Source organism: Pleurodeles waltl, chromosome 3_2 (assembly GCF_031143425.1).
Source record: "Pleurodeles waltl isolate 20211129_DDA chromosome 3_2, aPleWal1.hap1.20221129, whole genome shotgun sequence".
NCBI classification, from domain to species: Eukaryota; Metazoa; Chordata; class Amphibia; order Caudata; family Salamandridae; genus Pleurodeles; species Pleurodeles waltl.
In genome coordinates, this window is record NC_090441.1 from 181,516,927 (window position 1) to 181,661,105 (window position 144,179).

Sequence of the window (144,179 nt, forward strand, 5' to 3'; positions counted from 1 at the left end):
AAAAGCAGCAACCTTCCCATTCAAATTAAAATTGTTATTTTTTTATATTTGTTTGTGATTTAAATACAGTATTTCATCATTTGTGTATTTGTTTGGTGAATGCTTATATTAATATTTTTATGTACTGTTTTCAGTTCAAATCATCGGAATGTCAGTCCAGGTCCCCGGGTTCAAATGATGACTCAAAGGGGGGCCCAGGAGTCTAATAATGATGCACTGGTGGTCCCCAGAGTCCAGTTATGATTATGCGGGGTTCCACAGCAGTCAAAAGGTTAAGAATCATTGTTATAGGGAAAATGGGATTAAAAAACCTATTATAATATTTTTACTTTATTATATGAAATATTTTTCAAATTTCAATTAGGAAAACAATGTGCAACAAGTTTACTTTTAACTTTTTAATCAATATTAAACATTTGCTTGATATAATGTATATCTAAAATAATGTTTAAGGAAATAGAGAGACACACAAAATAAAACAAAAATATTTCAAAATGCTTGAAAAGCAATAATTTCAAGAAGGACTTAGAATGTGAATTAAACAAAAATATATATATTAAAAATAATAAATAATTATTAAAAAATAACATTTTCAAAAGCTCCTTTGTTCCTTCACAAAGGGTATATAAGCATATTAGTTTTTAAAAATTAGACAAAAATATCTACTACAAAATGAAAATTATTTGTCACACTATGAACCTAATCAAGGATAGCAATTAACATATCAATATGTAATTATATATGTAAAACGTAACTCTTAGTAATGACGCTTAAGGTGCACTTTTTGCAGGAGTAATATTTTGTATGCTTGCCATACAGGCAGACCTTCCTCAAGGCCTGATGGGGTACACCTGCTCTGAAGCTGTTGAATACGTGGATGATGGGGGTGAATGGCTATTTGAGTTTCTGGTGGGAATTGTCTCAGTGCCCTCTTCTGAAGGACACAAGTATGTGCATTTAATGAACATAGCATACCTGTCCTTCTGCCACCATGCTTGTGAACTGTACTTTTTACTACTTGCATGCCTTTTATATATATGTCAAATAGGTGTTATTCACAAATAGAGTAGTGTGTTACAACGCGTTACGGCATCATTGTGACTTTGTGCTGTTCAACGACAGTCGTAATTCAGAGTGACTTACTTAATTTTTGAAGTTTAAGTGTTAATGAAGAATGATGAAAACAGTCCTCAAAGTACATTCAACATAAATAAATGTCCGGAGACGAGATGCCTGCAACAGGTGCTTCGTGGGCCGGCGCTGTTTAATGGGACCTCTAGGTCTATGTTGTATCTTCCTACTTACTCGTATAAGATAATGGGTTGGATGCCACTCTTGGTCTCTCTGCACCTACAGCCTGTGCTCCTCTTTCAATCTCCTCTTGCAATGTATAATATTCTGCACACCTTTTCCTCCCAGGGTGCAGTGGTGGCTGCCACTCAATGAGGGTGGCGGGGAGGGACAGGGGTGGGGGTGGATATAAAAAAATGTTTTAAACAACCTTACTTTCAAGGGAGACGCGTTCATCTTCCCTCCATCCCCATCCTCTTGCTGACTGCATACAGGCTCCCAGTCAGTCACAACGCTACTGTCACAGGCATGACAGCAGTGTCGTGATTGGTCTGAGTGGCCTGCTCCGCGGCTCAGACTGGGAGTAGGAGCCTGGGCATGTTCTCCCCTCTGCTGTGCCGGGTAGAGGACATACAAAGTGCGCATGTCTGTTTGGTCGGCCCAACACGGCCAGCCAAACAGACATGCACAGTTTGTGCAGCAAAAGCCCTCCTCCGACCCCTCCCTCCAGCCTAGTCCCACCCCTCACCCCTAGGAAAAATAAAATGATAATAACATCACATTATTATCATTTTATTTTTCCTTTCCCCACAATCCAGTGGGGTGATGCTCCTCCACCTTAGCGGAGGAGCCGCCCCTGCTAGGGAGTTAGCTTTAGTTCAAGAGTAGGTCCACCACCACTGGCCAGACCCTGCACTCTGTGATTGGACAGCAGGTCCTGGACTTGAGGCCTGAGGGCTTGAAACCGTGTTTTTGCACTGATCCACATTCTGGGGGTGTGCAGACATCTGTGATTTTTTGCCACAACTTTGCTTAGGTTTTGGCACTTGTCTTTGACACATACAGTCTCCTTTCCCACATCCTACACAAACACTCGTAGTTCTGACTCACTGAATTTGTACTTTATGATTCTTTCAAGAATCCTGCTGAATAATGGAATCAGAAAAACAGATGGATAGCTTTATTTTGACTTGCTGATTAGAACGGATTAAAAATTAGGGAGTTGGAAAATTCGGTAATTTGCTTTCACACAACAAAGGGAAAGTACACCAAAATTACAAGAAATTTTGCATGATTTCGTGAAATAGGTATCCGTCATTTTGCACTGTGCTTTAGCCTGAAATCCATATTCACGACAATTTTTGGCTTGAGGATACATTTAATAAAAAGCACCATGAACAACGGCCATTCTTTTGTTCCTGCCCATGCGTATTAAATTGTTTATCGCAAATGGCGCATAATTACGAATGTGGCATAATGGTGTGATTTAGAGAATTTTGCACAACAATCATAATACAAAATGTCTGAAATGATGTGAATTACGCCAGCATAATTTAAATTTCAAGCAGGCCTCTTCAAAATCTTCAAAATGCCTACCAGATATCTAAATGTTCTAAGATGGCCACCAGGGACATAGAGATGTTAGTAATTGTCACACAAACACCTTCCTCTTTACTGAGATGGGAAGCAGAAAATGGCACACTTCCTGTTTTTATATGTCATTTCCTGCTGACTTGGTGTTTCCGTGGCATGTGTAGTTTTCATGTGATTTTCCTGCCCAAAAGACAGTAAGTATTAAAATTTCAACCAGTAAAATCTGGTGCAGTCAAACGGCACATGGTAAAATCGTTTTGACATGATCCTGGAAAACACTCAGATCCGAGTGTTTTGTTTCTGCCCACCCCCCAGATAATTTTATTGGCCAGTAACGGTAAAATCGGGTGTGATCTGACTGCACCCAGTTTTACAGGCCACCTCGTAATTAGGAGCTTAGGGCCATATGTACGAAAGTTTTTTCCCATAGACACAGAATGGGTAAAATCATTTGGTACATCTGGCTCTTAGGGTGTTATGGCAGTGATGCTGTTGAATGCAACAGGCCACCTCAAGAGAATACCCGTTAGCCCGCAGAGCTACTCTTTCATTACCCAGACCCCCAGTTGGAATCAGATGAAAGTCGATACTGAGAAATTTGGGACCCTCAAATGAGAGGGCGTTACTGGGAGGTTCCATCAGAGGAAGGTCGAGATCCTGGAGGAGCTGTGAATACCACAGCTATGATGGCCAACATGGGCCTACTGGGAGTACTGCTTCCTCTAACTGAATCTTTAGGACCCCTGGGATTTACTCCGAAAGGAAGGAAGGCATCTACTCCCCAGGGTCTGGAGCTCAAAGAAAGAGAACAGGACTGAGGAAGAACATTCTCCTCCGAGGTAAACAGGTTCGATCAAGGATGACCAAAGAGCCTCCTCTCTGCTGAAAAAGATCCATATTCAGGCACCCCATTGATTAGGTGAAAATCTAATTCAAATGACCCACACGCGTGCACTCCATTCCCAGTAAATAAATACCTCTCAAATTAAAAGATACTTTTTCTCTGCCAAAAAACAGATGTTCCAGCCAACTTCATAAAGGCAGGTCTACTCTGTTGTCTGTCAGAACACAAGCCCACCTGCCCCTTATTTACTAACAGAAATGAAGAAGAGCCTGTAAAATTGCAGATAGCTTCCTCAAGTTGGAGAAATTCTTTGATTCCCAAGGGTTCCATATTCCCTAAACAGTCATAATGTCCAAGGTTGACCATGAACCTACCTTATTAACATCCATTGAAACGACCTTGGTGATGGAGGAGAAAAATGAACCTCATTCCTCGGGTTCACTGGATTCGGCCACCAGCAGAGAAAAGCGGTATCTCATGCGCTCATACTCCTGTGAGCCTGAGAACCAAAGACACAGGAACTGATCACTTTCTGGTACAAATGAAGACAACACCAAGAGCCACTGCTAAGCACACCACCAACATACCTGGGGCTCCGAGGGGTTCTCTGGTTGCCAATGACTGTCCCATCAGAATTTGCACTTGGTACCAGTGACCTGAAGACTGTGGGATGGTGTCAGATTTCATGTCTTGCTGTTGATAAGAATTTGTGCTCCTGGACCATTGCAGAGCTGATGACAGGCTGAAAGGCAGCGCTCTGATAGTGCCGACCCAGAAAGCACAAGCGAAGAAACCTCTGTGAGCCTTTGTGAATTTGGAACATGCAGGTAAGCATCTTGAGGATCTAAGGATGCTAAAGAAATCCCTGGAAATGGACACAGAACTATTGATTGAAGAGTGACCCTCTTGGAAGTCACCTTTTGGAAAAAAAGGGTTTTCTTTTTTGGGTTCAACTCTGAATGAAATTCTCCAGGATTTTTTGGTGCAAGAAAATTATTGAATAACAGCTGTTTCCATTCTTCTCTTGGTACTGAGAAAATGGCAGTTCTTTCAACACGTCCTGAACACCTTTCATCGTTGCTTCTAGTCCCAGCAGACATAGTGGAAAACAATCGAATTGAAAAACATCTTAAGGTTTGACCACAAAATGAATCTTGCAATCCTAGCCTATGGCCTCCAGTACCCAAGTATTTGAAACTGTGAGGTGAGAAGCCTCTGAAAAATTCCTCAGCCGGCCACATAGAGCAAAGCTTGATTGATACAGATAGTCATGAGTTAGGCCCAATTGGGACTGATGCAGGAGGCTGCAACCTGGATTTGTCATTTCAAAGGTTCCCCCGGCCAAGACCCCTGCCACGAAAGGGATGACCAGAACTCCTCGTGGGCCAAAACTGATCTTCCACTGACTTCTTTACAAGCCCCTCAAGCTGAACTCAAATAATATTTTACTGTAAAAGGACTTGTGGCATCCGCCTTCCCCAATCTCATCCAGACATTTCTTCTTGCTGCAGTAGCAACCCCCATCACCAACTACAGATTCACACAGGATGTTAAACAAAATGTCAGATAAAAATACGACTTCCTGGTCCATTAGGGATAAAACAGATGTCATATCTGCACATTGTTGCTTTGCTCATCAAATGTCTGAACGTCTTTTACCAAAGATTGTACCATGTAGTTTGCATAGGCACTTCCCAGTGCTGTCAAATAAGCCACCAAATTGTTAATTTTAATAGATGCATCTGTTTTATTATATGTTGTAGTGGATCTTAACCTGTGGTCCGGGACACCTCTGGGTCCACGAACCCTACTCGTAAGGGGGACTGCTTAGAAAATGTAATTTTAGTAACAGATTAATAAAGGTTATACAAATAAAGACACAAAAAGTCAAATTAATTTTTGAAATTGGAGGCCAAAAAATTAAATTAGCATCCTCAGATTGAGTTGTGGGAGCAGTACAAGTGTACAGATCTGACAGCATATAGTGTGGATGACAGGTGGCCTCAGTTGAATTTAGAAAAGCTCCAACCTTTCCAATAAATTAGATATTGATTTTGTTATGTTTCTTGTGAACTAAATAAACATTTTATTCATTTGTGTGGATTTTTTTCGATGAAAGCTTGTTTCTGTATTTTGTGTGTGTTGTTTTGCAGTTCAAATAATTGAAAATGCTTAGGCCGGGGTCCCCGGCTTTCAGTAATGAGTCAGCGGGGATCCCCGGATGGATTCCAGTAATGATTAAGTGGGGTCTCCAGATGTCAAAACGTTAAGAGCCACTCATCTACTGGATCAGCTGGAGAGACTTTCTCAGAAGTAATTGTCCCTGGTGATGGCAGTCCAGCCATCAAAGAGTCCGCTTTAACCCTAGATGGAAAGTCATACTTAAATTCTGGGGAAGAATGGATGGCTTACCTATTGCCGGTCTTTAGTCAAATAGACAGAGCCTTTCTCGCTGCACCAAGAGGCAGAGATCCTGCTTCGGACCTTTGATAATGGGTAAAACAATTCATCTTCCTCCTCCTGAACAGGCTCATGGAATGACAAATTCTTGCTAATATGCTGAAGGACCTCATAAAGATCAGTTCTCTGCAAAAAGTGACCTTTAATTTCTTCTTTCTCGGGTTCATCAATGCTTTCTGTATCCTTTATTGGTATTTTAGGTGGAGCATACAATGTAAGCAAAACAGCATTAACAGCCTGCTGGATAACGTCTTGAATTGCTTCCCATGAGGGAGGAGTGTCCCGAGACACTGCTCAAGAGTTTCTGTGTTTCCGGGACGGATGACAGGAAGTACTTGGAAAATGGTGAATTTGTGGTACAGAATTTGTGAATGTAACTAGGATGATATTGTATTGTATTATTGCGAGGGAACTGGAAGGTAGTGGAGGTGTGAATGGGATGTTTCCTGAATTGGTTGTATTGATATAACAATAAACAGGGACGGACTGGGATCAGAATTAGTCAAGGGCACCGCAAAAAAGTGGCCCACGTTCCCTGATTGCCCCTTTCATGCATCACCATCTGGTTAGTCGCATTGGAATCCGGATGGTGTTTTTTTGCTATTTGTTTTGTACCTTTATATAGCGTGAACTTGGTCCAAAGGCTCTGGATCATTTTATATGAGCACCAATTACATTACACAATATCAAATTAATTTATATTTCAGATATGAGGATTAAGTGATCTGTGTAGAATCACAGGATGTAGTGCTGACGCTGGTACTCAAACTTAGGCCCTGATTTATACTTTTTTGCATCGCATTAGCGTCATTTTTTGACGCAACAGCGGCACAAACTTAAAAAATTCAATTATATTTTGTATGTTTGTGCTGCATTTGCGTAAAAAAAATTACGCAAATGCGGCGTTAAAAAAGTATAAATTTGGGCCTTAGTTTCAACGTCTGCAGCTCTGAACACAGAGCTACATCCAAATTCATGCAACCCTCTCCTTGCCCCCAATGAGGCCTAAAAGACACTTGGGCTGAGGTGACAACACTTGGCCTCTAGCATGATCACTTCTCCTACTCACACCCTCCCCAGTCCACTAATGTCTCAGGGCAATGACCTGGCAAGGGAGGGGTCAAAAAAAGCACACTGCTGCTGCCCCAAGGGGGTTTAGGTGAGAATGGCCCAAGGGCACAAAATCACCTACCCCCCTCATCCCATCCCCCCCACTCCAGCGAGGCTCCTGCATACATCCACCCTTCCCACACCACGGCTTAAATGTGATGGTCCAGCGGGGGATGGCACTGCCTCTGGCATGGCCATCCATGTGAGGCAGGGAGCCTGAGGTGAGAATGCCCCAAAGGCTAAAGCAATGCCTGGCCCCATCCTCAATTTACAGCATAGCAGGGGAGTGACCATGATAATGGCGACACATTAAAATGGTCTGGCAGGGACTGGGGAAGAAAGTTAGGCCCAGATTTAAGAAGGCCTAGCGCCTCCTTGCCCCACATCAGCATCATTTTTTTTAATGCTAATGTGGCCCAACAAGGCCAAAATCACCGCGCCAGATTTACAGAGTGGTGCAACGCTTGCATTGTGCCAATTTGTAACCCCTTGTATCACATTATGCCTGCGCCAGGTATAATGTATGCAATGGGGGCGTTCCCCCGTTAGTCGAAAAAATGGCACAAAGAAATCTGAAAGATTTGTTTGTGCAATTTGTTTGGCATTTTAACGCCTGCACAGAGCAGGCATTATAAGGAGGCACACCATTATTTATAATGGGCCTCAATGTGCTTTGCAGGATTAGCGCCAACATTTTTGACACTAATCCTGCAAAGCGCCAAACTAGCATCACAAATGTTGCTGCTTGTTCCCTAAATACCACCATGGCACATTGTGTGTTTAATATGGCGCACACATGGTGGCGTTAGGGGGGCGCTAAGGGGAGCAAGAATATGGTGCAGCATTACATGCAGCTCCACTATTCCTAAATCTGCCCCTTAGTTTCCTGGGCCAGTGTTTGTAGGCCCTAAAAAGCGACCCTGAGGCACCGGCCCATCGCCCAATGCACGAATGGTCGCCTTCCCAATCCGACCTTGACAATAAAAATACAAAATAAAACAGAGCGTCTGTGTTTCCGTGATCCAGTTTCATCCTCAGCCTGACTTGTTTCTTGGAACATGTCCTATGTTCCGTCATGGCAGGTAGAGAAAGAAGCTTCCAAACCACAATGTAGCGCTGAAAAGAAACAAGAGCTAAACAGGAATTTCCTGTTTGAAAAGGTTCACAGGTAACACAATTTGCTTATCCCGCTCCCTGGGGAAGCAGTGGTTTTGTGCATACATTGAATAGTAGAAGCAATATGGTAGATGTTTGAGGAACTCCTGTTTTTGTGCAGTAAGGATATGATGAGAGAGGGGTGTATGAATCCTGTCTGCCAGTCTGAGAATAGTTTGTTTACTACTACAAATTCTGAGGCTTGGAGAAATGCTGCTCTCTCCGTGAGCTTACCAAGGAATGATCCAGTGGATGATGGTCTGGAGCTGATAGGGTCTCTCTTGAATTATTGATAATATGTCTGACTGGGATAGCTCCAGATACTGATAGAAAAATCTTTTTTGAAAGTTTGTGAAGGCCTAGAGTAATGGGGAGCCAGCTGGGATGCTGGCTTTCTCCAGGTTTTCAAATTCTGAGTTTGTAATTTATTGGAAGGATGATATAGATGGAGATTAATTTTCTGATGCGTTTGTTTTTGGTTATATTTGAGGGGAACAGCTTCTTTTCCTGAATACTAGATAAGAATCTAGTGTTTGCTTTGGTTAAATAATGTGTCACTTGTCTATTGCAGAAGTTTTGTGAACATAGAGTAGAAAATTAACAACTTTCTGGATTGGAAATTTTTGATAGAATTTGATGGAGTTCCTTGGATGAGTATTTGTAATTGTTTATCTCCTTGAAAAGTAGATATGTTCACCTTCTTTAGGTATGATTTTATTATGTCTGAGTAGACACATTTTGTCTTCAGGGCTCTTGAATTTGAATCATCCTGGTTGAAGTTTTACAATGTGTCCTTTATCTTTTTCAACTCTTCATTCATTCAAGCTTCTTCATTTTACCTTATATTGAATTTTTTTTTGGATTAGTATGTCAAAGGCTGCAATTATCACATCATAGAGTTTTTCTACTACGTTTATTGTCTCAACTTGATTATTTGTGGTTAGAGGAGATTCCACCTCTGGCATGTTTAATTTGTCCCACAGTGTGTAAGTTGTCACAGTGAGATGGGATTTCGTTGATGTTTTATTTGGGATCTTGGTTCAGAAGGTGAAGATGTAATGAGTGGCCCATATGACAGGTGAATTCTGTTAAACAGAGATTGTTTGCAGGTTGGAGAAGATGACTTTGTATGATCTGCTATGTGGGTGAGCCCAGAGATCATCTATTGTAAGTTGGTTTTGTTTAGCGCTGATCTGAATGCTTTTGGTTCAGATGTATTTGGTTTATCGAACCAGATATTTAGGGCTAGAACGTATACATACACTGGACAGCTTTACCGAGAGAGATGATCCTGTGTTTTAATACATCTCTAAAGGCTCCCTGTTTGGGTGGGGGTCTGCAGAGCAAACAGAAGATGCAGTCTTGGTAGAGAAGCCCATGTAGACGTGTAGCCAGCGCAGGCTTGGCAGCAGGGAGTAGCAGATAGATGTCAAATGACCCGTTGTCATGAGTGCGACTTTCTGCCACTATTAGTTCTTGTGATCACACCACTGAGCATGATGGGATTTGTAGTTTCTCTATTCATATTACTTGAAAGGTCTTAAAAATCCCAGCATGCTTAGTTCTGTTAGCTTAAGGATCAGGTCTAGAGTCACCACCCTTACCAGAAGCCCATGAAGCACCACCCCTGCTTACTTTTAGGGTTCAAAAGCCGACAATTGCTCTCTGGTAGCAACGTAAGGTCCTCAGAGCTCAGCTGGTTGGTGCATTTAACTGCAGATATGCACCATTTAGCGCAGCTGCTCAACCCGAATGAACTGGGACACAGAAGGATAAAGTAACGCACATTATAATGCGATTTTGTTTCACAGGAAAACCAGGCGTAGATCAGGTCACTTCCGGTTACTTAACCAGCAACTCTGCTGCCATGGTGACAGTGCACCCCCAGTTTAAAGGCAAATACGACTCCGGCCCCAGGATAGCAGGCAGATATGAGGGGTGAAGGGCATTCCGACATGTCCTCTGCAATTCATGTCCGAGAAGATGGCTGTCTGTGAACTCAGCGTCACCCCACAGCTGGTGAGCTGGCTATTACTCACGTCTGCAGTTTATACAACCGCCATATCACGTACACGCTTCAAAATAGGTTAGAATACGTTGGAATTGCGTTGTCTGAATATATTCTTGTCCGCTGCGGGCAGGCCGCACTGTGCTCGTTTGAAGGGATCACCTCTCCGCTTTGTATACGTGAGAAGGCGTCGGGGGCTCGTACAGGAAGCTGAATAGTCAAATGTATGCGTCACTTTACATATTTAAGAGGAAACTTCTTCCAGGTGCCTTTATGCGTCACCATCAGTGTATTTGCAGGTAATTGGGCTTCCTATATGTAATATTCATCTGCAGAGCACCCTGTGGCCACGTCATTAACCCTTTACGAGCAAAGAAGAGGTCTTTCAACTTATTCAGAATAAATGACTTTTTATGCCTCTAGCCCTCCCGGGCCTACAGTGGATCCGCCTCGTGGGTAGTTTTCCACGGTGTTTGGTTTCATAAGATTAATTACAACATGGTTTGTTGTGATTCGGTGGTTTTCTAAGATATATGGTTTACCACATCATAAATACCGTAGGTTGCGGTGCACACCCTGGTAACACGTAGGTTTACCATGGGCAGTGGTTTGATATGAAACACAGTTTACCACAATGTATTGTTTATTAAGGTGCATAATTTATTTGCAAATATATGTATTTTAAAATGTTTCTGTTTTATTTATTGCACCTTTTTATCCACTGCAGAGCACAATTCCTACAATAATATATACTAAATGAAGATATATGTTTCTGTTATAAAACAAAGATGTACATAAGAAGGGGTAAGTTTATTGCTTACCCTAAATCAGTAATTAGACCATGGCATTGAATCCATGTTTTAAATGGAGTATTTTTATTAGTGGACGATTGGAGGGATGGGGGATTTAGGGAGTGGGGCTGGTTAGAGCAGGGGTTTAAGTTAAAAGGTGGATATAGTTATATCTGATGTAACTAGCAGGCCACAACTTCAGATCCCAGCAGGGCTAACTCCATCATCCATCAAGGGTGTGGCCAGAAAATTAAAATAGCCCCCATTTTGAACTAAAGCGCTGATTTCTCCTAGCAAGCAAAGCAAGTGAGTCTAGCACTTCCTGAAACAGCTTTGTTGTCTCTTCCATCCATGCATCTATCCATTCATTCATCCTTCCACGCACCTACTAATATCCACTATTTCACCTTTACATTCTGTCATCCATTCATTCTTTTATCCATCAATCAATATTTTCCAATTCCATCCATTCATTCATCCATTCACCAAATTTGCCATCCATCCACCCATCTATACACTCGGCCATCTACCACTCTGCTACCCATCCATCCACTATACCATCATCCATTCTGCCACCCATCGATCCATCCACTCTGCCATCCATCTATTTTACCATCCATCTATCTACTCTGCCTTCAATCCATCCATCCAATCTGTTATCCACCCATCCACTCTGTGATCCATCCATCTAGACACTCTGCCATCCATCAATTCCCATTGTCTGCCATCCATCAATTCATCCACTCTGCCATCTATCCATCATGCATCCATCTATCCAATCTGCCATCCATTCATACACCCACCCACTCTGCCATTCATCCATCCATCCACTCATCCATTTATTCATCCATTATCCATCTACTCTGATATCCACCCATTCATTAATTATTCTCCCCACCCATCCTTTCTGTCATCCATCCACTGTTATTTAACCATTAATCCATCCACTTTGCTATTGAACCATCCATACATCCATTTTGCTATGCATCAACACACTCTGGCATCCAGTCATCCATCCTTTCACTCTGACATCCATCCATTCTGTCATCCACTTGTCCATCCATCCACTCTGCCATCCCTCCATCAACTCTTCCATCAACCCATCCACTCTGCCATTCAATCATCAATCCATCCACTCTCCAATCATCCATTCATTCACTTTGCTATCCATCCATTCAATCTCCCATCCATCCATTCATTTACTTTGCCATCCATTCATTAACTCTGCCATCTATCAATCCGTTCATCCATCAACTCAATCCACTCTGTCATTAATCCATCCACTCTGTTATCCAGTCATTCATTCCTCAACTCTGCCATCCATCCATCCATCATCCATCCACTCTGCCATTCATTCACTCATCGTTTTACCCACTCATCCATCCATCCCTTTGTTCTGCCATCCTTTCACATGTCCCGCCACCTACCCAACCATTCTCTTACTTTGCCACCCCATCCATTCACTCACTCACTCATCCATTCATCTCTTTGCTCTGCCATCCTTTCACGTGCCCATCCACCTATCCAGTCACTCACTTATCCAATCACCCAAGCCTTTACTTTGCCATCATTTCTTTTGTCCCACCCACCCATCATTTACTTATCTTTTCACTCAGTCATTCAACCACATATTCATTCATCAATACTTATTTCTTTTCACCCTTCCTTCCAATAGTCCTTCTTTCTTTCTCTGTACTATTTACCGAGCTGTGGTTTTTCCTTGCTCCTACTTGCGCTTCTATTAATTCTGAAATCCAGCATTAATGATGAGTTGAGTTGCAGACAGTAGATGCCCATATAGAACCCCACCCCACTGTAGCTGCTAAAGAAGGGGGTTCGCGAAGCTTCTGTCATCTATCATTCTGAAGTCATTATGTGGTACAATTAAAATGGTCAGTATAAACTCCTGTACGTTACAGCATCTAGAAATGGCAGGTGTGTAGTACGGAGCACTATCAATCAATCAATCATTCAGGATTTGTAGAGCGCACTTATCACCCGTGAGGGAATCCAGGCACTGGGATCTGTTGCATGGTCCTGGAATGGAAGAGCCAGGTCTTGATTGACCCCCTGAATTCCAGGAGGGAGGGGGAAGTCCTGAGGTGGATGGGGAGGCTGTTCCAGGATTTTGTGGCGCGGTAGGTGAAGGGACGGCCTCCACTGTTGCTATGGCAGATGCAGGAGTTGTGCACGAGAGAGAGGCAGAGCGCAGGTATCTGGCGGGACGGTGGATGCTCAGGTGGTGGTTGAGGTATGCTGGTCCTTGGTTGTGCAGGACTTTATAGACGTGCGTCAGCAGCTTGAATTGGCATTGTTTGCGTATGGGAAAACAATAGAGTTTCCTCAGGTGAGGGGTGATGTGGGTCTGTCTTGGGAGGTTCAGGGTGAGTCTGGCTACTGAGTTCTGAATGATCTGGTCTTTGCATGAGGTGTGCTGTGAGTCCAACGTACAGAGTGTTACCGTAGTCCAGGCAGCTGGGGATAGGGATCTACATGACAGATCGTCTGGTGGAGATTGGGATTAAATCTAACAAAAACAGCTCACATGGTGCTGCTTATTGGTAGACACTTTGCAGGAGCTACTTGGTCACGTTTGAGCTGGTGTTGGCTGCATTAGGTATTAAACAGCTACTAAAGATGTGAAGATGTTGGCAGATACCATGAACAGCACCCATTTCTGGGCCGGTGAAGGCCTTGTCTACATTGACAAAATCCCTATGTATGGAGATGTCATTCAAACGCAGAGTAAAAAGATGCCTTCTTAGACAACAAAATGCTTGGATTCATCTTTCGTGAAAATCCATTCTACACTCTGGACATTGTCCTGAAAGGACTCAGGGAAGCAATTATTTCAAAAGGGTGCTCAGCATGAAGAAATATTCCCGAACATTTAACCTCTCATGTTAAAGTTTGTTACAATGCCCCCTAGTGATATGTTTATAGAATGCATACATAGTATACCATATTGTTCTACATTGGGGTTTTTTAACAGAAAAGGGCACAAGCACCTTCTTATAGTGTACGGTTGCTAAGATGTAGTTTGCCATGGTGCATGGGTTGGTAAGATCATGGTTGCCTGTGAAGTGCAGTTTGCTAAGATGTTTTCATTTGCCAGCAGATACAGCTTATGGCCATGGTGTAAAATGTGTGGATTGCCATGATTTGCACTTTGCTAAATTGCACTATTTGCCATGATGTACAGTACGGTAAGGTCATAGTTTTCCATGGTGTGCACTCTAGGAAAATGCACAGTTTGCTCAGATGCATTATTTGCCATCGGGTGCGGCTCGTAAAGGTCACTGTTTGCCATAGAGCAGTGGTTCCCAACCTGTGGCCAGGGACCCCTTGGGGTCTGCCAACGCTCCTCAGGGGGTCTGTGACTGATTAGAAAAATTAAAAATATTAACAGATTAGTTCCCTAGCTTTCAGTAATGACTCATTGGGGCAGGAGGGTCCCCGGATTCCAATATTGATTCAAATAGGGGTCCCCGTGTTCCAGTACAGATAAAGTGGGGGTCCACAGAAGTCAAAATGTTGAGAACCACTGCCATAAAGAACAGTTTGCTTAGATGCATTATTTGCCATGGGGTACGGCTCATAAAGGTCTTGGTTTGCCACAGGGCACAGTTTGCTCAGATGCATTATGTGCCATCAGGTATGGCTTGTTAAGGACACGGTTTGTCATAGAGCACAGTTTGCTCAGATGCATTATGTGCCATCAGGTACAGCTAGCAAAGGTCACGGTTTGTCATAGAGCACAGTTTGCTCAGATGCATTATGTGCTATCAGGTACAGCTAGCAAAGGTCACGGTTTGCCACAGGGCACAGTTTGCTCAGATGCATTATGTGCCATCAGGTATGGCTTGTTAAGGACACGGTTTGCCATAGGGCACAGTTTGCTCAGATGCATTATGTGCTATCAGGTACAGCTAGCAAAGGTCACGGTTTGTCATAGAGCACAGTTTGCTCAGATGCATTATGTGCCATCAGGTATGGCTTGTTAAGGACACGGTTTGTCATAGAGCACAGTTTGCTAAGATGCATTTTTTGCCATCAGGTACGGCTTGTTAAGATCGCAGTGTGCCATAGGGCACAGTTTGCTCAGATGCATATTTTGCCAGAGGTAGGCCTTGCTAAGATCACAGTTTGCCATGGGCCACAGTTTGCTCAGATGCAGACGACTCGTTAAGATCACGGTTTGCAATATGGCACAGTTTTCTCAGATGCATTTTTTGCCCATCAGGTATGGTGCAGGAAAGCACCTTTTTTGGCAAGGTTAGTCCCAACTTTTTGCCTGGTATTGGATGTAATTTTGACTGAAGGTGCACTGGTACCTGCCAACTAGGTCCCTAGTGCCAGATCTTGCTCCCTAAAACTACACAGGCATTTCCCCAATTGGCAAAACCTTTAGCACCCTCTATAAGTCCCTAGTAAATGGTACCCCTTGTACCTAGGGCCTGGGGCACAAAAGAGGTTCTATAAGGGCTGCAGTATGAATTGTGCCACCCTAAGGGAACACTCACTAAGCACAGGACAGGTTGCCATTGCAGGCTGCGTGTCTTGGTGCAGACCAAAGTGAAAACACAACATGGCACACAGCCTGTGTACCATGTCCCCTAACACTGCATGTCATATGTGTAAGTCAACCCTCTAGCAGGCCTTACAGCTCTAAGGCAGGGTGCATTATATTACATGTGAGGGCATATCTGCACAAGAAGATATGCCTCTGCTATCTCTTTTAAGATTCTCAGACATAGTATGCGACCAGGGAAGCCATTTTAAACACATGTGCTGGACATAGGTCACTAGGAGTCCCCCAGCTACATTTTAGCTTCACGTTTCTGACCCCCGAAGAGTCCAGAGACAAAAGCCTGCACTGAGCAGGGGAGTTGACACCTCCTCCAGGCAGGATGGACATTCCAGGGCAGGAAGCTTGAAAGGCCTAGTCGCCTTTGTAAAGTGACCCAGGTCTCTCCAAATGGCAGAGATGACCAACCCCCTCCTGTCTTCACCCCTCTTTTGGAGGCAAGACATGTGGGAAAATTATTCAGATTAGGAGGTGTGCTCACTTCATGCCAGACCCACCCCTAAGGTGGACGAGATGAAATGGACACCACTTTTTAAATTCCTCCATCTAGATTTGGAAGAAATTAGGCCACTAGTGTCAGATGTATGCCCACTTCTCAAGGGAAGTTCTCATGGAAAGGGTGTAGTCCCCCTTCAAGGTGGGCAACTCATTGACTGCCACATGGCACTCCCTGTAATGCCCCTGAACAGAATTTTTAGGTGGCACCCCTGAACCCCCGAACCCAGATCCCTGCTAACCTAAAGAAGAAGGACATTCTAGAGACGCAAAAGACAAAAATGGAAAATCCATGACGGATTCCTTGCCATCCCTGCCAGCCTGCCTGTGGACTTCAACAATTGTGATTAAGACACCTCGTCCTCCAGCTTTTGAAACTTCCAAAAGCCCGGGAAGACTGCCAACCTTCACCGCAGAACAAGGAACTTCCATGGAGCAGTGGAGCTGCTCCCCTGCATCTTTGCAGGCACTGAAGAATCACTGAAGAGGGCTCTGGACTGCTCCGGCCCACCAAAGCCACAGCGGACAGCACCACTGCACTCAAGCCTGCCAACCTAGTCCCCAGCCTCTCTAGCAGGTGGGTTTCCCAACTGTGACCTTCACACCAATGCCTACAGCCTCTGTGCTGCGCCCCCTCAACCACGACCACCTCCAGTGACAATAATTAACACCAATGGTCCACTGTACCTCTGCACCCAGATGCCCTGGACCGAGAAGAAGTGGGACACTGCTGTCACCGCATTACCCAGGCTCGTGAGACTTGAGCCCACTTGTTGGTACAGCCGGACTGGTTCCGGTCACCACTGGTGATGGACACCCGATGGACCAAGAACCCTCTCCACCCGGATGACCCAGACCAAGGAGAGGAGGGCCACTGGTGTCCATACATCCTGAGCATCGCAAGACCTGAACCCACTCAGTGGCTCGCCCAAACAGAACGCCCAGCACTAGCCTGCAGCCTCTTTTCATAGTGACCAATCTCCATAGAAATGCATTGGGCAGCCAATGCTGTTTCATCCCCTGTACCCAGCCGCCCCAGTGCTGCTGAGGAGGTACTGTGGTTGCTGCCTTGGACCTTGCTCACTATTCACCTTAAACCCAGGAGACTGGTCCAGTAAGGCGCTGTACTCAACTCGTTTGCTGACTATGTTTTCCTCCCATAGGTTAACATTGAAGAGCTCAAAAAGTATCCATTTTGGGAAGTGAAAAGTATTTATGTTTAAAAGCATGCTTACCTTGTAGCAAAGTTCTTGGTTTCAAAATATTTATGAAAATAAGTAAAAAATTTCTAACTTGGTCTTGGATTTATTCTTTGAGTTTGTGTCTCGTTTATTGCCTCTGTGAGTAAACAAATGCTTAGCACTAACCCCCAATAAGCCTAACTGCTTGCCCACACTACCACAAACAGAGCATTAGTCCTATCTACTTTTGCCTCTGCAAACCAATTGGGGATCCACTGAACTCTATGCCCGGTCTACTTCTTTTTAGTGCACCGTATAGAGAGCCAGCTTGTTAAGATCACTGTTTGTTATGTTGTACAATTTGCTAAGAAGCATTGATAGTCATGGTGTGAATGTTGTTAAGATCATAGTTTGCCTTGGTGCTCAGTCTAAGAACATGATGAGTTCCAGGCTGTCTATGCACCCCTGTCTGCGCTCATGCGTGTCTGCTCTGTGTGTGCGTACATTCATTATCTTGCCACCCCCCTGTGTCGGTGAACGTATAATCTTTCTGTCTGATCTGTGTCTTGCTGTCAGATGATGCTCTGGAACAGTACACAATGAATCTAGGGCTGTGCATTTAATTATCTTCCTGTGCCCTTTGTCATCCACTGCTCTGGCTCTTCTCATCCCTCGCAGTCACCGCGAGTCTTGCGATGGTGAGCTGCACAAGGACGGTGTAGGAGGCTGGCCTGGCTTATAGTGGGTACCAAGGGTACTTACACTCTGTGCCAGGTCCAGTTATCCCTTATTAGTGTAGAAGAGGTGTTTCTAGCAGCTTAGGCTGATAGAAGGTAGCTATGGCAAAGCAGCTTAGGCTGAACTAGGAGACATGCAAAGCTCCTACTATACCACTTGTATCATATGCACAATATCATAAGAAAACACAATATACAGAGTTACTAAAATTAAAGGTACTTTATGTTTATGACAATATGCCACAAGTATCTCAGTGAGTACCCTCAGTAAGAAGGTAAGTACTATACACAAGATATAAATACACAAACCAGAATTAGGTAAGTAATAGCAAGAAAAGTAATGCAAACAGTGTAGAATTACAATAGGTTTCAATAGGAACACATTGGTATAGGGGCAACACAAACCATATACTCCAAAAGTTGAATGCAAACCACGAATGGACCCCAGACCTATGTGAGCTTGTAGAGGGTTGCTGGGACTGTAAGAAAACAGTGAGGGTTAGAAGAATACCCCACCCCAAGACCCTGAAAAGTAGGAGTAAAGTGCACCTACTACCCCCAGAGAGCACAGAAGTCGTGATAGGGGGATTCTGCAGGAAAAACAAAGACAAGCAATGCAACAACAGTGGATTTCCGGACCTGAGTACCTGTAAGACAAGGGGACCAAGTCCAATAGTCGCGACAGTGTCGAGAGTGGGCAGGAGCCCAGGAAATGCCAGCTGAAGATGCAAGGAAGCTGCCACTGGTTGGAAGAAGCTTGGAGTTCTGCCAGAAAGAAGAGGACTAGGGACTTTTCCTTTGGAAAACTGATGTCCCACGTAGTGATGAAGCTTGCAGAGGTGTTTCTGTGCAGAATGACCACCAAAAAGCCTTGCTAGCTGCAAGAGTCATGTTAGAGGTTTTTGGGTGCTGCAGGGGCCCAGGAGGGACCAGGATGTCGCCACTTGAAGGAGGAGACAGGGGGGGGAGGCGCTCAGCAACTCGGAGAGCCCTCACAGAAGCAGGCAGCACCTGCAGAAGTACCCCAACAGGCACTTAGAAGAAGAGTGAACCGGAGTCCATGCGAAGTTACAAAAGGGAGTCCCACGACGTCTGATGCCAACTCAGCGAGCTGGGCACTGCAGGACGGAGTGCTGGGGACCCAGGCTAGGCTGTGCACGAAGGAAATCCTGGAAGAGTGTACAGGAGCCGGAGCAGCTGCAAATCACAGGGAAAACAGTTTTGCAGTCTAGCGTGGGGAGGCAAGGACTTACCTCCACCAAACTTGGACTGAAGAGTCACTGGACTGTGGGAGTCACTTGGACAGAGTTGCTGTGTGCCAGGGATCACGCTCGTCAGGATGAGAGGGGACCCAGAGGACCAGTGATGCAGTCTTTTGGTGCCTGCGTTAGCAGGGGGAAGATTCCGTCGACCCACAGGAGATTTCTTCAGAGCTTCTGGTGCAGGGTGAAGGCAGGCTACCACCAGAGTATGCACCACCTGGAAACAGTCGAGAAAGCCGGCAGGATGAGGCACTACAATGTTGCTGGTAGTCGTCTTGCTACTTTGTTGCGGTTTTGCAGGCGTCCTGGAGCAGTCAGCGGTCGATCCCTTAGTAGAAGGTGAAGAGGGAGATGCAGAGGAACTCTGATGAGCTCTTGCGTTAGTTATCTGAAGAATTCCCCAAAGCAGAGACCCTAAATAGCCAGAAAAGGAGGTTTGGCTACCAGGTTAGGAGGATTGGCTACCAAGAGAGGTAAGAGCCTATCAGAAGGAGCCTCTGACGTCACCTGCTGGCACTGGACACTCAGAGCAGTCCAGTGTGCCAGCAACACCTCTGACTCCAAGATGGCAGAGGTCTGGGGCACACTGGAGGAGCTCTGGGCACCTCCCCTGGGAGGTGCAGGTCAGGGGAGTGGTCACTCCCCTTTCCCTTGTCCAGTTTCGCGCCAGAGCAGGGCTGGGGGATCCCTGAACCGGTGTAGACTGGCTTATGCAGAGATGGGCAGCATCTGTGCACATCAAAGCATTTCCAGAGGCTGGGGGAGGCTACTCCTCCCCAGCCTTTCTCACCTTTTCCAAAGGGAGAGGGTGTAACACCCTCTCTCTGAGGAAGTCCTTTGTTCTGCCTTCCTGGGCCAGGGCTGCCTGGACCCCAGGGGGTCAGAAACCTGCCTGAGGGGTTGGCAGCAGCTGCAGTGAAAACCCCGGAAAGGCAGTTTGGCAGTACCCGGGTTCTGTGCTTGAGACCCGGGGGATCATGGAATTGTCTCCCCAATACCAGAATGGTATTGGGGTGACAATTCCATGATCTTAGACATGTTACATGGCCATGTTCGGAGTTACCATTGTGACGCTACACATAGGTAGTGCCCTATGTGTAGGGCACGCGTGTAATGGTGTCCCTGCACTCACAAAGTCTGGGTAATTTGCCCTGAACAATGTGGGGGCACCTTGGCTAGTGCCAGGGTGCCCACACACTAAGTAACTTTGCACCCAACCTTCACCAGGTGAAGGTTAGACATATAGGTGACTTATAAGTTACTTATGTGCAGTGGTAAATGGCTGTGAAATAACGTGGATGTTATTTCACTCAGACTGCAGTGGCAGGCCTGTGTAAGAATTGTCAGAGCTCCCTATGGGTGGCACAAGAAATGCTGCAGCCCATAGGGATCTCCTGGAACCCCATTACCCTGGGTACCTCAGTACCATATACAAGGGAATTATATGGGTGTACCAGTATGTAAATATGAATTGGTAAATTTAGTCACTAGCCTGTTAGTGACAAATTTGGAAAGCAGAGAGAGCATAACCACTGAGGTTCTGGTTAGCAGAGCCTCAGTGAGACAGTTAGGCATCACACAGGGAACACATACAGGGCACATACGTATGAGCACTGGGGCCCTGCCTGGCAGGGTCCCAGTGATACATGGACTAAAACAACATACATACAGTGAAATATGGGGGTAACATGCCAGGCAAGATGGTACTTTCCTACAGACAGGTCCTGTGTTTCAGAGATCCCCTGGGGCCTAGAAGGAGACCGACTCCCCCACAAGTGCCACATGAGCTCCAAAGCTGGGCAGGGGGCTAGCGCTGGTTTCAGTGGAAAGGAGTGTCTTCGGCATGGAGATGACCAAGAAATGCACTGTGGCAAACAGTGCACTTTAGCAAACTATACACAAAGGCAAACGGTCATCTTCACCAACACTTTCTGATACCTGATGCAAACTATGCATCTTAGCAGACCATAAAAACAGGAAATCGTCATCTTAGCAACCTGTGCACACGGGCAAACAGTGATCTTCGCAAACACTGCCTAATGCCTCACCTAATGTAAACAGTGCATCTTATCAAACCATGAACCACAGCAAATCATGATCTTACCAACCTTTACACAATCCAAAGAGTGGTCTTCACAAACACTACCTGATGTACCACCTTATCGCAAACCTTACAACACAGCAAATCATAATCTTAGCAAACCGTGCACAATCCCAAACATTGATCTTCACAAACACTATCTGATGCACCACCTTAACGCAAACCATACACCACAAGAAATCATCATCTTAGCAACCTGTGCACATTAGCAAGTAGCACATTTCTCTAGAATTACCTGATGTGTCACCTGATAGATAACACTGCTTCTTTGCAAACTGTGGACCGTGGTAAACAGTGATCTTATAAAACACTCCCTGCTGGCAAATATTGGTCCCAAGTAAAGTCTACACCACAGAAGGAGATATATATGGTACAATCACACCACGCACAGAGGATGACGTGCTCACAGATGTGCACATGCACACACAGACGTTACAGATTCCAACTCTCACCTAGTGCGGCAATTACTTTTTTAGATTTTTAGATTTATATATATATATATATATGTAACACCTAGAGCCACCTTAGTAAATTTAGAATGCTATGGCTCAATCTAAACATACATCTTCAGGTGGTCGTCTGCTTTATAAATATTTTTTTAAATTATATAAAATACATATGTAGCAAACAGTTGCTGTATTTCACGAAATATTGACAATCATGTCAAGGGACACCCCAACTTAATAAGCATAGGCCACAGAGAAATCATAGTTCAGTTATAATGCCCCAAATTCAATCTTCAAGTAAGTAAGTCATAACTTATCCCATGCCACACTCAGACTGAAGCAGCAGATGTGTCATGGTGAGAAAGAGCTGGTGCTTGTTCCTCATTCTGTCAACAAGGCCTATTTCTTTCAGATGACAGAGACCTCCCCCAAGTCCTCTGGTAAATATGTAGGATCTGACACATTTTCGCATCACATGAAGCGCCCACCTAAATCAGCCAGGAGATCCAGCCTTCATCTAATAAATTCAGCAAGACGACAACGCGTTTCGCTCATATATCATGAGCTTCAACAGGGCTGTAAATAATAAACATGAGAATCTTTTTACTTGCTTCTTAATTAAAACCACTTAAAAGCATAACACTTTATACAAAACAATTATGATGAAAATGTAACAGTTAATTATGATACATATAATGAACCATCCACATCAATACAGATGACAGAAAAAGACCATACGGAATCTGAACAAAACGAAGCACCTCTGTTATTCGGGCCAAGAATTCATAATGCATTTTTATTCCAATACACCCCTGTATTTTTTCCTAGAGATATATAAACAAAAACTCTCAATTTAGCATAAATTATTTCTAACGCAATATCCCACACATAAGTAGAGGTAACTGCAGCATTGTGTTTCATTGTTATGCATTAAAAAGAGGGGTCCAAATAGGACATATGTATCATACAACTAAGTAGGATGGATCAAAAAGAATTATAAATGACAATACATTGCATTTTTTTATATAAAGTTCAAACTGGCATGCACTGCTATAAAAGTACCTTCAACATGTCCTCCCACTCCGTCAATGACCTCCCCGAGAACGTCATCACATTTCACATTCTAACACAGCCTATGACATGAATGTATTGCGTATACCTTAATTCATGTCAATGAAATCCAAAAGGTGCACATTCTTTTTGAGGTTTCAAGCAATTCATTGATGTTGACACAGTCAGGGTCAATTGTGAACTGCATATCTTAGTACATCTTTTCACTAGGAGTATGAAAGCAGACATTTGGAAAGAGTGCATACATAATACAACCCCCCATCAGCCCAGGACAATGACCTGCAAATCTTCTCCCCATATAGTCAAAAACAGTCAGAAACTAAGATGTCTGGGGTCGCCCAGTTATCTTTTCTGAAAATTACCCTTCTACATGTAATCAAATTTATAACAGACAGGCATGGGTGAGTGTTTTAGGGGAACCTTAGCCAATGTATTAAAGATATGTAGAAAAAGTTATGGAGAACAAAGAGGTTGGCTCACTGGCGGCCCCGGAATTTAAACACCCCGGGACTCTGGGCCCCCAAGAGTGAGATCACTTCTGGTCCTGTAAGAGCCATGTTGCAGAAATACTGCAGATGACATCCCCAAAGAAAGAGGTAGGCTAGCATCAGTGGGGTCCTGCCTGTTGAGTGACTAAAGGTGTCCCTCTGCGGTCTGCAGGGGGTTCTCGATCATAGTTACAACAGTGCTCTCAACAAACCCTTCGGTGCACAGGCCCTGAAGTGTTCAACTTCCAATAACTGAAGGGCAAATCAATGGCCTGCTGTCATCCCGGCCACCAGTGATCGGTTGCTTATTGTACATACCTAAAACTCTACAAAGCTAGAAGCATCCAACTCGTAGAGTACTGCTTGGTACCCAAACAAGGAGGCTGCAGCCTATGTGACCGCCCTCTCAGTAGCCACACACCAGCATCAAGACAGTGAATCTCACAAATCTACTGAGTTGTTGTACCTTCCCCATCACTGTTCTCTCAGGGGAAAAAATGTCATTGATCCTTTTACACCCGCCTACTGTAGACCTGTCCACCACCCTGCCCGCCACAAGCCACTCCTCTCGTCCTCACCTTGCATCTCCATTCTTCACCACCATCTCTTTCAAATGACTCTCCTCAGTCTTCTGCCTCCTGAACCCCATCACCCACTTGGAAGGCAAAACATATGGAGGCCTCGTACACCTCTAACTAGCACATCATCAACATCACACCCTTCGAACCATACTTCACAGCATCCACTCACATGACTATTGTCCAAACCAGAAGCATGCTTCAGTAATGGTCAGAACAATGACATCACCCTGCTTGGCTCCATCATGGGTGTCCATCCTCCCATAGTGACCGTGCCCAACAAAGTGCCTCGTCATCACCACATGGTCACCGCAAGAACATATAAAGCATATAAAAACGCTTGTGGACACATTGAAAATCGTAAATGTAGCGTGTAGACCACTCCAATCACTGAACACACAGGAAACACAATTTTAAAGAAAGTGATTTACAAATTTAAGGTACTATTTTTTTTAAACTGCTGCGCTTTCATGTTTACTTCATATTGTATGGTAAATAAAGTCCTATTCTTTGTCAGGAACTGTCAATGGTGCTGGCTAGACTGGTGGCAAGGAAGTCAAAGGAAACAGAATACTGGTACAGCACTGCCCAAGATCACACAGAGAGTCTGATGAGAGAGGGGATCCAAAGGGGAAGCTCTATTCAAGAGAATAAGAGAGATAAGTCTCAGAAAGAACAGGCATTCAAAAGGCATTATGGCATCCAGACTAGCTAACACCCACAGCATAAACAATAAAGGGAATATAGGTAAAGCACTTGGGAGCTCCACACAGTAAGACGGAAGCGTCATAAGTTCCTCACCCACAACTGCTATTACAGATTCTGACTGTTAATATCAATATATTGGATAGACATGCAAAGGCAGGGTTTGTCGAGCTGACCCGTTTAGTGATGTTAAAAAAGTAACTGAAAGACAATACTCACAGTGGTCAGATGAGCCCATGGATCCTGGCGATCAAACAGGAACACACGACGATGACAGCAAAAGTGTAGAAGTAAGTACAACCAGGATAGACAAGGAGCTAGCAAGGAGGAGTGCTGAACAGAAAAGAAGGGAAAACAAAGAGTGAACTTGGCAGAAAGCAAGTACCAAACATACAGGGAAACTATAAGCAAGACAGTAAGAAAACAACCAACTATGAACTGGAACAAAGACATGGAAAGAAAGGCAAGGACAGGGAAAAGGAAAATACAGAAGGAGAGTCTTCAGGGGAGCACAAGAAGTGCGGGTGCAGGAATCAAGGAAACAAGGAAACAAGGAAACACAGCAGGTAGAAATAGTTCAAGGAACAAGGAATAGCTGAGGCTCAGGAGTCAAGTAGCACTGCAGAGAGTGCTAGCTTAGGAGTAAGGATTTGCTACAGCTCAAGAATAGGAACAAGGATAGCTACAGCTCAGGAAAAAGGAATAACTACAGCTCAGGAGCAAGAAATAACTGCAGTTCAAGAACAAGAAATAACGACAGCTTAGGAACAAGGAATAACTATGGTTCATAAACTTCAGGAAACAAGGATTTGTCTCACCGGAATACAGCTACCATGACCAACACTGGGCTGAAGGGAGCTGAGGCTTAAAAGTGCTCACAGTGATAACATGCATCAGGTGTGAGCAGGCTAGCAGCAGCCAGCCACACTGGGGTGCTGAGTTCCTCCACCCATCGCTGGCCTGCAGGGGTGGAGACGAAGCAGTGAGCAAGTGATCCTAGCTTATGGGGTTCCCAGCATGAGCAGACTGGCTTCACAAAACCCAGCATGGATTGGGAATGGATAGTAATTTGCAAAAAGCATCTAAGTGGCTGGAAGCCAGGATATGCATGCACGAGAAAGTCTGGAAGTGTATTAGAGCACTGGAAAGTCCCACAATTAGGCAACTTGGTGATGGGCAAAAAAGCGCAGGGTGCGATTCATGACATTCTTTTAAGAACGTGACAACTAGACAGACATCCAGCTGTTGATTCATCCTCTGTGACTGGCTTTATTCCATTGCCTCTAAATCTGAAGCTTTGTCTTGGACACTTTTCTCTTATTCCACCAGGAGCCATCTTCTAAACAAACAGAACCTTTGGTCACTCTGATAATACAGGCTGATGGGAAAAAATTGGATTATATCTTCCCTACCATCAAATGCTTATGAACTTTCACTCCCTGTCCTAGACAGATGTTCGGCTTCTGAATGTAATTCACATGATCATAACTTTTGGTGCTACATGCCTACACATCTGTCTCTCTCTTCCTCATAGCCTATGTATCCAAGTTTGGGCTGGCCCATAGGGCAATCAGACAGTGCCCAATGGACTGGTCTGACAGGGCAGTGTGTACATCGTTTTTGTGATTTTATGGTCTGTTTTTTTTCTGTTGATTTCCCTCATTTCACCCCAAATATTGATGGCATCAAACAGAAATGCATGCAGTCTCTCATACCCTGTAAAAAACACACACAGAGGGCCTCATTACGAGTCTGGCGGTCACTAGACTGCCAGACTCGCGAATGGCGTTCAGACCGCCACATCACAACTCGGGCGGTCAGGCCACCAAGAAACCACCAGCTTCACCAAGATCAGAGATCCCGGCGGTCTGGAAGTAGGTGACAGTCCTAATATACCAGGTCAGCGCTGCAAGCAGCGCTGCCCTAGGGATTATGACCTCATTCTCCACCAACCTTTTCATGGCAGTAGCACTGCCATGAAAAGGCTGGCAGAGAACGGGTGCAGGGGGCCTTAGGGGGGCTCCTGCACTGCCCATGCATTTGGCACAGGGGTCCCTCTGGAAAGCATTCTCGTAATGATCACTGTCTGCTTTGCAGAAAGTGAACATTGCAAGGGTGCAGGTGCACCCTGCAGGCTACAGCATTGCAGCCGGCTCGATTATGAGCCAGAGACAGTGTTGTAGCCTGTTTCCCGCTATGCCGCAGGATGGAAACTCAGGTTTCCGCTCGCTGACATAGTGGGAAACTCTCAATGACATTGTTGGGGAGGTCGCTGCGTAGGTGGTGGCCACCCTATCGGGAGTTTGGCAGACGGGCTTTCCCATCCGCCAAACTCAAAACAGGGCCCAGAGTGTCTTTACATGCTTAAAACTACCGTGAATTTGCAAACACCGGCCACATTTTTAGCTATCTGATTGACTAATGAGGGCCACTTTTACTTTGGTGCCCAGGCATATTTTTTTGTCCCAGTCCATCCTTATATCTATTCAATGTATATCAATGGGAATCCACCTGCAAATATATACAGGCACATGCTTATACACTGGTTTCTTTAGTCATTACAGTTACAAAGAGCCTCATTCCTGTGGTTGAATGGGGAACCACCAGATAATTTCACATCCTATCATGCAACGCAACCTCAGTATCTAATATGGAGTTCTCAACTAACTGCAATGTCTAATACTTCTATTGACTCTTTCAACCAACCCATTTCTCTGGGGATAATACAAAACCAATGTCAAATGTTTGATCCTGGTCTTCCCTAGATAGTATTTAATGGTGTGTGACACAAATTGAACATCATTATTGTGAGAAAGTAGCCTCTTTCTAGCCTTGTTACCCCCACTTTTGGCCTGTTTGTGAGTGTATGTCAGGGTGTTTTCACTGTCTCACTGGTATCCTGCTAGCCAGGGCCCAGTGCTCATAGTGAAAACCCTATGTTTTCAGTATGTTTGTTATGTGTCACTGGGACCCTGCTAGTCAGGACCCCAGTGCTCATACGTTTGTGACCTATAGGGATGTGTTCCCTGTGTGATGCCTAACTGTCTCACTGAGGCTCTGCTAACCAGAACCTCAGTGGTTATGCTCTCTCTTTACAAATTGTCACTAACAGGCTAGTGACCAATTTTACCAATTTACATTGGCATACTGGAACACCCTTATAATTCCCTAGTATATGATACTGAGGTACCCAGGGTATTGGGGTTCCAGGAGATCCCTATGGGCTGCAGCATTTCTTTTGCCACCCATAGGGAGCTCTGACAATTCTTACACAGGCCTGCCACTGCAGCCTGAGTGAAATAACGTCCACGTTATTTCACAGCCATTTTACACTGCACTTAAGTAACTTATAAGTCACCTATATGTCTAACCTTTACCTGGTAAAGGTTGGGTGCTAAGTTACTTAGTGTGTGGGCACCCTGGCACTAGCCAAGGTGCCCCCACATTGTTCAGGGCCAATTCCCCGGACTTTGTGAGTGAGGGGACACCATTACACGCGTGCACTACATATAGGTCACTACCTATGTGTAGCTTCACAATGGTAACTCCGAATATGCCCATGTAACATGTCTAAGATCATGGATTTGCCCCCTCTATGCCATCCTGGCATTGTTGGTACAATCCCATGATCCCACGGGTCTGTAGCACAGACCCGGGTACTGCCAAACTGCCTTTTCAGGGGTTTCACTGCAGCTGCTGCTGCTGCCAACCCCTCAGACAGGTTTCTGCCCTCCTGGGGCCCAGCCAGGCTTGGCCCAGGAAGGCAGAACAAAGGACTTCCTCAGAGAGAGGGTGTTATACCCTTTCCCTTTGGAAAAGGTGAGAAAGGCTGGGGAGGAGTAGCCTCCCCCAGCCTCTGGAAATGCTTTGATGTGCACAGATGCTGCCCATCTCTGCATAAGCCAGTCTACACCGGTTCAGGGATCCCCCAGCCCTGCTCTGGCACGAAACTGGGCAAAGGAAAGGGGAGTGACCACTCCCCTGACCTGCACCTCCCAGGGGAGGTGCCCAGAGCTCCTCCAGTGTGCCCCAGACCTCTGCCATCTTGGATTCAGAGGTGTTGCTGGCACACTGGACTGCTCTGAGTGTCCATTGCCAGCAGGTGACGTCAGAGGCTCCTTCTGATAGGCTCTTACCTCTCTTGGTAGCCAATCCTCCTAACCTGGTAGCCAAAACTCCTTTTCTGGCTATTTAGGGTCTCTGCTTTGGGGAATTCTTCAGATAACTAACGCAAGAGCTCATCAGAGTTCCTCTGCATCTCCCTCTTCACCTTCTACTAAGGGATCAACCGCTGACTGCTCCAGGACGCCTGCAAAACCGCAACAAAGTAGCAAGACGACTACCAGCAACATTGTAGTGCCTCATCCTGCCGGCTTTCTCGACTGTTTCCAGGTGGTGCATACTCTGGTGGTAGCCTGCCTTCACCCGTGGGTCGACGGAATCTTCCCCCTGCTAACGCAGGCACCAAAAGACTGCATCACTGATCCTCTGGGTCCCCTCTCATCCTGACGAGCGTGATCCCTGGCACACAGAAACTCTGTCCAAGTGACTCCCACAGTCCAGTGACTCTTCAGTCCAAGTTTGGTGGAGGTAAGTCCATGCCTTCCCACGCCAGAATGCATTTCTGGGAACCGCGTCTTTTGCAGCTACTCCGGCCTCTGTGCACTTCCGGTGGAAATCCTTTGTGCACAGCCAAGCCTGGGACAACGGCACTCTAACCTGCATTGCACGACCTCCTGAGTTGTCCTCCGGCGGTGTGGGACTCCTTTGTGCAACTTCGGGTGAGCACCATTTCACTCCTCTTCATAGTGCCTGTTCTGGCACTTCTGCAGGTGCTGCCTGCTTCTGAGAGGGCTCCTCGTCCTGCAGGGCGCCCCCTCTGTCCCCTGACGCAATCGGCAACATCCTGGTCCCTCCTGGGCCACAGCAGCATCCAAAAACCCTAACCGCAAGACTTGCACCTAGCAAGGCTTGTTTGCGGTCTTTCTTCAGGAAAACACTTCTGCACGACTCTCCACGGCGTGGGGCATCCATCCTCTAAAGGGGAAGTTTCTAGCCCTTGTCGTTCCTGCAGAATCCTCAGCTTCTACTGCCTAGTAGCAGCTTCTTTGCACCCACAGCTGGCATTTCCTGGGCATCTGCCCATCTCCGACTTGCTTGTGACTTTTGGACTTGGTCCCCTTGTTCCACAGGTACCCTCGTTTGGAAATCCATCGTTGTTGCATTGCTGGTTTGTGTCTTTCCTGCAGAATTCCCCTATCACAACTTCTGTGCTCTTTGGGGAACTTTAGTGCACTTTGCACTCACTTTTCAGGGTCTTGGGGTGGGCTATTTTTCTAACCCTCACTGTTTTCTTTCAGTCCCAGCGACCCTCTACAAGGTCACATAGGTTTGGGGTCCATTCGTGGTTCGCATTCCACTTTTGGAGTATATGGTTTGTGTTGCCCCTATCCCTATGTGTCCCCATTGCATCCTATTGTAACTATACATTGTTTGCACTGTTTTCTAATACTATACTGCATATTTTTGGTATTGTGTACATATATCTTGTGTATATTTGCTATCCTCATACTGAGGGTACTCACTGAGATACTTTTGGCATATTGTCATAAAAATAAAGTACCTTTATTTTTAGTATATCTGTGTATTGTGTTTTCTTATGATATTGTGCATATGCCACTAGTTGTACTGTAGGAGCTTCACTCGTCTCCTAGTTCAGCCTAAGCTGCTCTGCTAAGCTACCATTATCTATCAGCCTAAGCTGCTAGACACCCTATACACTAATAAGGGATACCTGGGCCTGGTGCAAGGTGTAAGTACCCCTTGGTACTCACTACAAGCCAGTCCAGCCTCCTACATTGGTTGTGCAGCGGTGGGATAAGTACTTGTAACTACTTACCACTTTTGTCATTGTACTTTTCATAAGAGAAAAATATACAAAACAAGTTCAGTGTATGTACACCTAAACAAAAAGTTTTGCATTTCTTTTCTCACTTCTTTTCTAAAGTGCTGAAAAGTACCTCTAAACATTCTAAAAAGTTCTTAAAAAGTTTAAAAAGTTTTTTTCTGTCTTTCCAAAAGTTCTGAAAAACTTTTTCTCACTTTTTCTATCACTTAAACACTTTCTAAAATGTCTGGCACAGGCCAAACTGTTGATCTGTCCAAACTTGCTTATGATCACCTTAGCTGGAAAGGAGCAAGGAGTCTCTGCATAGAAAGAGGTTTAAGTGTAGGGAAGAATCCCCCTAGAGAACTGTTGGTGAATATGCTTGTTGAACAGGATAAGGCCAGAGGTGGCACTTCTGTTGAAAAGTTAGCTGATGGTTCCCAATCTGATCCTGGGGCACCCCTAGCAAAAGATTTAGAAGGGAAACTTCCTAGCCTGCCCATTAGCAGACAACCTAGCATAGTTGGTACTGATGTAGAGTCACATCATACAGATAATGTGGTCTCTCATCACAGTAAGAGTATTCCTTCTCATCATAGTAGAAGTGCTGTTTCTATTAGCCAAGCTGTTAGGGTGCCATCTGTTAGGGACAGGTCTCCTTCTGTTCATTCTCACCATACTTCTGTTTCAAGGAATGTCCCACCCACCCACCCTGATGACAGAGTGTTAGAAAGGGAGCTCAATAGATTGAGAGTGGAACAAACCAGGCTGAAGCTCAAGAAGCAACAGCTGGATTTGGATAGACAGTCCTTAGAAATGGAAAGAGAAAGACAGAAATTGGGTTTAGAAACCCATGGTGGCAGCAGCAGTATTCCCCATAGTCATCCTGCAAAAGAGCATGATTCTAGGAATCTGCACAAGATAGTTCCCCCTTATAAGGAGGGGGATGACATTAACAAGTGGTTTGCTGCACTTGAGAGGGCCTGTGTTGTACAGGATGTCCCTCAAAGGCAGTGGGCTGCTATCCTATGGCTATCATTTAGTGGAAAGGGTAGGGATAGGCTCCTTACTGTGAAAGAAAGTGATGCCAATAACTTTGCAGTTCTTAAGAATGCACTCCTAGATGGTTATGGCTTAACCACTGAACAGTACAGGATGAAGTTCAGAGAAACCAAAAAGGAGTCTTCACAAGACTGGGTAGACTTTGTTGACCATTCAGTGAAGGCCTTGGAGGGGTGGTTACAGGGCAGTAAAGTGACTGACTATGAAAGCCTATATAACATAATCCTGAGAGAGCATATACTTAATAATTGTGTGTCTGATTTGTTGCACCAGTATCTAGTGGACTCAGATCTGACCTCTCCCCAAGAATTGGGAAAGAAGGGAGACAAATGGGTCAGAACAAGAGTGAACAGAAAGGTTCATACAGGTGGTGACAAGGATGGCAAGAAGAAAGATGGTGAAAAATCTCAAGATAAGCATGGGGATAAGGGTAAAACCAAAGATCCCACTTCAAATCTTAAAAACTCTTCAGAGGGTGGGAATAAAACAAATTCTTCCTCTTCTTCTCAACCTGCACACATTAATAAGCCTTGGTGCTTTGTGTGTAAAAACAGAGGCCATAGGCCAGGGGATAAGTCCTGTCCAGGTAAACCCCCTGAACCTACCACCACTAATACATCAAGCTCTAGTGCCCCTAGCAGTAGTGGTACTAGTGGTGGGACTGCTGGCAACAGTCAAGCAAAGGGTGTAGTTGGGTTCACTTATGGGTCCATCATAGAAAATGGGGTAGTCAGTCCCAAGACAGTTTCTGTCACACCTAGTGGCATTGGCCTTGCCACACTGGCTGCTTGTCCCCTTACAATGGATAAGTACAGGCAGACAGTTTCAATAAATGGTGTTGAGGCCTTGGCCTACAGGGACACAGGTGCCAGTATCACTTTGGTGACTGAAAACCTAGTGGCTCCTGAACAACACATCATTGGACAACAGTATACAATTATTGATGTCCATAACTCCACTAAGTTTCTTCCCTTAGCTATAATTCAGTTTAGTTGGGGTGGAGTTACTGGCCCTAAGCAGGTGGTGGTATCACCTAGCTTACCTGTAGACTGTCTCTTAGGTAATGACCTAGAGGCCTCAGGTTGGGCTGATGTAGAGTTTTATGCCCATGCAGCCATGCTGGGCATCCCAGAGGAATTGTTCCCTCTCATTTCTACTGAAATGAAAAAGCAAAGGAGAGAAGGCCTGAAAACTCAGGATCCCTCTCCATCAACAGGTAAAAAGGGTATCACAGTATCCCCTAACCACCCTGCCATTCAGGATACCATTCCTGTGGTGGGAGAAACCTCTCCTGGGGTGGCACCTGTTCCAAGGGAAGCATCAGCTGGCAAAGCTGTACTCCCTGAGGTAGAAGTACCTCTCTGTGGGATAACTAACATTGGTGAGAAAAAGAGCACCATTTTAGTTAACATGGAGCATCCCTCCAACCCTCCCAGAGAAACTTTAGTGCAGAAACTCTGCACTGCCTCACAACACTTAGGACAGCATCCCTGCCCTAGTGTGGGGCTCATAGGACAGCATCCCTGCCCTGCTCCAACCCAAGAGAAACAGCATCCCTGTTCTCTCTTCCAGCCATATGGACAAAGTTTTTGCCCAGCTATGGGTTTTCTGAGACAGCATCCCTGTCTGGCATTTCCATCACTACAAATAGGTTCAGTGGACAATTCCCACTGCTCTAAACTAAAACTTACTGATAGAAACTCTGAAAATACATCTTCACATTGTTGCTTAGCTAAAAACTTCAAACAGGGTGGTTTACATCCCCACAGGGAAGTAACCATATAGTGGATGATAAAGGGAGTAACCAGTCTATTGCAGAGCTACTCTCTACTTATCACCACTTAGACAATAAAGTCTCAACTGGCCAAGGTTAGCCTTATTGTCCTTCGTTTGGGGGGGGGGGGGGTTGTGTGAGAAAGTAGCCTCTTTCTAGCCTTGTTACCCCCACTTTTGGCCTGTTTGTGAGTGTATGTCAGGGTGTTTTCACTGTCTCACTGGTATCATGCTAGCCAGGGCCCAGTGCTCATAGTGAAAACCCTATGTTTTCAGTATGTTTGTTATGTGTCACTGGGACCCTGCTAGTCAGGACCCCAGTGCTCATACGTTTGTGACCTATAGGTATGTGTTCCCTGTGTGATGCCTAACTGTCTCACTGAGGCTCTGCTAACCAGAACCTCAGTGGTTATGCTCTCTCTTTACAAATTGTCACTAACAGGCTAGTGACCAATTTTACCAATTTACATTGGCATACTGGAACACCCTTATAATTCCCTAGTATATGGTACTGAGGTACCCAGGGTATTGGGGTTCCAGGAGATCCCTATGGGCTGCAGCATTTCTTTTGCCACCCATAGGGAGCTCTGACAATTCTTACACAGGCCTGCCACTGCAGCCTGAGTGAAATAACGTCCACGTTATTTCACAGCCATTTTACACTACACTTAAGTAACTTATAAGTCACCTATATGTCTAACCTTTACCTGGTAAAGGTTGGGTGCTAAGTTACTTAGTGTGTGGGCACCCTGGCACTAGCCAAGGTGCCCCCACATTGTTCAGGGCCAATTCCCCGTACTTTGTGAGTGCGGGGACACCATTACACGCGTGCACTACATATAGGTCACTACCTATGTGTAGCTTCACAATGGTAACTCCGAATATGGCCATGTAACATGTCTAAGATCATGGAATTGCCCCCTCTATGCCATCCTGGCATTGTTGGTACAATCCCATGATCCTACGGGTCTGTAGCACAGACCCGGGTACTGCCAAACTGCCTTTTCAGGGGTTTCACTGCAGCTGCTGCCAACCCCTCAGACAGGTTTCTGCCATCCTGGGGTCCTGCCAGGCTTGGCCCAGGAAGGCAGAACAAAGGACTTCCTCGGAGAGAGGGTGTTACACCCTCTCCCTTTGGAAAAAGGTGTTCAGGCAGGGGAGGAGTAGCCTCCCCCAGCCTCTGGAAATGCTTTCATGGGCACAGATGGTGCCCATTTCTGCATAAGCCAGTCTACACCGGTTCAGGGACCCCTCAGCCCTGCTCTGGCGCGAAACTGGACCAAGGAAAGGGGAGTGACCACTCCCCTGACCTGCACCTCCCCTGGGAGGTGCCCAGAGCTCCTCCAGTGTGCTCCAGACCTCTGCCATCTTGGAAACAGAGGTGCTGCTGGCACACTGGACTGCTCTGAGTGGCCAGTGCCAGCAGGTGACGTCAGAGACTCCTTCTGATAGGCTCCTTCAGGTGTTGCTAGCCTATCCTCTCTCCTAAGTAGCCAAACCCTCTTTTCTGGCTATTTAGGGTCTCTGCTTTGGGGAATTCCTTAGATAACGAATGCAAGAGCTCATCAGAGTTCCTCTGCATCTCTCTCTTCACCTTCTGCCAAGGAATCGACTGCTGACCGCGCTGCAAGCCTGCAAAACTGCAACAAAGTAGCGAAGACGACTACTGCAACTCTGTAACGCTGATCCTGCCGCCTTCTCGACTGTTTTCCTGATGGTGCATGCTGTGGGGGTAGTCTGCCTCCTCTCTGCACTAGAAGCTAAGAAGAAATCTCCCGTGGGTCGACGGAATCTTCCCCCTGCTACCGCAGGCACCAAAGAACTGCAGCACCGGTCCCCTGGGTCTCCTCTCAGCACGACGAGCGAGGTCCCTTGAATCCAGCAAGTCTGTCCAAGTGACTCCCACAGTCCAGTGACTCTTCAGTCCAAGTTTGGTGGAGGTAAGTCCTTGCCTCCCCACGCCAGACTGCATTGCTGGGAACCGCGTCTTTTGCAGCTACTCCGGCCTCTGTGCACTTCCGGTGGAAATCCTTTGTGCACAGCCAAGCCTGGGTCCACGGCACTCTAACCTGCATTGCACGACCTCCTGAGTTGTCCTCCGGCGGCGTGGGACTCCTTTGTGCAACTTCGGGTGAGCACCATTTCACTCCTCTTCGTAGTGCCTATTCCAGCACTTCTGCGGGTGCTGCCTGCTTCTTAAAGGGCTCCTCGTCCTACTGGGTGCCCCCTCTGTCCCCTGACGTAATTGGCGACATCCTGGTCCCTCCTGGGCCACAGCAGCATCCAAAAACCTTAACCCCACGACTTGCAGCTAGCAAGGCTTGTTTGTGGTCTTTCTTCAGGAAAACACTTCTGCTCGACTCTCCACGGCGTGGGGCATCAATCTTCTAAAGGGGAAGTTTCTAGCCCTTGTCGTTCCTGCAGAATCCTCAGCTTCTACTGCCTAGTAGCAGCTTCTTTGCACCCACAGCTGGCATTTCCTGGGCATCTGCCCATCTCCGACTTGCTTGTGACTTTTGGACTTGGTCCCCTTGTTCCACAGGTACCCTCGTTTGGAAATCCATCGTTGTTGCATTGCTGGTTTGTGTCTTTCCTGCAGAATTCCCCTATCACGACTTCTGTGCTCTTTGGGGAACTTTAGTGCATTTTGCACTCACTTTTCAGGGTCTTGGGGTGGGCTATTTTTCTAACCCTCACTGTTTTCTTACAGTCCCAGTGACCCTCTACAAGGTCACATAGGTTTGGGGTCCATTCGTGGTTCGCATTCCACTTTTGGAGTATATGGTTTGTGTTGCCCCTATCCCTATGTGTCCCCATTGCATCCTATTGTAACTATACATTGTTTACACTGTTTTCTAATACTATACTGCATATTTTTGGTATTGTGTACATATATCTTTTGTATATTTGCTATCCTCATACTGAGGGTACTCACTGAGATACTTTTGGCATATTGTCATAAAAATAAAGTACCTTTATTTTTAGTATATCTGTGTATTGTGTTTTCTTATGATATTGTGCATATGACACTAGTGGTACTGTAGGAGCTTCACTTGTCTCCTAGTTCAGCCTAAGCTGCTCTGCTAAGCTACCATTATCTATCAGCCTATGCTGCTAGACACCCTATACACTAATAAGGGATACCTGGGCCTGGTGCAAGGTGTAAGTACCCCTTAGTACTCACTACAAGCCAGTCCAGCCTCCTACAATTATCTAACATGAAACTCTTTGGATATCGCTCAGCAGTAAATACTCACTCCAAGAAATCATTCAAACAGCTGGCAGTAGGATCAGAAAATATAGCACAATAGACTCACTTTGTGTGACAGTCTACGAGAACATTCATGAACGTCTTACTATTAGGTAAATCATGAAGAAAGCATTGAAATGAATGGTTAGTGACTCCCAAGCTTCTTGTGGGAAGCCCACTGGGCACAAGGGAGAGTTGCCAGTCACCAATCTGTGTCTAAATTTTAGCAAATAGAACAAGTTCAAACATAGATTATCACAAAACAATCCATAAAGGCCACCAATACCCTCCCTATTTTTTTCTGGTAGCTGTAATATCTTGATGCCTGTCACAGGGATAATCAGTGAGTTTGGATCTCAGACTCGCTGGTGGGACAACACAACTGCCCTTTATGAAAACATTATATTTCACATTTAGATTATCTTGAATCTTTGAAAAGCTATATACCTCTCCTTGCAAATACCTTTCCTTAGTCCACTCATGAGCAATAAATCTTTCAACCACAGAGAATGCCTTATCAGCAAGCGTCTCCATTTTCCATGGATCCAAAGTTATTCCCCTCTTTGATACAACTGCCTGGACAGCAGTACACCCAGTTGCGACTCGTGGGTGGGAAAAGGGGCAGGTAGACTCTGCTCCTCCACTGCAGGCACAAGCTTCCACCCTGCCCTGTGTCCAATCCTAACGCACCTTTCATGTTGCAGGAAGCATGAAAGCAGCATTAGGATTCCACGGAGCGCCCAACCAGGTCGCTCCAAGGCAGAGTGAGAGTCTCTGCCTGCTCTCTCCCACCCGGCAATACAGTGCCGGGTTGGAGAGAGCCTAGTGTGCATATGTGTTTGGCCGGCCTGAGACGACTGGCCAAACATACATGTGCACTGGAGTGTTGTGCACTCCCCCTCTGACCCTGTCACGCCCCATGGCCCTACCCCTTTTACAGTAAAACCATAATTAACATAGTTTATTATGGTTTTACTGTAAAGTTTTTGCAGCTGCTGCTGGCAGGGGGCGACTCTCCTCCGCCATAGTGAGTACACCTTCCAGATAAATGCTTGATTTCAAAGTTTTATTCCTGCATCCATGTGAACAACAGCGACAGCCTTGGAGAGGCTTTCCCCCTACCATTCTTTCCGAGCAAATAAACCAATAGTTTGTGACCTGTACACAGAACAAATGTTTTTCCCCAGACATACATGCCTAAATGTCCAGTGGCCCATTTATAAGCCAGGGCCCCATGCTCAGTGGTATTATAGTGCATTTTGGCCCCTTTGAAATATTCCAACCCAAAGGCAAGTGTGTGTTCCTTATTGACCACAATTTGCGCTGTTAGAGCCCTTTATAGCAACCACACTAGCATTCACCGCAGTCACACGCATACATTTAGCTCCTGGTATGATCTCGGTGCTGGTACATTAATAATTAGAGGCTTAGGTTTTTCAAAAGCCTCAGAGTCACTGTCACCCCAGGTAAACTGTGCAGCCATGCGAAGAAGCCTCTTCAAGGGTTCAGTAGCCACCTTAAATCCCTCCACAAACATTCAACACTAGATGGCGGCCTAGCGACGATAATAATGTCTGCTACCTCGCCGGTAAGCTCAGATCCGTCAGAAGTTACCAGGTGACCCCAGTTCTCACCTGATTTGTACAAAATTTACAATTAGCCATAAAACAATGTGTCCCTCCCATCTTTCCATTACTGGATGGTTGATCAACTGCTCCTCCCACCAGCCCAGGTGCAAAGCCGGACTTTCTTTGATGTAATTATGCATGTAAGCACAGGTATGCACACACAAGCATCTCTGAGTTTGCAAGAGTTAGCACATTAATGCCAGGGTTATTGGCATTGCCAGTGCTTGTTTTTAGTGATGTGCTTTATGCCTGCTACAAACGGGCTGCAGGCCTGCGCGTTAGGTATGCATTCTATGTAGAGAAACAGCTCTGAAGGAAGAACACATTTGCACGGTATGAGGGCAAGGGTCACATCCGGGGCAAGACTGGCCACCATTCCACACTGGCACTTCCCCTGCGGGCTGCAGGCTGAGGGGCTGCGCACTGGGACACACCAATGCCTTCGTGGCCCCGTCCTTGTGGCAGTCTCTTGTAGGGTGGGGCTGACTTTGGTTCCGCCCAGCCCTGCTTACATCAAGGGTTGGTGGATGAGGGAGGGAGTGTACTAGTCTTTGGGTGGAAGACAGATTCCGATGAGAGGGGCCTGGAGACATTTTTTTAATGAAGGGGCCCGCGGGAAGCAAGAGCAACGCTCTAGTCTTCCCGCGGGCCGGTTCGGAGAAGGAAGTGACGGCGGGACAGGGGATTGGAAGAAAGGTAAGTGGGGGTGGGTTTAGGGGTGGGAATAAAAGGGGTTTGGGGTGGAGGGACCGGCCTCTTTCCGCGCTGACCCATCGCGCGGTTAGTTTGGCCTCCCACCCACCCGGCAATTGAAAGAGGAGTTTGAAGGACGGAAGTTAGAGGTGTAGGGCAAAAGGGGGGGAGGGTTAGTTGTCAGTTAGGGCAGGTTGCAGCAGAGAGCGAGCAGTAGATGGGGGAGGGTGGTGAGTCAGATGCGGGCTTGGCCACCCTTCCAGGGAATAAACAAGCAGGTGAAGGCTCTGAGTGGGGGTACGCATGAACCAAATGGGGCATGAAAGGAAAAGGGGAGTGCGTAGGGGAATGGAAACGAAATAAGGGTTTGAAGGGGAAGGATGAGCGAGGAGATGTTAAAGGGAGGGCGTTAATAAAGTTACGGTTTACGTTAAAAAAGTTAAGGTTATTTTGCTTATGCAACCCTGTCCTAATAAATGACCTTTTACACTAAAAATACAGCTGTCACGGAGTTATTTCCCGAGGTTTGAAGGAAGACGTGACTCAGGTGTAAGTGGAAACCGCCCCACAATCTTGATGCATAAAAGGTGTAGTCCTGTTTACACGCCATCTTTGTAGTGGTTCTACCCCAAAGCAACCAGCAGCCAACGCATTGTCCTTGGCAGCAATAGGAATGTGTTCCTGCTATTGAAACGGGGATCATTTGATCACCGTTTGTGCTTTAAACTGGACTTTTTTGTAAACCTGGCAAACTACAGAAGAAACGTGCAAAGTTGCAAATCGTTTGATTCCATGACTGTGCACAACCGTGAATAAAAGCATCCTGGAGCGAGAGGCGCAGTGTTCTCACAGAGGCATAAATGAGGCACTGAGATGGGCGTGATGCCAGGTTTGCCTGCTCTGTGCCAGACGGGGCTGGCAGAACAACACTTTCTAGGGCTGCATTTAGCTACAAGTCTAGGCCATATAGCGAGGAAACCCCGCAACCAGCGCTCAGGCCGCGCGGCGACATCTCCAAACAATGTTCGCTGCCCAAAAACAGGAGAAATCCTTGAATTTAAACAAGTTTGATCCAAAGCGACAACTTACATCCGGGATCAAGAGTTCCCGCAGTATCCAAAAAAGCACTTGGCATGAAACACAGTGTTGTGCCCGGTGCCAATCCGCGTTAATGCTGTTTGTTTCTTTCTATTAGCTGGTTCCACAAGCTTCACATTGTACATTTAGTTGTTTGAGGGGTCATATATGTATAGGATGCCATTATCATTACCCAGGAAATCTTCCCCTGAAAAAAAGGATTCCCAGACTGGGGGTTTAATGCATACTTTTAATTGTTAAAAACACCGACTGTAAATAGTGTTGTTGATACTAAAAATAGCACCGGAATAAAAAAAAACGTGTTGTTAAAAAGAAGAGAGTATCTTTGGAATAAAGACTCACAGATAGGAAATATGTTGGTACTGGAATAACTGTTTCATACAGCATGATCTACCACAGCAAACATAACAAAAAAATATAACACATAGAATAAAATTGAAACTTAACAACACCTTAAGAAAGCAACATAAGATCAAAGATATCTAAATAAAAACAATGCCACACAGAGATGTCCACCAGGAGATGATACAGTATATGTGAAGGTACAATTGAACTTTGCGAGATTCTGTTCTAAAGTTTAGCTTACGCCTTCCTCCTGCCTTCTCATTGTGCATCCGAAACATTGTACCCTTTGGGTCCCCTGACTCATGTCTGTGTGGAAGAACTTCCCTTCAGAGGTCTGCAGGAATCCCAGCATGATCTATTTGTGTGTCACAGATGGAAGGAACCCCTTGAAGAGGAGGCCTGGTCTGTGCTAGACTGCCCAGGAGATGGAGGAAGGCCTGGTCTTCAACTGGTAGAAGGTGAGAGGCAGGTGGCTGGACTATTGATGGTCACTTGACCATCAAGGCAGACAGGTGTTGAGAAGATACCCGTCTCCCTCTTGGGAAAGATGCTCTCTTTTGCTGCTTTGTTGGTTGTCTAGTGCCACTTGCTGTCTGTATGCCTCTTCAAGGCGCTTCAGCTCGGAGACACTTCCCAAAGGTTTGCTCAGGAGCCTGCTGCGGACAGCTATGGAATGTCGGGGTGTCAGTACCAAGGCTGTGTAATACTGAGTCCACCACATGCCTCTGTAATCCACCACCAGGCACTCACTGCATCTTCATCTCACTCCTTCCGGTGTTTTTGTTCGTCCCTGCTTCCTCCCTTGTGCTATTGTTATTCCGCCTTTAGCCCCCCTCCAACCCCCCCCCCCCCCCATGTAAGATTCTCTCTCTCTTGCTGTGTGTCAAACTCTTCTGGGATAAAGTAAGTCCCGGCCCCCAAGAATGAATGCCCGTGAGCTCCAACTGGAACCACCTGCTCAAATCAAGCACTGCTGGTTAGTACCAGCAAAGATCAGTGCTTAGGAAAACCAGACAATAAAAGTGAGACAAGGGTTGGGAAAGAAGCGAGCTACATCCCTAGAGTAAACACATATTCCACTATGTGTGGTGATTGGCCGCACATATCAGATTCACACATAATGCAGGGAAACCACGCGGGCAATCATGGGGTCCACTAATTACACAGCCCGAGGGTTTTAGCGTGGAAAGCACAAACATCCGCGCTATTCCCTATTATTATGAGGAATCTCAGACTTTAAGCTATTTATTGTACTTTATAATTAACGATCTGCAAGGTATCCTCGTTTATCAGATGCAGAGAGCAGCGCACAATTACCGGTCCAATCCTGTTGAGGGACGTCGGAGCGCCTCCTCCAGGCGCCTCCTGTCATTGTGATTCGAGGCATCGAATGATTCTAAAGAGGCCATTAGCCTTATTCAGAGTTTTGGAGACATGGGAAATCAGCCAAAATTGGAGGATGTCCCATGCTCCACATTAAAAGTGCATCAATGCCTCTCTGAACACCTTGGACGGGTATCTGCTATGTTTTGACACAAGTTCTAGTAAATTAAACTTTAAATAAGACCCGATATATTTTCATTAAAACGATAGACTGGGTTCCAAGTGAGGTGTGCACGCTTTTATTGCACCCTAATCCACCCAGTGGTTAGGGCCATGTTTTCCAGGGTGCTGGGTGGCAGAGGCGTGTGAAAGAAGGGCCCAACCAGTGAAAACTTTGCTGACAGTGGTGGGTGGGACTTATAACAGAGGACTGGGAGCAGCAGCCTATCAGGCTAAGCCCCACAGTTGTCCCGGGTCCCTCTCCTGGCAGAGGAAACACTCTCCAACTAACACCATTATTTCATAATTTTTTAAATTACAGAGTGCTGGCCACTATGTACCACTACTGCACACTTGAGGAGAGAGTTTTTTTTCACTACCTCATCAGAGTAAATCCACCCAAATACCTACTTTTCATTGTTATATCTGGCACAGGCTTTGCCATCCACTGGGCATCACTATCAGAGTCAGGGAACTGACACCACAAAAGGGTCGCCCCAAATAAAAGGGTTTCCTTCAAAAGGACAGAGGCCTTCACTCACTCATCTAAGTGACATCCTTCGTCATTAAGCTCCTTCTTCACAGGGTTAGCATCCAGTTATGCGCAGTGGACTCACCCAGAGCTTTTTTAGGCAATGAGATTATTTTCTTTGTTGTAAATTATGTGACGAAATGAGGACCAGTTTAAATATATATATATATATATATATTAAAAAAAACTGTGTTAGGAATTGGAGAATGCCTAAGTGAGTTTTTTTGTTCTGGTACATAGCTACAATTCTTGGTGCTGGAAGGACTGTACAATGTAGACCCCTAGACTATGTTGTCAACATGTTTCAGTCCTCTGTGTAGGCCTTCATCAGGAGAAAGAAAGTAGTCTTCTTCAACTCCTTTCCACCCCTTGTGAATCAGTCAGTTGGTTGATAGGAGTCATGTGAGAAGAAAGAAAAATATGGGTACACTTAGGCCGGTTGAGTACCCAATAAATGTCTTTTTGTCTTGGAGAAAAGTTAAATTAGGAATGGTATAGTCCATTGTCAGTTTTCTTAATCAAAAATGTCCCAGTGTGGTAAGACATTTGGATTATAGTTATCATCTGCTTTTCATGAAAACTGACTACTATCACTCACAGTCACTGCAATCAGCACACTCCACATTTGCAGCATCCTTAAACTTCTCCCTACACCTGTGGTGCATTTTGTCAATGTCATCTAATGCGCTTCACTGGTGATGTGGCCCTGCGGGCTACTTGGCTGGAACGTGGGTTTTGGCTTTTTTCAGTTCATGGAGGTAAGAAAACGTCATTAACTATTATACACCCCACACATCCATTTCATATAAGGGCTTTAGCTTTCTGCCTATCCGAATGAACAGAGCACAATGAAGCAGCTAGCAACTGCAGCGCCTTGAGACCCTCACAGGTGATTTGCCACGCTTTATAAATCCTGATTGATTGATTACTCATTCGTACTCATCCCCATGCGGTTAACCGGTCATGTCCACTGGTCACCGGTGCGGCTGGAGGGGCCAGCTGCTGAGTGTTTGTCTCTCTCGTCCACCGCACGGTCACTGGCGTCCATGTGGTACTGTCCCTCTGGGCATCAGCACATGATGTCATTACAGTTCTTTGCATGTGACGTTTACCGCCATGCCTTATGGGAACGGGTACAGTTAAATAGTCAATTGAGCTCCAAATGAAAATATTTTTTGTTTTTTAAAAGACACCTATGTCAGCCCATCCTAAACATTATTTCTACCAGTTCTCTTTGTTTCGAATCATAACCTGTGTTAATTCGCTCATTATTCGAGCGCCCTTATATTGTATTTTGCGTTTTGCCTTTAGGATGGGCGTAACCCACCCATTGATCCCCGCAGTTTTATATTGTTCACACTGGATGTGTGTGTCCTTTTTTAAATTAAAAAAGTGTGTCTGGGCTGAATGTGAGCCCATCAATTGACGGATTTGTATTGAAAACTGCAACTGCCCTGCACACTTCCTGCCAAGCCTGCCTTCCATGGGCAACCTGCTTTGCACCGGCAGGGTGTAATAGCCCTGACTGTGCACATTCTGCAATGGAACTACATATTGGGTGTGGGGCATGGGCGCAGGGCTGGCTTTGGGGCGGTGAGGCCAATGCAGCAGCACCTGGCACTGACTTTGGTGGGGGCATTGTGATTAAAAATAACTTATGGGTTTAAAAGCACTGAACTTCCCTTTGTGTCTAGCAGTTTTCAGGCAACAATAAAAATGTCAATATAATTCTGATGCTTGATGTTACTGCTGGTGAGAGATTGGAGCTTGTCTAGTGCCAGTTTTCACTAAGCATAAATTAGCGCAGAGGGATAACGTGCCTGCTGCAAAGGTCGTGTACCCTGCAGATCACAAAACTAGGTCCGAGTGAACTATGAGTAGCGTTTTAAAAAATGAAATGCGTGTCAGAGAGGAGCTATGGGGAGACAAGGGGCACCACCTGGAGACGGTTAGTGAGGGAATCCGTGTAGAAGTGGGTAATGGGGCGCCAACAAACACTGTCGTACTGGGAGCCACCACCGCTCAAGGCGGCTCTGCACGCGCGCATCCCGAGTAGGCCCGTCCATGGCACGTGACACCTTTTCTCTGCCCTATGTTGTAACTGCAAAGCCAGGATCGCCCGGATCTGTACGTGAGCCCCCTCCATCGCCCTGGATGGCACTGAATCCTGCTGTAGGTCACACCCTGCACGAGAAGCACGCCCCTGCCCTGTGCACAGCTTGTGGGGTCTGACATCACCTTGGGGACATCTGAAGCCTGGAGTTGTCCTAGTTTGTACCTGAAATCTGGGGCTGCCACGCGCGCTGCTTGTGAATCCTGACATCACGCTAATGTGTGTGCCATCGTCACACCCCCTCCCCATGGGTTGCATGGGTTGCATGTTTATGTGTAGGGGACTTTTGGAGAGCCGAACACAGTGCTTTTTTGGCGCTATGGAAACCTGCATGCAATTGTAATGAATTACTGTAAATTGAAAACAGTTGGACACAATAAGGTCGACATGCGACGCCTGACTTCATGTTAGGCATCCTGTGACCTATGCCCTCGGCCATGAAGCCTGGCACAGTCTTTACGTGCACTTGAAGCCTACCGCTGCCCTGCGCATGGAGCGCGAAGCCAGGAATTGCCCTGGGGCACATCTAAATCTGGCATCGCACACGTGGGCATCTGAAACCTTGCACCGCGCTGGTGTGTGTCTGAAGTCTGGACTCGCCCTGATGTGCATCTGGAGTCTTATCATTACAATGTTCATTGCTTGTTTAGCCTGGCATGGTCCTGGTGTGTATCTGCAGCCTGGCACCACCCTAGTGACCAATTGAGTCCTGGTTTTGCCCTCTGTACTGCTTATGGGACGTGACAGGGCCTAGTGTGCATCTGCAGCCCGGCATCGACCTGAGCACTGCCAGTCATCCCTGGCATCGCCCTGGTGCCAATATGGAGCCTGGCATCTCTCTGGTGCAGATATGAAGCCTGGCATAGCCCCGGAAACTGCCTGCAGTGCCTGGCATCGCCTCGACGTGGCCCTAGTGTGCACCTGAAGTCTGCCATGGCCCCGCGCACTGTATACTAGGCTTGGCAAGGCCTAGGCTGCAGGCCCCGGGGCAGAGTCCACGGCACCCTGGCAGATGGGCCCTCGCTTGGCTCCGCGAGGTGTTTGTTTTGCCCTGAATCGAGCGCCAGTTTGTTTGCTTCGCATTGTTCATGCAGCAGATGCACAGTCGGCCTTTGTTTCCTGCTCTCCTCACCGCTGATTAGATCTTTTACTGCTCAGAGCTCATTTTACTGGAAAATAAACCAGCCCCATCGAAAGGACCGAAGTTAGGCGAGTGATGCAAATCCTGTCTCGCCACCTGGCCAGGCCTGCTGCAGGCCACCCTGCTTTGAATGGCTGAAAGCCTCCCTCCCGGAGGAGGCAGGGCCCAGCAACCGTTGCCATGGCACCAAGAGCGAATCACGAGGCCTGTCATCACTTCCATCAGCGGAAGCAGCACCTGGCTACAGGCATATCTCACCTGTCCTCGTCACATGGAAATATCAGCAGGCACAGGCCCTGGGCATGGAAAACTCAACAGAGAAAGAGAGAGCGGGGGCAGAGGAGGCCTGGCGCCGTCAGGAAACGGTGGCGAATCAGAACGCGTGAATATGTATACATGGGATAACGTACTCCATCTGTGCGTGATGATGACATTGCTAATGCGGCTGGAGAGATTTCTGGATGTAAATCTGTGAATCGATTTATTCCGCAAATAGATGTGTTTTATGCTAATTTCTTGGTTTGGGCTCAAGAGTAATCCACTTTCCCAAAAACGGATATATGTGTGTGTAATCCATTGAGTTCTGTTTCACATCCAAGAATTGATTTGTATGTCACAAATAGATTTTTCTATTAAGAAACAATATATTTTGCTTTTACTCGGGGCGGATGTTTTTTTCTACGAAATATGCTTATTTCAAAAGTTACAGTAATGCAAATTGAGATCCCAAATCTCTTCAATTCCCCTTCCACAAACGTGATGGTTATGCTGTCCTCCTTATTAAACGAGCAGTAGGATATAATGAACTTGTAATAAGGTGGATAGGCCCTGGGTTGGGAAGATGGGATACTCAGTCAAGATTCTACTCTTTTAGAAGTTATATATAATGCACTTGTAATTAAGGCAAACAGACCTTAAGGGCCTACTTTATACTTTGTCAGATGGGTTGCTCCATCACATATGTGACAGATATCATGTCTGCATTATTACAAGTGCTTTAGAATAGCAAGTCTCCATAAGTCTCTACATTAAATGTCAAGAGAATCTGAATTTCATTAAAGACACAGAGGCTAACATTATGCATTATTCCTTTAATGCCACTCCACACAGCACCTGAAAGACCTTTAACATCATAAAGAAAACATTCTAGAACAGAACATCCATTACATATAACAAGTCCATGCATGTAACAAAATACAAAACTTGCTCCTTCATTCATGTCTGAACGAAAACAATGGACTGATGAGGAATCCGCTGGGAGCACAAAACTTCAGAAAAACAAAGTTCTTTGCAGAAAACAATCGACTCGTTATTGTCTGAAAGTAAAGGAAAAACATCAATACACCAGCTAATGACGTTTTGAAGAACAAAACAAGATAATCATCAAGCAAAAATTCAATAATATTTATAATGTTTTCTATTATTTACTTATTTAATTTTTGTGCAATATCCTAACAAAAGATGAGTCACCTTCTCAGGGACGGGAGAGGGGGATAATGTTAGCCTCCTTGTCTTTACTGAAATTCAGATTCTCTTGGCATTTCGTTTGGAGAATTGCTATTTCATTGCAAGACCGGAGGCTACCATTTTGCATATTGGTAGCCCTCTAGTACCACATCAGACATGTGGTCACGTGGCTTACAGTTATGTTTTGCAAATGTAGAAGAATTTGACCAGTCAGCGGCCCTCAGGATATCTTCCAATCTGCCACCTTGCCAGAAGGACTGACTAGAGTTCCCCTCATAGAATGAGCTTGAAGCTTTTGCAAATCAACACCAGCTAATTGCATAATACATTTCAACCATCTTGCTACAGTTGTACTGGTAACTGCTTTAAAAGGTTTCATGAAGGAAATTAGCAGTTGATCAGTACGAAACTCACTCATCAAGGATTTCGATTCCTTCCTGTAGTTCACAACACAATTTTCTGCATGATTCAAACTTCGGGTAAAATATGGTGTCAGACGTTGTTTTTGTTCTCCTACAATCATCAAAAGTTACTCCAAAGGCATCATAAACTCTGTTACTTACCTTCAAAGCCTTACCATCCAAGAATCAACAACATGAAATTAAACAAAGTAAGGAAGCTAGCTTCATAGTAAGATTTTTAAGGTCCAAATATCTATTACCAGGCCAGGAGGATTACATACTCAGAACTAAATTAACAACCCATAGGGCTTCATACCTAGGTCCTGGGGGTCTCCTCAACCTTATACTCCTAAGTACTTTACAGATCATTACATTCTTTCCCATGGTCCTGCCATGGACTAGATTGTATCCTGCAGAAATTGCAGACCTATAGCAGTTTAATGTCTAGCTAAGGCTCCTATCAAAATGTTCTACCAAAAAATTAACCACCTCAACTATGGATAAGGGATCCAAGTCCCTTTCAAAACACCAACATACCCACGTCTTCCATATTCCTTTATACCTATAGCGTGTTCCTGGAGCCCAAAACTTCTCAAGGAGTTCCTTAGGTCTTCTCAAAAGGCCTGACATCTCTTTAGATCTCCTGATATTTTCCAAGCAAGAAGGCTCAAAGTCCCTCATGGAACCATAGGTTGCTCCTCTCTTTCTTCATCTCTCTGTAGACCCTTTACGGCAGGAAGAAAAAGGGAATGTTGAAAACTAGCTCAAAAGTCATTGGAAACCACACCTGTGATACCCAAAAGGGAGTTATCAGGACAATAGGACATCCCTTTTGCCTAACCTTCTGAAGAACCCTTTGTATCATTGTGAATGGCAGGAATATGTAAGCATTGGACTCCTTCCAAGTCCGAAGCAAGGGGTTCACCGCTAGAGCACCTGGGTCTGGCATCCAACTGTAGTACCTCTTCAGTTGAAATGTGAGTCTGCTCACAAAGAGGTAAAACTCTAGTAGGCCTCAAAACTGAAACAGTTTCCTGAAATAGGCAATGCTCAATTTCCAGTTGCTGAAATCCCTTAAAAACCTTGAATTACATTCTGCAGATACATTTTCCTTTCCAGGCAAATACCCTGCCTTCAAAGTGATCTTGTGCTCCAAGCAAAACAGCCAGAGTTTCTTGGCTAAATCTGACAGGTCTAAAGATATCATCCCACCTAAGTGATTTATATATGTCCATCTTTAACAAACCTACTCTGCCTTGCAGACAATGTTTGAAACTAATAAGGGCATGGAGATTTGCAGTCAACTCCAAATAATTTATGTGATGCGACTTCTCTGTGTGTGACTACAATCCCCCAGTGTCCAGTGCACCCAAGCGTGCACCCCAACCGTGTAAACTTGCATCTAATTCCAGAATTAATTTTACAGAGCATCCAAAGATCGCTCTGCCATTTCAGGTGTTCAAATTCTACTGCCACCAGTTCAACTCCCCCTTACCTTATTGATCTAGAGATACCTTGTCTCCATACTACAATCTTGCCCGAAGGGCCCTTGCTTTTATTCTTTGCAGTGCCCAATAATGTAAAAGACCTGGAAATATAGCCTGAATGGAAGAGGAAGAAGACCCAGGAGTATGGCTAGTTCCCTCAGGGACAAAGAAACTTGTTTGAGCACATACCTTATCTGATTTTAAATTTTGTTGATCTTCCTTTCGGGCAAAAGAAGAACCAAATTTACAGTGTCTATTGTGAAGCCTACCAACTCCCTTGACCTAGATGGTGTAAGAATATACTTCTCCCTGTTCTTCTCTCTATTTACTATGAAGCTCAAACTCTCCAAAAGGGACATAATCATGTCTAAGTCCTTCAAAAACCTGTGTATGGCATTGGGACAGTGTAGGAAAATACCCACGTTTTGGCATGGTTAGCCCCAAGTTTTGCCTGCTATCAGTGTGCTTAGACTGTTTTCACTTAGATCCTGCTAAACAGGACCCCAGTGATTGTGCTCTCTCCCTCCAAATTCGGTTACCTTGGACTTTTGTGCGCTGAACAATTGGCGTACTGGTGCTCCACTTATAAGTCCCTAGTATATGGGACTTAGGTACCCAGGGCTTAGGGACACCAGGGCTCCCCATGGTCTCCAGCATGTATTATGCCACCCATAGGAGTCCATGCAAAATGAGTCTGCAGGCCTGCCTTTGCAGTCTACGTCAAAAGGTGCATGCGCCCTTTCACCACAGGTCACTACACCAGATCACTGTAAGTTACCCCTATGCTAGGCCTTCTGGCCCAGAGGGGAGGGGGCTGGTACTGTGTGTGAGGTCACCTCTGCATGAGCAGAGGGGCCCCTACAAATTCCAGCTCCATTACACTGGACTTCGTTAAGTGCGAGGAAGCCATTTTAGGCGTGTACTGGACACAGGTGTCCAACTACATAACGGTAACTCTGAACCAGGGCATGTTTGGTATCAAACATGTCAGAATCATACCCCAATACTAATGTCAGTATTAGTGGCATGATTCCATGCACTCAGTGGGCTCCTTAGAGGACCTCCTAGTATTGCTCCTACCACTCTTCGGCGGTTTTGTGGGCAGCCCATGCTGCTGCAGCCCCTCAGATAGGTTTTTGCCATCCTGCTGCTTGACCAACTCAGGAAGGGGAAGGCAGAACAAATGATTTATTGTGGGAGATGGGAGGCAGCACCCTCTCCCTTGGAAATAGGTGATGCAAGGCCTGGGAGGGATAGCCTCCCCAAGCCACTGGCTTGCTTTGAAGGGCACCTTTGGTGCCCTCCTTGCATAAACCGGTTTGCACCAGTCCAGAGACTCTCGGTCCCTGCTCTGGCATGAAACTGGACAGAGGAAAGGGGAGTGATCACTCCCCTGTCCATCACCACCCCAGGGGTGGTCCCCAGAGATCCTCCAGGTGGCCACTCAATTCTGCCATCTTAAAAATAAGATGTGCATAGACCCCCTGGGAGCATCTGAGTGGTAAGGTCAGGCAGGGGATGTCAGTGGCCCCTTCTGATAGGTGGTCACCGTGCAGAGTGACCACACCCCCTTCTAGGGCTACTTAGGGACCCCCTTGTGGGTGGATCCCCGGATTCGGTGTGCAAGACTCCACCAGCAGTTCTCCGCATCGTCTGTTTCTGCTTCTGGCCACCGGAACCACAACTGGACACTTCAGCAACTGACAAAACTGCAACTCCCAAGACAAACTCGCTTTGCAACATTGTTTCCCCGGCTTCTTCGAGTAACTCCAACATTTCCACAGCTATGCATCCTCTGGGTTTGGCAAGACTTCAGTTTCACCAACAAGCAAGAAGGAATCTCCCTTGGAGTGATGGAGTCACTCCTCTGCATCTTCAGGCACCTAAAGCAACGACGTCTGGCTTCGTGGATCTGCCCTCCTCTGGAACTGCGTGGATCCTGCAACAGAGATGGTGGTCTGGGGTGGTCCACTTTTGGAGATGGTGAGCCCTTGCCTCTCCTTGCAGGACAGTACCCCTGTGCACCGCAACTCTTGCAGGAACCAAGGCTTGTTTTCTCCTGCTCCAAGAGATCTTCAGGCTCCAAGTAGCCCCAGCCCCCAGCACTTCATTCTTGCAAAGACATTCTCTTCTCTGCAGCTCTAGCGATGTCGGACTTCTGTCCAGGTATGCTGATTGGGCCTCATTGCAACTTACTGTGCCTGGTGTCAGTGGGTTGCCTGTGAGGGTTGCAACTGCTTCTGCTGGCTCTCCCAACTGCTGAGGGTCAGCCAGAACTACCCTCCGAGGGTTGAGTCTCCTCGACCTTGCTGGTCCTCTTCAGCCTTGGAACTCTTCTTTTGCCTCTTCTTGCATTTGCCATGGCTGTTCTCCTCACCACTGACTGACTGCTGCTCCTGGCCTCCACAGCTGATCTTCATCTCTCCTCATCGACCCGTATCTTCATCCACAGAAGGGTGGGTAGTGGCTCCTGCCCCAACCGGATACTCCATCGTGAACTGGACTCTCTCCCCTTTTTTTGCAGGTCCTTTTCTTCCAGAATTTACCCTTGGTTCCTCTGGTCAGGTCCTGTTCTTGTACAATCCATTTTCTTAGTCCTCTTGTTACTACTTGGGAGGACCTGGTACTTACTTTTGCTCTCCTGGTCGCTGGGTGCCACGAAGGTACTCACCTCATGGGGTCCTGTGTTCTCCCAGCTTTCCTCTAACGACTCCACATCCTTGGGTGGGGGACTTCACTTCGCATTCCACTATTTTAGTAAATGGTTTGGCCCTCACTATGTTTCACTAATTCTTGCCAATGCTTGTTGTTTCTTGTGCCAATTCCTAGTTATTATTACTGTATATATATATATACATATGTATATATATATATATATATATATATATATATTTATATATATATATATATATATATATATATATATATATATATATATATATATATATATATATATATATATATATATATATATATATAGTGTACTTACCTCCAGTTGGGGGATAGCATATAAGTAATCTAATTCAGTGTTACTATATTATAGTTCCTTTATTTTTGCAACACTGTGTGGTTCTTTCAGGTGTGGTAAGCTACAGTGTGACGTCTGTGGTATTGCAAGTGCTTTACACTCCTCCTAGATAAGTCTTGGCTGCTCATCCACGGCACAGCTACCTCTAGAGAGCCCTGACTTCCTAGACACTGTCTTCATTCACTAATAGGGGTTGCCTGGACCTGGTATAAGGTGCCAACGCCATAGGTGTCCACCGCACACCAGGCCAGCTTCCTACAGACGGGTTTAGGATATCGTCCAAGTAGACGATTATACACGTGCCTCGCTCCCTGAGGTATTAAGCTACAACTCTCATCACCTTGGTAAAGCACCATGGTGCCAGAGAGAGGCCAAAGGGGAGTGCACAGAATTGATAAAGACAGCCCTGCTAGGTGAATTGAAGATAGCACTGACACTCCATAGGCATTGAAATGGTAAAGTAGGCATCTTTCAGGTCCAATTTTATCCCCAAAAAAGTAACATATCCCTCAAGAGATGGATCCTTCAGAACTCATAAGTTTCACAGGTCTCTACCCCTTTTCTTTCTTTTCCTTCCACCAGGAAAATATATTTATGAAACACTTGTGGACTAAGAGAACTTGTATAATAGCACACATTTGCAGCATACTTTGTACCCCTTCTTCCACCACCCTCTGCTGATCTGTGGTCAAAGCTAGTTCCTTGGGGAAGCATCTTGAGAGGGCTCCATAAGAAAATCTGGACAGACTCTAGCACCCCGGGGTCCTGCATCATAGCTTCCCAGGTGTGGGTAAAAAAATCTGAGGTGACCTCCCACTCCTCCCAGGAAAGAAGTCAGTAAAATCACTGTGCTCACCAGGGGTGACTCCTCCGCTATGGCAGAGGAGCGTTGCCCCCCTGCCAGCAGCTACAGCTGCAAAACGTTTACAGTAAAACCATAATAAACTAGTTTATTATGGTTTTACTGTAAAAGGGGCAGGGCCACAGGCGTGACAGACAGAGGGGGAGTGCACAGCTCTCCTCCTCAGTGCGCACGTATGTTTGGCCGGCCCTCTTGGGCCAGCCAAACATACATGCACACTAAGCTCTCTCCAACTGCGGTGATAGATTGGAGACAGCAGACAGAGACTCTCACTCTGCCTCGGAGTGCCCTGACTGGGCACTCTGTCCAATCCTAAAGCTGTTTTCATGCTGCCAGCGTGGACGTAGAGCAGGCTGGGAGCCTAAACATGCAGTGGAAGACCAGAGCGGATCAGAGTGGTGTGGCATGAAGAAAAAGGTAAGGAAAAAGGGTCCAAGAACACTAGGACTGAAAACCCTGCACATGCTGGATTGGGCTTTATTGAGGGCAGTAAAAGTAGCCACGTGGTTACCCGGGGTCTTACTGATATCCTCTATAAAGAGGAAGCCTTTGGGATTCTCTGAAGGTTCTCTCTCAGCCAGGTCTCCGAGTTTGGGATTAATTTTCATGAGAACCACTTTATGCCTCTCGGCATTGAGTCCAGCATTGTCATTTTCAAAAAAGGACCAAAGCCCTTTGGCTCCAACCTCTGAGAAGGTTTATATCTAGTGGCAGCTTGTTAACATGTGCCTTCTCTGTCATGTCGATGATCCTTGCTAGGGGTCCCAAAACATCAAGGAGCTGGTCCTGACAAGCCTAAAGGGCTAAAGCGATCTCTCAAGCCCCTTTCTTGTGTCCCTTCCAAGCTTAAACAGGATAGTGAGGAGCTCTAGGTCTAGGTAAGGGGTCAGGCACACTTTCTCATGAATTACAGGCCTTGAACATTCGGCCATCATGACATTATAGCCCTCATTACAACATTGGTGGTAAATGCCGCCTACCGCCGTGCTGACGGCCGCCAACATACAGTGACCACGGCAGTATACAGCTACGGTATTATGACCCACACAGAGAAATCTGCCACTATGGAGACACCCACACAAGTCAGCCAGACCAAAGGTCAGTGATAAACTGGCAGTACTAAAACCCGCACCGTTACGCCAACAGAAATACGCCCTCAGTATCAGGATCCACGAATCACTGCGGCGGTCTTATAACCGCGGGAAACCATTGGCGGTACACACCGCTGCGCTCAAAATACACACACACATAGAAAACTACACCACATTGAACAATTCAAAATACACACACCTGACAAACATACACACACCACACCCACACACTCAGACCAATATAAAACACACACCCACATTACCCACAACCCTTCCGAAGAAAAAATAAGATTGCTAACTGACAAAGAGACAAGCCAGGTGCACCCTTTCTATCTGAGCCACAGAACACCATCACCCATACACCATCCACGCACCTCACAGCACACACCCCAAAACATCACCCCACACACCCTCACACATACCACTCACACCACATCCATGGCACCCCAAAGACACCCGAGGTTTTCAGAGGAGGAGCTAAGGGTCATGGTGGAGGAAATTATCCGGGTAGAGCCACAGCTATTCGGATCACAGGTGCAGCAGAAGTACATTGCAAGGAAGATGGAGCTATGGTAGAGAGTCATGGACAGGGTCATCGCTGTGGGGCAGCACCCCCGAACAAGGGATGACATCAGGAAGAGGTGGAACTACCTATGGGGGAAGGGGCGTTCCATGGTTGCAAGACATTAGGTAGCTGTACAGAGGACTGGCGGTGGACCCCCACCTTCTCCCCACAACTAACAACATGGGAGGAGCAAGTCTTGGCAAAAATGCATCCTGAGGGCCTCGCAAGAGTAGCAGGAGGACTGGACTCTGGTAAGTCAAATCTTTACTACTTTCACCACCCCCTACCTGCATGCCATCATAAACTCCCACCCCTACTCTCACCCCCATCACTCCACCACCTCTCATATACAACACTATCACAACCCACCCATCCCAATGCCAAGCCCTGCATGCAACACCAATGCATGGACTCCCATCACAGACCTGTATGGACACCCATCACTAAAGCATGCACATTAGAGAGAATCACCTAGCCCACAAAATCACCACTCACACAAGGCAAAGCTGACAGCGCAATCACAACCATACAGGGAAACACACCCATGCACAAGATGGCACACGAAGATACAATAACACTGCATTTACATCCCCACAGGTCCCCCACTCAACATCACCGGAGAGGAGGTGCCAACCACATCCAGTCCCCCAACAGAAGAGGCCCACAGTGATGACAGCAGCTCTGCACGCCTGGATCACAATAACCAACCTGGCCCATCAGGGACCTCTGGACAGTCGGTTACCCTGCCACAGTCCCAACCATCCATAGAGCCTCCCCCCTCAGGAAACACCAGCGCAGCACCCACCCAGCAGGCCCATACCTCTGTCCCCAGGACACGTCAATCAGCAGTGTGTCCACCACTACAGGGACCCCAGGCAACCCCACAAACACAGGACAATCAGGGGCCTGGGGTCAGTTGCAGTGGGCACACGGTTCAGGGGACAGAGGCACAGGACAACAGGGAAGCTGGGAGGACTGCTGTGCGACAGGGGGAGGACAGGCCCAGGGAACCCACTCTCCACGAGGCACTTGCAGGGATCCTGGGAGCATACCAACATTCCCAGGAGACCCTTGGGCCAGATACTGGCCAAGTTGCAGGAGACCCAACGGCTGCAGGAGGGACAGTACCTGGGGATCAGAGAGGACCTCAAACACACCCACACCATCCTGGTCACCATTGCAGGGGTGCTGGCTGACATGGCCAACACCATGAGGGAGGCAGTGGTACACCAACGGACCCCTGACACTAGCCACACTGATGAAAAGCCCTCCACCTCCGCCGGCGCTAGTGGACAGGAGGCCCCGCCACTGGACCAACAGGCCACCAGTACCCCACCCCCTGCAGAAGGAGAACCACAACGCAAACGATCCCTGCGATCCAGGCAGAAGCCAGAGAACATTGCCAAGACCCCCGCCAGGAAATAAGACTCTCCTGATTGTCACCTTTCTGTCCCACTCTGTCACCCTGTCCACCTTGAACTGCTATTGCTCCCCTTCCTATGCCCCATTGGACAATGCACCTGTAATACCAACACACTGGACTCTACCTTGGACTTTCCTCCATCATCAACCCAGCCCATTGCAATACACCCTCCACTTATTAGCACTTAAATAAACACCCTTGGGACAAATACCAGTATGGAGTCTGTCAATTGATTCAAATTTGTATTCATTTAACAAGCTGTAAACATTACAATTCAACTGTACAGTCATGTATACATAGCTATGACCTGTAGTGGCCAGCAGTAAACACACCAGGAGCCTGAGTGGGGCACAGAGATATGAAAATAGAGATGCCAAAGGGTACAGTAAGTGGCCATAGAAATAGGGAAATGAGGTTGCCATGTTCAATGTCAAATACAAAACTGCAATGGAAAGTGAAGTTACAGTGTCTTACCTGTGTGTCACTGAAAGTATTGTTGTATGAGGGATCTTCTGTTGTCCACATCTTCTTCCTCCGCCTCCTCTTCCTCACTGTCCACAGGCTCCACCGCTGCCACAAGACCATCTCCAGGCTCATCTTCCTGTAGAAAAGGCACCTGGTATCTCAAGGCCAGGTTGTGCAACATGCAACGATGATCTGGCACACCTTCTTGGGTGAGTAGTACAGGGATCCACCTGTCAGATGGAGGCAACGGAACCTGGCCTTCAGGAGGCCGAAGGTTCTTTCAGTGATCCTCCTTGTTCGCCCATGTGCCTCATTGTAACATTCCTCTGCCCTTGTCCTGGGATTCCTCACTGGGGTCAGTAGCCATGATAGGTTGGGGTAACCAGAGTCACCTGCAAATATTCGAGGGATACCTGTTAGACATACACTCATGCTTAGGGACAACCCCACACCTATATACCTACATCAACTGGGTGGGGACCATGGGCTCACATATTAGCCACACCCTGTGCCTCTGGAGTTGAGACATCACATATGGAATGGGCCGCTATTCCTCAAGATGAAGGCATCATGAACAGAGCCAGGATACTTGGCATTCACATGGGAGATGTACTGCTCCGCCAAACACACCATCTGCACATCCAGAGAGTGATAGCTTTTCCTATTCTTGAACACTTGTTCATTCCTCCGGGGTGGGACAAATGCTACATGTGTACCATCAATGGCACCAATTATGTAGGGGATATGTCCCAGGGCATAGAAGTCAGTTTTCACTGTTGCCGAATCCTGTGGGAATACGATGTAGCTGCGCATGTGTTTCAACAGGGCAGACAACACTCTGGTCAACATGTTGGAGAACATAGGCTGTGACATCCCTGATGCCATGGCCACTGTCGCTTGGAAGGAACCACTTGCCAGGAAATGGAGCACTGACAGGACCTGCACTAGAGGGGGGATACCTGTGGGGTGGCAGATAGCTGAAATCAGGTCTGGCTCCAATTTGGCACACAGCTCTTGGATTGTGGACCTATCAAGTCTGTAGGTTAGGAGAATGTGTCTGTCCTCCATTGTCGCCAGGTTCACCAGGGGTCTGTACACTGGAGGATATCTCCATCTCATATTCATCCTCAGCGGTGAAGTCTAGGGAGGAAAATGGTGAGCAGAGGGTCAAATTCACACATCTATTGAAATAATGATGCATCTTTTCATTTACAGAACCTGTATGTGAATCCGAGAGTCAATTGATGTGCCAATGTCTGCTGTGACGCAGTTAGGTGCCATGGCCTGTGGCCCCCTGAAATGGCGGCTGCCTGACCTGTGAGGAGGGACAAGTGGAAATGAGGTAATTCCGCTGGCATTGTGTGCGTTGCAGTCGGCGGTAGACAACCGCAGCGCAACTTCGTATTGGTTAACTTTAGGCCCTATGGGTTCCAGGAGCCAATGGCGATGTATGCCGGCGGTGACAGTACGCACCGCCACGTTCGTGACCGCCATTTTCTATCTGTTCACTCACTTGCTACCTGACCTTCAACAGGAGAGGACCTACACTGCAAGTGCTGCTGTGACCTGTATCTGGAAGAGACAATGGCTCATGTGTCTGGGAAAAGGGCCCCTGTCTTCACTTCGGAGGAGTTGGAGAGACTGGTGGATGGGGTCCTACCCCAGTACACTTTACGGTCCTCCAGACAAACAGGTGAGTACACTGTGAGCATGATGCGTGGGCCATGAATGTACAGAGTGATGTGAGTGTAAGCCACATGTAGGGGGGGCTGAGGTGTCCTGGGCAGAGTGCTGCATGTATGGTGGGGAATGCATGTGTGTAAGGGAATGGCAGGGATATGGTGGGCCATGGGTATGACAGTCTGGACGGTATGACTAATCCCTTTTCTGCTGTATTTTTCCTGCAGGTCTGCGCCCATCAGAAAAGGGGTATTTGGCGTGCCATCGCCAAGGAGGTGCAGACCCTGGGGGTCTTTGACAGGTGGAGCACCCACTGCCGCAAACGGTGGGAGGACCTCCGCCGCTGGGCAAGGAAGACGGTGGAGGCCCAGCTGGGGCTGGTCTAGCAACGAGGTAGGGGTGCCCATCGTACCATGACCCCCTGATGTTCTGCATCCTGGCGGTGGCCTATCCGGAGTTGGATGGGCGCTAGAGGGCATCACAGCAGCCACAAGGGGGTGAGTACAAATACAGAATCATGACTTTGCGCGTGTTAAGGTTTTACCTGGGTAGGGATGTGGACTGTGATTCCCCCTAGGCTAGGGCGAACATGGCAGGGTATGTCCCTTGTTGGGCAGGCTCTGAAGTACTCCAACCCTAATGGTGTTAGTGGTCATCTACTACTGGATCAGGGCCCTGTTTGTTTCAGGTGTGCATCTGATGGCGTTATGCTATGTACCCCATGGGCTGGTGACTAGCATTGTAACTGGTAACGCATGGCCTGGTGCATAGGGCCGCTCCCTGTGTGTTGTGTACTCCAACGGTAGTGACGTTGCTGGCATTGACCAAGTGTATCCTCTATCTCTCCCCCACCTTTTTGTTTTGTCACCCTGTCCTTGTGTGCATTAGCATGATCTGGCGGAGGAGCAGAGGCACCGACAACGGAGGGAGCTGCATCCCACATGGGCCTGGAGGCTGAATCCACTGAGGGTGAGGGCGAGGGGGGCACCACGACGGAGACAGGAGGGGACACTACAGACAGTGACTCCTCCTTCGATGGAAGCTTCCTGGCAGTGGCAGACACCTCTGTGCCCACCCCAACAACAGGTACAGCCGCCACCCCCCTACCAGCACCGCCCTCCCAGCAGCCCCTCAGCGTGTTTCCCGTGCCCGCTCACCCAGGAGGGTGGGCATCTCCTTTGCCCCAGGCACCTCAGGCCCTGCCCCAGTCAGCTCTGCTGCCCTCAGTGAGGAGGCTATTGACCTCCTGAGATCCCTCACTGTTGGGCAGTCAACCATTCTGAATGCCATCCAGGGTGTCGAAAGGCATTTGCAACAAACAAATGCATACCTGGAGGGCATTCACTCTGGCGTGGCTGCCCAACAGAGAGCATTTCAAGCTCTGGCCTGCGCACTGATGGCAGCCATTGTCCCTGTCTCCAGCCTCCCCCCTCCAACTTCCTCTATCCAGTCCCAATCCCCTCAACCCGAGCCTATCCCAAGCACACCTTCAGACCAGCATTCACGCAAATCAACACACAGAAGTGGCTCAGGCAAACACAAGCGCCACACTTCATCTCACAGGCACTCACACAAGCACCATCCCCATGTAGACACTCCAACAACCACTGCTTCCACTGTGTCCCCCTCCTCGTCCACCTCCCTCCCAGTAGGGTCTCCACTCACACCTGCATGCACTACATCCTCATCCACTACCTCCATCACCAGCACGCCCATCATTACACACCCCTCACTGGCAGTCACCACCCCCACATCCATGCACACGTCCCCTGTGTCCTATCCCACTGTGTCTGTGACTCCGCCTCCCAAATTACACAAACGCAAGCAGACACCCACCCAACAGCCATCCACCTTACAACAGCATCCAGCTCATGCACCTGTACCTAAACACAGCAGACTGATACCTCCTACAAGCACTCCCTCTTCCTCCACTCCCAAACCTTCACCCTCTTCCCACCCCAATGTCCCTAAGAAGCTTTTCCTAGCAAACATTGACCTCTTCCCTACCCCTCCCCCCGTCCTTCAAGTCTGGTCAGGGTGGCTAAAACCCAGGCAAGCACCTCAGCCACCCAGTTCACGGGCCCAGTAGTGTCCACAGCAACTCGTGGTGGTACAGGATCCAGGGCACCAGGCAGCCTCACGGAAAGGGTGCCTGCCCCAAGTGCTGTCCGGAAGGTCAAGGAGCCATCCCGAGCTGCTGCCAAGAAGGGCAAGGAGCCCTCCCCAGCTGCTGCCAAGAAGGGCAAGGAGCCTGCACCAGCAGGCAGGAAGAACAAGTGGCCTGGTGCTGGGACTCTGTTGGAGCCCCCACCACCAACCATGGTTATGCAGCCATCTGAGGCTACAGGGGATGGGCAGGTGTTCCCCCCACCACTACCAGCAGCAGCAGCACCACCACCACCACCAGTGGGCAGCCGTCCTTCACCTCGGGCCAGGGTGGCCAGAACCCAGCACCTCAGCCACCAAGTCCACGTCCGCTGTGGTTTATGCAGCTGTCAGAGACTCTAAGGGGACACCAGTCAGCCCAGCCAGTGTGCCACCAACCCCTGCCAAGGCCAAGAACATTGCGCCACCTGGCAAGGCAAAGAAGGGGACAGCATCCAGCAAGGAGAAGGAGTCACAACCACCCATCAAGGCCACGTCAAAGACTCCAGCTGCCATACCCAAGGAGGCACCACCATCTGCCAAGGGCAGGAAGGGCCACAAAACCCTAGCCAAGGCACTTAAGCCATCCGAGCCTGCAGGTGAAGGCCTAGTGGCTACCAGCACAACCTCCAGCACCGCCACCTGCACCGCCGCAAGCACCACTACTGTCAGCAGCAGCAGCCCCAGTGGGTAGCCGTCCGAGGCTGCAGGAGAAGGGCTGGAGCCTCCCCCCACCATTGGCAGCATCGGCACCTGCACCGCTGACAGTAGCACCACTGCCAGTAGCAGCAGCCCTGGAAAGGGAGTTTTTTTTGCAAATGAGTATACATTTAAAAGGATTAGATGTTATAATGATTAGGGGATCTAAAAATGAGTAACTGATTACCCAGGCTAAAAGGATTATTGCAATAATAATGTGGGAGGTCCCTAAATAAAGGGAGTATTTTTAAAATATTAAAGGATGAAGAGTAGTAAATTTCTGTCTGTGAAACAGCTGATCACTGAGACACTGCAACACCAAATGTGACCGTGACGTTGCAGTGTCTCCCATCGGCTGCTTTACGCTTTAGAGAACCTTGGTATTTCACCAAACAAGTATGGTGGCACTCTGCATGCAGTTCTGTTTTCTTTAATATTTACCAGACGCGTCGATCCTCATGGACACGTCGGGTTAAAGCGGCCTACTGCATTTCTTAAAGTTTGGGCCGCGGTTATCAGGGTCTCATTCCAGATCTGCCAAAAGACACACAGGCCCGTTTAAAACAGAGGTGTCAAATGCGACCTTAGCTCTCCAGGCCTGGCAATAATACTTGAAAAGCATTCGGGTCGCAGTTACGCGCCAAGAGCTGCTTTAATCAAGAGATCAGCTGCGGTATCGAGTTACACTCGAGAGTCTGTCTTAAAAATGGATATCCCTGTAATTTGATGAGCGATATTACCCTAAAAATTATATTAAAGTTATTTTAAGTTTAATAGCTAATAAAAATAGTACAGTTCGAACATGTGTTCAAAAATTGGAAACTACATTAAACATTCACACCACTTATATTATCATACAATGGTATACCAGTAAACATAAAGCAGATGAAGCATGAATGTACTTATCTGCGAGGCACAGCATTTAAAAGAGGCAGATTGTTGCATCAACTTGTTGTATGTAACAGATGTTCTGTTCTAGAATGTTTTCTTTATGATGTTAAAGATCTTTCAAGTGCTGTGTGGAGTGACATTAAAGGAATAATACATATTAGGACATTGGAACGTTGTCAGCTCAATTGAAAACAATGGAGTGCTGCGGGCTTTTACTGGCCGGTAAAAGCCCGCAGCGCCAACATTCCAATGTTAGCTTTGTTCACAGCAAGAGCTGTGACCAAAGCCTCACGGAGCCCGAGGGGATTTTAATACCCTCGGGCTTCGTGAGGAATTTGTTTTATCTAATAGAACATTCTGCCCTGAGTGGCAGAATGTTCTAATAGCCTTAGAACCCGCCATAGCGGACTCTACCGGCTATTAAAGGCCCTCTCCCTTGTTAAATGCCCTCGCCTTCGGCTCGGGCATTTAACGCGGGAGCGGGCCTTTAATAGCCGGTACAGCCCGCTACGGCGGGTTCTAAGGCTATATTAGAACATTGGAATATTGGGGGCTCCATTGCAGACAATGGAGTGCTCTGGGCTTTTACTCCCTGGTAAAAGCCTGGAGCGTCAACATTCCAATGTTCTTTGTTCACAGCATTAGCTGCGAACAAAGCCTTACGGAGCCTGAGAGGATTTTAATCCCCTCGGGCTTCCTGAGGAATTTGTTTTATTTGATAGAACATTCTGCCCTCTAGTGGCAGAATGTTCTAATAGCCTTCGAACTCGCCTTCGGCTCGGGCCTTTAATGCAGGAGCGGGCCTTTAATGGCCGGTAGAGCCCGCTGCGGCGTGTTCTAAGGCTATAGTGGTAGCCTCCGGTCTTGTAATGAAATATAATGAACTTGCAATAAGGTAAATTAGTTGTCTGCCATGTTTGTGGCAAAGCAACCCATCCACAAACTCTAAATCGGGCCCTAAATATGATAATCATGAAGGAGTTTCATGAAGGGCAGAACTACATGCAAGGATTATTTTTTAATGGTGTTTGGGGGTCCCTTGTACCTCCTTGAGAAGCAGAGCATAAAGGGGCATCTGTGAGAAACCGTGGCTCCTCCACATTCCCCCCACCTCTCAGTTCTCGCACCTCATTTTGAGATGGGGGGTCACCTTTGATTTAGATGGCAGAACCTCAGACAAGGTGTTATCAGAAACATCTTCCTGGTGGGCCAGCAGCCTGAGGACCACCAACGCCACAGAAAACTCCAGAGAGCTGTGCTTACAATACTGTGGTCTCCTGCCCAGCCTTGCGTGCACAGCATGGTAATGCTCGGAAAGAGGGTCAAAACAGTGAATCTGGTGCAACAGAACACTTCCAGTGCTTAAGGGACATTCAAAATTCAATGCCAGCTTTAGTGCTTTGTTTCTGAAACTAAGAAACAATGCAGAATGGCCTGCGATGCCACCATGAAATGGCAGTCCGGTCACCCTTGTATAATTTGGATGAAAGCGCTCCCACATGTTGGCAAGCCCATTTTTAGCAAAAAAATCCCCACCCATAATTTTGGGATCTTTAATCCCCTAGCTGCCCTTTTGAAACATATACATAGGTGAAAAAAGGCATATGCAGTATAGCAGTGCTTTTCAAACTTTTTAGACCTACTACCTACTTTTTAGAATGAGAAACGTTTGTGACCTAGCTTTAAGTGACATGACATCGGTGATTTATTTTGATGTAACTAAAACAACATGTTGAAGTGCACTGTCATTTACAGACAGCACCATTTCATTGAAATGGGCACTAAATTTGTGCAGACATATAGGCCCTCATTCTGACCTTGGCGGGCGGCGGAGGCCGCCCGCCAAAGTCCCGCCGTCAGATTACCGTTCCGCGGTCGAAAGACCGCGGCGGTAATTCTGACTTTCCCGCTGGGCTGGCGGGCGGTCGCCTTCAGACCGCCCGCCAGCCCAGCGGGAAAGAGGCTTCCACGATGAAGCCGGCTCGGAATCGAGCCGGCGGAGTGGAAGCTGTGCGACCGCGTATTTCACTGTCTGCGCAGCAGACAGTGAAATACATGTAGGGGCCCTCTTACGGGGGCCCCTGCAATGCCCATGCCAGTGGCATGGGCACTGCAGGGGCCCCCAGGGGCCCCGCGACCCCCCATACCGCCATCCGGATCTCGGCGGTCCGACCGCCGGGATCTGGATGGCGGTAGGGGGGGTCGGAATCCCCGCGGCGGTGCAGCAAGCTGCGCCGCCGCGGAGGATTCAATGGGGCCGCGGTACACTGGCGGGACCCCGCCAGTGGTGCCGGTCCGACCGCGGCTTTACCGCCGCGGTCGGAATCCCCATTGGAGCACCGCCGGCCTGTCGGCGGTGCTCCCGCGGTCCTCCGCCCTGGCGGTCAAAGACCGCCAGGGTCAGAATGACCCCCATAGTTTTACTGCTAAAACTATATTGTACACAAATGATAGTGTGTGGTAATCAGGTTTCAGTGAATATTTTTAATTTGTGCATCACTAAGTAAAGTGTTTTGATTTGTTTTGATCCTATTTAAATATGTGCTTCGATCACACTTCAGAATTTCACAAATGTGTTTATATTTTGCTTTCCAAACTGCTGAATGTGTACAGTTCACTTACAGGTATTTACATTTTGTTGTGTGAGTTACAAAAATGACATTGTACAGCATTTCTTTTTACTGTCTGCACCCCAGCAAGATAGTCCCATAACTCACTTTACTTTTCTTTCCCTGACTGCAAAGTAAGAGGAGTTCATAAATGTCAAACTCCATGTTAAAAAATGAGCATCAATTTGTCAGAAGACATAGCCTGAAATTAGATTTGAGCACAGAAAATATGACATGATAAATGCAGAATCTAAAGTAATCTTTATTAATTGCTTAGACTTTCTCGACCCATCAAAAATCACCTTGCGACTGACCCACAGCTTGGTAAACACTGCATGTAAGAAAGCCAGGAATCCAGGGTTAATTTTATAGGCCTTAATGTACCTGCCTTTAATCCAGACAATCAACTCCCAAGTCCCCACCCTTCTAGATTCAGAACCTAAAGAAAAGAACTGACAAGACAATGACATTGAAAATATAACAAACCCTTAAAGGAATAATACCTACTATTTCCTATGATGCACATGATATCAATGCATATGATAACAATGGCAAAGTAAGACTCACACGCTAAACATAATCTACAAATGTACATGGAGGCCTTTTCACACAATTATTATGTTCGACCCCTGAAGCCATACTTGTTGACAGATCATTAAAACACATACCCTCAACTTGTTTTGTCCTGTCCTTCGCACCTACCCACTCTCCCGACATTGCATACTTTACCATATTGGATGACCACATTATTCCTGTTGTCCTTTACCACTCTCATGGCTTTGCCAAACTTGGCTTTACGTTTGGACAAAACTCCTGGTTTGCATATCCTGACCCAGTCCCCACCTCAGAATCAGGTATCTTAGTCTTCAATTTGGCATCATAGGCACACTTAACTTCGCCTTGTTTCTCTTCTACCCTTGAAGCTACTTCTTTCTTCACTTTGCCCTCATCCTTCCATAACTGTTTCCTCTTGAACCACCAAGGACACAGATTAGATGCTGGCTTTCTACCCTTACATGGCACTTCTGTGGTGTTTGAGGAGTTATGCGGTATGACCACAACTTCTTCCTCACTTTGTCCTTCCATTCCACCAAAATCATGTGCCCACAGGAAACTCTCTTTCAACACACATTTGAACCGTTCCACCTGTCCATTACCTGAGGTTCATAGAATGCAGTGATAACATGACGAATGTTGCAATACTTGAGAAAATTTTCTATTTCCTGTGACTTTACCTGCACACCACTGTCCAGAACAAGAACTTCAGGACACCCTTCCCTAGCAAAAAGCCCCTTAAAGCATTCAATCACAGACAGTGTGGTTTATTGATATACAAAGTTAACCTAAGGTCATTTCAACTGGTAATCCACCAAAACCATGGTGACCTACATTCATGAGGTAGGAAAATGAAAGGACTGGAGATGTCGAAACCTTCTTTCTGCCATGGAAATTTCGGCCACTCCACAGGACACAGAGGGTCAGGTGCTACTTTGAGCACTTTCTCACTACCAGCACAAACTTCAAATTCACACACGTCTGTCCACCAGCCTTTCTAAACCTGGCCAGCAAAAGGTTGCTCTAATTAACCTCTTCATGGACGACATGCCAAGATGTCCTTCATGAGCTATCAACAAAATGCGGTCACGTAACCCAACAGGAGGTATGCACTTTCCATTTTTGAGTAACATCTCTGTTTCCACTTCCTGTTCATCAGACACTTTCCAATATGGGTACAACTGAGCTGGAATCTCCCATCTTCTGGGCCACCCTGCTCTCACATATCCCAACATTCTTTTTAGCAAATGATCCTCTTCTGCTGCAACCTTCCACCTCTCTTCATCTATACCCATCATTTCTTGACCATGATGTAAGCAATGCTGGCTACTACTTCAGAATCTCCTGGCTCCTCCTCTTCCTCCTTATTGTCACATGGAAGCCTTGACAAAAAATCAGCTGTTACATTATTTTTTCCAGGCACATGTTCCACTTTAAAATTGTACTCTTGAAGCATGAACATCAACCTTGAAATACACACAGTGGCACTACTTCCCCCACCCTGGGACAATATCCCAACCAGCGGCTTGTGGCCACTGCGAAGGCTAAAGCAAAATCCCCAAACATTATTTGTTGAAGGATTCCACAGCCCAAACACAGGCTGTAAGAAGCTGGCCTGGTGTGTGGTGGGTACCTAAGGTACTTACACCTTATACCAGGTATCCCCTATTAGTGTAGTGTAGGCAGTGTCTAGAAGTCAGGCTCTCTATAGGTAGCTGTGGATGAACAGCCAAGGCTTATCTAGGAGACATGTAAAGCTCATACAATACCACACTTGTCACACAGCACTTAACACACACGAAAGAAAGCACTGAGTGTTAAAAAAATAAAGGTACTTTATTTTAGTGACACAATACCCAAAAGTACTAGAGAGGCAACCCTCCAATAGGAGGTAAGTAACACACTATATATATATATATATATATATATATATATATATATATATATATACTAGTTAGCAGAAATAGGCATAGAAAGTGATAGAAAACAGTGCAAATGCAGTTAGACAATAGTGACCCTACGGGGAGCCCAAACCATATACTAAAAAAATGGAATGTGAACACAGGACCCCCACCTAGGTAAGTGGAATGTTTAAAGGGAAGCTGAGGGTACTAGAAAACACCAAAATTAAGTACCACAGTGCTCCCTAGCGACCAGGAGAAAAGGACTAAGTTAGTGGATTTGATCCAAACCACCCACAAGGAAGGAAAAGAAGAAAATGCAACACACCAGACAAGACTGCAAGAAACCAGCGGTGGATTCCTGAAGAGGAAGACATTTGGAAGAAGGGGACCAAGTCCAGAAGTCACAGAAGAGTCCAGGAGGAGTAAGAGCTACTACCCACCCAGGTGTAGATGCCGGAGTTGGTCGATGGTGCTGTGAAGAAGGTCAGCACTGCAGCCCTGGAGTCGGTGAAGAGTTCCTGAGAGATGCAGACAATGTCCCACAGTGGAAGAAGATTTGCAGTCAGGTGTTAGAATTCCACCAACAAGCCTTGGCAAAGGCAAATGTCACGGTTGGCAAAAAGTGGAGCTGCTGGGAACCATCAAGGTCCAGGACAACTCAACCCAGGAGGGAGATTCAGAGGGGACCCTCAGCAACACAGAGAGCCCAACAGCAGCAGAGGCAGCACCCACTGGAGTCCCACAGGAGGGGGACGCACGAGTTACAGAAAAGCCCATGCAGCACAACTGAAGAAGGGTCCCACATCGCAGGAGAACCACGCAGAGGGCTGTGCATCATGGGATGGAGTGCTGGGGGCTGGAGCTACATGTAGCCTGAAGGTCCCTTGGAGGAGATGCAAACAAGCCTTGGCAGCTGCAAGAGACGTGGTGCACGGGGGAACTGTCCTGCATGGGAAAGCAAGAGCTTACCTCCACCAAAGTTGAACAGGTGGCAGAGAGGACCAAGAGGACTACTCCTTACCACCACCCATGATGCAGGATCCAAGCAGCTCAGGATGAGAGGGGATCCACTCAGCCGGTCTTCATTGCAGTAGGTGCCTGCGGATGCAGGGCCTGACTCCTTCACTCCAAGGGAGATTCCTTCTTCCTTCTTGTGCAGACTGAAGACTTGCCACCCTCAGAGGATGCACAGCCGGGGAAATGTGGTAGACGCTGGAAGGAGCCGTGGAAACAATGTTGCAAAAAGAGTCTTCGTGGATGCAGATTGTTGGTTCCTGGAGGGTCCAGTTGCGGTTACAGTGGCTAGAAGTCGAAGTGGAGGTTGCAGAGGAGTCCTGCTGGAATTGTGCAAGCAGAATCTGAGGACCCACCCATGAGAGAGGCCCTAAATAGCCCTGAAAGGGGGATTGGTTACCTAGCCAGGTGACCACCTATCAGGAGGGGGCTCTGGCTTTACCTGCCTGGCCTGGCCATTCAGATGCTCCCAGAGATCCCTGCCAACCTTGGATTCAAGATGGCAGAGCCCAGGGACCCTCTGGAGGAGAACTGAGCACCATCCCTGGGGTGATGATGGACAGGGGAGTGGTCACTCCCCTTTCGATTGTCCAGTTGGGCGCCAGAGCAGGGACTTGAGGTCCCTGAACTGGTGTAGACTGGTTTATGAATGGAGGGCACCAAACGTGCCTTTCAAAGCATACAAGTGGCTTGGGGAGACTACCCATCCCAAGCCATGTAACACCTATTTCCAAAGGAAGAGGGTGTTACCCCCTCTCCCAAAGGTAATCCTTGGTTCTGCCTTCCTGGGCTTGAGCTGTTCAAGCAGCAGGAGGGAAGAAACCTGTCTGAGGAGTGGCAGCAGCTGGGGCTGCCTGAAAACCCTGGAAGACTGGTAGGAGCAATGCTGGGGGTCCTCAAAGGAACCCCCAGAGTGCATGGAATCATACTTCCAATACTGGCAACAGTTTTGGGGTATGGTTCCAACATGTTTGATACCAAACATGCCTAGGTTCGGAGTTACCATTATGTAGCTGGACATAGGTAGTGATCTATGTCTAGTACACGCATAAAATGGCGTCCTGGCACTCACGAAGTCCATGAAAATGGCACTGGAGTTCATGTGAGCCCCTCTGCTAGTGCAGGGTTGCCCTCACACACAGGTACTTGTACCCTGCCCTCTGGGCTAGGACGGCCTGCCATGGGGTGACTTATAGTGACCCAGTTCAGTGACCTAAGGTGAAAAAGGGTGCATGCCCCTTTTGCGCAGGCTGCAATGGCAGGCCTGCAGAACACTTTGCATGGGCTCCCAATGGGTGACATAGTACATGTTGCAGCCCATGGGGATCCCCTGGTTCCCCAATGCCCTGGGTACCTAGGTACCATATACTAGGGACTTACATGGGCGTACCAGTATGCCAAATGTGGGATGAAAATGGTATAAGTTACCAAGTTAGGAGGGAGAGAGCATAATCAATGGGGTCCTGGTTAGCAGGACTCCAGTGAACATAGTCAAACACACTAGCAAAAGGCAGAAATTGGGGGTAACTTTGCCAAGAAAGAGGGTACTCTCCTACACATGCCAGCAACTTCTTTTCTATCACTGCAAAACTTATCTCTGTATCATTACGGGTGTACGATTCAAATGCCACATTCCACTCCTCTCTTCCACACTTTTGTGACAACACGCTCCCTACACCATACAGGCTAGCATCAACAGTAATTATGCATTCCCTATTTACATAAAAAGGTTTAAGTGTAGGTGACTTTACAATTTCAGATTTCACCAAATCAAATGCATGTTGTTGTCTTTATGACCTTTTGAATTCCACATTTTTCTGAGTTAGTTCTCTCAGAGGCTCCACTTTGGTTGCCAAGTCTTTGATAAATTTACTATAGTATTCACATAGACCTGTAAATGAGAGTAACCTTTCTTTGTTATTAGGTGCAGGGTGTTGCAATGGCATCCAACAATGACCGCTTAGGTACCACACCTTCTTTAGACAAAGTATGCCCCAAATATTCCACTGATTCTTTAAATAGTTTGCATTTTCTCTCTTTCAATGTCACTCCATGCTTACTCAGTACCTCACATACTTTCTCCAAATGTTCTTTCTTATTGTTGGAAAAAACTAAAATACAATCTTTGAAGCATTTGACAAAAGTTTCCATTCCTTTGAAAATATGAAACATTGCTAGTTGGCAAATGGATGTCTTCAAGGCCAGGCCAAACAGCATCCTTTTGAATTGGAATAACCCTTGCAGAGTGATGAAAGCAGTTAAAGCCTTGGAGTCTTCACTAACTTCAATTTGGTGATACACTGAGCATATATTCAGTGTAGAAAACACTGCCATCCCCTCCAACATAGTCACCACTTAATTTATATTTGGAAGCGGTTCAGCCGCAGTCAGAAACGGAAAGTCGGCGGTCTCCCGCCGACTTTCCGCTGCTCGGGTGAATCCTCCATGGCTGCGGAGCGCGCTCCGCAGCCATGGGGATTCTGACACCCCCTACCGCCATCCTGTTCCTGGCGGGTCTCCCGCCAGGAACAGGATGGCGGTAGGGGGTGCCGCGGGGCCCCTGGGGGCCCCTGCAGTGCCCATGCCAATTTAAATTATTTTTTTGCAAGTATAATTTAAACAAATATTAAAGTTATATAAGAAGGATTTTTTGACAGTTACAGTACATTGAGCATTGATAAAATGTAATTTGAACCGCCTGCAAAATTCTATGTCAGGACCGGAGGCTTCGTATTATGCTTATCTCTCTCTTTACTGCAAACAAACAGCAGCCAATTAAAACACTTGAAACAAAAAGAAACTACATTTTCCATGAAACCTGTAGTCCATAATATACCCAATCACCGGCCTGCTCCAAGTATAACTAATTCTGCAAACATAGTCCTTCCTCTTTCTTTGCTGCTCGCAGCCATAAGATAAGTAATTCCTCCTTCGTAATTTTTTCATTCTAATAGTGATTTGTGCCGTTGATTTATTTATTATATTTAATATTTGCAGCGTGGAGCGGGAGCGGGGCTGCTACCGTAGCGTGGTGCTTTTTACTCTCTCGACGCTGCGCGTGCGATCACCGTTTCAGAGGCCAATTTGCTCTGAGTGGTGGTCGCGGCGTAGCGCTCGAAGTGGGCTTTCCCTTTTTGGGCTTACAGCCGCGCGAGGAAGCGATAGCCCCAGGGATCCTTTCGAATGAGATTCAAGCTTCGGAGACTCTCTGACTCCGAGACCACGACTGACGGTCAAGAGGACTGCATGTGTCTTTCCTCCGATCCTCGTTTAGGTGTGGTCGATCGGAGGAAACACTGCACGCTAATCCGTTTTTACAGGCACAGCGCCAGTCAAGGTCTAATTTTAGCCCCGGAACACCCAAAGGAGTGAATAATCGTGAATAAGGCTCTGCCTTCGGGTAAAGCAGGAGCTCCCTCCACTTTCTAGCCTGCATTAAATAAATAATAATCATTTAAATATATTTTATATATTTGACTGACTCTCTGGAGTTTTCCTGCTGAACATTAGTGCCCCATTGAACTCCTTCACTCATCCTCAAGGAAAATATGGCGTACTACGCCAAAGAGAATGAATACAAACAGGACCTTCCTGAAATAGCTGAAGAACAGCACATGGAGGAGAGATTAGTAGAAGCTTTGGTTTACCATGTCCAAGATCAGGCTCTTATAAAGGCTTTAAAGCCCTTTACTAAATCACTGACTAGATTTGGGCAACGTGAACTGCAAGGACGTTCACTACCTGACACTGGTTCCCAACCGGGCCAGAATTCAAATATGGGTTTTACCAGACGAGCCTCAAAAGGACCAGCCTCATCTGCAGAGATCCTAGCATATATGGCTGCGTCCGTTTTACAAGACCACAAATATGGTTCTCTTCAGACCCCGGAGATCCCATAGACCGGTCTGGAACCCTCTACGCTTACCGAGGGCAATCCTTCATCACATTCATTATTTTCTGATTCTGATCAGGATCAAATCGAACCCAAGCTTTCTGGTAAACGCAAACGCAAGTCGCGTAATACACAAGAGAGTGATCAGACTCTCCGTAATTTATTTTTTGACCCAGAGAATATAATATATCTGCAATCTACAGAATGGATACCATGTGCAGAGGTAGCACTTTACGTACAAGATCAAATCCGGAAAGGCTTTGATCGAGACGTTCCTAACACCTTACGGTCAGAATGCCCATGACCTTCCTTGCAAGGCAAGATGGCGGAGACGCCTGAACCTAACCCCAATATGGCCACCTTTATTAAGAGGTTCTCCAAGGACCCTAAGAAAGGCTTGGATAGAGCCTGGAAAAGTTGTCAGGATAAACTTTTGGACATTTCTGGCCCTTTAACAAAGATTTTGGAGTTAGCTGTCCAAGATAAAGAGGGTAACACTTCAATTGACCTGCAAGTCATGTTAGAATGGGCTCAACGAGCCATGTGTTTGTTAGGCAATGCTAATTATGCCATGTCCACGGAGCGCAGATGCTCATTTTTGATGAGAATTGACCCGAAACTAGCAGAACAAGCGACTAACGAAGCAGAACACCTGGCGAATGGATTGCTCTTTGGAGACAAATTTGTCTAAGATTTTGGGAAGTATGTGGCTACTTTCTCGGCGTTGGATAAAGCCCAATTGTCTATGAAAAAGATGTTCAGCAGGGGCCTTTTTGCCAGGGCCGGACGCTATAGAAGTCGAGCGCCAGGCCGTGGTTTATACCAGACCTCAGGAGGATATAACCAACAGGGTCAATCTTCCTACCCCAGATCGGGATTCTACCCTTCTAGAGCCCGGAGAGGCAGATGCCATGGTTTCCGAGGTAACTGAGGTGGTTTCAACACTACCGATGGAACAACTACAGGTGAGGATTATCCCATTCTCAGAAGTTTTTCTGGGGAGGATTTTGAAGGAGCAAAGATCCATGGGTGCTACAGACAGTGAGGGGATTTCAACTGGAGTTTTATGCTCGTCCCGAACAGACTTTCTTTCCTTGACCCATTCTTTTTTCCCAGATAGAGAGCTCTTTCATAGATGCAGAGGTTCAGGCCTTACTTCACAAATGTGCCATCATCAAAAAATCGAGTTATCACCCTTCCAGGTTTGTAAGCTCTGTTTTTCTAGTTCAAAAAAAGGGGGGCGGTTTGCGTCTTGTACTCAGTCTAAAAGATTTCAACTCCTGGGTAATTTATCGCCATTTCAAAATGGAAGGTATTCACTTGTTAAGGGATCTTCTGCAGGAAGGAGACTATATGGGACGTATGGATCTCAAAGACGCTTACCTTACAGACCCTGTATTCGAACCTCCTCAAAGGTTTCTTCAATTCCAATGGCGAGACCATTAGTACAAGTTTGCCGTTCTCCTATTCAGTCTGTCCTCCGCTCCCTGGTGTTTCACCAAGCTTTTAAGACCAGTGGTGCAATTTCTCAGAGAATGAGGCGTACACCTTATTATATATCTGGACGACATTCTGATCATGGCCCAGACAAAAGACTCAGGGGGTCATTCTGACCCTGGTGGTAATTACCGCCATGGCGGAGGTTGGCGGTAGCACCGCCAACAGGCTGGCGGTGCTCCGCCGGGCATTCTTACCGCGGTGGTACAGCCGCGGCCAGAAGCGGAAAGCCGGCGGTGTACCGCTGACTTTCCGCTGCCCATGGGAATCCGCCATGGCGGCGCAGCTTGCTGCGCCGCCATGGGGATTCTGACACCCCATACCGCCATCCTGTTCCTGGCGGTTCGCCCGCCAGGAACAGGATGGCGGTATGGGGTATCGTGGGGCCCCTGGGGGCCCCTGCAGTGCCCATGCCAATGGCATGGGCACTGCAGGGGCCCCCGTAAGAGGGCCCCACAAAGAATTTCAGTGTCTGCTTTGCAGACACTGAAATTCGTGACGGGTGCAACTGCACCCGTCGCACCTTCCCACTCCGCCGGCTCCATTCTGAGCCGGCTTCCTCGTGGGAAGGGTGTTTCCCATTGGGCTGGCGGGCGGACTTTCGGCGGTCGCCCGCCAGCCCAGTGGGAAAACCAGAATGACCGCCGCGGTTTTTTGACCGCGGAGCGGTCTTTCGGCGGGAACCGCTTGGCGGGCGGCGACCGCCGACCGCCGCAGTCAGAATCACCCCCTCAGTGTTATTACACCTCTCTTGGACGATCCAGATATTGCAAGACCTAGGTTTCTTAATCAACTCGGACAAGTCAATATTGATTCCTTAATGTTATAGAATTTTTAGGTTTTCAAGTGGACTCAATCAAAGCCCAACTGTTATTACCTTCCGCAAAAAGGTGGTTCAGTTCAGACCGGAGGCCGAGGGTCGACAGTCAAACTGAAATTACACATCAACTGCCTGGAACTTCTAGCGGGAGCTTTTGCAATCCGATCCCTTTACCCTCAACAGGCAAAATGTTGCATCCTTTTACGTATGGACAACATTTTGGCGGTCCAATACATCAATCGGTTGGGGGTAACCAGATCTCGTGTTCTGGTGTAGGTAGCGAAGGAACTTTGGCATGGCCGTGATTGGAAGCTCAATCATTTAGTTTTCCAACAACTGAATCTTCAGTGGGGCCCTTGTTCAATGGATCTGTTTGCCTCGAGACTCAATACTCAGCTGACTCGATTCTTCAGTTGGAGACCGGATCCAAAAGCACTGGGAACAGATGCATTTCTGCAATTATTGGAGAAGGGGATTCTGTATGCGTTTCCTCCTTTTTCCATGATTCAGAGGACACTATCTCATGCGAAGAGACAGAGGTCGGAATTAATTCAGGTGACCCCAATTTGGAAAGCTCAATCTTGGTTTCCGGTTGCAGTGTCAATGTCTTGTACAAAACCTTTAGCACTTCCCAGGGTCCGAACCTGTTGCTGGACCCAGTGGTATCTCAACATCCCCTAATGATTCAGGGACAGTTGCCGCTCATGGCGTGGATAGATTCTGGAGACGATGGCAAGTGCCAGGAGTTTCAGACAAAGCTTTGTTCTTCTTATCCCAATCTTGGGCCCCTTCCACTCACAAGAGATATGAATCTTCCTGGAAAAGATGGGTTGGTTGGTGTAGTGAACAAAGTGTTAATCCCCTGGGGCAGACATTAAAATAAATGTTAATTTTCCTTCTGACTTAGCTTCTCACGGTCTACTGTACAGAACCATTAACAATTTCAGATCCGCTATTTCTGCGGGTCATCCTCACGCAGAAGGGAAGCCTATTGGGGAACATCCTTTGATATGTAAACTGATGCGAGGAATTAAGATCGTTAAACCCCCACAACCTAAATATACAGTGTTATGGGATGTAGATGTGGTTTTAAGATTCTTGAAGAATTGGCCATGTAATGAGGATCTTTCACGTAAACAGTTGTCAGCTAAACTTACTGTATTACTGTGTCTTTTGTCTTGTCGAAGAGTATTGTGATGTCCAAGCTTTGGACTTAGCAGGTAGAGTATTTACTCCTTCGGGAGTTTCATTTACTAGTTCTAATCGTACAAAAACAGCTTCTAGATGTGTATCTTATCCAGCTTTTCCCCATCATCAAAAGTTGTGTATTGTCAAGTGTTTAAAAGCATATGAAGAATGTACACGTTTACATCGTAGAGATACTCAGGGACAATTACTAATTTCTCTGCAGAAAACCTTTTGGCCCAGTTTCAGTGGCCACCTTGGCCAGATGGGTCAGATGGATTATTGGGGAAGCTGGAATAGACGTTTCTATGTTTGGCCTCACTCAGTTCGTGGGGGTATGGCTTCTAAGGCCTTGTCAGTAGGTTCTCGTTCAGATGATATAATGAGAGCAGCTGATTGGTCCTCAGACTCCACATTTAAAGTTTTTTTTAATCACAAACCAATTGTTTTTTTATCACAAACCAATTGTTGATGTTGTTTCCGCAGTGGTAAATCAGCTTTGAACTAGCATAATACGAAGCCTCCGGTCCTGACATAGAATAAAAAAAAATCTAGCTTACGCGTCAAGAATTTTCAATTCTATTAAGGACACGGAGGCGAGGATTATTCCTCCCAGTATCTAATGATGAGTTTATTTTTGCTGTACTGTTTTACAATAATACAGATATTTTGTAGATTTGCATGCCCTCCCACGCTATTGGACTATTTTAGAAAAATATTCTATAAATGTTTGGTTATTATTTCACATTTTCTTATTTACTTGCAGATAACAAAACTGCCTGATTATGATGGATTCATAAAGAAGAAGTTGGTTTTTCTTCAGAATAGAAGACTGTCGATGTTTTCCGGCGGATTTCAGTGGGACAAAGATTCCAAGTTCCTGGGAGTCAAGTATTGTTGATTTTGATTGCAAAGAAAGAGGAAGGACTATGTTTGCAGACGTAGTTATACTTGGAGCAGGCCTGTGATTGGGTATATTATGGACTACAGGTTTCATGGGAAATGTCGTTTTTTTTAGTTTCAAGTGTTTTAATTGGCTGCTGTTTGTTTGCAGTAAAGAGAGAGATAAGCATAATCCTCGCCTCCGTGTCCTTAATAGAATTGAAAATTCTTGACGCGTAAGCTAGAAACAAATTTATTCTTGCAAAATAAAGGAGATCCTCCTCTACCATGGGCAAGGTGGGGGGAGGAGTTTGTAACTTGAAAGAAAGCTATAGATGGTGATAGGATGGGTGCTGAAAGGAAAAAGAACATACTTCTTCATTGTTTGGGGTCGGAAGGCTAATGAGTTTTTAGAACTTTACCTCCTATGCCACCGCAAGAAGAGGGGGAACGTAATGAGTTAGAGGAAGCTCTGCTACCAATAGAACTTAGGTTTAAACCTTCCTCAAGCTTGGCATTGAACAGATTCAAATTTTATACAAGGCCTCAACAGGAAGGGGAGTCCTTCGATGATTCCCTTGCTGCATTGCGAGGTCTTGCCTTACATTGTAGTTTTGGGACTATTACAAAGCAAATGAAAACAGAGAACATTATAGTGAATGTAAGGAATAAAAAAAGTGCAAGAACAATTGTGAGTAATAAGAGACCGTAAATTACAGGATGCTACTTCCACTGCTAAAGCTACTGAACAAACAGAAAAGTGGATGACATCTGTACATGATAGTGTTGCAAAGAATATTAAGTCCAATGATGAAGTGTGTGCAGTTGCAGAAAATGTAGTGCGAAAAGATGTGCCAGCTGGAACAAAGAATGACAAAGCACTTACATGTTATAGATTTGGTAGTCTCAACCATTTAGCTTTGTCACCTCACTACCCCGCAGTGGGTAAAGTGTGCAGTCATTTCGGTGCATGGGCCATTTTGTATGTGTATGCAAGAGTGAGAAGAGGAAAAGTGTGATGCCGTCCTATAATAAACTGGTGGGTGTGAAGGAAGCAGTGTTTGTTAAATGTTTGTGGAATAGACAGTGACAAAGAGAAATGTATAGTTTTATCTGTGAATAATCCAGAAGGAGGGAGTGAAGTTACCAGGCCTCCCAAATGCAAGGTTCAAGTCCTTAAAAGAGAGTTGGAACGTATGGCAGACTCTGGGTTTCCTTGGACTAATATTACAGAGCAACATTTTAAAGTTGGGAGACACCAGGACCCTTGGTCACTTAAAGGAGTCAGACATAGTAGCACAAGTTTTGATGACTCTACAATTGATATGAAAGGTTACTCAGAAGTAGACATCACATTCAGTGATAAAGAAGCACACATTAAATTGTATGTGGCAAGGAAAGGAGTAAATATGTTGGGATGGAAGGATCAGTGGAAGCTAGGCATCATCCTTATATCATGCAGCGAAAAGCCGGTCCTGGTGGTCAATGATCCTGATTGTGCTGGTGTTATTTAACAATTTTCTAATGTATTTACAGTGAAGCTGGGCAAGTTGCAAGGGTATGCTCATCATATCAAATTGAAAAGAGAGGCCTTTCCAGTGAAGCAAAAACCGAGGGGATTACCCATTAATGTGAGAGAAGAACTTAAAAACATTCTCACTGACATGTTGTAGGTAGGGATTATTGAAGAGATAAATCTTCTGGATGGGTATCTCCAATAGTTTTGGCCTGCAAAGCAAATAAAACCTTGAGACTATGGGGGTGATTCCGAGACCGGCGGGCGGCGGAGGCCGCCCGCCAGTCTACCCCCGACAAAATACCGCTCCGCGGTCGCAAGACCGTGGAGGGTATTTTGAGATTTGCCCTGGGCTGGCGGGCGGCCGCCAAAAGGCCGCCCGCCAGCCCAGGGCAAATCTACCTTCCCACGAGGACGCCGGCTCCGAATGGAGCCGGCGTAGTGGGAAGGTGCGACGGGTGCTGTTGCACCCGTCGCGTATTTCAGTGTCTGCTTTGCAGACACTGAAATACTTTGTGGGGCCCTCTTACGGGGGCCCCTGCAGTGCCCATGCCAATGGTATTTTAATGTGTGTGTCGGCCCAATCCAAGATGGCACTACGGATGTGGTTTGGAGTAAACATCGTGACGTCATGACATCTTGACGTTGGTGTGACTTGGTGGTGTCCAGTGAAGTCGTGGTGTCCAAACGTAGGTGAAGGCTACAGTATTACGCGGGGCTGCCATGAGAGTTAGTATGGCAAGCAGGGATGAAAAGTCAAGCGTCAATGGCGCAACTTTGAAATGTATAGCATGCACACGCTAAAGTAAATTGTACTACCTACTGAATTTATTTGGAGTTTACCGGCAATATAAAACACTGAATCCAACTGAGTGTTCTTCTTCTGATGATAAAGGGGTTCCATGGAATATAACGAAATCTTATTTGAAACAAATTCCAGTTAAAGTATTATCCAAACTGCATGCATAGGCCCAAAATGGCACCACTCCTGTGCTGTCTGTATGTAGATGGTGTCTGGAAGCTCGTTGCCAAATCTGCAAGAAATCCAGGGAATCCATGGATAATTTCACAAGCTTTAATGGGAAGACAGCACAGTACCTGCCTCTGGTCCAGGCAGTCAACTCCCAAGTCCCCACCCTTTTAGATTCAGAAATTAAGCAAAAGAACTGACATAACAATGACACAAAAAGATAGCACTCTCTTACAGGAATAATGCCTACTATTTCCCATGATGCACAAGAATATGCAACACTGCAGTACAGTATATCATTGACCAAAGACCTCTTTAGAGAAGATTTTTCATTCTGCTCATCATGAGTATCTCTCACCCTCTCTCAAGTTGAAATGATGCTGTGACTTTCCTACACTATTCCTCTCCAAACTGATGAATATTTACTTTTCACCACCACTGGAGTTTCTGAGAGCACACAGAAGCAGGCCCGCAACTTTTTAAAATTATCACCACCATTCCTGTTCATTGCTTGCTTTGTAAGGACCCAGCACACCCAATGGGTGATACCAGTTGTGAAAAAGAATGACCCCTTTTCTTTAGACGGCTCCATCATAATTAGCTTGGTGGTCATCTGTTTTAAAAAAAAAAACACAAATGGTAGAACTTTCTAGCACTTTGTTTTTGATTGAGGAAATTGGACAATACAAATGGTTTCTTAGATCCTGCCACCATGTGGATAACGATGGACAGCCATTCTAAATATTACAGTAAGCAAGATCATTTTGAACTCCTTGTGGATATACTGGAATCTACAGACATGGATGTTTTCACCAGACAACCAAGACGTCTTCGAGACCAACTATTTGGTCTCAAAGATGACTTTGTGTTCTCAGAACTCCCAATCAGTATACCAGATTTGATCAAAGAAAGTCAAAAAAGAACTTCAGTGGTAGTAGCCCTATTACAGCCTTATAGTCTGCTGTAGCGGGTTATTCCAGCCATTAAAAGGCCGTATCCAGTGTTAAAGGCCCAAGGCGAGGACCTTTAAAAAGGGAGCAGGGCTTTAATGCTGGTATAGACCAGCTACGGAGGGCTATAAGGCTGCGGAGGGCTATAAGGCTATTAGAACATTCCGCTGGGCAGAATGTTCCAATAAATAAAACAAAGACCTCACGGAGGCCGAGGGAATTGAAATCCCCTCCGGTTCTGTGAGGCCTTTGTTCACAGCAGCAGCTGTGCACACAAGCATTGGAATGTTGGAGCTCTGGGCTTCTAATTAGAGCTCCTGTCATTCCAATGTTCTAATAGAAGATAGAGACATGTATGTCTAAATCCCCTTTAAAGACTAAAGATACTCTGTCTACACACTACTTCCTAGAAACATTCCTATTGATTTCCTCACCACCAGCTCAAAAGTACCATCCTCTACTAACATGCTGACATTTTATTTTAGAACCCACCTACTAAAACTTAGTTATTAGTAACGTTCTTCAAATCATATGCTAACATCCTGTAATGGTTGTTTTTTAAATTTAGTAATCAGAGGAAAATGTCCCAGCTATCCGGTCGTTAGTGGATCCAACCTTGTTATGATTCTTTCCAACTTTCTATTCCTACTGCTTGCTTACATATATAACATTCCATCTTCCTACCAGTAGTTGAAATGTTCAAGATATTACACATTGCCTTCCTACAACACATCTGCAACAGCTTTTACAATATAGAGAAAGTCTGCTCTAAATAAATTACCAGTCACTCTACAGCCAGAAGACCTGTGAGTAATATAAAAGCCCCAGAAAACCATAAATGATCATATCACATATATACAAACATCCATACTGTACCCATCATAGTCTGCAATATGACATGCCCTAATTATTATTAGTATTATTATTATCATCATCATCATCGTCACTTCTTGTAAAGTGCAAAACTGCTACCTAAAAAAAGCCTTCCTCAGCTCGTTATCAAGCTGCTGCTACAGACATAAGCAAGCCCTTAAGTTTATAGAGCCAGGTCTTTCAGGCTTTTCTAAGGGCGTAGAGGTTGTTGATGGGGTGGGGGGAGGCTGGCAGGCTATTTCACCACGTGAGACCTGAACAGAGAAATCTGTATGTCCCATGAGAGCCTTCTTAAATTTAGGGACCTTCAACAAATGGACATTTGCTGAGTGCAGGATTATGGATGGTAAATAGCACTGTTATTTGTGTCAAAGAGATTAAGGTCCAGGATGATGAAAGGCTCTATATGATATAACGCCTCCCCACGTGTAAGCTATCACATTGTTTTTGCAGCTGTGCTTCCAGGTAGTAGAAAGTAGGCTTCATAATTAGGAGCCCTTAGACCTCCACTGCAGCTTGGCTAATGCCACCCTGCATCACCCAGAACCCCAGAACAACTGAAAAAGAAATTAAATCTTCTTCTGGAAAGAAACAATTGAGGTTTTGCCTCTGACACTATTGACTGTAAGGTTTGTTGAAGGATCGAGGGATACTTGAAGTTGATTGATGTAGCGAGTGTGTATCCCTGAATCTCCTTGGGATGCTCCACCAGAAAAATCTTTCTACCCTCTAGAGTGACAGATCTGATTTATTAAGCCTGAGCTTCACTCCTGTGTTGAGACTTCATAATTAGGGGCCCTGACTGCTCCACTGCAGCTTGACTACTGCTACCCTGCATCTGCCAGAACTCCAGATCACCTGGCGAAGCAGAGCACTGATATCTCAAAATAACCACATTGGTAGTAGAAGCAGAAGCAAAGTGAAGTATTGGAGAACTCTGGGAAGCAGCAGCATCTTGGACCCCATACTGCCCATTGGTGACCATGGCAGTGTACACCAAAATGGCATAGATTGACAGATACTAAACAGCACTTGGCCCAAGTTGCTGCTGAATAGCTTGGTTTCATCTCTATTAATTTGCACCCCAAGGTAACGGAATGTCTCTGATGCCCATGGTACCAGCACAGTCAGCCAGAGTCAGCCTTGAGGCTGGAGCCAGCAAGAACAGACAGGAGATATTACAGTTTATTATCAACCCGGACACTTTACTGAAGGGAGTCAGCAGCCTCATGACTCCCAGTAATAATTGCTGTGGGTTGCAAAAGGATATCACAGTGTTGCCACGTACGTGGATACTAAGAGTGGGTTGAGATAGCCATATGCCCCAATGAGAGGCTCTACCTCACAGGATGTGTGCCCGGGGTTCCATTGCAAGTGCAAAAAGGAGTGGGGATAGGCGGAGGACTTGTCGGATCCCCCTTTCGATTGGCCATGCCCGCGTTATCTTCTCTCCTGTTTAGACTCTCTGTGGGGCACGTGCACAAGAGCCTAATCAAGCATAGGATATCAACAGTTAGGAAAGGGATATGCGTCTACTACAACACAAGTATTCAGCTCCAATGTCGACACATAGGCCCTCATTCTGACCTTGGCGGGCGGCGGAGGCCGCCCGCCAAAGTCCCGCCGTCAGGTTACCGTTCCGCGGTCGAAAGACCGCGGCGGTAATTCTGACTTTCCCGCTGGGCTAGCGGGCGGTCGCCTTCAGGCCGCCCGCCAGCCCAGCGGGAAAGAGGCTTCCACGATGAAGCCTACTCGGAATCGAGCTGGCGGAGTGGAAGCTGTGCGACGGGTGCAGTTGCACCCGTCGCGTATTTCACTGTCTGCACAGCAGACAGTGAAATACATTTAGGGGCCCTCTTACGGGGGCCCCTGCAGTGCCCATGCCAGTGGCATGGGCACTGCAGGGGCCCCCAGGGGCCCTGCGACCCCCCCTACCGCCATCCGGTTCCCGGCGGGCGGACCGCCGGGAACTGGATGGCGGTAGGGGGGGTCGGAATCCCCTCGGCGGCGCAGCTAGCTGCGCCGCCTTGGAGGATTCAAAAGGGCGGCGGTACACTGGCGGGAGCCCGCCAGTGCTGCCGGTCCGACCGCGGCTTTACCGCCGCGGTCGGAATGCCCTTGGGAGCACCGCCGGCCTGTCGGCGGTGCTCCCGCGGTCCTCCAACCCGGCGGTCATGGACTGCCAGGGTTGGAATGACCACCATAGTCTGAGGTCCCAATTTGCTTTTCTAACAGCTATGACAGAGCCAACCACTCTGTGCCTTCTATTTCTTCAACGGCTCCTTCACATCTTAATCTTTGCAACTCTGATTGCATCTTCTGGCACGCCATTATGGAAATGTCATTTACATTATTACAGTGTGATTGAGCTCCTCTTGCTAATACTATGTGATGGACATATGACTTTAAACATCCAAGCCTCTTTTGAAAGAATGAGGGAAAATCTTTACACAATCCTTGAATAAAGTCCTCACTTGATGTTCTTTCTCCCACTTCTTGCCCAACTTCCATCACTTCTTTTATTACTATTGGAAGATTGCTCGTGAGGCCCAACATGAGACCTAGATCTTTTTGAGGAAACAAACTCAAAATGTTGTCACTTTTCAAAGAAACATATACTTTTCCAGATACATATCTTTATTTGTACTTTATCAAATCAAAAAAGTAACCCACAAATTTAACAGGCTCACCATCTTATGCATATGGTTTAATATCTGGTTTGTGCACTTTAACATTAACTTTGAATTCTTGTAATAACAATTTCTTAGACATCAAAGTGATTTTTGCCCCTGAATCACATAATACCCATGTACCGTTGCCCTCTAATTCTATCTCATCGACATGCCTTTTCCTATTACTCCCACTTACCTGCAAAACAATCTGGCCACTAATTCCTTATCAATCTTGCCCCGTTCTACCTCTATTTCTTACACACTGATATCCATACGTTTAGTTTAACAAAGTGTAGCACAGTGTCCTTTTCTTCCACATGCTTTACATATGACTTTCGAAGCTGGACACACATTACTGTTAACCACCTGTCCTTTGTTACCACATCTAAAACAATTTCCTAGGAAATCCAACTTTTGATCCTGTTTGAACACTCAGAGCCTCATTCCAAACTCTTTGGGTCGGAAGACCGCCACTCCGGTCTGCCACCAGCTGGCCCTATTATGAGTTTCCCTCTGGGCCAGCGGGCAACTACCCACAACGTTGACACCAGCTCGTAATCAAGCCGGCGGCAATGTTGCAGTGCGTCGAGAGCGACAGCACCCATCACGCTTTCCACTGCTTGTAATTCAGGCTGTTAAAAGCGCAATGGGGCTGTCCATGGGGGCCCCTGCACTGCCCATGCAAAGTGCATAGGCAGTGCAGGGGCCCCCGTGGGAGCCCCGGTACCCTGTCCCCACCAGCCTTTGCATGGCGGTGGAATCGCCATGCAAAAGGTGGCAGCCATGGGAGTCATAATCCTCAGGGTAGCGCTGCTTGCAGCACTGCCCTGGCGTCCCGGCGGTCGGACCGTGGCGCTTTCGCCACAGTCATAATGTGGGTGTTGTACCGCTGCTTTGGTGACAGTCTGACCGCCACAGCAAGACTCGTAATCAGGGCCTCATTCTTTTGCTACTTGAGCTCTGTCCTCTTTAAACTGCCAATAACTGTCACACATCAAAAAGGATGTTTTATTTTATTTTATTGCAATGACTAATCATACAAAATGTGATAATCTTTTTTCCAGAAATCATCTCTTACTTTCCCATTATTGCAACCTAACATGAATGGTCGCATATTGTGGCCTCGAAGCCGTTACAGAACTTACTTGAGAAACCTAACTTTCTTAAATCTCTTATACAACTTTCCACAGTTTTATTTCTTTCTGCTTTCTCCTCCCAAAGCAGTAGCTTTCTAAAATAGTACAAATTCTATACTCATTTAAATCCAAAGCATCCTTATCTGACACATAATGAAGGTGGTGAGACACCTCTTGTATCCTGTCCCCAAACAATACATCAGTTATGCAGTTCTCTCAGAACTCAAGGATGAACCACATACCCTAAAATTATGTTCAAATACTTATTTGTTTTACAATTGTTGTCACTTTATGTTTGGCTCCCCTAGTGTTTTTAAAAATGGTGAGGCTGCCACGTTCTGCACGTTAATCTTTCTGTCGACACTGCATACATTAATAAATAATAACCCCCAGACTTAAATGAGCTCCATCATCCGATTAAAAATCTGTGTCCACCTAAAAGTAAATGGTTACTACCGTGCCCTTGATTTTAACTTTGAACTGCTTATGTAATCCCTATATGAAATGACAAAAACATTGAAATAGTTCAATACGACCCAACTACACGCCTCCAATTCAATTTCTGAAAACGTTTTAAATAGATACATAAAAATGACACTTCATATATGATCGTGGCAATGCAGTTCAATTTGTTGTCCAACACATGTATGTAATGGTCCGGAATTACTTGAAATATTTTTCATAAAACAAACTTCTGCGCGCAGGTATTTTCATCAATGACCCCTGACGCAGGTTCTCCATGTTTTTGAAAAGTTGCTGTCTGTGAGACATGACCTTGCGGGAGAATAAATCAGCACCATTACTCCCTTTTGTGTGTAAAAGGCCGCTTTATTGGAAACAGGTGCACTCACAATTTACTGCCCTTGGCCTTGTGCCTTACAAAACTAAAGCCTCGCTATACATAATCTCTCCTATCCAACCACTCCCCCTCCCCTACCCTACTCTACCCTCCCCCTCCCTTCCCCCCTTGAACTTGCCGCTCACCACCACTGTGTCACCACAAAATGGTGACCGTTTAAAATGTCCGCCCCCCTTTATAGGATAGCCCGAGGCTACCAAAGTGCTACCCCATGAAGCCCAAAACGGTGCCCAAAACGGCGCCAATGGGCTGAACCATCTCCCGAAAACTTCCTGGGGGGGAGACTGACAATATCGGCGCTCCCCTCCAAGACCCTCTTGCAGGAAAATAAATCAGCACCATTACTCACTTTTGTGTGTAAAAGGCCGCTTTATTGGAAACAGGTGCACTCACAATTTACTGCCCTTGGCCTTGTGCCTTACAAAACTAAAGCCTCGCTATACATAATCTCTCCTATCCTACCACTCCCCCCTCCCTTCCCCCCTTGAACTTGCCGCTCATTAGTCCAGTCCTCCTTTCGTCTTGCTCCTGTTTAATCTGTCTAGTACCTTAATAGTCAGTTGCTAGCATCTTGGCCGTGCAAGTCTCCAGCCCCTAAAGCTCCATGTTATCTTCGTAGCCCTGCTAGCGTCCACTCTCGTCCAATCTGCAATTGTCTTGTCATATTTTCTTCCCATCCGTTATCGTCTGTCATGTGCCCGTTCTCTGTCTTCGCCACCAGAAAAGGAGAGGGGTCGACCGCAAAGAAACCCCCTCTTATTTTCTGCCCCCCCCCCAATAGATGCCAGTCCGCCGCGCCCCGAGAGCGCTTATGATTCCTTAAATATCCTCCGTAAAACCTCTTTTAATTGGAGCAGGTACAATTCCATGCCCACGAAGGACAGGTGTACGCCATCGCCCCTGAAGAATTCTTTGTCCTCAAACCTGATATCTGTATGTTCCATGTATGTAAAACCCTGTTCTGCACAATACGTACGCATCTCCTTATTGAGCTTCCTCCTCGCCTTTTCAATCGTGCCCAGTTTTCGAGCTCCCCTTCAAATTCGCAGAGGGACAAAAGCAGTCCAAACTACATGGCTACCCTGCCACTTCTGGCGCACGACACTCAAGTCCTTCTTCATGTGTCGTAAGATATCCAGTCCTGTCCGCTTAACCAAGTCATTTTCACCCAGATGCACTAACAGTACATCCGGGCAAAAACCCCTTCCCTTCAGCTTTTGCAGCGTCTCCAAGAGTTCTGTCCAACACATACCCCCTTTTCCCTCCCACCTTACACGGTATCGTTCCCTGTCCAACCCTAAGTTGTCCTCTAGTGTAGTCGACTGCGCCTGTCTCCACGCCCATTTTACAAAGGAATGTCCCAAGACCCAGGTGGATAGAAACTGCACCGCTGGACCCGGAACAGAACCTGTAGCAAGAAAAATTATATGTTACCATTCCATTGTTGCAAGCCCTTGTCGCACATACCGCCTATATACATTTGATTTCCATCGCCCCAACTCTAACACCGCTGCCCTCTGCCAACCCCGTAGGCCTGCCTCTGTCGCCATGCTGATTCTAAAGGAATGAGTTCCAAATTGCAAAGCCTCCAAACCTATGGCCCTCAAGCATGCCCTCAAAACCGCAAGCAGCTGGTACGCTGAAACCGCGTCGCCCCGCAAATGACAAAAAACCCCACCCTTGTCCTTCCTCAATAACCCTTTCAGTCGCAGCGCCAATTGTACTGGACAAATTTCCCTCGCAGGGGAGGCCTTCAGGAACACCTGCCTTTCCGTACCTTGTTGATCCGTCTTTGACCGCTGCAAGTATACACCCACTCCCTGTGAAGAAATACATTCCTCCTCCCACGGATACCTGCCGCTACCCTGGAACCTAAAAGTTTTGATACCCGGAAAGCCCCAAAAAAACATCCAGGACATAAGCGTCCGAAACAAAGCACATTCCGCTTCCTCCGTACAAACGGTCTCTGTCGCCGACAAAGCTTCTTCAATATACCCAACGTAATCGGCTGCCGTAGCTGAACTCTGGCCCCACGTTCCTTGGCCCAACCTTCCAAGATGCGTTGGCCCAACTCCCCTGCCGACGACACATAACCCCACAGTACCTTACCCATAAAAGCGATACCTGCCAATTTCCCTGCGATGGAAACCTTAGACAATCCGTTATCCATCATACCCATAATGAAATTGACTACGTCCCCCACCCGGTCCTGCTCCAACCACCGTCGCCGAGCCCCCGACTCCAAAAAATCCCGCCAAGCCCGTACATACGTTCGCTGAGTGGAAGGTGCCAACGAATTCACAACCAATCGCAGAATCCTCTGTCGCCTACGTTCCAAAGCACCACTGGCATAGTAGTTCTGCTCAAGGGTTCGTCCGCAACCAACCGATGGAACCTCTCCCACTGTGAACGAGATAACGCATCCGCAATGTCATTATTCACCCCCGGCATATGCCGTGCCCTGAAGTAGATATCACACCGCAAACATTCCAACACAAAAACGCGGAGCAGCTGGAACACCTGCGCTTCCATAGCCGATTGCCGGTTGATCACTTGCACTACCGCTAAGTTATCCACTCGAAGCAGTACTCGTTTATGCATCAACTATTGGCCCCACACACACACCGCCACCACCAATGGAAACAACTCCAAAAAGGCAATGCTGCGCCCTTCCGCGCGCCACCCATCTGGCCACTCCTCCGCACAGAACTTGCCCTGCCTATAGATTCCAAATCCCGACGCATCCGAGAAAATCTGAAAGTCCCATTCGCATAAAGGCCATGCCTGAATCGGGATTCCATTGAAGGATTCCAAGAAAACACACCAGATCCTCAAATGCTCTTTTACCTCGGCGCTAAGCCGCACATGGTGATGGGGCAGGGTGTGGCCTGACAGTGACATACTGAGCCTCCTGCAGAAAGTGCACCCTGCCCACACCACCCGACATGCAAAATTTAGGTGCCCCAATAGGACTTGAATGTCTTTTACCGTCACCTTCTGTTTTTTGGATCATGGACCGCACACTCTCTAACATGGTCCGTTTTTTCTCCACGGGCAAGCGAGCCACCATATCCGCGGTGTCCAGCTCGATGCCCAAAAAAGAAAGGGCGATGCAGGGCCCCACCGTCTTCTCAGGGGCCAGGGGCACACCCAGGTCCCCCATGATCGACTGAAAACTCTCCAGTGCCGCTTTACAGGACTCAGACTCCTTCGGCCCTGCAAGGAAAACATCATCTAAGTAATGTGTGACCGACCCATGACCGGTCACCTTCACGAAAATCCACTGCAAAAAGGTGCTGAAGCATTCGAACAAGGAGCAAGAAATGGAACAGCCCATGGGCAGCGCCTTGTCGACATACCAACTGCCCTGAAATTGAATACCCAGCAATTCAAAATCCCTAGGGTGCACTGGCAGTAGTCTAAAAGCCGATTTGATATCTGTTTTCGCCATGAGGGTGCCGGCCCCAAGGCTTCCACCAGTGCCATTGCCACGTCCACTGAGGCATACAACACTTTAGTGAGTTTCTCCGGAATGAAATCGTTAACCGAAGCCCCTTGCGGCCACGATAAGTGGTGTATCAAACGATACTGCCCTGGCTCCTTCTTGGGCACCACCCCAATAGGAGACACAATTAAAGTCTCCAAAGGCCAATCCAAAAAAGGGCCTTCCATTCTCCCTTCATCCACTTCTTTCTCCAGCTTGAGCCGCACAAGCTCCTCCTTCCCGTGAATGGAATGCAAATTCTCCTGCCGCGGTCCGCCGTATCCCAGTTCAAACCCCTCTGTGAAACCCCGCAACAACATCTGCCCCTGCCGCACAAGGTCATATTGACCTACCCAAAACCTGATCTTGTCTACCTTAATTGGCGTTTTAGCCTTTCCCCAAACTACCCTGCCCTCTTGTCCTGGCCTGCCCTTGACTCCCTTAGTTATTGCCTCCAGATGACGCAGACCGCTGCCCGACGCTGCTGCCCTCGGAGCAGTTAGTAAGGGCATGTTTTCCCCCGCACTTGGAGCATTCATGCTTGAACTAACAATACTCTCTAGTGCACAACCCTTTATTAAAGTCCCAACATGCTCCCAGCTTTCGCACACCCGCTGCGCCAGACCCACCTTTCTCGCCTGTATTGGTCCCTGAAGTGGCCCCCCCATGGGTGGGGCGATCCCGAAAGGGCCGATATATAATCGGTAATCCGCTAGCCATGAAGACCGTCTTGCCAAACTTCGCCGGTCCCATCGTATGCTGCCATAAATTTGTATCAATTTCGCCCCACCTCACATCCTCATCGGCCGCCATACGAGCTCTAAACTCCTCATCATATTGCACCCAAGCGTAGCCACCGTAATTGAGGTACGCTTTTTGAAAAACATCCATATACTTGAACAGGACCACCGCCTGTTCCGGAAAATGCTTGCAATACACGCTGGTGAAAATGAGAAAAGCCGCCGTCAAATTTTCAATGGTCACCGGGACCCTGGGTCGATTCGCCAACTCATACTCTTCCTCCTTAGATCCTTCCTTCGCTCTGACCTCCCTATGCAACAATTTAAGCATCTCCATGTATTCCCCCTTCCATATTTTTTCTTTTGTAGTAACATAAGGTGGGCTCCCAATGGCTTTGCCGTCCCCATATACGGCAAACGCTTGTGCTTCCCACTGACCTTACCAGCCCCATACTCTTCGCTGGCCTTACCTGCTTTCTCCTCCACAACTGTACTCACATGATCCTTCACTGAATCTGTGCCCACCCCCACATCTGATACGTACACTCCATTATATAATCGCTTCCCTGCGCCACCCGCACCAGTCTCCGTACCTACAGCCACACCCACTTGGGTCAACACTTTTATCCTGTTACCTTTTTGCAACGACGGGTGCCGCTCCGAAACCGTCCGCCCTGCAGCTCTCCTCTCACCCAAGGCCATTGCTGGCACCTGCAATGACTGAAGAACAACATTAGACTCCCCCCTTGGTCCACCATTCGTCCTCTTCCTCCCGTATCTCCCCCTCCTCCACACTGTCATCCTCATAGTCCAATAGCTCATGTTCACTAGCGTTCGCACTATCACTGGACACCAAAACCTCCCCAAACTGTGCCCTCTTGATGATGTCCTCCCCCTGCGCCGCCTTTGTTTGCGGTCGCTGAGGGGCCGTCTGTAGCCCTCCCCACCGTGCTGCATGGCCAGGCCGTTTAACACTACTCACCAACCAACCGGTGGGCGCAACACCCAATCCGGTCCGGCGCCGCCGTGCTAGTGCCTTGGCCCGCACTGCCCCGCCGATGCGCCGATGTTCCATCCAGCCAGCCGTACTGGGCCCCGCCTTCTCTTCCTCCCAGGTTGCCGAGGCCGCCACCAGCCCGCCTGGGTCCCCGTCCTCACTCTCGCTCCGTTCCCCCTGCAAAAGGTCCAGTGTGTCGGTGAGCATGGGTAATTCCCCTTGGACTCTCTCTCCACTCTGCCACTTACTTCTTCTCCCCCCCACTACGCTTTCACTGTCCGTACTGCTTGCACCCTTGGCCACCTCCTCCACTAAACCCCTCCTCCTACCTGCATAAGTGCGACTCGGCGGGCGCACCTTCAACTTTATGCCATCCTCTTCTACCTCTTGAGCTGCATCATCACTCCACTCTAGAATATGGCTCAGTTCCCTACCCCCTAGTGACCCTGCACCACTGCTGTCCTCTGAAGTCCCTGCCTCCCAACCTATGCTCTGGGAACTGACCACCCCTGCCCCCCCTCCCTGTCCTGCCCGATCACGGCCTTTGCTTCCCCAAAAGCACCCCTGTCCACCGCCTCCATGCTGACCCTCCCTCTCCCCATCGCGCTTTTCAGGCTCCCCTTGCCCCTTTTCTTTCCGGGAAGGGGAGTGCCTGTCAACAGCTCACCGTCCTGCAGGGGCCGGGCCTGGCTCATGGCCCGTGTTCCGCGGCCTGCCGAAGCCGCGCCTGCTTGCACGTCCAGGCCCGCCTCCTGCCTGTCTTTGCCTTCATTTGTTTCACTTTTGCTGGGCAGCCGCGCTCCTGAGAGGCGCGGCCGCCGCACACGTGCCACCTGTGTAAGCGGGGCCGCCCCCGGTCTGCCCCCGGCTCCCCGCGCCTCCTGTTCCCACCAGGACCACCGCCTGAAGGAGCTGCAGGGCCTGCATCACCGGGGGATCCATGGCGCCGACTACTTCGGACCTTGCCTGCACCTGGTAAGCCATTTACTCAAAGTCTCGCCTTGCCGCTAAGCTCCTACCCGGCTATGTAGTTTGATTTTTCTTTCAAAACGCTAAACCGATAACCCTACACTGCTAAACTTTAGCCAACCAGAACTCCTGAACTCGCTAACTTACAACCGCCAGACCTGACTGAAAAACCTGCCGCTCACCACCACTGTGTCACCACAAAATGGTGACAGTTTAAAATGTCCACCCCCTTTATAGGATAGCCCAAGGCTACCAAATTGCTACCCCATGAAGCCCAAAACGGCGCCAATGGGCTGAACCATCTCCCGCAAACTTCCTGGGGGGAGACTGCCGATATCAGCGCTCCCCCCAACACCCCCTTCTTAGGGTGATTAACATAGCTTACCAAGTACAAACATTATGCACTAACGCCCATAAAGTGCACACAGTGTCACTGTGCCCACGACGTCAGCGCTCGCGCACCAAAGAGGCACTTTTACAGTCAGTGAGCACCCGCTGTGCCACGGACGCAGTGACGTCAGAACGCGTGCAGAGTCAGCACTTTCTCGGCGCTCCCACAACTGGCTTCCAGAGGCTCTAACAGGTGCTTGGTGTGGTGCACGCACATAAGAAATTTTAAGGTTAACTAACTTCCACGTTGAGTCTCCTAACTTCGCAAATAATTTATGTTGAAATTATTATGCCAGTACCAGCGTGCACGTCCTTTAAATATGGTAGTTGTCCCTAGGATTAAGAAAGCTCACTGGAGAGGAGAAACTTTCTCCCACATTACCTGTAAATGGTGAATGCTCACCCGGATTATCTCAGAGCACAGCCCAATTAGCTTTGTTTTAGAAAACAATTAAAGGCGTGGCTGTTCCACTTTGGCTTTTAACTAGTAAGGGTCGAAAGGCACCAAGATGCCTTTTTCTTGGTATTCGCGCGCTTTGTACATTTATTAACATTTAATGAGTGGCGGCTCTTCCATTTGGGCAGAGGAGCGTCGCTCCCCACCCCTCCACCAGCAGCGGCAGCTGCAAAACATTTTAACCCCTTTGATGCCAGGCCTTTCCCCCTCGGGTGCCAGCCCTTTTTTTTTTTGCTATTTGGGGCAATTCGCTCTTAGGCCCTCATAACTTTCTGTCCACATGAGCTGCCCACGACAAATTTGCGTCCTTTTTTCCCCAACATCCTAGGGATTCTATAGGTATCCAGACTTTGTGGGTTCCCCAGAAGGAGACCAAGAAATTAACCAAAATACAATGAAAATTTCATTTTTTTTTTTTTTTTTAAATTGGGAAAAGGTACTGCAGAAGAAGGCTTGTGATCTTTTTCCCTGAAAATGGCATCAACAAAGGGTTTGCGGTGTTAAAATCACCAGCTTCCCCGCTTTCAGGAACAGGCAGACTTGAATTTGAAAACCCAATTTTTCAACACAATTTTGGCATTTTACTGGCACATACCCCATTTTTACTATTTTTTGTGCTTTCGGCCTCCTTCCAGTTAGTGACAGAAATGGGTATGAAGCCAATGCTGGATCCCGGAAAGCTAAACATTTCTGAAAAGTAGTAAAAATTCTTAACTCAGCAAGGGGTACTTTGTGTAGATCCTACAAGGTTTTCCTACAAAAAATAACAGCTGAAATTAAAAAATATTGAAATTGAGGGGAAAAAAACAGCCGTTTTTATCAACGGTTTACTCTGTAACTTTTAACTGCAATGTCAGATTTTTTAAAGCAATATACCGTTACATCTGTTGGACTCTTCTGGTTGGGGGGATATATAGGGCTTGTAGGTTCATCAAGAACCCTAGGTACCCAGAGCAAATAAATGAGCTGCACCTTGCAGTGGGTTTTCATTCTATACTGGGTATACAGCAATTCATTTGCTGAAATATAAAGAGTGAAAAATAGGTATCAAGAAAACCTTTGTATTTCCAAAATGGGCACAAGATAAGGTATTGAGAAGCAGTGGTTATTTGCACATCTCTGAATTCTGGGGTGCCCATACTAGCATGTGAATTACAGGGCATTTCTCAAATACATGTCTTTTTTACACACTGTCTTATATTTGGAAGAAGAAAAATGTAGAGAAAGACTAGGGGCAATAACACTTGTTTTGCTATTCTATGTTCCCCCAAGTCTCCCGATAAAAATGGTACCTCACTTGTGTGGGTAGGCCTAGTGCCTGCGACAGGAAGTGCCCTAAAACACAACGTGGACACATCAAATTTTCCGAAAGAAAACAGAGGTGTTTTTTGTAAAGTGCCTACCTGTGGATTTTGGCCTCTAGCTCAGCCGGCACCTAGGGAAACCTACCAAACCTGCAATTTTTGTAAACTAGAGACCTAGGGGAATCTAAGATGGGGTGACTTGTGGGGCTCTCACCAGGTTCTGTTATCCAGAATCCTTTGGAAACCTCAAAATGTGGCTAAAAAAACACTTTTTCCTCACATTTCGGTGACAGAAAGTTCTGGAATCTGAGAGGAGCCACAAATTTCCTTCCACCCAGCGTTTCCCCAAGTCTCCCGATACAAATGGTACCTCACTTGTGTGGGTAGGCCTAGGGCCCGCGAAAGGAAATGCCCCAAAACACTATCTGGACATATCAAAATTATCAAATACAAAACTACCTGTTTCAGTGGTGAGGTGGGGGTACCTGCGTTTTTGGTCCTGGGCTAAGCAGCCATCTAGGTAAACCTACCAAACCCAGACATTTTTTAAAACTAGACACCCGAGGGAGTCCAGGGAGGTATGACTTGCGAGGATCCCTCAATGTTTTTTTTCCCAAATTCCTCAGCAAATCTCAAATTTAGCTAAAAAATCACATTTTCCCCACATTTCTGTGTGGGATCACCGCACCGGGACTAATTTACTACCACCTAAAGTTCCACTCATTCTCCCGGTAAAAATGATACCTCACTTGTGTAGGTGGGCCAAGTGCCTGTGATAGGGAAGAGCCAAAAACATGTCAAAATTGAGGGGGAACCAAAGCGGTTCCAAAATGGCAGTTTGAAAAAAACATTTGTAGGCTGACAAGTGCAGCAGAATTTTTATCGGCATAGATTAGACAATGCTGGGTGGTAGGGATTTTGTGGATTCCTGCAGATTTCGGAAGGTTCCATCACAAAAATGTGGGGAAAATGTGTGATTTCCAGCAAAGTTGGAAGTTTGCAGGGCATTGTGGGTAAGAAAATGGTGTGGGGTGCATGTGAAGCACACCACCCTGGAATCACCCAGATGTTTACTTTTCAGATGTGAGTAGGTCTTGTGGATTTTTCTACATGGCAGCGTCCCAAAGTCCAAAAAGTGCAGCCCTCACCATTCCAAGTGGGACGATTTTGAGAGTTAGCCAAGCTCTCATGGCCCAAATGTAAAACCAAAGCCCCAGATAATCAAATGTCCTCTTGCTTGCTGTGGGATAAGATGTTTTAGTGTGCAGGGGGAGAGCTGAAAGACTGTTACCCCCTTCATTTGGGTGGGGGCATAACCAGGCCCATACTGGTTGGTAGCCACCACCCCACTATTTTTATTTTATTTATATTCCCTGGCATCTAGTATGCTCTTTGCCCCCCCCCCCCCGGGGAGCTGTTCTGGGGTAGTTGCCCCCTCTGCCCACTGGTGGGCAGAACAACTTTGGCCCCATTTATTTGGGGTGGGGGTATGGCCATACCCCCACCCTCTTATTTTGAAAAAAAAATCTTTCCTGGTCTCTGGTGTGCTTTCTGCCCTCCTTGGGGGCAGAGGGGCCTTCTAAAAATAGGCTGATCTGCCCCCAGGGGGGGCAGATATGGCCAACAGTAATGTGCCCCCCATGGGAGGGACCCTTGCCCAAGGGGCTGCCTCCCCCAAACAAAACACACATACACACACACACCAGTCCCTGGTGCCTAAGTGGTTTCTTCTCCACCCGGGGGCAGATCGGCATAATAGAAATAGGCCAATCTGCCCCCAAGTGGGGCAGAAATGGCCTAAAATAAATTTGCCCCCCCCCCCCAGGGGAATGACCCTTGCCTAAGGGGTCGTGCCCCTTGCGTGAAATTGATGCAAAAAAAGAAAATCCCTGGTGTCTAGTAGTTTCTGCCTCCCCTTGGGGCAGATTGGCCTAACAAAAATAGTCCGATCTGCCCCAAAGGGGGGCAGAAATGGTCTAAAGACAATTTGCCCCCCAGGGGAGTGACCCTTGCCTAAGACGTCGCTCCCCACATATTATTAAAAAAAATAAAAAATCTCTAATGTCTAGGGTTTTCTGGGGGCAGATCAGCCTAATTAAAATAGGCCGATCTGTCCCCACGGGGGCAGAAATGGCCTACAACAAATATGGCCGGCCAGGGGAGAGACCCTTGCCTAAGGGGTCGCTCCCCTCACGTGAAACTGACAAAAAAAACATCCCTGGTGTCTCGTGGTTTCTGTCCCCCTTGGGCAGAAAAGGCCTAAAAATAAATTGCCCCCCTGGGGAGTGGCCCTTGCCCAAGGGGCTGCTCCCCTTATCACATAAACAAACAAACAAACAAATTCCTGATGCGATTGGGCAGCAGAAATGCAGAGATAGACATGACAGGAGAGAAAAGGCCTTTCCTCTCCTTTCATGCCTCTCTCTCCCCCTCCACGTGATCGGAGGAGAAATGCTTTTGCTCAGCTTCCAGCGTGGTGAGGGCAGCCTCTGATGAGGTCAGTGCGCAATTGCACACTGATGTCATCAGATGCCACGGGTGGGTCGGGGGTGGAAGGGGAAGCGATTCCTCTTTCATCCCTGCCCAGAGGAGGTGGTGCCAGGCCCCTGGGGGGAGCACTAGCGCTTCTCCCGTGGGCCCCTCTCTGGACGTAACGGTTACGTCCTGGGCACCCGAGTGGTGCTGCTCAGGACGTAACCGTTACATCCAGTGCACCCAAGGGGTTAAAGAAAGTGATAATAAACTATGTTTATTATCGTTTTCTTTAAAAGGGGCGGGCCACGGGGGAGACGTGCACTGAGGGGGAGTGCTCAGCACTCCCCCTTCACAGCGCATGTGTGTTTGGCTGGCCGTCTCGGGCCAGTCAAACACACATGCACTGTAGGCTTTCTCCAGCCCAGCAAACAATGGTCTGGAGAGAGCTGCACAGGCTCCCAGTCTGCCTCGGAGCGCCCTGGCAGGGCATTCCCAGCCAATCCTGATGCTGCTCTGAGTGTAAGGGTTTAAAAAAAAAATTTTTTTATTACATTTAAAGTTTATTCCCTCCCGCCTCCCCTAGCACCGCCGCTACTGCATGTGACAACAGTAATTTACTGTTTCTTTAAATGTACGCCCATGCATGCTTGATTTAGTTTTCAGCTCGATCCATTCCATATATTTTAAGCATATGAACATTCATTTTTCCAAAATTTCTTTGACGCCACAAAGCTTCTTTTACTCCTTAACATATAACTTCATTATCAAGCTGATGATCAAAAAATTACTTGAACATTCATTAAGAAACTACTACCCTGTGGTGCCCATTTCTATTGGATATATTACAGTTCATCTCAATGTTGAGACATTGTCCATAAATATCTCCCATGCAGGTCATTACCAGTGTAACAAAGGAGGTGTCCTCCTTCAAAATATGTGGTCACACCTTCTTAAGGTCGGTCTTTAAGTTCATTCTTTAGGAGAAATGTCCTAGCCGCCGGCTGTTACTGGACCCAGCCTTACTACGGTTCTTTCCAACACACACATTCTAACATTCCATCCCTACTGCTTGCTTACATATATATCAGTGCATAAGATTTTACCCCCAGGTCCCCCTTGTCCTCGCCCCCCTCATAACAAGTGAGATAGCCTATCTCATGGCACAGAAAAAAAGAACGGAGCAATACTGATATATACTGCCCCACCACCTCCCACTGGAGGATACTTAAGCAGTACCTACCTTTCTGTTCTTTTTTTTTGTCTGCCGACAGGATGATGAGGAGAAGGAATGGGGGTTGCTCCTGCGGGGCTTGGGCAATCCATTGGTTGCAGTTGTTTCCGGCTGGCATTCCAGCTAGGAAGGGGTGTTGGCCGGAAGGATTTGTGTCTCCCTGCCTGCGGGCTCATGTGGAGATGTGTTGTGTCCATAAGCCAGGTCACATTCCATTTTTCGGAGGTGGAACATTGATGCAGTGGTGGACTTCTGGTACCCGCCTTCCGGGTTTTGTTTTGCACATTTGCACCTATGCAAGAGTGTGTGTGAGCTGGTTTTCTGCTCTCCCAGAGGTAAGTGGACTTGATTGGTGGGGATTCCAATGCCGGTAATTGGGTGAGTACCTCTAGAGAAGAACCTTTTTTGACATGGTCAGTCCTCACTTTTTGCCTGTTTTCTGATGTGGCTTTGACTGTTAGTGCACTGAGTCCCTGCTAACTCGGTCCCTAGTTCCAAATCTATTTCCTCAAAACTGCAGTTGTTTGCTCAATTGGCAAACTCTTTAGTTGCCACTGTGAGTCCCTGATAAATGGTATCCCTGGAACCTAGGGCCTGGGATACTAAGGAAGGACTCTGAGGGCTGCAGCACCAATTGGGCTATCCTTAGGGACCCCTCACCTAACCCACACAGTGCTGCCATTGCAGACAGAGGGGGTCATTCTGACCCTGGCGGCCGGTGGCCGCCAGGGCCACCGACCACGGGAGCACCGCCAACAGGCTGGCGGTGATCCCACGAGCATTCTGACCGCGGCGGTTCAGCCGCGGTCAGAAGCGGCAAGTCGGCGGGCTCCCGCCGACTTACCGCTGCTCGGGGGAATCCTTCATGGCGGCGGAGCGCGCTCCGCCGCCATGAGGATTCTGACCCCCCCTACCGCCATCCTGTTCATGGCGGGAAAGCCGCCATGAACAGGATGGCGGTAGGGGGGGTCGCGGGGCCCCTGGGGGCCCCTGCCGTGCCCATGCCAATGGCATGGGCACGGCAGGGGCCCCGTAAGAGGGCCCGCAAAGTATTTCAGTGTCTGCCTTGCAGACACTGAAATACGCGACGGGTGCCACTGCACCCGTCGCACCTTCCCACTCCGCCGGCTCGATTACGAGCCGGCATCCTCGTGGGAAGGGAGTTTTTCCCTGGGCTGGCGGGCGGTCTTTTGGAGACCGCCCGCCAGCCCAGGGAAAAACTCATAATACCCTCCGCGGTCTTCTGACCGCGGAGCGGTATAATGGGGGCGGAATTCTGGCGGGCGGCCTCCGCCGCCCGCCAGAATCAGAATCACCCCCAGAGTGTGTTAGTGCAGGCTAAATTGAAAACACAACCTGTCACACATCCCTGTGTGCCAGGTCCCCTATCACTGCATGCCACACAGTGCTGCCATTGCAGACTGAGGGCCTGATTCTAACTTTGGAGGACGGTGTTAAACCGTCCCAAAAGTGGCGGATATACCACCTACCGTATTACGAGTCCATTATATCCTATGGAACTCGTAATACGGTAGGTGGTATATCCGCCACTTTTGGACGGTTTAACACCGTCCTCCAAAGTTAGAATCAGGCCCTGAGTGTGTTAGTGCAGGCTAAATTGAAAACACCACCTGACAACACATTACTGTGTGCCAGGTCCTCTGTCACTGCATGTGCCAGGTGTAAGTCACCCCTAAGGCTGGGTGCATCCAGTCATATGTGAGGGCCTATATGCATGAGCAGATATGCCCCTGCTATGTCTCTGTCGATTCTGAGACATAGGCGGTCATTCTGACCCTGGCGGTCAAAGACCGCCAGGGCGGAGGACCGCGGGAGCACCGCCGACAGGCCGGCGGTGCTCCAATGGGGATTCCGACCGCGGCGGTAAAGCCGCGGTCGGACCGGCAACACTGGCGGTCTCCCGCCAGTGTACCTCCGCCCCATTGAATCCTCCAAGGCGGCGCAGCTTGCTGCGCCGCCGAGGGGATTCCGACCCCCCCTACCGCCATCCAGATCCCGGCGGTCCGACCGCCGGGAACCGGATGGCGGTAGGGGGGGTCGCGGGGCCCCTGGGGGCCCCTGCAGTGCCCATGCCACTGGCATGGGCATTGCAGGGGCCCCCGTAAGAGGGCCCCTACAAGTATTTCACTGTCTGCTTGGCAGACAGTGAAATACGCGACGGGTGCAACTGCACCCGTCGCACAGCTTCCACTCCGCCGGCTCGATTCCGAGCAGGCTTCATCGTGGAAGCCTCTTTCCCGCTGGGCTGGCGGGCGGCCTGAAGGCGGCCGCCCGCCAGCCCAGCGGGAATGTCAGAATTACCGCCGCGGTCTTTCGACCACGGAACGGTAACCTGACGGCGGGACTTTGGCGGGCGGCCTCCGCCGCCCGCCAAGGTCAGAATGAGGGCCATAGTAAGTGCACCAGAGAGCCATTTTAAATCCAGGTGCTGGACACTGGTCAATACAAGTTCCCCAGCTACATGGCGGCTTCTCTGAATCCTGGGATGTTTGGTATCAAACATCTCAGAATAATAAACCCTCACTCACCCCTGTGATGGATTTATTAAAAAATGCACACACAGAGAACATTAGAGATGCCCCCTGAAAACCTACCAGGTACTAATGTGCTGACTGACTGGTCCTGACCAGTTCAGCCACCCCAGCTGCATTTCTTGCTCCCTAGAGGTGAGAGCCAGTGCTCTTGCAGGCCTGAGACAAAGGCCTGCTCTGGGCAGAGGTGTGATCTCCTCTCACAGGCAGGATGGACATTTCAAGGCTGGAAAAGTTGCACACTCAGACCAGGACCAGAAAAAGCTGCTGACATGGAACAAGCCCCTCCGGCCTGCCTGCTGACCTCAAAGTATCCTGCAAAAGAAGCCAACTCGTCCAGGCTTCAATAAAGACTCAACACTCCCTTGGAGAGCGGACTTGCCCTGCAACAAGAAACTGCAAATAAAAGCCTCTGCAGCTGCTGGAACCCCGGGAACCCAACACCAGAAGTGCCCACTGCACCCGACGTCCACGACCTGAGGTGAAGCCAACCGACGGTGCCAACGCGCACAGGTTACTTCATTTTAGTGCACTATATAGAGAGCCAACGTCCTACAGTACAGCATAGTGGTTTTACATGTAGAATGAAGTATTTGCTGTGGTTTTTGGGAAAGCATTCCACCTTGTTCTTCGCAGGCTGGCATTCCAGCAGGGTGGGGGTGTCAGCCAGCAGGATTGCGCGTCTCCCTGACTGCCTGCAGGGCTTGCGGGGAGGGCATAGGTAATCAGAAAGTTTTGGCGCAGGGATTTGGTGTTGCTATGCCAGAGTTTCCTGCAATGTTGGTCAAGGATCCTGGCCTCTTTTGAGACAGTTTCATCGCAGTGCCTGGTTGCAGTAAGCGCGGTGCACTGAAAGGTGTGTGGGTGCATATGCAAGCCAGTCTCAGCTTTCCCGAGTAATGGCTGTATTAATGGGAAAGCCTCACATACCAGCCTCCGGGTGAGTACCGCATAGTGTTTTTCTGGATTCCTTGACAGTAACATGTTTTTTTGATGTTGCTGTTAGTGTAGATGGCAGTTTCTTATATGGTCATGTTTACGGTACAGGGGAACCATGTAGAGATATCCTCTGCTTTTGACTCTTCTTGGAAATGCAGGGAGGGTGTTGATGCCTGGCTCCTGAGGCTTATTGACAGGTACTTTGTGGATTGGGGTCTGCAAAGTTTAGCAGTTCCGCATGCTGCCAGGGAGATCCTCTCAGTCCTCAGAGTAGGTGAAGGAGGGTTTGCGGATCATAAGGCCGAGTACATTGTTTGAAAACCTGTTGCCTGAGAGTGGTAACGTATATTTAGGCTACTGTGGTTTTTCTGGAGGATGAGTTTTCGGATCAATGCAAATCCCAGAGTGTAGCTCCCCTGGATGTTCGTTTTTCATGAATCCATGAGTGAGGTTCCGCAGAGGTGTGGATGGACCCAGATATGCTCATTCTTCCTAGCAGTATGTCATCGTTGTTTTCCGTTGCATGTGATGCAGCGGGATCTTCCGGTTTTCCGTTCCTGTTGCCTCTTTTGTGGTCGATTTGGTGGGAAGGACTTCTGGTCTGAGACTGCTGTTGCCTGGGATCTGGTGCCCTGCACCAGGTGTTTTGTGGCTTGCATTTGGCTCTGTGAGCTGGCATATGGCACATATGCGGCCCAGTCCTTGCTTTCTGACTTTGCAGCAATATTCAGGTTGGTGGATGGTGCACTTGATAGTTCGCGGTTCTTGGCCGTTCAGCCATCTCCTTTGTTCTTGTTTGGGTACAACCCAGTCTGGGGGTGTGTGTGTGTGTGGCTGCCCTTCGTGACTTGGTGTTATTACACTGGCGTCTATCCACTGAAAGCATCTATTCTCAGTTGTTTTGAGGCAGGGCTTGGGAGGAGGTTCCTTTTTTAATCAGCCGGACTGGGCACGATCTCAGCACTTCCAAGGGTGGTTTTCAGGCCCATCAGGGTAAGGACTTGAAGGCCAATGTCTTCCTAAGGTCTTGCTCCTGCCTGTTGGCTGGATGGTGAGGGGCATGCTGTAGGTGGTTGGTTCCAGTAGTTTCTCCATGTGTGGGTGACATCTACTTCAGACACTTGGGTGTTGGGTGTACTCAGTATTCCGGAGGTTGCTGTTCAGTCTCACGTTGACTCCCAAGGTATTCACGATGATGGTGGTAACCTTGGCGGTCTCCATTCATCTGCCAGGTAATCACTGGTATCCGTACTTGGATGTATGGCCTCTCCATGCTCCCACGGAATTGCAACTCATTCATGATCTGGGCTTGATCTGCTCTCAGATTCTGGCTCAGGGGCTTCTGATCCATTGGGTTGAGTGCCAGTTGGTTCTTTCCAAGGTTTTGATTTTTTAAGGGGGCGGGTTCTGAATATTTATAATCAGGGTCTTAATTTCGGGCCTCTGGGCTGCAGTCTGGATTTTTTCGGGTCTGGTGTTTGATGGGCTGCCACTGCCTTTTCTGTTCATCATTGATTGAGATTGCTGGGACACTTGCCAGGGGCTGTGTTCACAGTTTTTCTTCTTAGTCCACTGTGGTTGCACCTTCATTCGTTCTGGGCCTGAAGGCTATGGTTTTCGTCTGTATGGTTACTGTGACTGCTGGGGTCCTGAGACTCCTGAGGTGGTGGCCTCTGCCAGTCTCTCCATGAGCTTGGTGTTGCTGCAGGAGCTCCCGTTGATTCTCATGAAGGTTGCCAGCTCCATTAGCTGGGGAGCCACGCTAGGGAACAGGTTGCTGCAGGCACGATGGTCCCCGATGGAGGGCAAACATTTGTCTACTTGGTAGGAACTCATGGTTGCTTACTCGGCGGTACTGGGATTCCGGCATCTTCCCGTGGATTGCAATCTGATGATCCGCTCAGACAACCTGGTTGTGGTGGCCTGCCTACTCCGGGGGCAATCCAGTCCCGTTCCCTGCTGTTTTTAGTGTGGGGGGGGGATTCCCTTGCATTCTCTGCAGCGCGCCTCCTCAGCGGTGTAGGCAATGAGCTTGTGGATTCGCTCAGCCGGTGCTTTCCTCCTTCCTGGGGAATGTCTCCAAAAAGAGCTGTCTTTTTTTTCACCCATGTGAGGGGTTTGGTGTGCCCTTCTAGATCTCTTTGCTTCCTGGCTCACTGTGCAAGTGCAATCTCCGAGGTTCTGTTCTCGCAGTTGGCGGGTGGGGGCTTGGGGGTGGTTGCATTTACCCTTCCGTGGTCGATCACCTCTTGTATGCATTTCCACCGGTTCCTTACCTTCCCTTGTTGCTGTCAAACCTGTTGCGGGAGCAGGAGTGCTGGTGCCGTTTTGGCCCAGGTGCTCATGGTCCAGGTGCTCATAGATCCCCAGGCTCTGTTTTTTGGCGATCCTGGGTACCGAATCCCCTTACTTTGGCTGGGACTATTTCACAGTCCCTGGTACCTTCTACTTTGTCTCCATATGAGCGACAGTGGTGTAGTTCTCCGTTGATGCAAGCCTCTCCAGCTGTCCCCAATTGCCTGTGGTCCATGTGATGTTCTGCAGTTTTTGTGCGAAAGGTTTGAGTACTGTCTGGTGATTTATACCCTGCAAACCCAGTTGGTGGATATTTGAGTTTTCAGGTTCCTTTGAAGGAACTTAGTTGTGGTGAATGTTTTGGTGGCACACTTGTTGCACAGTTTTTCTCATTTACCGCCCTCTGGTGATCTTTTGTTTCCACTGTGGGCTTTGCCTTTGGTTTTACCCCACTTGGTTTCTCCTCCCTTTGGCCTTTTGACAGATGGCTGTTTAGTTTTTCACTTTCATGGTAGTTTTTCTGGTGACTGTTACTTCTGTCCACCGCATTGGTGATTGGGGGCTTTGATGGCTCACAAATTCTTTGCTGTCCTTTTCGAATGTTGCAGTGGTTCTTCATTTTAATTGTCCTTTTGTGACAAAACTGGTGCCCCTATTTCATCTGAACCATTAAGTGTTTCTTCCGGCTCTTTGTGCTGACCCTCGGAGGTTGTTTGTTTCTCTTTTGGACTTCTTCTCAGGGTGCTATGGTCTTCCTTTTTTCCATCAGTTGTTGGGTAGAGCAGTTGCTTTTTCTGGCATTTTCTTTGTCTGGGATTCCTTCTCCTACTGGGATTCAGGGGTGGTCCCCCTTAAGGGTTCTTTGCTACCTGGGTTGAAGTTACCCCCTGACCTGGTTCTGGCCCGGAGTCCACTTGGCTCCACCAGCCACCCCGTGCCCCTGATCCCGCCGTCTGCTGCCAGGAATAAGAGTTCGAAGCCCTCCACCACCCGCAGGCACCCGCCTGCGCCTCATCCCTGGTGCCTAGTGGTAGGCATATCTGGTTGTTCACTGTTTTGTGCATTTTGTGTTATTTCGTTTTTACATATCGTTTTTACTTTTTGCTTACTGCTGTATTCTGCCCCCGTGCCATTTTTGTAGTCTGTTTCGTTTTTTCTGCTTCGTTGTGCTCGCCCATTTTCATCCGGCTCTCGACGGTCTTCTGATCCCTCCTGCTGCGTCCCCTGTGGTCCCACCCCACCTCACGCACTCATTGGTCCCTTCCCTCCCACCGCCCCCTCTTAATGGCGGCTGCTGCACGGAGCCCCGTGTGACCCCTGACCTGGTTCTGGCCAGGAGTCTACTTGGCTCCACCAGCCACCTCCGTGCCCCTGATCCCGCCGTCTGCCGCCAGGAATAAGAGTTCGAGGCCCTCCACCACTCGCAGGCACCCGCCTGCGCCTCATCCCTGGTGCCTAGTGGTAGGCAAATCTGGTTGTTCACTGATTTGTGCTTTATTCTGCCCCTGTGCCATTTTTGTAGTGTGTTTCGTTTTTTCCGCTTTGTTGTACTCGCCCGTTTTCATCCGGCTCTCTCCGGTCTTCAGATCCCTGCCGCTGCATCCCCTGCGGCCCGCCCCCCTCGTGCCTCCCAGCTGCTCCTCTCTCCCACCTCCCCCTCTTAATGGTGGCCACTGCGCGGAGCCTGTGTGACCCCCTTACCTGGTTCTGGCCAGGAGTCCACTTGGCTCCAACAGCCACCCCCATGCCCCTGATCCTGCCGTCTGCCACCAGGAATAAGAGTTCGAGGCCCTCGACCACTCGCAGGCACCCATCTGCGCTTCATCCATGGTACCTAGCGGTATGCATATCTGGTTGTTCACTGTTTTGTGCATTTCGTGTTATTTCGTTTTTCCATATCGTTTTTACGTCTTGCTTATTGCTGTATTCTGACCCTGTGCCATTTTTGTAGTCCGTTTTGTTTTTTCCGCTTCGTTGTGCTCGCCCGTTTTCATCCGGCTCTCGCCGGTCTTCTGATCCTTGCTGCTGCGTCCCCTGCGGCCCACCCCCTTCGTGCACCCATTGGTCCCTTCCCTCCCGCCTCCTAGCTGCTCCTCCCTCCCACCTCCCCCTCTTAATGGCGGCCGCTGCACGGAGTCCCGTGTGACCCCCTGACCTGGTTCTGGACAGGAGTCCACTTGGCTCCACCAGCCACCTCCGTGCCCCTGATCCTGCTGTGCCGCCAGGAATAAGAGTTCAAGGCCCTCCACCACCCACAGGCACCTGCCTGCGTCTCATCCCTGGTGCCTAGTGGTAGGCATATCTGGTTGTTCACTGTTTTCTGCATTTTGTGTTATTTCGTTTTTACATATCGTTTTTACGTCTTGCTAACTGCTGTATTCTGCCCCTGTGCCATTTTTGGAGTCCGTTTCGTTTTTTCTGCTTTGTTTTGCTCACCCGTTTTCATCCGTCTCTCGCCAGTCTTCTGATCCCTGCTGCTGCGTCCCCTGCGGCCCCGCCCCCTTCGCTCACCCATTGGTCCCTTACCTCCCGCCTCCAAGCTGCTCCTCCATCCCATCTCTCCCTCTTAATGGTGGCCCTGCCGGAGGCGTGGCAGAGGCAAGCCAGTCTGCACCCGTCCGCGCCTGGACCGCGCCCAGCGCCGGTCCCCTTGGTCCTTGCCGCTTTGAACCCGAGGCAGTATTATTCCTCCACCAAACTCCACGCCCTCAACCCAGGGCAGCACCCCGCCTGCTCTCAGGCCAACCCCAAGCACACACACGGACCTTTCACATGTCATGCATGCCGCGTCTCCTGCACTCCCACAAACACCAACAACATCAACACGCACCACAACAACATTAACACGCTCCACAACAATACTAACATGCACCACAACACTAACACGCACCACAACACCACCAAAACGCACCACAACAACACCAACACGCACCACAACAACAACAGCCCCCGCAACCACCTTAACTGCATACTCCTAAACACCCTCTCTTTCCACAAGCACGCCATCGAGCTCTGGTACCTGATTACAACACACTCCCCTGACATAGCCTTCCTCACGGAAACATGGATGAACCCCTCATCAGAACCCACCATAGCCATAGCCATCGCAGAAGGCTACAAAATCTCTCGCAGATACCAGATTAACAAACCAGGAGGAGGCATCGCCATAATACACAAAAGCACCATCAAGATCTCTACCAACACCCACAACACCCTAGACATCGCAGAACACCTACACTTCTTAATTCACATAAACGCCAACAGCACCCTTAGAGGAACCCTCATTTACAGACCGCCAGGACCCCGCTCCCCTTTCTGTGACGCCATCGCTGATACCATCAGCTCCCACGCCCTCACCTCCACAGACTATATTCTCCTTGGTGACCTCAACTTTCACCTGGAAAGCACCCACGACCAAAACTAAACAACCCTGCTAGACAACCTCACGAACCTAGGACTCAAACAACTGGTCACCTCACCCACTCACTCAGCAGGACACACCCTTGTCGCAATTTTCACCTCCAGCAACCATGTCACATTCACACACACCACCGAACTCCACTGGACCGACCACCACTGCGTCCACTTCTCCTTCGCGAAACCCCCCACCCACCACTGATAACACACCACACCCTACCGGAAGTGGGACAAGATCCCCATAGAACACCTGAACGCCAAGCTCACACAAGCTCCACCCCCCATCATCAACGACCCCAACATTGCTGCTCACAACCTCACACAATGGCTAACAACCATCGTAGACTCCCTCGCCCCACTGAAAAGTAACAACACCCGCACCATCAAGTCTGCCCCCTGGTTCACCACTGAACTCCAAGCCTCCAAGCGTGAATGCCGCAAAACTGAGAAAGCATGGCGCCAAGAGCCCTCCATGAACAACTTCTCCACCCTCAAAACGACCATACGCAAACACCACCAACTCATCCAGACCACCAAAAGGGCTTTCTACAAAGAACGCATAGATAGTAACTCACACAACAGCAAGGAACTCTTTACCATCATCAAAGAGCTCACCAAATCCAAATCCAGCACCATCGACCACCCCCGTACACCCAAAACCTTTGCAACTCCCTCTCCAACTACTTCCACCTCAAAATCTTAGACATACACAACAGTTTCACATCATCCACACCCACTGTCACCACCACCGACACCACCGACATGACCAACAGCACAACACCCCCCCCCCCACACCAACCAACTACACACCTGGACCCCTACTGATGACGAAGAAACCGAAAAAACATGAACTCCATCCACTCAGGCTCTTCCACACACCCCTGCCCCCACCACATTTTCAACAAGGCCAGCCCAATCATCGCTCCCCAGCTCCACGCCGTAATCAACAGCTCCTTTGACGCCGCAACCTTCCCAGACACCTGGAAGCATGCCGAAGTCAACGCGCTCCTCAAAAAACCCAAAGCAGACCCAGAAGACCTCACGAACTACCCCCCCATTTCTCTTCTCCCCTTCCCTGCCAAGGTCGCTGAGATGATAGTGAATGCCCGACTGTCTCACTTCCTAGAGGAAAACAACACACTTGACGCCTCCCAGTCTGGATTTCGCAAGAACCACATCACTGAGACCGCCCTCATCGCCTGCACTGATGACATCAGAACCAGAGTAGACAAGGGCGAGACCGTCGCACTCATCCTCCTGGACCTCTCCGCAGCCTTTGACACTGTATGCCACCAAATCCTCTGCGCACGCCTTTTCAACGCAGGAATCCGGCACAAGGACCAGGACTGGCTCACCTCCTTCCTCGCCGAAAGAACCCAGAAAGTCCGCCTCCCTCCCTTCCAGTCCCCAGCAACCAAGATCATCTGCAGGGTCACCCAAGGATCCTCCCTCAGCCCTACCCTCTTCAACATTTACATGGCCCCGGGCGCCAACATCCTCCGCCCCACGGAATCACCATCATCTCGTACGCAGACAACACCCAGCTGGTCATCTTCCTCGCCAGGAACCCTTCCACCGCCAAGACAAATCTCCAGGCCGGACTCCTCGACATCGCCAAATGGATGACAGCAAGCCACCTCAAACTCAACTCCAACAAAACAGAAATCATCATCTTCAGCCCCAGGACAGTATAGGACGACTCCTGGTGGCCCACTGCCCTAGGACCACCCCCAACACCCTCCACCAACGCATGCAACCTCTGCATCATCTTAGACTCATTTCTCTCCATGGCCCAGCAAATCAACACCATATCATCCTCCTGTTTCAACACCCTTTGCATGCTACGGAAGATCTTCAAATGGATTCCCATAGAAACCAGAAAAACTGTCACCCATGCACTCATCAGCAGCAGATTAGACTACGGAAACACCCCATATGCTTGTACCACAGTCAAGCTTAAGCAAAAACTCCAGCGAATCCAGAACGCTGCTGCACGTCTCATCCTCAGCCTCCCACGCAACAAACACATCTCTGCTCAACTCAGATCCCTTCACTGGCTGCCCATCAGCAAAAGGATCATCTTCAAAGTCCTTTTCCACGCTCACAAATCCCTCTACAACACTGGACCAGCCTACCTCAACGAACAAGTGAACTTCCACGCACCTACTCGACTCTGCTTTGCTGACCTCACCACAGTCCCCCGCATCCAATGTACCACCTCCTGGGGCAGATCCTTCTCCTACCTTGCCTCCAAGACCTGGAACTCCCTCCCCACCAACCTACCCAAGACCCAGGACCTCCTGACTTTCAGAAAGCACCTCAAGACATGGCTTTTTGAGCAGTAAACGGCATCTCCCCTACCACCCCCCCCCCCCCCACAGCGCCTTGAGACCCTTTCAGGTGAGTAGTGCGCTTAATACATTTTTTGATTGATTGATTGATTGATTGATTGAAGTGGAATGGGTGCCCATTTTGGAGGTTTGTGGGCAGCACCATGGGCTACATGCCTTTCTTATGCATTACAGGTGGCAGAATGTTTTCTGTGCAGGACACTGTGGCCCTCATTCTGACCCTGGCGGTCGGCGGAGAGACGGCGGTCGGACCGCGAACAGACCGGCGGTATTAAAAATGGCATTCTGACCGCGGCGGTCCCCGCCGCGACCGACCGCTACTTCTCCACTCCGACCGCCACGGCGGTCATGACCGCGGGGCTGGAGTTTGCGCACTCCGGCCCGGCGGTCGTCCCAAGACCGCCAAGGGTATTATGACCCTGCCTACCGCCGCGGTTTCTTGCGGGCGGGAACCGCCGTGCGAACCATGGCGGTAAGCACTATCGGGGCCAGGGAATTCCTTCCCTGGCACTGATAGGGGTCTCCCCCACCCCCCACTACCCACCCGAGTCCTCCCCCCACACCCTCCACCCCCCTGCCACCCCCCAGAGGTGGTACGAACCCCCTCCCCACCCCCACCCCGACATGCACATACATGTACCCCGACATGCACACACCCCCAACATGCACATATACACACCCCCTACACACATACACAACGGGGACACATACCCGCACACATACATGCCGACATGCGCACCTGCCGAACAGCACACATTACCCATAGACACAGCAGCACCCCCCGCCCGCATACACGCACTCACACACTCCCTCTACACACTCACACGCACACCCCCATGCACGCCCACATCACACAACACCCCCCCCACCCCCTCCCCTCACGGACGATCAACTTACCTTGTGCGTTGGTCCTCCGGGAGGCGACGGGAGCCATAGGGACGTGACCGCCAACAGAAGACCGCCAACAGAAGACCGCCACACAGAAATGTGGGTCGTAATTCTGTGGGCGGTGTTCTGCTGGCGTGGCGGTGGAGGTTGACCAGTCTCCACTTTCCCGCCGACCGCCAGTGTGGCTGCTGGCGGTTTTCCGGCGGAACGCTCCCAGCGGTCAGAATGCGCACAGCGGCACACCGCCGCGGTCGGCGGTCTTCACCGCGGCGGTAACTCAGCGGTCTTGCGAAAAGACCGCCAAGGTCAGAATGAGGGCCTGTGTCAGTTGTTTTTTTTGCATTTTGTCATGTAATACATTGTCCAATTGCCTGCATGACTCTATCAGTATAAGGATACTGCAATATTGTGTTGGTGTGCTAGTGTGGTTTTCTTCTTTCCCTATGAATGCCAGGTTGTTCAACATGAGTATTCTCACTTGTGATGAAGAGGAAGAAGACAAGGGGGGTGAGGTGTAATGTCAGATGCTGGGTAGGTACTGCTTTAGTATCCTCCAGTGGGAGGGGGTGGGCAGTATATACCAGTATTCCTCTGTTCTTTTTTCTGTGTGGTGAGATAGGTTATCTCACTTGTGATGAATGGGACGAGGACAACATGACCAGGAGTAATGAAGATTACCAGTAAGTAATAGGACATTACACCAACATCTCTGGATTGATAGTACTCTAGCATTGGATGCCAGGGACCCCTACAAGTGCTGTGTCCATGACCAATGCCCTGGCTGGAATCATCATCACTGGCTCCCCGTGTGTCTGTCTGTCTTCCCCACTCCTTCCTCTGACTTAGACCCACACACACAGGTTTATCTATATTAACATGCCTTAATCCCCTCCTTCCCTCTCATTTCATTTTCTCCATGCTTAACATACACTCCCTAGCACCTGCAACCGGTTCTAAAGGGGTTTGGTATATGCTCAACCCTAGCTCTACTCCACTTAACCTTTTTTGTCTAGCCTTTTACAGCCTCATGCACAATAACCCTCAGCTTCTCATGGTCTTTTGTGATCGGGGAGTCTCAGCTCCCAAATACGCTCCCATTTCTCTACTCTGACCTGACAGTGGCTGATTCTATAGGCCTGGAAACCCACTAAATATAATTGATGCAGTCCCCATTCTGTCAAAAGCCCCTCTCACTCTGTGAGCCATACTTTAAAGCAGGTTTATGTTCCCCTTATTTCCAGAGTCTCATAATTTCTGATTTCTGTATATTCGCCCCGACCTTTCCATCCCATTCTACTCCCAACTCATGCTTGTGGCTTTTTTCTCATCCTAAAGGCCTATTGGATTAATTTATTACAGCACCCGCTGTATGCTCTTTTATATTGATATTTCTGTCTCTATCCTTCCCTCTGTAAGGACAGTGCATAACTTAAAACCACGCATCCTCCCATTGAATTATACTTAAGGTACCTCCCACAACCTAAGATTATCTACTTTAATGCTAATGAAATTGTTGCACAACAGTAAGAGGAAAAAATATACTAAGCAACTTGTCCTTTATGTCTGCTACCACTCACATTCTGTAAAATTGAAGTCTGGGTGGGCAAAGTGATTGTGAGTAGTCGCACATTACCACCCTTGTCATCCACAACACCTTCCTCTAACAGTTTAAAGAAATGTAGCGAAGCCATCTTGATAAGAAATCTCATGCAAACGCTTAAGACATGGGCAGACCCTAAAGGGTGATGTGTGTTCGTCAAACCAGCCACATTGGACAACACTTTCATCACTGGCTCTGCATGTGCTGCAATTCTATCAAAAGCTATATTTCTCATATCAATTCCAGGCTTGATGTGGCCATATAAGCCCACTGATAGCAGGTGAGTGGAATCTGGCCATTAATTCACAAATATAATGCAAATGATAGGGTAATGGTCAAGGATGTTATGGAGGTCAAGGTATAAAGATCTCCACATCAAATGCTCGCCTACTTGTATCCTGCAATGTATCGGCACCCCAGTGCTTGAGGCCCACTACCCTCCTCCGCGAGACCCATGTATGTCAGATAAGGCTGCCTAGACCGACAGAGGGGCTGCGAGAAGTGATGCGCAGCAATGGCTTGCACGGAACTAAGGTCGAGGGGTCATGTTTTTTGGGAGCCGGTTATGGCAGCAGGAGGCAGAGCCTCCTCCGCGGCTGCATGTTGGACTGTGCTGATGGGGGAGCTGAGAGGTGCACTCCTTCCTCTGTGTGTGTGTGTGGGGGGAGTAGGGAGACCGACAAGAACTGGATAGGATGGGGCGTACGAGCCAGTCCCAGCAGCTTTGGCATGCATGAGGCTTCCCACTGGTGCCTCCCCACCTGATTTACAGGGACGCTCAAGATTCAAGGAACATTACAGCAATATCCTACTATTTCAACTCTGTCTTTCTGGGATTGAAAGGGAAGCACAAAGCGATATCTCATGAAATCACTGAAGCCCAGGATAAAATGATTGTCTTCACTCATGCTTCAAATGATGGTGGACAATATCACAAAGGACTTCATTGAGTAAGTCTCAACTGTCAAACTTTTATCTGCCATTAACATAATTACTGACTTGCAAAAAAGTATACCCAGCATAGTTAAACTAATATCTATATCTAGCCACTAGGCAGAGCAGACCACAGTGCACAGGATTGGAAATGTGAACCCCCAAGTGGCCCCAGGCCCTCCAGAAACTCCCCACCCAGAGGAGCCCAGGGTCTGCTATAGAAAAGGACTGCCTGACAGCCTATGGACTCTTCTTTACAGTCATCTCTGGAGCATTCTAAAACCATGCAACCCCAAAGGAGGCAACAATATCTGGGGTGGTCTTCCCCCTCCTGCCTCCAGACACCCATGAGGGTCACCCAAAGCACTATGGACCAAGCCATCGAGGATGTCAATACATCATTAAAGCCTAAACATAATGGTGTGACAATCAAAATGGGGCTACTAAAGGTAGACCAGGTGAAACTGAAGGACAGAGTGGAGTCCACAGAGTCTATGCTGGCCAGGATGTGCCCCACAGTGTCTGAAATGCAAGTGCACATCAAGGCCCTCTAAAATGAGATATCCTTCCTTTGTGTAAAGGCTGGGTACTCTAAGGGCCATTCATGCCGCAACATTGTATGCATTGTGGGCCTCCCAAAGGGAGCAGAGGGGTCCAGCATGGAAACCTTCCTTGAGGACTGGCTATTGAATTTGGTGTTGGTAGGGAGACGCTCCACTTTTTCTCAGTGGAGAGAGCCCAAAGAATCTCAAACAGACCTCCCTCCAGGGGCCCACCCAGTCCAGTTGTAGCACAGTTATTTAGTTATTAGGATAGACACCATGTATGACTGCAGCTTGCCAAGAGCAAGCAGCTATGGTGAGTTGAGAACAGAACAGTGAATATATTCCCTGACTACACGGCGGAGGTGCACAGGCATACTGTTCATGGCAATCAAAAAGAAGATTCGCCAACTGAGATTGAAGTACTTTTGTTTCCAGAGAAGCTACACACACTGGACTCTGAGAAAGCACTCTTCTTTATGACACCTGCTGAAGTATGGGAATGGATTGAAGGGGGTGCCCGCTCAGCAGCTTATCCATCAGCGGGTGCTGAATGGCAGAAGGAAAGAACCTGGTGACAACAACATAGAGGAACTAGGGGTAAGCTCTCTCGAGAACAGGCGGTAAGGGAATGAGCAATGGTGGTAGTGGAAGTAGAGCTTCACAGCATCACAGAATTGAGGTGACTCAGATCATGACAGACTCACCATCAAGGGAAATGGCTGCTGCTCTGGAGAACATTGAACTGGTCCTGCGGCCGGAATCAGATCTCACTACGATGACTTTCAAAACTGTGATATGATGCACCATTGACATATATTCTTTTACCTACCCTGCTGGCATCACTTTTGATTCACCTGTGGTGATGGGGGACCCGCCTGGGGGGGTAGTGTGTAGTGCCACCTCTGGCCCAGAGGAAGAGTCCATTGAGGGTACAAAGGTGGTGAGCTGCTGCTAAATCTGGAATCCTAAAGGCTGAAGTTTGTTGGCTCCGACCAGTTCTGGAATGGACAAAGTTCTCATTCATTTCCTTACAGTTCCTGTTTGGTCAGTGACTAGTTTAGGCACTGACGTGGGAGTTGGGGTATAGTTGCAGGAGACCCACCTGGCAGCTACAGGGCTCCTTAAATTATCAAAGAGATGGAAGGGCAAAATTGTTGGCACCTCCTATTAGGCTTATGTAAGAGGGGTCCCAATATAGATCTTATCCGCCGTGTTGGTTGTCATCTGTCAGAAACAGGAGGATCTTGATGGAAGATACATGGTGGTTGAGTGCATGCTATATGAAGCAACAATCTCATTGGTGGTGCTGTTTGCTCCCAACAGCAACCACTTTCAGTTTCTATGTGGCCTACCACCTCCCCTCCCCCCACGTTTACCCCATAGGTGCCGGACTTTAATTGTGTACATATTGTAGTACAGGACAGATTGATTCCTCCCCTGCAGGGCACAATGAGCATTAGTGTAGCACTCTCCATTGATACCTGGATATGAGATAGACAGATGCTCGATGCATGCACACCCATACTGGTGAATACTCATGCCATTCACAGGAACACCAGCTGCACACTAGAATTGACCTCTTCTTTCACAATTTGGCAGTGGGTCCCCATTTACTAGCCACTGAGTACTTAGGTAGTAAAGATAGTGGTGCTATGGGGCAGATAGCATACTCAGATACCCATCTTGAAATTGAATGCACATAACTACAAGATCTATATTTCAAGAAACAATAGGCACACATATAGATCATTACTTCTAGGCTGAAAAGGTACTGCATCTGATTGAAGGATCAAAAGGATGTATTTAACCCCTATGGTGCCTTGGACAAGCTGATCTCACCCTTGCCCATGGTTCCTGTGTGCAAGGGACGAGACCAGCTTGTCCTGCACCAGGCCCACGTGGGCCTCCCACCCACACCCCCGTCAGGGATGGAAGGGGAATCGCTCCCCCTTCCACCCTCAGCAATTGCGTGCTGACCTCATCAGATGTCACCTCCCATTGCGCTGGAAGCATGCTTCCAGTGCAATGCGAAAGAGAAATGCTAAGCTCGGGAGGAGGGGGGAGGGGGCAGGCAGAGACATCGAAAGAAAAGAAAGGCTTTTCCTTTCTTTCGATGTCATTCTGAGCATTTCTGCTTCCCAATCGTGATGCAATCGGGCAGCAGAAATGCCCGCTAGACACCAGGGAGTTTTTTTGTTTTTTATTTACATATAAAGGGGAGTGGCCCCTTAGGGCATTTTATTATTAGGCCTGGGATCGGCCTATTTTTGTAAGGCTCAACTGCCCCCCAGGGGGTGCAGAAACCCCACCAGACACCAGGGAAGAATTTTTTTTTTTTAAAAGAGGGTGGACAAAGAGGGGGATAAAGTTGTTCTGCCCACCGGTGGGCAGATGGGGCAATTACCCTCGATCCACTCCCGGGGGGAGGGGGGGCAGAAAGCCTAATATATTCAAGGAAATAAAAAAAATAAAAAAATAGTGGGCTGGTGGCTACCAACCAGAATGGTTATGCCCCCACCCCAACTGAAGGGGGTAACAGTCTTTCAGCTCTCCCCTGCACACTAAAACATGTTATCCCATGGCAAGCAAGAGGACATTTGATATTTTGGCTTTTGGTTTTACATTTGGGCCAGGAGAGCTTGGCTAACTCTCAAAATCGTCCCACTTGGAATGATGAGGGCTGCTCTTTATGGATTTTGGGACGCTACCATCTAGAAAAATCCACAAGACCTAGACACATCTGAAAACTAAACATCTGGGTGAGTCCAGGGTAGTGTGCTTCACATGCACCCTCCACCATTTTCTTACCCACAATGCCCTGTAAACCTCCAATTTTGCTGGAAATCACACATTTTTCCCACATTTTTGTGATGGGACCCTCCGGAATCTGCAAGAATCCACAGAATTCCTACCACCCAGCATTGTCGCATCTATACCGATAAAAATTCTGCTGCACTTGTCAGCCTAAAAATAGTTTTTTTCAAACTGCCCTTTTAGATCACCTTTGGTTCCCCCTCAATTTTGACATCTGTTTGGCTCTTCCCTGTCACAGGCACTTGGCCCACCTACACAAGTGAGGTATCATTTTTATCGGGAGACAGAGAGGAACGTTGGATGGTAGGTGATCCCACACAGAAATGTGGGTAAAATGTCATTTTTTTTGCTAGAACTTTCTGTTACCGAAATGTGAGGAAAAAAACGTTTTTTGGGTCAAATTTTGAGGTTTGCAAAGGATTCGGTGTAACAGAACCTTGTGAGAGTCCCACTAGTCACTCCATCTTGGATTCCCCTAGGTGTCTATTCTTCAAAAATGTTTAGGTTTGGTAGGTTTCCCTATGTGCCGGCTTAGCTAGAGGCCAAAATCCACAGATAGGCACTTTGCAAAAAACAACTCTGTTTTCTTTGGGAAAATGTGATGGGTCCATGTTGTGTTTTGGGCCATTTCCAGTTGCGGGCACTAGGCCTACCCACACAAGTGAGGTACCATTTTTAAAGGGAGACTTGGGGGAACGCTGGGTGAAAGGGAATTTGTGGCTCCTCTCAGGTTCCAGAACTTTCTGTCACCGAAATGTGAGGAAAAAGTGTTTTTTTAAACTAAAGTTTGAGGTTTGCAAAGGATTCTGGGTAACAGAACCTGGTGGGAGCCCCACAAGTCACCCCTCCTGGATTCCTCTAGTTGTCTAGTTTAAAAAATGCACACGTTTGGTAGGTGCCGGCTGAGCTAGAGATCAAAGTCCACAGCTAGTCACTTTCCAAAAAACACGTCAGTTTTCAATGTAAAAATGTGATGTGTCCATGTTGTGTTTCCCGTTGCGTGCATTAGGCCTACCCATGCAAGTGAGGTACCATTTTTATTGGGAGACTTGGGGAAACACAGAACAGCAAAACAAGTGTTACTGCCCCTTGTCTTTCTCTACATTTTTTCCTTCCAAATGTAAGACAGTGAGTAAAAAAGGCATCTATTTGAGAAATGCCCTGTAATTCACATGCTAGTATGACCCCCTGGAATTCAGAGATGTGCAAATAACCACTGCTTCTGAAGACCTTATCTTGTGCCCATTTTGGAAATACAAAAGTTTCCTTGATACCTATTTTTCACTCTTTATATTTCAGCAAATGAATTGCTGTATACCCGGTATAGAATGAAAACCCATTGCAAAGGGCAGCTCATTTATTGGCTCTGGGTACCTATGGTTCTTGATGAACCTACAAGCCCTATATATCCCCGCAACCAGAAGCGTCCAGCAGACGTCACAGTATACTGCTTTAAAAAATCTTACATCGCAGGAAAAAGTTACAGAGTAAAACGTGGGGAAAAATGGCAGTTTTTTTCACCTCAATTTCAACAAATTATTTCAGCTGTTATTTTCTGTAGGAAACCCTTGTAGGATCTACACAAATGACCCCTTGCTGAATTTAGGATTTTGTTTACTTTTTAGAAATGTTTTGCTTTCCGGAATCCAGCATTGGTTTCTCATCCGTTTCTGTCACTAACTGGAAGGAGCTAAAAGCACAAAATAAAGTACAAATGGGGTATGCCCCAGTAAAATGCTAAAATTGTGTTGAAAAATGTGGTTTTCTGATTCGAGTCTGCCTGTTCCTGAAAGCTGGGAAGATGGTGATTTTAGCACCACAAGTGTTTTGTTGATGCCATTTTCAGAGAAAAAATCCACAAGCCTTCTTCTGCAGCCCTTTTAAAAAACAAAAATGACATTTTTGCTGTATTTTGGATAACTTCTTAGTCTCCTTTAGGGGAACCCACAAACTCTTCTAAGGAATCCCTTGTTATGAGATACAAATGCCCTCACCCACTCTTTGTGGCATGGTTCATCACTGGGTTGCTTCGACACTCTCTGCATTACCTTTAACAGGGGTGGAGCAATGTGTTTTTTTTTAGGGTTTGAATAATTTCAGGTAGTATGAAATACTTTATAGATATGTGGTTAAAACTGCCTTGGGGATACACCATAAATTCTGATTATTTATTCAAGGGTTCTCCAGACAGGATTAAAAGGTGCCTCAATAGATGGTTACTAGGCTTAATCACACTACCAGCTCTCAAATTTCAGTCAGCATGTTTCAGTCAGTAGTCATACGCCACCCAGGGTCAATGGCCTTCAACAGGATTATATCAGCCCAATCTTTGAGTTACTGTCAGTCAGTTAGTCAGTCTTCCATGGAAAAATACAAAGTAATGATTCATACACCATGCAAGTACCTCACTCCTAGTATGAGTCAATTGACGAAAGGAGATTTTCCCCAGTCGTTTTGCTAATCACACCTAACCTGGGGTAGAAGTGGAAACATTGCCCTTTAGTCAAACATTTGTCAAGAGCCTGATGTCACACCACCTGAGGCCCAGAGTGGCAGGCAGTGTGCTGTTGAGCTCTTGAGTAATTTCCAACAAAGTCCCTATTCTGGAGTTTAGCTCTCTTCTGTTCTTCTTTGTTTTCCTGAAAATGTGCTCTAGATAACTCCTTAACTGTTGTGTCCTCACAAATTCTTCAGAGTAACGTTTGTAGTCTCCTAATTTTGTATAGTTTCTTCTTAACCGTAAGACCTGGTCATGTTGTTATGAATGTTAGAATGAAAGTATTACGCATTAAGTAGATGCCTGTTTCAGAAGTTAAACTAAAAAATAATTTTGTGAGGGATCTCAGACGTTTTTGGTCCTGACGAAAGCCAAGTGACTCGACCTGTGCACAAGAAGGCAGAAACATGTTGACCAGGGACTTGATAACAGAACTCCGAGCATCAACATTATTTTTTAATCTGGTCAAGGGGCCCTACCAATAAAGGAGCAATACTTGTGATTGGAGGCACCAGGAAACAATTGTAATTCGTTAATCTCCAAGCCTTGGTTACACAAATATACCACACAAAGAGCTCCCTCGAATAAACAGAGTAGAGCTCGCCAAGATACAAAACTGTTATCTGTGGCAAGGACTTGATGATGAATCATGCCACTGAAATAACATCCAGTGGGTAGGAGTCCTTAAAACAAACCAGAAGGTGTTCCTTGGTCCAGGACCTGAAGAGGAGGATGCACTACAGCGGAGGTCAGCAGAAGGACTCAGGCAGTTCCAGGCAAGTCCAGTTGGTGCTGGGAAACTGGCTAGTTATATGTTGTGTCCCTATAGCTCACACAGCAGCCAGCAAACTGACCCTTGGTGTCCTTCTGGGTAGCCTAAGTTCACAGCAAGCATGTCCAATTCTTCTTTTCAGTCTGCACAGCAGTCCCTCTTTCATAGACAGCAGGGAAGTCATTTTTCTCAATCTTCTACAGGGCCAGGAATGTTCTTATGAGAGGTTCTACCTCATCCCTTGTGTGGAGGACATCCCTCATCTGCCCCCAAAATTAGTTCTGATCAGATGTTCCTCTTCCCCTGGGTCTGGCATCAATCTGTCTCAGGTGAAAAAGGCAAGGGCAGGCCTGGTGAGAGGTTCCTTTGTGTGTGCTGCCGGCAGAGGCCTTTCAAGTGCAAACCGATCTGGGTCCAGCTCATCCCCAGCCTTCCTGCAATGAAGACCCTCTCCCCTCAAACTTAGGCTTCGTATGTCTCACTGTCTAAAAGCAATACTCAACCCACAACAGCATATCAATTCAAAGTCATGTGACACAGGACACTGACAGAAAGGCACAGTTGCTTTGGACAGAAAAAATCCAACTTTCTTAGGTGGCGTTTTCAAAATTGTAACCTAAAATGCAACTTCACCATTAAAGAGGATTTCAAATTACAATTCGTTTGAGTGTAAACATCATTTCTTTGAGGGGGGCATGAAGGCAACTGTAATTGTGGCCTAGTGCGGAGCTCTGACTGGCGAGAGCGATTCTGCAATGTCAAAGGCCACCCCACACTGCTAATCCCCTCTCATTCATACAGGAAGTTTTGAGCTGACCCCTTTCACTGTCTGGGAGCCTTCTGCTGCAGTGTATCCAGACTGTGTGCCCGCTTCTTGGGATTGCTATCTTGGGGGAGCTACGATCTCAGAAAACCAGGGGCAACAGGGGCTGTCGGTGAGCCTGAGGGTGCCTCCTTTATCAGCCCGCTGAGGCAAGCGGGTGTTCACCGAAGTTCAGCTGCCCCAGGGGCCCGCACATGCCACTATCATAGATTCTTCCAGCAGACACGGAGGTCCATACCCTCTGAGCCATGTGGTCAATCCCGAAATTACCCAGAGCTTTGAGGAGACACCTTCAGGAACAGCCTGCATGGCAGGTAGAGGTACCTGGAGACCAGAGACTGGTCCCAAACGGATGTCTCAGAGGAGCTCCCTCAGCAACACATCAGTATGTTTCCTCGTTATAGGTGAGAGGAAGCACTGCAAGGAGAGAACTAGTGTCATGCATCTCCCCTGCACCTCACATCCTGATTATGCCCATCTCTGACAAGGCCATCTAGATATGCTGCATGATTGATACTTCAATGCATCTGACCGTCTCTCTCCTTCCAGCTGGGCCTTAACTGCACGCTTTTGGGGCCTTCCCTCCTCCCAGTGTTCATATCAAGGTGTCCTGACCAGCCTTTATCCATTGAGTCACTCCCCCTTCTAATTACGAAGGGCAATGGCAATCCGCGAGAGGGAAATTCCCCTTTAATTCTAAGAAAACTCCTCACCGCATGGAAACCTCCACGAATACTGCAGACTCCTTGCAGGCTACAGAAGCCAACACACACCTACGATTCCACAGTTCCTATTCTTCTTGAACTGGTTTGCAGTCCATAGATGGCTAGGTCAAATCCATGCAAAGTGTAAGCGGCTACCCAGTAACCCTAGGACCTGGGTAAGATAAACATATAATACACAAATAGTCTTAAGCGAGACCTATAAACATAGATTTCCCCGGCCGTGGAAGTCTAGGCTTATACGTCCCCCTTTAGGACCATTTGTGTATTATTTGAAAGTCATATCCATTAATACTTGTCTTGACTGCATCACGGAGTGCATGGGTAGGCAAGCCGTGTGAATAGATGGTACGGCTCAGTGGATCTTGGACCTCAGGATGATCACACTGACACTAAAATGAGAGTAGCCAAGCTAGAACAGGGGGTTTTGACCATTGCTATGAAAAATGAGGGCCTAGAGGCACACTCTAGGCACATTCATAAATCTGCATTATGAGTATTGTGGAATCCACCAACACTGGTCAGATGGCACCCTATGTTGAATCCCTGGTTGTATCACTGTTTGTACACCAGGACTTTTTGGGCTTATTTTTTGCAGAAAGGGTGCAAAGATCGCTTGGTGCTTGTCCCCCTCCTGGAGCTCCTCTGAAATCCTTTATTGCTAGGTTCATCAATTTTCAGAACCGTAACACTGTTCTCCAACTGGCCCGAGATAAAGGCTCCCTCCACTGTCAGGATCATCTTTCTGGACTTCACAGTGACTGTTTAGGAGGCTGGTGTAAATGTACTGAAGTGTGGCGTAGACTTTGTGACCTTAGAGTCAAATATGCCATGTTGTACCGTGCAAAACTGAAGGTGTGGTTCCACAGCAAGGTCTGTCTTTTAATGCAAGCCCTTAAAGTCCTGAAATTCTACAAATCACTTCCTGCTGTTGGGTCTGTGCCAGAATATCTTGCAAGCCTGACTGTGAGTGGTCACTCTACCGATCAGGTAAGACCTGATACTCTTGAAGACTGACTGGATGTACTCTCTGGCCCAACCCCCATTCATGACCCTTTAGTGTCTATTATTTCTCTGCGCCTGCCTGTGATGCCAGGCTGGGATGGGCTATCATGTTTCTCTCTTTCCACGATCCACCTCTGTGGTGGCAACCACTGGTACTTTTTGAGGAGATGTGAGATGGGGTATCTTTCACACACTCTACTGTTTACTATGATATAATTTCTTTTTGTTGCCCAAAAACGATATGACGCTTTTAGGAAGCTGTGCACAGTGCAGAGGATCCACTGGATCCCCAGTTGGATGACAGAGGTAAAAGTAGATAACACTAATACTCTCTTTTGTGGTAGTGTTGAGGAGCAGTTAAGCTTATCACAGGGCAGTGCTAAGCATTTGCTGTACTCACAGAGGCAATAAATGAGACACACACTCAAAGAATAAATCCTAAACCAATTTGGAAAAATAATACTTCTTTTTATATATGTTTTGAAAACAAGAACTGTGCAATAGAGTAAGTACTGTTTTCGTTTTTAAAAGTTCAGGTAAGTAAAGAGTTCAAACCTGTGTGCCTGTATGTACAATGCATCCCTATGGAGAGAACTATCAATAATGCAAAAAGGTCAGTACAGTCGGTTTCAGGGATTCACCTTATGGGTTTAGAGATGTAGGGTCCCAAGGTCCAAAGTACTACCAGTAGTTCATCAGGACCTCCCTGAATTCAATGGGGAGCAAGGTGCTGGTGAGATGGTAGCTCCCCACTTGCGATGGTTAACACCTATGCACGAAACACTGCCCAGTTTTTTTTATATATATTTGCTAGACTGCACAATTGGCAGCTTGATGCTGTCATATGCGGGGGACATGAATCTAGCCTTAGACCCCCTCAATGGACTCTTCAGGACCATGAAGATCCAAGCACACGGTATGGGTACTCCATGATTTCTTGATCTTTATGATTTGTTGGATTTGTGTCGAAAAGCTCACCCATCTGCAAAGGATTTCGATTTTCACTCCACATCATCTCATTCTTACATCTTGACTGCTGGCTGAGACATCTGCCACCCTCGCCCTCTCACTACTCCCTGGTTCTGTTTGTCTTACCCTTCACTATTCTCGATTCTGTTGAACATATTGCATACAGCATTTTCCTTCTTCCTCCCTGCTCGAGCAGGTCTTTAAAGGCGATTTTTCAATACTTTCAGGTTAATGTTTGATTGGCCTCCATCTACTAGATGAAGAGGCCTGTTTGCGGCAGAGCCCTACTATCTCCCTCTGTACAAGGACCTACTTTTCTCTGTGCAAGAACTTCTTTATGTCTTCCAAGTTTTCAGTCTATCTCCGGAGGAACATCCAACTTACTGAGTTTGGACACATGGGGGGGGGGTGTTCCACAGTTGCACTGCTGATCTCTATTTACCTTGGCTTTGTATCCCCTCTCAATGACACACCCTCTTACATCCCAGAATATACTTTGTTGTGAATGTTTCTTGATGTTCATTGCTTTTATCTAATTTTGGTATGTCCTTTTGATCTACAGTCGTAGTAAGGACATTTAGAAAGAGCAGGAAAGATCCGGAGACAATGTTAACTATGAAAATGAGACAAAGGTGGAATGTATGGGGTGGGAAGGAGCAGGCTGGGAAAAATGAAAAGGGAGGATGACAGGAAACAGAAGAGGTGGGAGTGGTATGTGGAGAGAGTGACAAGAGGGGCATAGGGTAGGATAAACAGTGCTGAACTGCCACTTGCAAAGATGGTAACGATGATCAAGAGGAGAAGTGCCACGTGCTGCCTGTCCTCAGTGCCATTCTGACCTGTCTCTTCAGTCTGTTATATGTTTGTCCACCAAATGAAAAGAGCAACAGGCACACAAGGACCTTCTGGGAGCTTGACTGTGAGAAGTGAAAACCCATCAGCCCTCAACTCTGCTTAGGAGAAGAATGCATCGCATGTGTGTCCCTGCTGTGGTGCGCAAGTCCAGCCCTACCAGATTGAGCGAAAGAGCAGGTTTGAGGCAGATGAGCACAGCGAGGTGCTGTACTGGTGCATGCATACAGCCTGCAGGAGTAACTGTGTGACATCACATCATTGGGGCCACCACCTTAGTGCAGATCAGCAAAAGCTCCTTATCAGGGGATTCTTGGCACAGGCCTGCTTGCCCCCCCCCCCCACCCTCAATGAGGTCCCTGTGCATTTTTCTGAATTAGCAGCGTTCATGAAAATACAAGTTGCCAGTTGCCAGTGATCAAGTCAGCCCTCTCTGCTTCCTTTCTAGGGTCCTGGTGACAGACAGAGGTGGAGGGGCCTGAGGGGGCTGAGGCATCATCCTCCTGCAGAGTATTGTTTCAAAATAAAGCACTCTGCAGATCAGTGGTCTTCAATCTTTTTAATGGCCTACCCCCCCCCCCCACCCATGAAAACAAAATCAGGCCGCTCCCCTCTGAATTTCTCACAATTATTCCATTAATTTGGCAATGGTTAAATATGTCTAGACTTATTTAAAAATTGCAGATAAGTTATGTTAATGTTTTACGAAGGCAATCAAATACGTGATGCCAAACATACTATTCTGGTCAGGCAGGCCTTACTGACGCATGAAAGTATCCACAGTGAGATTATTAGAAGTGGGGGGGTTTGAAGAGTATTTGGAGTCCCTTCCCTTTTGGCACATACTCCGAGCTTGGATATAAATTGCAACACATGTTAGAGATGGCTCATTGCAGAGCGGTTTACTGCTGCTCAGTTTTTCCAGTATAAAAAAGTCCTGTTATCAGCATTATGTTTATCTTGGCCAGAGGCGGGTGCCCATCCCGCACCCCCCCCACCCCCCCGCCCCCCCTCTGGATCATTTAAGGCCTCCATGTGGGGGAAGGGGGTGGGTGCCTCCCTGCTGTAGATGGATGTCGGGATTGTGCATGTGAGGGGTGTAATTCAACTACAGTCCCCTCACACAGGCATAATCCATTTATTAAGGAGACATCATGTGCATACCTCAGGCAGTATATCTGCTAGAATAGGGCTGTCCTGGTGTACATCAATGCATCCCTGAAGCCAATTAGAAGCCACACAGTTTAGGAGGGTCCCATCACTATCCCAGCTTCATTTAGGCCCGTGCTTCAAGTCCTATCAAGAATCTGGGAAAGCTCCTGAGGTGGGTCTTCCCATTTTCAATTGCGCCCTTAATGCTCCCTCTGGCTCCTCGTTGGGAATCATAGCTTGCTGGTTCCAATGCCCAGCACCAGATTCCTGCCATGGAGCCTCTAAGTTGCCAGCTAAGTAAGTAAGGTAAGCAAAACAAAAATGTTATTTCTCTATGCGTGTGCGTATGTGTTTGTGGGAGTGTTTGTGAGTGATTGAACATGAATGGGATTGAGTGAAAGTGTGTGTGTGTGCGTGTGTGTGCGACAATGACAGTGAGAGTAATAATCAGAGTCTGGGAGTGTGTATGAATTGGTAAAAGTGAGTACAAGGAAGTAAGTGGAGGAGTAAAAGTGTGTGAGTGAGTGATTAGAGGTTGTGAGAGGGAGTGTGAGTCATGGCTGTAGCTATCAATGGTGCATCAGGTGCTGTTACACCAGGACCCAGAGTTAGTGAGTGTGTGTAGTTGTGTTACTAAGTGAAAATAAGAACCAGTGAGTTTGAGTATGTCTGCGTGTGAATAAGTGAGTGGGAGTGAGTCTGAGTGGGAATGAGCAAGTGAGAGAATGTGAGTTAAAGTGAGTGAGGGAAAAGAATAAGGCCCATATTGTCAAACCTTTTACATAATGCAGTGCAGCACCCTGAATTACTGCATCGCTGGAGAGGAAGAGAGCAGGAAAGCACCATATCTATAAAGCTATAGCACTATTCTGCTCTCTCCCTAGCACTTTTAGGCTGGTGAGCGGCACGCACACAGTTTCGAACCTTAGTGCAGCGGTGTCTGTGTGAGTTTAGCAATGGTTTTGTACTGGAGGGTGCCTTTCCAGTAGAAAATACAGTGCTTTAACTAACTTTCAAACTTTTCCTACTTCCGGTGTGTGCTGTGCAGTACACATGCAAAATGGGGAAAGTTAGGAGAGATAAAAGCATTTTTCCTTTTCAGCCCCGGCTTTCAAGTGGCCTTTGTTTAGTTTTTGGCACAAAACACTGTCCATTATTGTTAGTAGATAGGGTTTTGCATCAAAAACCATGGGTTGCTGCTTGGGAATACACATGTACCATCCATGTAATGCCCCTTGACACCGAGTCGCCCAAAGTAGTGCTTTGCGCAGCTTTGTGTTACTTTCAGGCAACTTTACAGTGCAAAATGTGTTTTGCACTAGAAAGTAACTTAAAAAAAAAAAACATTTTGTGCAGGTTTGTGTCACATTTGTGACACAAGCCCAGCGCAAAATATTTGTTAATCTGGGTCTAAATGTAAAATGGAGTGAGTATGAATGAGGCAAATTTGGAAAAAAATAGGGTAAAATTCTGCTATGTACTACACCCCACCACTTTCAAAGATCACCAGCCACGAATGACGCCAATACTAGCTGATGAGATGTAGCCGAACGGCCTGAGCTGCCAACTTTAGGACTGGGGAAGGAGGTTTGAATCCTAGCGTCAACTCAACATCCTGCGATCCTGGGCAACTCAATCTCCATGTGCCTAAAAAAATCTGATTTTGTGTAATGTAATATGGTACTCATGAAATGCACCCTCATGCATTTGGACCAGGTTTGCTCTCTATAAAACTGCTCAAATGAAAAACAACAGGCAGCCAGGAACATTTTATTCAGAGGATTGAGAGTTCTACCCACTCACCATCTTACAACCCACCCCACTCCGCCCCTATTTTGCCAACATCATTTTGCATGTTCTTATGCCTCAATTAATACTTTGCATTTTTTTTAACCAAAACCAAAACCCACTCGCTGCCCTCCTCTCCCAGTGAAAGGTGGTATTAGCAGAAACGTCTGGACTGTCCAATGGTCACTGCATTTAAAAAACAAAAAAAAATCTTTTTTTAGCATTCATTTAGAGATCATTACCCCTCAGGGTAGTAAGGGGCATATTTATACTCCGTTTGCGCCGGAATTGCGTCGTTTTTTTTTACGCAATTCTGACGCAAAACTAACTCCATATTTATACTTTGCCGTTAGACGCGTCTAGCGCCAAAGTCCATGGAGTTTGCGTCATTTTTTTGCGTGGACACCTACTTTGCGTTAATGAGATGCAAGGTAGGCGTTCCCGTCTAAAAAATCGACTCCGAGGCTTGTGCGTCGTATTTATAAACCCGGGCAAAATTCACGCCCGGGAGTGGGCGTGTCAAAAAAAATGACGTACGGCCGCTTTTGCGCCGTTTTTTAGCGCCTGCAAAAGGCAGGCGTTAAGGGACCTGTGGGCTCTGAAGGAGCCCAGAGGTGCCCTCCCATGCCCCCAGGGACACCCCCTGTCACCCTTGCCCACCCCAGGAGGACACCCAAGGCTGGAGGGACCCATCCCAGGGACATTAAGGTAAGTTCAGGTAAGTGTTTTTTTTTTTTTTTTGTGGCATAGGGGGGCCTGATTTGTGCCCCCCTACATGCCACTATGCCCAATGACCATGCCCAGGGGACAGAAGTCCCCTGGGCATGGCCATTGGGCAAGGGGGCATGACTCCTGTCTTTGCTAAGACAGGAGTCATTTCTATGGGGGTTGGGAGTCGAAAAAAATTGCGCAAATCGGGTTGAGGCAAAAAATTTGCCTCAACCTGACTTGCACCATTTCTTGACGTCCAAGCCCCATATCCCCCTACGCCGGCGCTGCCTGGTGTACGTCGTTTTTTTCCACGCACACCAGGCAGCGCCGGCGGCTAACGCCGGCTAACGTCATTGAATAAATACGGCGCCCGCATGGCGCTTCAGAATGGCGTTAGCCGCCGCTAAATTTTTTGAGGCAAAACTGCGTTAGCGCAGTTTTGCGTCAAAAAGTATAAATATGGCCCTAAGTGCTTTACAAATACAATTGTAGCTGAAGACAGTTTGTGATTTCTGCCTTATTTACTTCCACGCAGAGTGCGGATGTGATGCCATATACCGGCAGTGCCCTAAGGAAACTTTACAAAATATTGTTCTTTCTCTCACTTGGAATCCCTACCAATCTGCATTCGTTTTCCTTTTCGCTGCCCCCCTTATCGCCTTTCAAGCGCACTCCCTGCTGAATAAGCCGCTGTTCCTGCTTCAGTATGACATGGCCAGTGCGAGTTCAGAGACCTGACAGCAGAGGGCGCTGTAAGCCTGACTTCAGATTCTCTGCTAGACCTGTGCGAGGCCCCACACCGAAGCGCTGCGGGAGGGGCTTGAGGTGCCTTAGCAGCGTCTTGCTGGGGTTACTGTCACCTCACAATGCGCCGCAGGTGAGGATGAAGGTCCTTGTTATATAGGGTGACCAGAAATATAAGAAAAAAATGGGACTTTACACTAAAATAGCAGAAGGACTACAAGTTTTCATTAGCCAAGGGTCACAGGTTGAGAGCGCATCAACCTAGGGAGAAAACAGACCAGGCGCTCAGGAAATAGGTAAAGTGCAATTTTAAATCCATTACTGCAAGTGTTAAAGTGCTTTCTGGGAACAGCTACTCGCGAGTCCTGCTTTGGAACATATAAAAACACTCCTCCCTCGGTTTTCAGGCGTCCCTCTCTGAAAAGCGGGACATGAGCCAAATATGATGAAAGCTGCCCGGGCAGCTGCTGGAAAACCGGGACTGTCCCGACAAATCCGGGACGCCCCGTCACCCTGTTATGTTATTACTATGAGGCGAGGGCGTCCTGTGTTATGCTGTTGCTATTGGCACTATGTGCGGCGTAGGCCGTGCTCCGGCCTCTCCACTAGAGCGGGCGGGACGCTGGGGTGAGGGCTGAGGTGCACTTTTTGCTTCGAAGCTGCCGGTACCGAGTGCCAACGACTGAGATTTTAACAAGTACAGTATTGCACATCAGTTTATCTTCTCAGAGACGCCCTAAACGTAGAGGTGGCCAGACACGGGCCCTGTGTCACAGTGCACCTCTCGGACAGGCAGAGAGGGCTGGGGTTGTACTCCTGTCTGGAAAGGACCCGCCCTGGAGACATGGTCTGGGCAGCTCTCATTGGACAGGATCCGGTCTGAGATGTGGCTTGTGGCTGGAGTCTTTCTGGCGCGGCTAGTGCAAGTATTCCCCCATCACCTGTGCCTCAGGGTGATGCCCTGTCCGCAGGGGTACCCCCAAACAGGGACGCGTCTCCTTGCTTTCGGGGATCACTACTTCAATAACACTATTACAGCAAGTAGGGATTGAGACCACTGAAAGGGGCCTGAGGTACAGGGCCTCTCCTACCCTTTAAGGCAGTGGTTCTCAACCTTTTGATTTCTGTGGACCCCCACTTTATCATTACTGGAACCCAGGAACCCCCACTGAATCATTATTAGAATCTGGGGAACCACCCACTGAGTCATTACTGTTAGGGCGGGATTCCGATCTAAAACACATCAATGATTTCACCGCCATACAATACACAGATGATACACAGAAACAAGCATTCATCAAACAAATACACAAATGATAACACATTTTACTTAATTTGCAAACAAATCTAAAACACAAAATGTTAATTTTAACAGGAAGGCTGGAGCTTTTCTAAATTCAGCCACACATCATCCCCACTAGATTCTGTTCGATGCACCTGCAAACCCCACAAATCAACCTGAGGATTCCCATTTGATTTTCAGCCTCCAATTTCAAATTCTTTGACATTTACAGTACATTTTAAATTTGTCAATTGTACATTTAAGTACTGATTTACATAAACTTTATTAATCTGTTAATATGATTTTTTAAGCAGTCGTAGACACCCTGAGGAGGCTTTGTGGACCCCAAGAGGTCCCCAGACCATAGGTTGGAAACCACTGCTTTACGGACCCAACCCTCCAGAGGAGGCCTCTTTCAGGTTAAGGTCAGTGAATATCAGATATGGGGGAGTCAGGGGCCCCTCATCACTTCCTGCACGGGGCCTCACTAGTTCAGTAGCACGTGGTACAAGAATTGTTGCAATAAGCAGAGGCAAATGAGAAGTCTCCGGGGTGGATGGACGCCCCCGCGAGGACGCACAGCTCTTTTGTTAACATTCGTTGTGATGTTTTGGGTCAGGTGCAAGGCTCAGCGTGCTGAACTGGGCTCACGCGAGTTCACAGGAAGAGGAAGCCTTCTCGGCTCGTATCTCAGTAATAACAGCGCAAGCCCTTGAAACCTGTGCTATCAGACTTGAGATCATTTTGCAGAAATTGATGTCAACATAAGGTGTGAACTACACATCGGGTGCCCTGCCTCAGTTTGTGCCATCGAGTCAACACAGCCTTAACTCAGTGCGTCCGATGCAGGCTCAAACCGAGCGCCTGATAACACTAAACATGTGTTGCCCTCAGTGCACGTGTGATCACTGAATTTCCTGTGCTGAGGCAAGTGCATTAGTGAAAGACAGACCCATAGTTTACGGTTTGTATAGGCGACTGACTGTAACTGGAAGGGGCAGCTTCATTTTCAGCAAGGATCCCCTGCGGGAGGTACAGTATATTACTGCATCCATGGGCAGGGGTGGTTGAAGGGGTCGATGGCACCTCTGTGATCCTTTCCCAAGGAGTCCCCTTCCTTGCAGTGACTTGCACCACCTTCCGGAGGCTTCTTTACCAGTGCACTGCCTGACTTCTGTAATACCCTGCAGGTGAAATGGCAAAGTGTTCCCTCATTTACACGCAATGAAGATGCACGCCTGCCTGTGCATGTTACAGAAGGGATCGCCAAGATGCACGCCCGTGCTTGTTACTGAAGGCCAAGATGCACGCCTGTGCATGTTACAGTAGGGACTGCCAAGATGCATGCCTGTGCCTCCTAGAGAAGGACCGCCAAGATACACGCCTGTGCCTGTTACAGAAGGGACCGCCAAGATGCATGCCTGTGCCTGCTAGAGAAGGACCGCCAAGATGCATGCCTGTGCATGTTACAGAAGGGACTGCCAAGATGCACGCCTGTGCCTGTTACTGAAGGCCAAGAGGCACGCCTGTGCGTGTTACTGAAGGCCAGGATGCACGCCTGTGCCTGTTACAGTAGGGACTGCCAAGATGCATGCCTGTGCCTGCTAGAAAAGGACTGCCAAGATGCACGCTTGTGCATGTTACAGATGCACGCCTGTGCATGTTACAGAAGGGACAGCCAAGATGCACGCCTGTGCCTGTTACTGAAGGCCAAGATGCACGCCTGTACATGTTACTGAAGGCCAAGATGCACGCCTGTGCCTGTTACAGAAGGGACTGCCAAGATGCATGCCTGTGCCTGCTAGAGAAGGACCGCCAAGATGCACGCCTGTGCATGTTACAGAAGGTACTGTCAAGATGCACAACTACGCATGTACAGAAGGGACTGCCAAGATGCACGCCTGTGCCTGTTACTGAAGGTCAAGAGGCACGCCTGTGCCTGTTACAAAAGGGACCACCAAGATGCACGCCTGTGCCTGCTAGAGAAGGACCGCCAAGATGCACACCTGTGCCTGTTACAGAAGGGACCGCCAAGATGCGCGCCTGTGCCTGTTACAGAAGGGGCCGCCAAGATGCATGCCTGTGCCTGCTAGAGAAGGATCGCCAAGATGCACGCCTGTGCCTGTTACAAAAGGGGCCGCCAAGATGTACGCCTGTGCCTGCTAGAGAAGGACCGCCAAGATGCACACCTGTGCCTGTTACAGAAGGGACCGCCAAGATGCACGCCTGTTCCTGTTACAGAAGGGACCGCCAAGATGCATGCCTGTGCCTGCTAGAGAAGGACCGACAAGATGCACGCCTGTGCCTGTTACAGAAGGGATCGCCAAGATGCACACCTGTGCCTGTTACAGAAGGGGCCGCCAAGATGCACGCCTGTGCCTGTTACAGAAGGGACCGCCAAGATGCACGCCTGTGCCTGCTAGAGAAAGACCGCCAAGATGCACACCTGTGCCTGTTACAGAAGGGACCGCCAAGATGCACGCCTGTGCCTATTACAGAAGGGGCCGCCAAGATGCATGCCTGTGCCTGCTAGAGAAGGATCGCCAAGATGCACGCCTGTGCCTGTTACAAAAGGGGCCGCCAAGATGCACGCCTGTGCCTGCTAGAGAAGGACTGACAAGATGCATGCCTGTGCCTTTCACAAAAGGGACCTCCAAGATGCAGGCCTGTGCATGTTACAGAAGGGATCGCCAAGATGCACGCCTGTGCTTGTTACTGAAGGCCAAGATGCACGCCTGTGCATGTTACTGAAGGCCAAGATGCACGCCTGTGCCTGTTACAGTAGGGACTGCCAAGATGCACGCCTGTGCCTCCTAGAGAAGGACCGCCAAGATACACACCTGTGCCTGTTACAGAAGGGACCGCCAAGATGCATGCCTGTGCCTGCTGGAGAAGGACCGCCAAGATGCATGCCTGTGCATGTTACAGAAGGGACTGCCAAGATGCACGCCTGTGCCTGTTACTGAAGGCCAAGAGGCACGCCTGTGCGTGTTACTGAAGGCCAGGATGCACGCCTTTGCCTGTTACAGTAGGGACTGCCAAAATGCATGCCTGTGCCTGCTAGAGAAGGACTGCCAAGATGCACGCTTGTGCATGTTACAGAAGGGACAGCCAAGATGCACGCCTGTGCCTGTTACTGAAGGCCAAGATGCACGCCTGTGCCTGTTACAGAAGGAACTGCAAAGATGCATGCCTGTGCCTGCTAGAGAAAGACCGCCAAGATGCATGCCTGTGCATGTTACAGAAGGGACTGCCAAGATGCACAACTGTGCATGTTACAGAAGGGACTGCCAAGATGCATGCCTGTGCCTGTTACTGAAGGTCAAGATGCACGCCTGTGCCTGTTACAGAAAGGACCACCAAGATGCACGCCTGTGCCTGCTAGAGAAGCACCGCCAAGATGCACACCTGTGCCTGTTACAGAAGGGACCGCCAAGATGCACGCCTGTGCCTGTTACAGAAGGGGCCGCCAAGATGCATGCCTGTGCCTGCTAGAGAAGGATCGCCAAGATGCACGCCTGTGCCTGTTACAAAAGGGGCCACCAAGATGTACGCCTGTGCCTGCTAGAGAAGGACTGACAAGATGCATGCCTGTGCCTGTTACAAAAGGGACCGCCAAGATGCACGCCTGTGCCTGTTACAGAAGGGGCCGCCAAGATGCACTCCTGTGCCTGTTACAGAATGGACCTCCAAGATGTACCTCTGTGCCTGTTACAGAAGGGACCGCCAAAATGCACACCTGTGCCTGTTACAGAAGGGGCCGCCAAGATGGACGCCTGTGCCTGCTAGAGAAGGACCGCCAAGATGCACACCTGTGCATGTTACAGATGCACGCCTGTACATGTTACAGAAGGGACTGCCAAGATGCACACCTGTGCATGTTACAGAAGGCCAAGATACACGCCTGTGCCTGTTACAGAAGGCCAAGATGCACGCCTGTGCCTGTTACAGAAGGGACCACCAAGATGCACGCCTGTGCCTGCTAGAGAAGGACCTCAAAGATGCACACCTGTGCCTGTTACAGAAGGGACCGCCAAGATGCACGCCTGGGCCTGTTACAGAAGGGACCTCCAAGACGCACGCCTGTGCCTGTTACAGAAGGGGCAGCCAAGATGCATGCCTGTGCCTGCTAGAGAAGGATCGCCAAGATGCACGCCTGTGCATGTTACAGATGCACGCCTGTGCCTGCTACAGAAGGGATCGCCAAGATGCATACCTGTGCCTGTTACAGAAGGGACCGCCAAGATGCACGCCTGTGCCTGCTAGAGAAGGACCGACAAGATGCACGCCTGTGCCTGTTACAGAAGGGACCGCCAAGATGCACTCCTGTGCCTGTTACAGAAGGGACCTCCAAGACGCACGCCTGTGCCTGTTACAGAAGGGGCCGCCAAGATGCATGCCTGTGCCTGCTAGAGAGGGGGCCGCCAAGATGCATGCCTGTGCCTGTTACAGAAGGGACCGCCAAGATGCACGCCTGTGCCTGCTAGAGAAGGACCGCCAAGATGCACGCCTGTGCCTGCTAGTGAAAAACCGCCAAGATGCACGCCTGTGCCTGTTACAGAAGGGGCCGCCAAGATGCACACCTGTGCCTGCTAGAGAGGGACTCAGAAGATGCACACCTGTGCCTGCTAGAGAGGGACCGAGAAGATGCACGCCTGTGCCTGCTAGAGAGGGACCGAGAAGATGCACACCTGTGCCTGCTAGAGAGGGACCGAGAAGATGCACGCCTGTGCCTGCTAGAGAAGGACCGTCAAGATGCACGCCTGTGCCTGTTACAAGAGGGACCGCCAAGATGCACGCCTGTGCCTGTTACAAGAGGGACCGCCAAGATGCACGCCTGTGTCTGTTACAAGAGGGACCGCACAAGCATCTGAGAACCCATCTGTAATACTAAAGTGTGAGAACCACAGGGGCACAGGCCCATTGTGCCCCCCGGTATTTTGTATAATACTACCCCAGGCGGGGGCTTATAAAGAACAGAGAGGGTATTAACAGACCCCTTCCTAGAATGTAAAACCCGGTGGTAGGAAGTATCTCGCCACTGGCTGCCTCTTACTGGATGCTGGGAAAGAGGTATGTTCATTTTTACAACAGTAAAGCTCTTTGGTTTCAACGCTCCGATTAAAGTTCTATCTGACAGGGTCAGGTTTTTGTACTTTTCAAAGGCCTATAAATTGTTTCCATATTTTTTGCCGCTCTATTTTTGAAATCCACTGTTTGTATTATAATTTCAACATACACTTTTCTTAATGTTCATATGTGGAGATTTTTACGGGGTCCCCAAGCCTTAAAGAATTTGATATCATCTTGTAACCACGATAGACGTCTTGTTTTCAGGTTTTTAGCAGCACTGATGCTTCAAGTCAAGCGGCCTGTGTGAGCTTCCAAGGACAGAAACGAAATGTGGGAACCTGGAGCCCCGAAACCCGAGCATTGTCTTTATGTTTAAACAGTTAGGGCCTGATTCTAACTTTGGAGGACGGTGTTAAACCGTCCCAAAAGTGGCGGATATACCACCTACCGTATTACGAGTCCATTATATCCTATGGAACTCGTAATACGGTAGGTGGTATATCCGCCACTTTTGGGACGGTTTAACACCGTCCTCCAAAGTTAGAATCAGGCCCTTAGGCCCTCATTCTGACCTTGGCGGGCGGCGGAGGCCGCCCGCCAAAGTCCCGCCGTCAGGTTACCGTTCCGCGGTCGAAAGACCGCGGAGGTAATTCTGACTTTCCCGCTGGGCTGGCGGGCGGTCGCCTTCAGACCGCCCGCCAGCCCAGCGGGAAAGAGGCTTCCACGATGAAGCCGGCTCGGAATCGAGACGGCGGAGTGGAAGCTGTGCGACGGGTGCAGTTGCACCCGTCGCGTATTTCACTGTCTGCGCAGCAGACAGTGAAATACATGTAGGGGCTCTCTTACGGGGGCCCCTGCAATGCCCATGCCAGTGGCATGGGCACTGCAGGGGCCCCCAGGGGCCCCGCGACCCCCCCTACCGCCATCCGGATCCCGGCGGTCGGACCGCCGGGATCTGGATGGCGGTAGGGGGGGTCAGAATCCCCGCGGCGGTGCAGCAAGCTGCGCCGCCGTGGAGGATTCAATGGGGCGGCGGTACACTGGCGGGAGCCCGCCAGTGGTGCCGGTCCGACCGCGGCTTTACCGCCGCGGTCGGAATCCCCATTGGAGCACCGCCGGCCTGTCGGCGGTGCTCCCGCGGTCCTCCGCCCTGGCGGTCTTTGACCGCCAGGGTCAGAATGACCACCTTAGTCTCTTTTGGGCTATTGATGTCAACCCAGCAAGCAGCACAGCCTGGCGGACAGCTCTCTCTGCTTCGTCTCTCAGGACCTGGAACCGAGATGACAGGCAGCGGGCTGGAGGCGGCGGGCTGGATGCTGTCTTTAAACTTAAGCTGAAACAAATACTGTAAGAAAAAGGAAAACTGTGTACATTGAGAGACCCCTCAGAAACAGCACTGTCACGTGCAGGCCGGCTTTAGAGCTGATGGGGCCCTGTGTGACGATCTCCCACGCCCCTCACACTTTACCCCCAGACCCCCATCCTCGGATGCCCTCACTACCACCTGGCACAAGTGCCCCTCATCTCTCCAAAGCCCCTTCACACACATTTTATTTTTTTTAAAGCGGAGATAGAGGCTTGGTTCGCTAGCAGCATAAAATACAGATCTGTTCCTTGCAGCTTGCACATTAACCCTCTGCGCTATTCTATGGCGAGTCAAAGCTGCTACTAGACAAAACTCCATCTCTCGCTCCAGCAGGAACAGTAATTACCACAGTTCTCGGCATTTTTATTGTTGCCTGAATTCTGGACGCAGAAGGAACTCTGCAGCAGGTGTTTTAAAATCGAACGTTATGGCTCAACACAGCGCCCCCTCCCTGAGGTCAGTGCCCTCCCCCAACCCTACAGTTCAGCGCCCTGTGCGGGCGCATCAGTCGCACCGCCCTGAAGGTGGCCATGGTCCCGTGTGAGGAGGGCACGAGCTGGCCACTCTGTCTTTTTGTTTCAAAAACACCTTTTGTTTCCTTTTGAAGTGACACTTCCCGAGCACATTACAGAGCTCCCACACCGTCGGCTTCAAAGAGCTAGCTCTTCAGGCAGAGCCCAGTGACAGAAGCACAGCACTTCCTGTTGTACGTCCCACACGTCTGTGCTGAGGCTCAAACTGTAATTGTGCATTTTTGATACAAAAACGCACACGGTCCAAGTTATTAAATTAATGCGTGTTTCTTATCCACAATGTTGTTTGTTACAACTGATGATTTTTTAGGTTTTCTGTGCACTGTGAGCGGGTTTTCCAACCCCATGTAACAGCCCTGCACAAAGAGCGTTTGTATAGTTCTTTGTTACATATTTGTTGAGCTCTAGATTCGCTGTTTGAGGCAACTTGTGTAGTTAAGAGACAAACACCGTACACAAAGAGGATATTGGAAGCCACCCCAGAGTTCACAGGCACATGCAGGCGTCAGGGTTAATTTGCTGACGACAAACTCCATCATTTCAGTAACAGGAGCGCCTTAAAGTCTACAGCGAGCTCTCAGTCCCCGCATATCACTCACTGTGAGCGGCCATGGGTGTTTAGTTCCAACCAGAGCCGAGCCCCAGCGCTTTGCTGACGATAATTGTTGAATCTGGATTGAGTCCATCGTTTGCAGCGTGACACGACTGTGCGTCCTGTCTCCGTGAGGTCTGCTCTGGTGTCTGTCACTGGGTGCAGCGTGACACGGCTGTGCGTCCTGTCTCCGTGAGGTCTGCTCTGGTGTCTGTCACTGGGTGCTGGGTGCAGCGTGACACGGCTGTGTGTCCTGTCTCCGTGAGGTCTGCTCTGGTGTCTGTCACTGGGTGCTGGGTGCAGCGTGACACGGCTGTGTGTCCTGTCTCCGTGAGGTCTGCTCTGGTGTCTGTCACTGGGTGCTGCGTGACACAGCTGTGCGCCCTGTCCCTGGGTGCAGCAAGACATGGCTGTGCGTCCTGTCTCCGTGAGGTCTGCTCTGGTGTCTGTCACTGGGTGCAGCGTGACACGGCTGTGTGTCCTGTCTCCGTGAGGTCTGCTCTGGTGTCTGTCACTGGGTGCTGCGTGACACAGCTGTGCGCCCTGTCCCTGGGTGCAGCAAGACATGGCTGTGTGTCCTGTCACAGTGAGCACTGCTCTGGTGTCTGTCACTAGGTGCAGGGTGACACAGCTGTGTGTCCTGTCTCAGTGAGGTCTGCTGTGGTGTCTGTCACTGGGTGCAGCAAGACATGGCTGTGTGTCCCATCTACGTGAGGTCTGCTCTGGTGTCTGTCACTGGGTGCAGCATGACATGGCTGTGTGTCCTGTCTGCTCTGGTGTCTGTCACTGGGTGCGGCATGACATGACTGTGTGTCCTGTCTGCTCTGGTGTCTGTCACTGGGTGCAGGTGACAGTTTTATCCAAACATCCCTATTGGTCTTTGGGGTTTTTGCTAATCTCAGTGTATAGGATGAAGTTAATGTTCTATGTTATGCTGGTCGATGCCTTTACACAGATAATGCTGATGCTCAGGTATAGGTGAACCTGGAGAGAACTGTGATTGGGCTGGACCTGCATAATGTGTGTTAAGGCAGCTGCCTTAGTTGCTCCCACTAGGTGAGACCATGAACTGTATTTTCTCTATTGGATATGGAGTGCCTGGAGTGCTGAACATCCTTGCTCTGTTCCAAGATGTAGTGAGAAAACGTGTCCCTCTGTGGATGCTATATTCCAGGAGAGCACCCAATGCTGGAAAAACCCATTGATGTATCCGATACAACAGACTCGTTTGGCGAAAAGTGTTAATATTGACTGGGATATTGCCCCATCTCCATAAGAAGGTTATTGCCCTGTCTGCATAAAAGCGATATTACCCTATCTGCATAAGAAGAATATTGCCTTTCTGCATAAGAAGGATATTGCCTTATCTGCACCAGGATATTGCCCTATCTGCATAAGAAGTATATTGCCCTATCTGCATAAGAAGGATATCACCCTTTCTGCATAAGAAGGATATTGCCATATGTGCATCAGAAGGATATTGCCCCATCTGCATAAGGATTTTGCCCTATCTGCATAAGAAGGATATCACCCTTTCTACATAAGAAGGATGTTGACCTATCTGCACAAGGAGGATATTGCCCTACCTGCATAAGAAGATATTGCCTTATCTGCATGACAAGGATATTGCCCTATCTGCATAAAAAGATATTGCCCTATCTCCATGACAAGGATATTGCCCTATCTGCAGAAGAAGCCTATTGCCCTATCTGCATAAGAAGGATATTGCCTTATTGGCATAAGAAGGATATTGACCCATCTGCATAAGAAGGATATTACCCTATCTGCATAAGAGGGATTTCATACTACCTGCATAAGAGGGATATTGTTCTATCCGCATAAGAAGGCTATTGACTCATCTGCATAAGAGGGATCAACAGAAGAAGCTCCAACTGGTGAAACTCAACATGTTGAATGTTTAAAATGGCTTAGGGATTAGATGCTTACAAGAAATGTCCTGTCTTTCCTAATTCTGCAAATATTAATTTGTTTACGTTTTAGCCATTTGATGCAATTCTTGCCCAGTTATGGGGCCTTGAGGCGCGTGAAACAACTTCTAAATTCCTTCCCAATGCTCTTGGTGGCATAGGTATGGAAAATCATGAACTCGCGTGTCTTTACTCGGCATTCCTTGGATGCTTTGGTCACAACGATCAAGAGGGCAGATAAGGGAATGTAATTACCATAAAATGGAAGATGGTTTAAATCTATGTCTTGGGTCAAGAAGGGCGTCTGTCAGGATTGGATGCACGACACTGACACGGGCAGTGATCTGCAGGTCAGGGGTTTGAATCCCAGCAGTGCCAACCCAGCAATCCATCCTTCTGAGAGCATTTACATGAGTACCATTATAATGAGCAACAGTACTCATGTAACAGACATAATGCTCTCTACTTTGTTGGTAGTGTGTCGAGCACAGTATGGCACTTTTATTTTGGAGGTGTTCGCATATTGTCACATTTGGGCAGAGGTGATACATCAAAGTGACACATGCCTTCTTGGTCAAACAGTGAATTTCGTAAGGTTGCATAAGGTGAGGATTTTGATGGTACTGATTTGTGTGAAAAGAGTGAAACCATCAGCAGTGGAAACTTGTAGGAAATCATTGCTTGATGTATGAGCTGAGGAAATAATTGTTCTGTCACGACTGAAAAAGACCGCATATAAGATAGAAAATAATGTGGGGAAACTTGCTTCAACCTGCGTCTGAAGTGTGTGATTCATAAATGGAGGTGAATCTATGATTCACTCCTGAATGACAGCCCGCGCCCCATTCCATCAGTTCCTAATCCCCTCCCCTTTTCTCCTCTGTCTTTCTTCAATGTTTTCTCTCCTTTCTCTCACCTATGACGTTATATAAGGGATCATCTAGTTTGTGCACCCTGAATATTAATCCTCAAAATACCAATAGAACAAAATATTAAGGACGAAATATCGCCACAAATATCGAAAGGTAAAGAAGTCGAGATTTTCTATTCCTAACTCCACATATATGTTCCTGCACAGTGCAGATATCTTCAAGCCACCTAGATGTGGAGTTAGGAACATAAAATCTATTCTGCATGAGATGCACTTACCTTTCCCTGTTTTGTCCCTCGATATTCTTGTGCTGTGATATCCTGTTGGTCGATATTCAGTGATCTTGTAGACTAATCGCCATCTTGTAGACTGATTTTGATATACCGATATTGTTTTGACTCTTTACTCTCCCAGAATGTCCCTTTGGATCCAATAATCCTTAATACATATTTGACGTGTAAAATAATTTAAATTTTTATAAGTTGTGTAGAATGTTTTATTGGTTAATATTTGACAGAGCTTCACATATTAAAACATTGTATGTGTAAATCTTCCCAATAAAAATAAATGAAAAAAGTAACGTCTTGAAAGAGATATTAATAGGTTTACCTACTGTGATATGATTCATTTTGGGAGCCAACTTCCTACTTTTCTTTATTTTTGTGTGTGTTCGTTCATACTTACGTGCACTTGGGTATTTTTGCCAAAATATTACAGAGCTGGAGATAGTGACCCTATCATTATGGTTATGTCTGTTTATTAATTGAAAAGAGAATTTTTGTTTTGCTTACACAGGTTTAACCAATCTAAATAGAAGTAATTTGGGGTTAGGTTAGGCATCTCAAGTTTTATGCAGATGTGTCTTGGAGTGGGAAGTAAATGGGAAGGTGAAAAAGAGTGTTCTCCATTATTACTCCCATAGAAAAGTGCAGAAAAAGTTTCAGCAGAATTACACCAACCTCGCCCTGAAACAAGAACTTTACTCAGAAGGCTGCTTTCTGCTGGTTTGTTGAAAATCCATTTATTAGTGTTTGAGGAATTGACATCAGGAAACTGTCTTGAGTGAGTTTGAAGGCTGAATTATAGTGCTATCTTGACGACTGAAAATATATCATTGAATCGCCTATAAATGTAGTTGTGCTTGATGATTCTCCATGAAATGTGGTACAATCGTGGGATATTTTGCTTAGCTTTTGTGCTTTTGACCTCGCGCAGCTCCATCCAGAGGTGAACAGTTAGACAGTGCTTGAATTGTGAATAAAAACATGCCGGTGCCGAAAGCCCTCGTCTTAAACATGCAGCTGCTGCATTTAAATGTGCGAGCACGGAATACTGAAGCATCATGATCCTGAATCCATCTTGGCCTCTTCAATCTATTTACAGCCACTCACTGCCCCTTCAGCTCACTCTTGCAGCTTTCTGCTTTCGCCCTTTGTGACGCTTTTTCATCTTTCTCTTCCTCCATCTTTCCCATATGTGTCTTTTGCTCGCAGCAAATGCTTGAGGCAGAAGACTAAGTACCGGCCCTCAAAAATAAGTGCTGGTGCTCAGCACCGGAAACAACAAGCACAAATTAAGCACTGCAGTTAGAAGAAGGGGAATTTAAAAAAGTGTTCATTTGCTAACAACAGTCATTCTTTGGCTTATCCATATGAAATTTGAGAAATATTAGCATGTTACCTTTTCTTTCTGTGTGGCAATTTTCAATCAGATACATTACTGGAAGTATAAAGTTTAATAGGTTGTTAAAACATGTTCATGTGCTAGTAACATTGGTGCTGTTTAACTAATGTGTGGAAGGCTTTCAGGAAGCTAAGTGCAGTGTAGGAATCTCAGGTTTCATGGAAATCTGACAAGGAGAGTGAGCAAAGGTAAAGTGGGATAAAAACATTATTGATTTACTGATGGCTTTGACAGTTTTGCTTTTCTGTACAAAACTTGGCAGGCACTTAACACAGGTTACTGCTGTGATCCGTACTGCACCCCAGACGCCAGGGTTTTCTTCTTTCAGCCTCCTGGCCTGAGCCTGCAGCCTTTTTCCAAAACTGATCTCCACCATTGATTTGCATTGGATGCCCGGTGCGGTGTTGGCACTCTGCACCCGGCCACCCCTCTGCAGCTGAGGGTGTAAGTTTGGTGCTACCATGTGCTCCCCCCGCCCTTGTGCTTACCTCAGCCTCAGGAGATCGACCCCTGACACCTCTTTACTGATCCGTGGGCAGCACACCTTCATTCAGCCCCAGGTCTCCATTGGTTAACTTTGGGCACTCGATTCTGAATTTGACCTCTGCACCCGGCCACCCCTGTCCTGCTCTGGGTACACTCTTGGTACTGATTTGAACCTTGCCCGGTGTTGACCTTAAACCCCCTAGACTGGATTTGTAAGTTGTGTACTTACCTGCAAAACTGCATTCTTGTTTTCCTCCCACAGGTTAACATTGCTGAACTGAAAAAATGCGCTGTGTTGATTTTTGAAACTGCAAAGTATTTATGCTTGTAAATCTACTTATCTGATTATAAAGTTCTTGAGTTTGAAACATATATAAAAAGAAATGTTATTTTTCCAACTTGGCCCCAGATTTATTATTTGAGTGTTTGTCTCATTTATTGCTTCTGTGAGTGCAGCAAATGCTTAGCACTACCCTCTGATAAGCCTATCTACTTGCCCACACTATCACAAATAGGGCATTATTCCTATTTACTTTTGCCTCTGCAATATCAATTGGGGATCCACAGGACTATCTGCACAGTTGACTTCATTTTATTGCACTAAATAGTGAGCCAGCTTCCTACACAAAGGGGGTCATTTCAACCTCGGCGGTCTTTTCACATGACCGCTGAGGGACCGCCGTGCTGAAGACCGCCAGTGGTGGCGGTTTTCCACTCGGCGTATTATGACTGCTGGCAGCCCTCCGTCCTTTTCCGGACGGAGAGCCGCCAGCAGCCATACTGGCGGTCGGCGGGGAAGTGGAGGTTGCTCCACCTCCACCGCCACGTCAACAGAACACCGCCCACCAAATCATGTTCTGTGATTTGGCGTGCCGGTGTTCTGTTGACGGTGTGGTTGCGGCGGAGCAGCCCCCATGGATCCCGTCCCCTCCCGGAGGATCAACGGACCAGGTAAGTTTATCGACCGTTAGGGGAGGGGCGTGGGGGGGGGGGAGTGTTGTGTGTTGTGTGCGTGCATGGGGGTGTGCATGTGTGTATGTAGAGGGGGGGTGTGAGTGCGTGTATGCATGCGGGGGTGTTGTGTGTTTGGAAATTAGTGCATGTCTGTCTGTATGTATGTCTGTATGGATGTGTGCGTGTATGTCTGAATGTGGGTGTGCGCGTATGACTGTGTGTGTGGCAGTTGGCATGTATGTTGGTGTGTGTGCGGGTATGTGTGTTGGTGGTGCCTGCGTGCGTGTCGGGTGTGTATGTGTAATGTAATGTTGGGGGTAGGGGTGGGGAGGGGGGTCCTGCCACCTTTGGGGGTGGCAGGGGTGGTGGAGGGTGTAGGGGAAGGACTCGGGGTGGGGGTGGGTGGTGGGGGAGACCCCTATCAGTGCCAGGGAAGCAATTCCCTGGCACTGATAGTGCTTACCGCCATGGATTTCATGGTGGTTCCAAAACTCATGAAATCCATGGCGGTCAGCCGGGTCATGATACCGCCGGCGGTATTGTGATGACCGCCAGGCTGGAGACCCAGGTCTCCAGCCCAGCGGTCGTCTCCGCCCTGGCGGTCGGATTGGAGAAGTGGCGGATGACTAACCGCCATGGTCATAATTCCAAAACTTTTACCGCCAGCCTGTTGCCGGTAAGACCGCCGCTTCTCCGCCGACCGCCAGGGTTGTAATGAAGGCCAAAGTGTATTTTGAGTGTACAAAATATTTTGGGGTTTTGTGACATTTTGCACATTCTCAGCAGCCTGGGCTCAACACCACTGAGGTGTTCTCCTGACCATCTAACATATATGTAGCATACTTGACACATGGTGACATTCTGTCTGGCATCTCTGTTCAATTAACCGGGCACTGGGAAAAGCCATAGTTAGAAAAGTAGAATTAGTATTTCCAAGGATAATCACAAGTTCAAGCATGGCTCCCTAGGATCTTAGGATGACATTGTCAATACTCACCCATGTATTATAGTTGCTTACTGTGTTTGGAGTTTCATATCTGCCATGGAAGGCACAACAAACATCAGGAGCTGTATCACAGATATGATGCATTGTCCTACTCTTTGCTGCGGTGCACTCTTAAATGTGTGTGCCATATCATAACTAATGCACTCTTCCTAGTGCAAACGCAAACCTATTCCTGCACTGGGAGCATGCATTAGATCCACCTTTCACTGTGCAGGCAGCGACCAGGCCTCCACTTCACTGGGGGACAGAGGTCCTCGCAGCCGGGTGCATTGTGCCCCTTCTGTAATACTAAGGTCCAAAAGTGGTCACCATCACCTGTTGCGCTCCGGGGAACTATCAAAACTAGGGTCCCAGGTTTGTAAGGCTGATCACAATTTGACCTGCTCTGTTTTTCTTATATGGAAATAAAGGTTTATTTCTGTTAGAGATTCCACTCTGACTGGGACTGAGCTTATTGTGACATATCTGTGTCACTCTCTGTCAACCTACTCACACCTCCTTGAAAAAGCCTTGCCTGCTCGATCTTGCTATGGTTGGAGAGTAAATTGTCTAACCATTGGAGGCAATAGCATCTGAGGCCCCGGGACACCATGACAAATGGCATCGATGGTACCCACAATGTCCATTTGCAGATGAACCTTGGCACGGGGCATTTGGATATCTGTGTCGTCAGATGATTTGTCAAATAGCTTATGACGGTGTT